This window comes from Mytilus edulis, chromosome 6 (genome assembly GCF_963676685.1).
Source record: "Mytilus edulis chromosome 6, xbMytEdul2.2, whole genome shotgun sequence".
Taxonomy (NCBI): domain Eukaryota; kingdom Metazoa; phylum Mollusca; class Bivalvia; order Mytilida; family Mytilidae; genus Mytilus; species Mytilus edulis.
The window spans coordinates 23157209-23301387 of record NC_092349.1 but is presented as its reverse complement, the minus strand read 5'-3'; the positions used below and the strand labels follow the sequence as shown (position 1 = coordinate 23301387).

The following is a 144179-nucleotide window of genomic DNA, read 5'->3' as shown; positions in this document are numbered from 1 at the left end:
TTTAAGCTTTTCCTTACTAAGTATATATATAATGAATGTACCGAACCATCATAAATAATAATAATCATTAAATATAAGCTTTCAACATTATGTAATAAGGATTGTGTTTGTATGTTGACAATGAAAATATACTGTTAGGATATATTTCCGATGTTTACCGAATAGAGCCGTCACGTAGATTACCGAAGCATCTGTACTAAAGAGATGACACGTCCTTCGTTTGACAATACTTACGTTGTAGAACAGTCTGGCACTGGCAGGTCCAGGGGAAGGTTCCGGGGGTTGGATCCCCCCCTTTTTTTTAACGATCAATGCATTTAAATGGAACATGTGGTTGGAACCCCGACCCTTTTTTTCAAAATGGCTGGGTCGGCCCCTGAGTCACATATACATGTATACGCTTGAAATACTTGCAATCGTATATAAAGTTAATAACAAGCAGACAGATCTCCGGAACAATAAAAATATATCTGTCTTAATTGGGGATTTATGCGACTAAATAACCGCACAATTGTCTCTGCTGAACGTCATTATTTAATATAAAAAAGAAGATGTGGTATGATTGCCAATGAAACATTTCTTCACAAGAGACCAATTGACACAGAAATTAACAAATATAGGTCACCATACGACCTTCAGCAATGAACAAAGCCCATACCTCATAGTCAGATATAAAAGTCTCAGAAATGACAAATGTAAAACAATTCAAAGTAGAAAACTAACGACCTAATTTATGTACGAAAAATTCATCGAAAACAAATATTTAACACAGCAACAAACGACAACCACTAAATTACAGGCTCCTGACTTGGAGATGTTTTCAGACAGTTGTAGTTGCATTTTCCCAATTTGCTTTTGTTTTTTTTTATTGTTTCGACTCTTGATCTTTACATGTGACAACGATACTTGTTCTCACAAGTTCTCTGTCAAAATACAAAGAAGCCAAGGAAAGATACGATATCGGAAACCAGATCAATTCTTTATATAAACTTAATACAAAGCGGACCAATAACAAGCTTAAGGCCATTACAGAAATACACGTAATAATATCTTTATTAATTAACTATACAGTGTTACAATATTATTTTTATTTCATTTCACAAGAGATAAATATTTTTACCTTGAAGTGGAACTATCCAAATCTATAATGATATATAATGATCTGATGCCGTTTCCAGGTATCTTCTGATGATTTTTCAGTCACTTTTATGTGTTACAACTTAAATCTAGACGCAACACATAAATAGTAATGTGAAAGGGTCTGCCATTGCATGTGTTATGTAAATATATTTAAATATATTTAAAAATAATGTAGGAGTTGAAAATGATACAAGTATCCATAAGCAAAATAACCAAAGAACGAAGATTTGCACAATTACAAAATGCATATGCCTGGTTCTGGTTTTAAAAAAAATGACAGTTTACAAAACATGAAAAGTGAAAGTGAACAGTAAATCGATGTGTACCATCGTGAAATATGAGGTCGTCAAGAAATGAACTTTGTGATAATCTACTCGTTTCAAAAACCTGAAATAATTCCATCGTCTGCTTTCAAAATGCTTTTTAAATGAATGGAGCCATCTTTAGCCTGAAATATATGCCATACTGAACGTTTCAGCATGTTTATGGTGGGTAAATAAAAACTGTGTCTTACAAACAACTGTTAACTTTCAGTTTGTGTTTATCGTGACTTTCGATCTAAAAACTAGAGACGTTCCGAAATCCTGTATTGGCCGGATCAGAACTCTGCCAATACAGAAAATATATTGGCCGAGTTAGGCAGCAACCATTTGATTTTCTGGGGGGGCTATGGTTTTTTTTGGAAAAAAAAGTTTGTTTCCAGTTTTTGGAGAAAAAAATAATTTGTTTTTGATTCTGAGAAAAAAAAAATTGTTTGTTTCACCCCCAGCTGCCACTATATGTAATGTTAAAATTGAAAGAAAAAAATTGTTTTCGACTTGTCGCGAAAAAAATTAATTGTTTTCGCCACAGGCGAAAAAAAAAGTTTGTACACACAAAAAAAACCATAGCCCCCCCAGAAAATCAAATGGTTGCTGCCTTATTCTGTATTGGCCGAGTTGACACCTTATATTACATGGGCAGTTTTCATCATATTAAGTACAATAACAGTGTAGTTAATTAATATTATCCTGCAATTGGTCCGAGACCACAATTATTTCGTAGTGCATTTCTTTTAGAACATAAATGAAAATAAAAAAAATCTCACCTGCGCTTTCTCAAAGAAACTTTTACAGTGTGTTGTACTACTTTTGGGACAACTTATATCAACATTAAAGAAAACTTCATCGGCTCTAACTCAAAATATGGACGATGTTAATATGTTTAGGGCGTCTTGAAATCTTTTGACAGCTTCCGAAGTACTAATTTTCAACCTTTTTCAGCTGGACCAAATCAATACTTTCCTTCACATTCTGAACCCAAATTTTTTTTACAGTGTAATGTCACCCCCCTACTTGCAATTTGAGGCATTAAACATGGAGAAATAAATTTGGAAGGGTTATAAAAAATTAATGACAAGTAACCCACTGTCAACACTAGGGACTATATTCGTGAACAAGAAAATCAAGGGACTACAATTGTGGTCTCGGACCAATTGGGTGTTCTACTATACAGATGAGATACAGCCCTACATATATCGCTATGCTGTATCTGTATACTATACAGATATTGCTTTAAAGCTCCGCCCACTGCCGGACTGAGTATTGTATGAACCTGCGTGACCTCAGAATGTGTATTGCAGTAGTCGCATTCCAATGACGTATTAATTGCGAATTAACGATTTCTTTTATTATCGACTCCTAGGTGTCGATAGATATTTAAAAGAATTGAACGATGGACAGTCAGTGCGTGAATTTTTCTTGCTACCTGATTGGAAGATATTACGAGACGTGGATAATCAAAGTTTATTGATTGGTTAGGACAATCCAAACCTAGTAAATGTTCTTCAATCCCGTAGAGTATCGGATTTGTCCTCTCTATTTTAGCAATTATATTTTGCATGGTCATTAATCATGCATATTCATGATATTGGTACACAGGTAACTTTTATCTATAAATAGTCGAATCTTCTGGAGTTTCGTAAACAACAACGTTAAACGATACTACTTCATAACGTGTGACCTCACGTGTGTGGTAGTTGATTGATGCACGTGGCTATTTTAGTATATAAATTAATCTACAAAGCGAGAGCACTTTCCATTTTCCTCAGCTAAGAGTCGACTAGCCCTTTTTGAAAGGCTAATGCTTGTTCGTTCTTTTTGTTTTCAAACATTTCTTTAGAGCAATAAGAATCACACCAATTGTCTGATAACATACACACATGAACAGCAGTCTTTTCTACGATGACAACTATCAATTTCAAAACTTGAATGTGTATGATTGTGTAACAAAAACAACAAAAAGGTCAATTTCAGCATGCATGTTTAGTGAATGTCGAGTCTGAAGCGTACATGTAGGACAACTCGTACACTCCTGTTTCAAATTGGACAATGTTTTGTTATTTGCTTTTACTGTTGCAATAAGTTGTTATGTTAAAATAGATAAATTATTCACCTTGAGCGATGTAATATTGTTGACCATTTGAGATTCTTTTTTGGCGAACCCGTCTTCAGCTGAATGTGTGATTACTGTATCGTATTACTACGTGACGGGCCTCAAGGGATTTCAAATCGAAAATAAATGCAAAACATGTGTTTTTGTGTCTTTCAAAACACAAATAATATACAGAATTAATTGCAGGATAAAGACAATAACTGTTTAGTGTCTTTAAATATCAGTTGTATTTGTACTCGGCTCGAAACAAGTGTAGTAGCTCGCTAAAAGCTCGCATACACCTTGTTTCCTTGCCTCGTACACATACAGCAGATATTTAAAGACACTAAACAGTTATTGTCTATATATGACTGTTAAAGGCGTGTGTACACCTACTCAAAGTTATCCATTTGTTTGATGTTTTTGAGCTTTTGATTTTGCCCTTTGATTAAGGAATTTTCGTTTTGAATTTTCCTCGGAGTTCGGCATATTTAATATTTTACTAGTTCCATTGAATGTTGGATATGCGCTGGTTGATATTTTAGTCTTTCTGTAATTTCTGTTTCATTTGATGCGTTTTTCTTTTTAAAGTTTAAAATTTTACAAGATTTACCAAGTCATAATTGATAGCTTGAATTAAAAGGAAAATAACAGATAAGTTTCAAATTGATTTCACACATAAAGATAAGATTAATAGTTATTATAAATAATACGGTAGTGAATTTAAATGGATTAAGAACAGATGAAACGATGAAATTGTTTGATTTGATTTTTAATGGATTAAATTCAACCACTTACTTTTTGACATTATACCGCAAGGTCTAAGACTTATTCTATATCAATTATCTTTCCGATGTTTGACGCACTGAGCTCAGATTTTATTCCCGTACTTAGAAGAAAATTAATTTACTTCTATGGACAATCTAATTAAAATATAGACCTCTGATTTCATTATACAGTCAGGAGTCTACTTCGTCAAAATTATCTCCCCATTACGCCAGTTCATTTTCACAATCGTATAAATGGAAGCCATTGTAGGGATGACGCGCTACCAATATTGCTCTTGGAAACCGATAAATTTATCTACATTGCACCATTACGATCCTTATATGTCAGTTGTATTATAAAAGACAAATGTATCAACTAGCTAATGAGCATCAGTTAATAATCTTGTCTGCATTGATCCAACTTAAAACTTTGTCTGATCGGTTGTCAGGTGGAATTTTCGAAAATTCATAAACATTTAAAAAAATTCTAATTAGATATTTCGTGGAAGGGCAGACTAGATTTTTTTAGTGTATGAAGACTTTAAACCCTAGTAATCACACACAAAAAATTTGAATTTTTCGAAGATATGCATTTTCATCATCCAACTTGAAAGACTGTCGTCAAGTACTTTCAGTAAAAAAAATAGCTATTCGAACACACCTTCTCTGTTTTTGTGACTCATTAGATAGGTATTTCACTTGACCCATATATTTCATCTTGTAGTACTGTGATTTTTGTGTGTTATAAAGTCAACCTGTAGCTTTAATATATAAAAATGATAGAATCTGAAGCGAGACAATGTATGAAATATTCTTACTTTGTACGATATCAAGACAAAATACTCAACTCAAACACGCCCTAACATAAAAAGGTGCACTCGATTTTCTCTTTTCGATACAATTGTTACCCATTTTTTGGAATTTTTTCTTCAGTCACATAATGGAAGGGCAGACACGAAAATTACCGAACTAATAGATTGATATGTTTTCAGTCCGTGGTAATTTTTTCATAAAAATCGGAGGTTATGCATTTTCGTCATCCAACTTGAAAGATACCCATGTCGTCGACTTGATATCTAATTGTTCTGCTTAACTATGTACTAGATAAATTGAAAACTTATGCAAATGATGTTTTTAAAATAAAACACCTCGTAATTGAGAAGAAAATTGTAATTTTGTTTGTTTCTATTAACTTTTAAAAATTTTGTCACTATAGTAAACAATACAGTAAACATTTATCTCCTTCTCTAACAAAGAGCTTCGATTCTTTTGTTCTATTTCAACCTGGTTTCCGACTGTATACTCAATAAGGATTGTTTTATGAACAAATATTTGTATATTTCTTGTACAATATATATGATAAATTTATAAACAATTAACATACGCATTGTTTTGCATATTATTGAAATTTGAAGATTCTTGCTCCACGTCGTCAAACATATATTAAACCATAAGAGAAACAAAAACATTTGACTTTCGTGCGGTACAGTAATTCTCCACCATAGATAGTAACATTTTGATTCCGTAAACATTTGCCAAGCCTCGCGTTTTTATTAAAAAAAATCAAACTGTCTCGAGAGAATAAGCGTCAGTCAAACTCCATGCAGTGGTAGAATCTAAATGGAAAAAACGTATATAAATGTGACTTTTTTATGCACTTTGTTTCAAGTGCATCATCAGTTTTTGTTTGTTATTCATTGACTATATGATTAATTGATTCAAATATTTTTTTTATTTTTACAGGCAGAATTATTATTAAGGCACACGATATCTACTAAATATGCGAGTTTTGTTTTACTGTGCTTTATTTTGACGACTTTCGTAGTTAGATGGGAAACACTTGTGACACGCATTCAAATATACAATTCAAAGGACCCAGAAAGAACTATCGAAATATATGAACGACAAAAACAGTATTTAAGTAATCAAACAAAAATAAGTTATGAAATTTCAGAAATCAGTTCAAATAAAGTGACAGAAAAAAATAAATATGCAGATGCTAAATTGAAATTCAAAGAAAAACAGAACATAACGGAAAAATATCAAGCAAAATATTACCAAGCTGCTCCATGGGAGAGAATATATGCCAAAAAAGAAAGCGGGGACGAGCCAGAAAATTATATTTTGTCAAAGAAAAGATTCGTCAAATCGGTTAACTGTGCGAAAATCATCCGTGGAAGTACAAGTGAAATTACGAAATCTGCCGACCTAGGAAATGACTACCTAACAGTATTAAGTCCGTCCTATTACATCAGAAAAACGGAAAATTGCGATGCTTTTATAAATGGCCGAGAATATATCACTGATTCTTTGTCCAAGGAAGAAAAGGAATTCCCTTTGGCATACAGTATCCTTGTTTACAAGTCTGTCTATCAATTTGAACGTCTGCTGCGATCTATTTATAGACCTCAGAATTTTTACTGCATACATGCCGATATGAAGATGTCCGAGGACGACTATGATGCCGTTCGGTATATAATCAGCTGTTTCGATAATGTGTTTTTCTCTTCCAAAGCTTATAACGTGGCATGGGGAACATTTTCTGTTCTTGCAGCTGATTTAACTTGCATGACTAATTTGTTGATGTACAAGTGGAAATACTTTATAAATTTGACCGGACAAGAGTTTCCATTGAAGACTAACCGGGAAATCGTCAAGATCTTGAAATCTTTTAATGGTGCTAATGATGTTCACATTGAAACAAAGTATGTATTAAATAGTTTATTTGTTTTGGTACTTGTTAGATAATATAAAAAGTCTATATACAGCTAGTACTGATTCCAAATACTATGTAGGTAGTCGCTGTCAATTAAACTAGATCGAGACAATGAGACAGCTACCCTACAAGACATTTAGAGGTCACATGACGGTCTTTGACATAAGACAAGTGTCTATATATAATTATAGTTCTAGTTCATCGAAAACCCTTCTTCTACAAGTCAACACTCCCAAGTCAGGAGCCTGTAATTCCGAGGTTGTCGTTTGTTTATGTGTTATGTAACGGCCAGAAATCGCCTTTAAATTGTAGCCAACAAAAGACACAAATCAATAATAAAATTTAACAAGATTTATTATACAATAGTTTACAAGAAGTATTACATAAATATTATTGTCAACTTAACTGTCAAAATATGAGTCCAATCTTTTATCTTTATCTGTATCCGGAAATCTTCTCGGAATCCAATCTGAATATTACGTTAACTACTAAGGTCACAATCCAGTATGATGTTGTTTGTAGAGTAAAAGTGTCAATCCAAATGCTTTGAATACAAATGTCTATCAATGTCTATGTCTGAGAGTTTAACTTTAGTGTCTGTATATATATATAGTTGTCACGGAAATTTCTAGAACACTCTAGAGATGGAACGTCCTAGAAAGTTACAACGGAAGTTTCTAGTAAAATGTAGAAGTTTAAATAACGCATTTTTTTATTAGAATCATTCTGGAATCATTATGTAAGTCAAATGGAAAGTTCGAATCATTCTGTGATTGTTCCAGTGATTTCTAAACTGCACAGTTATAAGATTATTTTGTAAACAACTATCAGCTAGGCCATACAACACAAATTAGGCCAACATAAATAAATATAATAATTACAATATCATAACTACGCGGTATGGGCTTTGCTCATTGTTGAAAGCTGTACGGTGACCTATAGTATTTAATGTCTGTGTCATTTTGGTCTCTTGTGGACAGTTGTCTCATTAGCAATCACACCACATCTTCTTTGTTATATAATACAGAAATCCCTAAAAATATTAACTAAATATGAAGGGGAACAGCTAGTTAATACGTTGACGAAAAATACACGAAAATTTCATCTATTTTAGACAATAACATTTTGTAAATATTTGAATTTAATTTCAGTTTTTTTATGCTTAAAGTTTTCTTGTACAATAATTTGTTGATTTTTAACGCCACTTTCAATATATATAGTAAACATATATGTGAATATAGATTATAAAACATACGCCGTTTTTATTCGAAGATTTAATTGATTTTCATTCGTGACTATTTTAGATTAAATTGGGAACAAAGATGGGAGAAGGCAGGACCAGTTCCGGACAAAATAACACCGTACAAAGGTTCTGTACATGTCGCAGTAAACAGAAACTTTGCACAGTTCGTTATAAGAAACGAAACTTCATTGAGACTGATGAACTGGCTTAAACGCACAGACATTCCGGACGAAATATTTTTTACAACGTTAAATCACAACCCGCATCTACGGATTCCGGGATCATTCACAGGTATGTATAAAGGTTTTAAATGGCTGAACATTAATTTCAATTTATACATGTATTTAAACTTTTGGGGAAACTTAATAACTTTTTCAAACGCAAAAAGCTTTAACGTATTAGATTTCTCATAAACTCTTATTTATATCTTCAGATCGTTTTTATAAAATAGTAAACTCACAAAAAATCCTGAACTTCGAGAAAAATTTAAAACGGAAAGTCCCTAAGCAAAAGGCAAAATCAAAAGCTCAAACACACCAAACGAATGAATAACAACTGTTATATTTCTGACTTGGTACAGGTAAAGGTATATGTATAAGGACAACAGAATATGCATAAAGTAAAAGAAAAGCAATTAATTTAATATAACGACGAAAACAAAAGAACCGATTTAAGAGTACTGGCAGTTACTGAAAGCTTGCTGAAAGCCCAATTTTGGTAGTTAAAATCACTATAAGTAGAGCATCCGTTTACTGATCAAGAAATATTGTATTAAATATAAATATTAATGAATTAAATAAACTCATCATAGATACCAGGATGGTATTTGCTACGGACGCCCGTTTCTTATATAAAAGATTTAGACGCATCAGTGACGCTAGAATAAAAAAAATTAAAAAGGTCAAATAAAGAACGAAGTTGAAAAGCATTAATATTCAAGTTAGATTAATTGTGAGGAGATACAATATATACAGCAATCCAACGAAACAAAAAGTTAATCGACAACGACAGATGTCGGAAGCACATGGGGTATACCTGACTGGATTTTTTTTTACAAAATACTACAAATGTACTGGTACACTCGAGTGTGACCTACCGAATTAAATCATCACCGGGTTTGTAATTTCTTGTATACATACACGACGAGTGTCACTTGTGGAGTAAGATCTAATTATTATTTCCAAACACCTCAGGTCACCCTCAGTTTATGTAGGGTTCTAATCTAATTAAAATATAGAACAATGATAAGATCTCTTATGCAGATTTTGAAATCAGTGTTCCATTTTAATTAGATTGGATGGAGGAGTTCATGTTGCTCATTCTGAACTCTATGTTGTGTTGTGTGAATAGTTTGTCTTTTGTGCTTTTTAGCTCACCTGGCCTAAAAGGCCATGTGAGCTTTTCTCATCACTTGGCGTCCGTCGTCGTCGTCGTCGTCGTCGACGTCGTCGTCGTCTGTCGTCGTTAACAATTTTTCAAACATCTTCTCCTCTGAAACTACTGAATGGATTTGAATGAAACTTAACATGATTGTTCCTTAGTATATCCTGCACAAAATGTGCGCTTCGATTTTTGATCCGTCAAAAAACATGGCCGCCGTTACTTAAAATAGAACATAGGGGTCAAATGCAGTTTTTGGCTTATATCTCAAAAACGAAAGCATTTAGAGCAAATCTGACAAGAAATAAAAATGTTCATTAGGTCAAGATCCATCAGCCCTGAAATTTTCAGATGAATCAAACAAACCATTGTTGGGTTGCTGCCACTTAATTGGTAATTTTAAGGAAATTTTGCAGTTTTTGGTCATTATCTTGAATATTATTATAGATAAAGATAAACTGTAAACAGCAAAAAAGATCAGCAAAGTAAGATCTACAAATAAGTTAATATGACCAAAATTGTCAATTGACCCCTTAAGGGGTTATTGTCCTTTAATGACAATTTTTCACAATTTGTTCATCATATTTGCTAACTTTAAAAAATCTTCTCCTCTGAAACTACTGAATGGATTTGGTTAAAACTTAGCATGATTGTTTCTTAGATTATCCTGCACAAAGTGTGTGCTTTGATTTTTGATCCGTCAAAAAACATGGCCGCCGTTACTTAAAATAGAACATAGGGGTCAAATGCAGTTTTTGGCTTATATCTCAAAAACGAAAGCATTAAGAGCAAATCTGACATGGAGTAAAAATGTTCATTAGGTCAATATCTATCAGCCCTGACATTTTCAGATGAATCAAACATCCAATTGTTGGGTTGCTGCCACTTAATTGGTAATTTTAAGGAAATTTTGCAGTTTTTGGTCATTATCTTGAATATTATTATAGATAAAGATAAACTGTAAACAGCAAATATGATCAGCAAAGTAAGATCTACAAATAAGTCAATTTGACCAAAATTGTCAATTGACCTCTTTAGGAGTTATTGCCCTTTAAAGACTTTTTTCACAATTTGTTCATCATGTTGACTTACTTTAAAAAATCTTCTCTTATGAAACTGCTGTATCAATTTCAGCCAAACTTAAGCTAAATGAGTTTCAGAGTTTCAGAGTATCTAGTACAAATTTTATATTTCATTTCCTTGTATGTCAAGAAACATAGCTCCTATGGCTAAAATAGAACATAGGAGAAAATGATTTTTTTTTGCTTTTGAAGAAAATAGGACGATTCAAAGAACATTTAAATAAATTGAAAAGCCAAAATAATCATTGATGAGAGATTAAACCAAAAAAATTCAGGTGAGCGATTCAGGCTCTTGAGAGCCTCTTGTTTGTTTCTGTTTTAATTTTGGCCATGACTTTTGAATGTCCCTTTTGGTATATTTCTGACAGACATTCACCTCTCACATGAAGCTTGTTAGAATTAAGTTGAAATACTTTTTGTAATGCTGTCATGTTTTACTGTTATACTGTCAGGTTCTAATGTTACTGTAATACTCTCATGTTCTACTGTAATACTGTCATGTTTTACTGTAATACTGTCAGGTTATACTGTAATACTCTCATGTTTTACTGTAATACTCTCATGTTTTACTGTAATACTGTCATGTGTTACTGTAATACTGTCATGTGTTACTGTAATACTGTCATGTGTTACTGTAATACTGTCATGTTTTACTGTAATACTGTTATGTTTTACTGTAATACTGTCATGTTTTACTGTAATACTGTCATGTTTTTCTGTAATACTGTCATGTTTTACCGCGTTTGTTTCATTCAATTATTTTAGGAGATTTAAAGAAGAAAAACAATTTCAAAAATGGTGATGTGGCGCGGTATAAGAAGTGGCATACCACTGGCTGTACTGGACAGGAACACCATGGAATTTGTATTGCTAGTGTTAAAGACCTACAAGTTTTAGAACGACGGCCAGAAATGTTTGTAAACAAAATAATCTGGGATAATGATCACTACACAATGGACTGTTTGGAAGAACTCATTTATAACAGAACTGTTGATGGTTATAATGAAAATACTCAATTTGATACTAAAGAATATTCTAATTTATATTTTGTTCGAAATGCGTTACGGCACGCTAAATAATTGTAGTTTCAATTTTCAAACTAGTATTTTTTGTCAATAAATGGGAATTTTATGGGAGATGTGTTCATTTTGCGCGTGTCAAATTTTATATTGATTGCCTCATAATACTGAGAAATGATAGCAAAAATCTATCTATCAACCGTTGTAATATCGGTTACCACTTCTACAGAGGATGACGATGAAGACTACTTTTCGGGACGGGCAAATATATGAATAGAAACTTTGTACTAGGACGACATGTTGATCAAGATTTTAACGAGCTAGCTCACATGGTAACAGTCCACATGCAGAAAGACGGGTAACCATTTATAGACACACTATTCCGAATTTAATACAACCAGTTTATAGCTCTTTTTACTGAATGCCGCATGTAGAGAAACAGCAAATGCCAATTTTCAAGGCTTTGTTTTCACTGGGCTTTTGATCGAACACATGCTCAACCGGGATCGAGTACGCTACTAAGAAGCTGTTGTTTAAAGAAGTAACGTTACTCCTTCAACTACCGAAATAACAGTATTATTGATTCTCCCAACTTTACCGAAGATATGTGTAGATCAACGAATTTATAAGATTTGGTCATTGTCTGAATTTGGAATAATTTAGCAGGTACAAAGAAGTTCTGAAAAGTAAAAAAATAAACGTTTTAAAGTATAAATCCTTGAATGATATTTTTATGACAAATGCTTTCAGGACTGTAGTGTCATTTTTTTTGTGAACAATTATGCACTGTAATGGTTCAAATAATGCATATAGAATATCAATATATATATATTAAATATTTCAAAACATAAGTCATAAAAACAGTCGTATTGACATATGTCTTAATTTTATACAAATTGATTTGACGACTCTAAAAAGACTGACATTAGATCATTAGATTACGACAAAAACAAACAAAACCGATACTTCAATCCGGGAATCTGTAATGATATACTAGGTACAATCATCTTTAAGTTGGTGTTCTCTTGTTCTCTGATTACTGCTGGTATTGTCATCCTCAATCTCATTTTACAGGGTTAGTATTGCTTTCACATAGTGCAAATCTATTTATTAATCATTAACTTCGTATTTTATTTACCTTTAAATTCACCCTTTTTTATTCGAGCGTAACTCGTGAGTCTTCTGTAGAAATGCGCGATTGACGTGTAAAATGTTAGGCTAGGTACATGTATCTATATTGAGTTTACTTTATAACATGTGTGCTACAAGATGTAAAGATCTATATTGGAATAGATGTTAACATGTCCGTGGTATCCCAGTCAATTGGTAATATGATAAATTGTCATAACACCTAAAATTCCATGAAACTGAGTGTTCTATACTAAATAATAAACACTGAACCAGTACATGTATTTCTTGTTCAGTAGCCTGTAGTTCATTCGTTGTCTTTGTCTCATGTCCGTTATATATTTTTTTTCGAAAATCGCTTTGGTATTTAAATAGGCCGTTCGTTTCTCAACTGAATTGATTTATTGTTTTCATTTCGTTACCTTCATAGCCGACTCTACGGTATAGGTTTTTCTTATTGTTGACGGCCAGTGAAGGTAGATATTATCAATATTTAAAATGATTTAGTTTTCAAAAGCTGGTCTACCGAAATAAAGGGCGAAAAATGTTGATGCAACCTGAAACTGAGGTTTTATTGGTAAAAATAAGACGTTTTGGATTACGATTCCACTGTAGAATATATCTGACACTTAGTGTTTAAATGTTGTACCACTGGAGCCAAGGAGACAACACTTAATCAATAAGTATTCTTGAAATAGTGTGCATACGTAATTGTTTCAATAAAAGAAAATACAGATTGTGAAAAGTAAGCAGATCATACATTCAATATTCAATGTTATGTAATATCACAAATATTATGGAAAACAGACAAAACTTACTGCTGCAAAAACAAACCGTATGTTGTATTTTAAAAGTTGAAAGTACAACAACGATCATTACATACTAGGTATCTGGATGTGGGAGTCCTTACTTTCTGTATTGTTTTTATTGTTTATGCCATTTTACTTTATTCTTTATATTTTTTACCCATTACTCTCTATACTTTACATATAAGCAAATTATTGTTCTCTTTCTTTTTCGTCCAGTTTTCTCTATTCTTTATATTTTTTGCCCATTTGAATCCTCACCCGTACCCTCTTACATTGGGATCACGGTGGGTAAGGTTGTCCTGAGAGAGAACGTTCTGTGCTGGTGATTCGGTCCTGACGGGTGCTGGTGGGTCCTGATTCTGTGCTTGTGGGTTTGTTTACATTGTATCAGAACGACAACAAAACGACTGTTTTTTTGCTTAATTTTTCTCTGATACGTCATAAGTACCATGCAAAGTATATTACAACAATATTTTATTGCAAAAGTCGTGCAAGTTCGTTAAAAGAAATTGTCCTGACGCTGTGTGGGTGATAAGAAGAACGGTCCTGGTTCTGTGCCTTTATATTTTAGTCAAAAGTGGCAAATATTCAAATCATTGATGCTTAACTGTACAGTAATTGACTAATTAGCTGTTATCTGTTTTCTTAAAATTAACATTATTGTGAATCTGTTTTCTTAAAATTAACATTATTGTGAATCTGTTTTCTTAAAATTAACATTATTGTGAATCTGTTTACTGCAATTATGAAAAAAAAGAACCCATAATTTTTGAATTGACTGTTTTCTGTTTTTCTCATTTAAAATTATTTAAACAGCTGTTATCGGTAATCAACATTTTAATGTACTGAAATTATAAACAAAACAGACATACAATACTTACAAATCCAAGAGTCGCATGACTTGGACCGGGCGCAAAATGCTTGGGGATTTAACATGTTTTGTACGAATCAAAAACAAACAAAGTTGATCAAGGCAAACAATCAGACTCAGGTGAGCCTGAACACTTCTTAGATGAGTTTGGATAATGAATTCAGTGTAATCTAAACATCCTGAATATTGTTTCTCTGACAAATTTGTATGATACTGTAGATACTTTTCTTTTTATTCAACCAAATGAAACTTAGCCTTGTTTCTGTGCGTTAGAATCATGTGTCTTCAGCAGCTACAATCAGATTTCTTTGTAAACAAGTTAGTGCTTACTAAAAGGATGACTAGTCTATTATAATAGTATTGCGGTTTTTTTACGTTTTTAAAGGTTTTTTTTGGGGGGGGGGGAGTTGAGGAGGGGTTGGTTTGATGGAGTTGCGAGCGGTGTGTGGAACGCATATTTAACTGAATAAACCAGTCAAACCTTAATGTCAATAAAGGTTCCCCTCTTATAAACGTCGCTTTACTTTAAGCACCTTTTAAAACTGTTTAAGTTAACATATTATGTAAAGAATCATTAATTCAACATAGATACATTTTCATCTGTTATTGGACGGAAACTGTTGCTCATTTGTGTTATATAAGTTACTATTATTTGAAAACGCTTATAAAACATCCAAATGGATGCACTAAAGTAAAAATAGGAGTCACAGATCCGATTGAATACAATTATCAGCTAAATTTTATTGATATTGTAACATTTGTTTCCAATATGACAAACTTTTTACCCCAAATCACCAGCACCGTATCAGGACCCACCAACACAATGACAGGACCCACCAGCACAGTATCAGGACATAAATAAACTGAGAAAATGCAAAATTTTCTTAAATTGCACGGGTTTTTCACAAAATAATTTTGTCTTTTGGATTTGAGTATAGAAAGCGGACTTCATGAGCATTTTTGTTTTATTCTCCAGTTCTAGATTTTCTGAAAATGAGCACTTTTGTGTTAGTACGCTTACTGAAACAGTTTAGAGGGTCAATTTTTTAATGGTTTGCTTATGAACCCATTAGAAACAAAATTGAAAAATCTCAACTGTTTCCTTTTATTTTTTATGAGAGAAGACGTCAAAAATCATCATTTTCGTCTTTGTTTACATTTTTTCAATGATTACCAGCACCAGTCAGGACCGAATCACCAGCACAGAACGTTTTCTCGCAGGACAACCTTACCCTCCGTGGGGATATTATGGATAAGTTCCTAAAGGCCTGTAGTGTATAACAACTATCAAGGCCTTTCATAGTGATGTTATGGACAGGTTCGGAAGGCCTGTAGTATAGCAACTATCCTTACATTTGGATATTATGGACAGGTTCCGAAAGGCCTGTGGTATAACAAACCTTCAATTATATGATTGTACTGACATAATCTGAAAGATTCATTAGCTAATTCCAAGCCAATGCAATTAAATAACTGGCGTTTATGAACGTTGATGAATCAAAGACTTAATTTAAGATGCCCCTTGATACTTGTGGTTTATTGTATACAGACTTAATTGTTGCATAATATTTTTTTGCGAATGGTTTATTAAGTTTGATGTAGTATGACACAAAGTTGATTACATCTGTTAACCCATCCACGTGGGAGGATGTCATATCGAAAACGGAAGCAATGCATCTTTCCTTGTAGGTAATAGTTGTGAGAATGTCTGTGTTTTGTTACCGCTATAGGTGATAGATTTTATTTGGGGTGTGGACTTCAAAACACAATTTAAACGAGTATATTTAGGATCTCAAGGAAAACTTGAATTTAATTCAGATGATGAATAACGTTATTTATTATTTGATCAGAACAATTATAGCTGATGCTGATGTGTGGTTTGCTCTGCAAGTTTTTATTATCGTTCACTCTTTCTTGTGACGCGATTTGTTAATATAAACAAGAAGATGTGGTATGAGTGCCAATGAGACAACTCTCCATTCATCACAATGTATAAAAACTTAACAATTATTGGTCAAAGTACGGTGTTCAACACTAGTTGGTTATTTTATTTTTTTGCATTTAAAATCATTTAGTTTGCTGTCATTGACTTTGTTTTGTATACTTCTGTTTATAACCTCTTTCGTATCTTCATTCTTATTTTCTAATTGAAAAGTCGAAGTATCAACATTGTGACAAATAGCTCATAATTTCACTTTGATTTCACTATGTGTTTTTTTTTTAAAAGATCATAAGTAAAACCTAAGCAGGATTCCAAATTGTATCATATTTAGGCTAAGTAATTACTACTGAAAGCTTTAGAAGCGCCATATATCAGCGTGTCTTTTATAAACAATACTTCCTTATTCAGTAATTTTCCACCTGAAATATCTGATATAATACGTGTCAATTATAATTCTCTGGACAAGACTACTTTATTTAATAGAAGATCAGTGTTCCTAATTTCCTCCTTATTAAATAGAAAGGTTTTGTAGGATTTAAACATCACTTAAAAAGGCATCCTTTGATTATATATCTTTGTAGCCCGCAGCAAATTTCCACTAAGTATTCCTCAAACTAATTAAAAAATGGTGTTGACATTAATAACGCCATTCAGCTTGTGGAAAGACATTTTTTTTTATAAGACCTCGATACAGGGCTTAAAAGGTTTAATAAAATAAATTGGAGTTCAGAAGTACTAATACAAAAGAAAGGAAAAGAAAAGGATGTGGTATGATTGCCAATGAGACAACTATTAACAAAAGTTCAAACGAAATGAACCTTTAACAATTAGAGGCAACCGTACTGTTTTCAACAACGCAGGAACAAAATATATCGTATGATCGGCTAAAAAAGGCCCAATTCATGCAATAGTTCGTATGTTAGAGTTTTGGCGTCGACTTTTACATGGACAAACGAGACGATTTTAATTTTGAAAGAACCAATTTCCCCCACCTTAGAAGCAATATATCAGATTCACCTAGATATGAGATATACATTTCCGAACTCATTCGGTATTCAAGAGCTTGCAGCTCCTACTTAGAATTTGTAAAACGTCACCAGTGTCTGAACAGAAAGTTGATTAACCAGGTGTAATATAATAATGTCAAAGAACGTCTCGTCCTTTTTCTAAACAAGTTCACCAGAAGGTACCAATACGTATATATATACCTTGTTGATAAATATTCCGTATCAACAATTAACACATGACATGGGTAAAACATCTTTGTTCTTACTGTTCTTTAATCTGGATAATGCACAGCAAAGGTGTGCATTAACTACCTCAGATATACTGCACAGTTCAAATCTATTTTTACCTTTAGGGGAGATTCCTTGATTTTGAAAGGGGCGTTATTCTATCAAATTAAAAAAATATATCACCGAGTGTAGCGAGACTAAAACAATTTGACGACTTTAAGGCAAAACACAATACTTTGTCCAGTCCTAGGGTTAAGGACATGTTCGTCCCCACCCCTGAATCCGCCATCTGCCTTTTAAATTACGACAAAATTGAACTTTGTCCAAACATCGTAGTTTCAAAATAGGAAAAAAGAAAGGTTTCTTATTCCTTTTTTTTTTTTTTTTTTTTTTATCTCAGCTTAAAATGTTTTACTATATTTTGCGTACAACATAAATCTTAAATCAGTGTTTTAAAGTCAGAAAGATAGTTAAAACAATTTTTGGTAATATCCGCCAAAATTGAAATGTATCTAAGAATATCCGAATAAAAGAAATCTTATTTGGATTAGTTTTAGACTTAATGGAATTTATAACGACTTTTTGAATATTTATTCCCCATATTTTTGGATCGAATTTAAAGGGGGTCATATTTAATTTTGTTTTAAAACAGGGAGATTAGCTGGAGATGAATCAGACTTCATTTAGATGGACGAGTCTTAAAAATTAATACAGTAGATACAAAGAAATTTTGGGGAGGGAGAGTAAAAGATTGGAAAGAGAAACGTATTTTCTGTTTATTCAACATTTAAAATTTAGGTATTATAACATCTTCTTCGGTTTATCTTTTTTCTCTATTAAAGCATAATTATCATTGATGGGAAGAAATTCAAAAGCAATTAATTCAAACTCAAAAACCCTTTCAGTTATGATTTTTTTTCATACAACGATTTGAAAGTACTCAATTTGTCAAAGTCTTAATCGTCACTTATTAAATAAAAAATGGGAATAGATTTAACAGAAACATTTAAAAAAAAAAAAGTCTACCATTAAATCGCAATTTTACAATAAGTCTAAACCCAATCTAACCACAATACACGATTTATTTCAAAGTATCAGGGTCATTGTGACATTATAGAGGTCAACAACATTTAAATATTCAATCGTACCAAACTGATACATTTGATCAAGAGTAAAAACTAAAGACATATTCAATTCTACGAGATCAAGACTTTTTTTTTTATTTTTCAATTTGAAGTTAGTACAAACGTCATAGTTTATACCTTGTATTTGATTATTAAAAGTCAAACTTCGACAGAAATCTTCACAGACAAGCCTTATAAAAACAAAGGCCAAACTTCGATTTATATAAGATATATAACGTAAATGTATGCCTTGGATGGAGTGTAGTCACATTGATACTCATACTGATCTTCTTATATCGATGTGTAGGGTACTTTTGGTAAGGCCTTCAAACATAAACGTAAACTACCGGTTAACCGGTTGATCGGTCGAACGATTATACGAGTAACCGGTTAGGCAAAAGTGTACGATTTGGCAACACTAGTAAAAAGGTTATACCATTTAACTTGGAATGGATTTAAAGATGCGTAATATACTTGTTTTCTTCTTTATCAACGATTTCGTTGATTTTTCTGGTTAGACCTAGTGAAGTTGTCATTACCCCAATACAAGAGGCAACTTGTCCTCTATCGAATTTCTGAACATAAAAAAAATCGGAAACTGATTATAGATATAGCAAGATGTGGTGTGAGTGCCAATGAGACAACTCTCCATACAAATAACAATTTAAAAAGTAAACCATTATAGGTTAAAGTACGGCCTTCAACTTTAAGATTGATTGTGTTGATACTGAAACCCAATACCAAATGTAAAGCATAAATGTTAAGAAATAATTCTGTCATGCAATGGTCTATGTCCAGATTAAAATGGATATCCATTATATTTGTTAATATCATTAAACTTGGTATGAACCTAGTAAACATTTCATCTGTTTTGTTTCGAAACCTTTCATGCAGTGAACAAGTGGAAAACGTTTGTATGAATTTGCATTTAATAGCTAATTCAAAAATAGCGTTGATATATTGCTATTATTCTGTGGTTTCTATTCATTTCAAGTTCCCTTAACTGCCGGTAAATGTCAGTAAACAGAACAACTGACATTTAATTAACAAATAATACGGGACTATCGGAAGAAATCCTTCAACCGACAATCGATTTGTCAGTAGTGTCACATATAAATCAAAGGAAGTGGGACAAATGCTAATCAGCTTTCCTCCCTTTGTGTCATTTTGCAAATATGATAAGAAATTGTGACATTCTGTTTCTTTAACATACAATGCAATCGCAAATGTTTATGTATAGACGATATAATTTAAGATAAAATTGAGAATGAAAATGGTGAATGTGTCAAAGAGACAACAATCCGACTAAAGAGCAAACAACAGCCGAAAGCCACCAATGGGTCTTCAATGCAGCGAGAAACTCCCACACCCGGAGGAATCCTTCAGCTGGCCCCTAAACAAATATTATATTAGTTCAGTGATAAGAACCTCCGTGATATAATGTATATGAGACAATATCTGAAAAAGTCTAATTTCCTTGTCCCGTCTTTCACCAGCATTTTTTTTTATTCAGACATCTTTTTGGAACATTTTAAGTTTCAGTATTAACTAGAGTATATAATGCACCAACTGCACCAAATTAAACATTCTTTTTAATATTGCTTCTTATAAAAAACTATAATTTAAAGGGTAAACCCCCAAAAAAATCATGTTGTCCCCTGTTATTTTCTGAAAATTAAATCATTCAAAGAATATCTAAATTAAGTAAACGGCCTTCCAATTTTCACAAATATGATAGATAATATAAAACACTTCTCCATTACTGGTCTGATTTTGTTATAACTAAAGCATGTAAGAAAATTTTGCATTTTTAAAGGTGTTTTAAATGTTGTCCCCAGGGGAAGTTTCTTTCCTGTTACCGCTGGGTTTTTTTCACCTGTGGACAAGTTTGAAAGTCCAAAGTTGTATTTCTTTTAATGCAATGTGAAGAGCATCATTTCTTGAATGTATGACTCATCATGTTTAGGTGAATAGCAGCCAGTTTGAAAAACTCCCCAAAGATTAGAATTTGGAGAAAATAGTGTTGTTGTTTTCTCCTGTTACGGCCTTTTTGTGTACCTTCTGAGAATATTTCATTGTCAGCACTATACCAGTACATGTGTTTTTATAGTATCTTATCAAATTGATATGTAAATGGAAGTAAACGTCTACACAGTTCGAGTAAATGAACAAAAAGTACTGCGAAATTCCTTTCTGTTACGTTCTGTCATGTTACTTGATAAAAAGTAACAGCATAACCATAATCAGTAACAGGATGGATGTTCAAGACAATTTCACTGATGAATCAAAACGTTAATCTACTATATGCCAACCATTTCATTTAATATAAGTTATCATCACCATATTAAATAAATTTCAAAATAATAAACAGTATATTGAATGAAAAAAAAATTTTTTTTGCTTTTGATAACAGCAGAGAACATTGTGCAATTCTAGTATGGTAGATAGTAACAGATAGGAATTTTTTTTTTAGAATTTTTCATTACCAAGGCAGATTTTTTATCTTGCAAATACAGTTTCAAAGGATAAATGACATTGTTTGCTGTTATCTTCCAATTGTGACCAATCTGATAAGATGTATTTTTCTTAAACTATAAAATAAAGCATTTTTTGTGAAAAAAATCCTTTCTGTTACCAACTCTGTCCTGTTACCGTTGTCCTGTTACTCAAGATTCTTTCATGTAACCAACATATCTGACTATATTTAAGTATATTTCTAAACCTTTCGTATTGCAATTGCTAAAATCAATAATTGGCATTTGATAAACTATTGCCGGATATACTAGTAAACCACAAATAGTGTCTTAAACTTATTCCTTATTCCTATTAGAAGCTTTTTAAAATTGATTCACTTTGGTAACAGTAAATAACGGGATTTTTTTTGTACCATTTTTAAAATTGCCATTGTTTCCACATTAAACAATTGTTTGAATTACAGACAACAGTTTCTAGATTCTCAATGTGTGTTCTTCGATTTGTGCTATTAAAATACCGGGTGTAACGACATTTTTTTTTAAAAAATTTCTTATTGCCAAAAATTAGACTTTTTCAGATATTGTCTCATATATAACAATTTCATTTGAATGAAAAACACATTGTCAAAATTACAACTTGAATGAAAAGCTCCGATCTAGTAGTCTGTTGTTAGTTTTGTATTATTGTCATTTTGTTTATTTTCTTTTGTTTGATATTCTGATATCGGACTCGGACTTCTCTTTAACTGAATTTTACTGTACGTATTGTTGTGCGTTTATTTTTCTACATTGGCTATTGTTAAAATATATATATGCCAAATCTCCTAAGCTTATATTTTTTTTGAATATATACAAAAGGGGGGGTGAACGTCCCTCTTGATTAGAAAATTATTTTTCGACTCGTTCCAGTCGACAATTCGGGGCCTCGGTAATATCGTGGTAGCATGTTCGCCTCAATCGAGTGTTGGAGGTAAAATTATTTTTCGACTCGTTCCAGTCGACAATTCGGGGCCTCGGTAATATCGTGGTAGCGTGTTCGCCTCGAGTGTTGGATGTCGGGGTCGGGGTTTGAGGGGTCGGGGTTCAAACCCCGACCGAGTCAAACCAAAGACATGAAAATCGGTAATTGATACTTCTCCACTAAGCACGTGGGATTAAGGAGTAAGAGCAAATACTGAATTAAAACTAAAATAATGTGTCCAGGTAAGATAAATTGTCTTGAACGGTTACCTTGTGAACAAGCAGGTTAACAATTTGGCTCAGAGTGTCGGTATTGTACAATAGTTATCAAAGGTACCAGGATTATAATTTTGTACGCCAGACGCGCGTTTCGTCTACATAAGACTCATCAGTGACGCTCATATCAAAATATTTATTAAGCCAAACAAGTAAAAAGTTGAAGAGCATTGAGGATTCAAAATTCCAAAAAGTTGTGCCAAATACGGCTAAGGTAATCTATGCCTGAGATAAGAAAATCCTTAGTTTTCGAAGTAGGGTTAGTATTAAGATTTCATTAACATTTTCTCGTCATGAATATAAGCATATTACTAGTAATTTGACACTGGAAGTTATGTATTCACTCATACATCCTCGGCAATACATATTTAGTTTTATAGTTTTCTGCAAATAAGCCCCATTCCCATTTTAAAATTGTTGGATCCTTCTCTTCCTTCATTATAAAAAAGTCTTAAAACTGATGTACTACATGTTCATGAGCAGATACTATGATCAATTGAGTCAGTATGCTTCGAATTTAACTTTTTGTATAAATACGCCTTTAATATTGCTAGGGAATGATAAAAATTGTGTCAGTATGCTTCAAATTAAAAACTAACTGTATAAGTACATCTGTCATATATAACTGGTTATTGCATTGTCATTCCTTGAGAATTTCCTGAGACTGTAACTATAGATATGATTTATTTATTTAATATTGACATTTAATTTCCTGTAATAGAAACGGCTTTACGAAGTGTGTTATTTATTTAAATACACGTAGAACGATCCCCTTCCTTAGTGCAGCTTGGTCAACTAAACCAATATTTTGTATTGCAGCAATACATTATACCCACAGTTTAGATACTATTCTGTACGCTATCCGGAAGTCGCGATTTTGGAAGCGATGATTTCCAACTGGCTAACAGGACGGTTTTGGCTACGGTGACTTTTCTCATCATTTGTTTACTCCTATATCCATAAAGTGTTTTGAACATACCTTAGGTATGTATAGCATCATAAATATGAGTAACTGTAACAAAAACATGCATTAGAATATAAAATATGCGTGTGCATCACACCAACTTGATAGAAAAAAGTAAAATCGATGGACAATTTTGCTCTCGTAGTACAAAGCAAATAATCTTTTATTGCAAATATTTGCATCAGTTTACAGTTAAATATATACTGTTTCAATATTCTTTTCGTATTTAAGTAGAATATTCGTATTTCCCCTAAAAAAATATGTTTTCCTTGAGGATCCCAAAATATATTACTGTACGATCAGTCTAGAACTGACTGTATTCTAGAAGCGATTTCAGATTTTTTGATTGTATGATCAGTCATGATTTTGAAAAAAAAACAACAACGGCAATTTGAAGGTATATACGTGTCTATGTGATATTATGAACTGTCCAGGGAACTATAACGCGTAATTTCTTTCATCAGACAATACAAATATATTTCTGATGATTTTTGTAGACGGCAAAATAATTGTATTTATGTTCCGTCAGATGAGTCTTATTTAAAATAAAATGCCTAAAAAGCACATGATTCGCTTGAGGACTTTGTAATAGTGTATCGTTGCAGTTATCTGTTTAGCTATTACATTTTTAAAGACTATTTACACCGTCCGCCGTTGAGGGGGATAACTCTTGTGATATAATTTGGGTAAGTTTACAGGAATCATTACATGTATCAATAACGAATGAATTTAAAATGAAAAGGATTTTATCAGTTTACTTAAAGCGATTTCTGGGTTAATCCATGTATGTCATTGTACTGATTTCATTTGTTAATTGCGTGGCAACTTGTGACAATAATAATACTTAGCTCATGCACTTTCACCCTTTTTAAGAGGATTTTCAACAGAAAAATCGGTTGGTATGTTGAAGGTTGGTGCGACCATTAAAACGGCTAAACCCGCTGTACCAAAATTTTAAAATAAATTGGGACTTGATTGAGAGTTGTCTCATGGGCACTCATACCACATCTTCTTATTTATATTATATTGGCGATGTTAGAATGCTGCCAAACATTGACCATGCCCTTTACTCCTGAACCGTTTAATCAAATCTTTGTCGTTACTGATGCCAAAATGGAGGTCAAGTTTGATATTGACGATTTTTACTGTTTCTGATCATGAGGTATGCTTCTTGAAAGATTTAAAAACGGTGTTCCCAGTCTTGTTCGTGCGTTAATTCATGAATCGATCAATCATACAACTTTTCAAACTTTGTTGTTACTGATGATAACATGGAGGTCAAATTAATATTAATGATTTTCTCAGTCAACGTTTAAGAGCGATGGTTCTTGAAAGATTGAAAAATGCAAGATATAAATAAACTTTAAAAAATCTGGATTGCTGTCTTCTGAAAGGCTCTTGTTTTGATTTTCCTTGGGAGTCGGCTATGGTTTTTATCTTCATTTTTCATTTACATCTGCCCCATTATTATAACATTCAGGCTAAAAGTTGGTATAAGTCGACCCTGAGGAAAACTTTGGGATGGGGTAAAAGGGAGGCACATCATTAATATCTAGTCCACTGACTTTGTTAGTGAAAATTGTTAATGAAATGTACATGTTAAATTCAAATCTATATAAATACTGTAATGCATTCAAGTAAACGAAACATATATTTCTTTTTCAGGATAATCCAATGTCAAGTTTTCATGATTCGGAAGAATCAAATTTGAAAGTTGCAACATGTGTTTCTCCATTGATACAAATTTCCGAACAAAAAACTTCAAACTGATACCTGCTGAAATTAAGAAGGACAATATAATCATAATTCCACAATGTGAATCACTCACACTTAATGTATATAATATTTCTTCGGAACTGTTGTCACCTGTTAAGAAGAAATGTGGAACAGAAGTACAATTGAGTGTCAAAGAGACAGCTTTACACCTAAAACAAAGTGAAGGAACTGTGATCAATTATAGGCTCTAGTACGGCCTCGAATGTGTGTAAATACATGCATTTTTATATAACAATTAAATCTGTGTGTTTGTTCAATTTTAAGTATAACGGAGGACATTTCTGAAACTTATATATACAACAAACCGTACTCTTCTTTTAACAACACTTAAACATCCTTATACTTAATGTAGTAAGTCAAGTACACCCTATCAAGCTAAAACATGTTTCATAAGTTTTCAGGATGTGAATTTATTGAAATATATTTGTGTTATTAAGAAAAATGCCACCTTCTAATGTATCGTATATAACTTTGAAATCACCACTAGAATACAGTGAAATAAAGACTGATCATACAGTTTCAAAATATAAAAGTGAGACTGATCGTACAGTGACAAATTCAAACAAGTGTAATTTTCTTAATTCTGGCTTCAAAGATCTGGTTGAAACTTTTATCACCACTTGAAATATACTTTATTTAGTTAATTAGGTCTGGTTCATACATTAATTTGTACACTAAGAGGGTAAAAAGATTGTTTTTAGGTTCACCGACTGATTTTCCTTAATGATGCACTTGAAAATCTCTTGATTAAGGCAAAGAGACGAATAATGAATGTGCTGAATTTAATTCTAAACCATTTGAGAATATTAATGTCAGCTGATTTAATCATTAAGCAATGTACAGATGATCAACTTCCCGTTTAATTCAGTATATCCATCAAATTCAAAATGTGATCCAAAAAGTTCTCGCTTCGAAAATCGCGACTTCCGGATAGCGTACAGAATAGTATCTACACTGTGATACCTGTAGATAACTTATTTTTAACGGGATAACACATCCTAATTTTTAAGGAGACACCAGGAAACTCAGATACGCTCCGGGTACACTTCTCGATTTTTTAAATACACTTATTCTAAAGGTTACGAATTAAACACTATAATTAGATCTTTGAATATTGTTTTTGTTGGTATTAATATTTGTTTTGTTGTCGGTAAATTAAAATCAAATTAAAAATCAGCTTTTTTTATATATATAAGCACGTTCATGGCTCTACAATCTATCGATACCTGTAGCTTTGCATTGCATAAGGTCATATTTTTCTCTGACTGTTAATGACGCCTTTTACTAAATCCATTGAATGTGAATGTTGGATGTGTACTGAATGATATATAAATCTTATATGCATGATTATTTAATAAGTTTTTATAGCTGTACTTCGTGTGTTTTTGTTTTGGTGATGTATGCGTACTCTGTGACGACTACAATGTGTTTTTGTAAGATGTTTTTCTCCTTTGTTTTGATTTGATGAGTTAAGACCTTTACAATTGTTAATAGTTTGTTCTTATGTTGTGCTGTGACACTACTGATGAGGGTTAGGCGCCTTCAACATGTTTAAGTCCGCCACATTGTAGGTATATTCCAGTATACATCAGAAGCCAGTAATTCAGTGGTTGTCGTTTGTTACTGTTTTTCATTTTTTTCTTCGTTCATTTTACTTGTACATTAATTAGGTCGTTAGATTTCTCGTTTGAATTGTTTTGCATTTGTCATTTCAGGGCCTTTTACATGTTTTATAACTTACTATGCGTTATGGGCTTTATTTATTGTTGGAAGCATTCGGTGACCTATAGCTGTTAAAGTATGCGTCATTTGGTTTCTTGGTAAGAGTTGTCATCATGGCAATCATATCACTTCTTCTTTTTTATAATTTTCCGCCGAGCTTATAACAAAATATTATGATCTTTCTTTGAGCCAGATAATTGAGAATTCTGTAGTATGTAAAGGCGATAATTCACTTAACTTAAGAAATGTAGTAACAATGCTCCATTGATCACAGGAAACACACATACATATGTAGGACTCTAAAGTGCGATGGTCTCTACGCTAAAGTATGATGATGTCTTACGCTAAAGTGCGATGGTCTACGCCAAAGTGCGATGGTTGTTTTCCTTGATAAAGTACGATGGTCTACGCTAAAGTTCGATGGTCTACGCTAAAGTGCTACGCTAAAATGCGATGGTCTACGCTAAAGTTCGATGGTCTACGCTAAAGTGCTACGCTAAAATGCGATGGTCTACGCTAAAGTGCGATGGTTGTTTTTCTTGCTAAAGTACGATGGTAAATCTCGCTAAAGATGGACCTAACGGGTAATGTATAGGACTTAAAACACGGAGGTTAATAATTAGTCTTTTTTCAAAAGCTAGTATGCTAAGGTTTTATAACATATGTGATAGACTCTATAATTACCGGTAGACTTAATTAGATTGTTTTTAAATGAAGAACAACAACCACGTAATAATTGCTAAAATGGTAATGTAGGTGTGACAAAATATACCCTGTATATGATTTTTGTTTTAATTCGGGCCGGTACATGTATCAAATAATTGGATAATTGGCGTAGCTTGCCTTCACACAGTCTATCACTTGAACATTTTCCCTTAAAGTCGTCATTGTAAATTACAAATACAAAATGCGTTCATTGTGTAACATTTATTTGTTTAAACAATATTCTTAATACAAAAATTAATTTATATGTAAGAGAAATGCAATGTTTTCCGAGCTTTCTCCTTTTTCGCAGCGAGTCAAATACAGGCTGTATTTTCCTACAATGAACAAACTAATGGTGTAGCGGACAATTGCGGATTTACGCATGAAAACATGTCTATCTTTATTTTACCGACTTAAAATCGACAATATTTTAACGGGACCGCAAAGTAAACTGCAACATAAACACTGACATCAATGTATCCGTTTGCTTCTAAAGATATTTATGCGTATACTTTTGTATCTGTATAGTAAAATGGTCGACTGCGGGACACAAGACCTTCAAGCACCCGAACAAAATTGCCTCAGCCCACACAGCACGATTATGTTTAAATTAAGAAAGTCATGGACATTTGGTTGTTGATCAAATATTGTACATTTTTCTTATGGCATATACATTTTTTTGTTTGTATAAACGACTGTTCACGTCATAATCCATGGTACGTTTATTACGCCTATACTTTGGCGGACCATCGCACTTTAGCGTGTGAAGACATCGCACCTTAACGTATACCATCGCACTTTAGCGTGACCATCGTAGCTTATTCCGATGCTTCGTTTACGTAAGGTGCAGGATATCTGTAATTAAAAAAACCTTTGCAACATTTCTCTGAGGGATTTTACCGGGTACCACATATGATATTAACTCAATATTATACATCACTGTTAAGCTAGATACATTATCCCATTTGTTTTGTAATTCGTGATTAGAAAATAGTTGTTTTTTTCAGTCAATGAATTTAAAAAATAAACTGCTTATTTGCACTTTGTTTGATATTAGCTTGATATAAACTTGTTGAACTACAATCCCCTTCCCTTTCGTGAATGTGACCTACCGAATTAGACTATTTACCGGATTTGTAATCACATAAGCAACACGACGGGTGCCACATGTGGAGCAGGATCTGCTTACCCTTCCGGAGCACCTGAGATCACCCCTAGTTTTTGGTGGGGTTCGTGTTGTTTATTCTTTAGTTTTCTATGTTGTGTCATGTGTACTATTGTTTTCTGTTTGTCTTTTTCATTTTTAGCCATGGCGTTGTCAGTTTGTTTTAGATTTATGAGTTTGACTGTCCCTTTGGTATCTTTCGTCCCTCTTTTATAGACAGTGTTCTTCGATACATATATATTCTTACATTGGTACCAGTGGATTATCGGATTTATCTAATCGAGATAGTTAAATTATCAATTTTAAAGTCCGAGCCTTGGCGAGGTATCAATTTAAAAGTCCGAGCCTTGGCGAGGTATCAATTTAAAAGTCCGAGCCTTTAATTTAACTATCGAGATTGGATAAATTCAATAATCCACGAGTAACTATGTGAGAATCTGTTTCTCTAATGATTACAAAATATTTTTTCTTTTTTTTTGTTAAACGAAAATCCCCTTCGAGTGCCTTTCACATTCCACGAAGTTGTCGATTTCATAAACACCTGTTGGCACATTTTGATTCATCCAGTTAGCTAAAAAGGTCATGACCCTTAAAATCATCTAATCATCTTTTGAGATAACCGTCAACCACACGTTGATTTTATATTTTACAGATAAATGTTTTGTTTTATAAATCGATTAACAAATTCAATGAAAATGAGGTTTGTAAAATGAAACAATGATGTTATATAGTGATGCTACGAGTCTAAACAGTCTTTAAATTCTTTATTCTTCAGATGACCTAAACAGATGTAAATGACACAAAAAGTTGCTTTCTTTGTTTTTTAGAGCGTTACATATTTTCTTAAATGTCACTTCACACAATTCGAAAGTTATTTACAATGCATGTTATATGCTTTCTTTTGATTAACTTTCCCTTTAAATACCAATCATTGTCAGTTTCTGCCAAGCTACTAGAATCTTTTGACAGTTAATGAAAACTAAATATGAACCAATTCAAAGAAATAATGTCAGTTGTAATCCGAAAAGCCATATGGCGTACTGAAATTTATGGCAGTCTGCCCACAGAATTAGACAGCTATCATGGACCTACATTGTAATAAATATTTCTAATGGATACATATAGAGGAGGTAGGGAAACCTTCAAATACATTGATAATCATATATTCGGAATGAAACCAGAAAGACAATGTACAATAAAGGCAATTATAAATCGGTCACAAGGCGGACAATTTTAACGTTTGAAAAATTAACATTTTAAGACGGGGGCGAAATATAAAAAAAAGATCTGCTTACCCTTCAGGACCAGCTGAATTCTACACCAGTCTTTAAATTTGTATGTTGCAATTTGTATGCTATTGTTTGTCTGTTTGTCTTTTTCGTTGTAGCCATGGCGTTGTCAGTTCATTTTATACTCATGAGTTTGAATGTCCCTCTGGTGTCTTTCGCCTCTCTTCTAAAAGCTATTGAAAATCAAGGGAATACAGCTTACACTTTGCCATTTCTATAATAAAAAAAACTAGGAAAAAGATACAAACACAAAAAGGTAAATGATAAAGCATCACACACACCTTACAAACTGGTGAGGAACTCATATGTCCCGGAAAGGTTAGCAAATGTAGTTCCTCCTTCTCTAATGACACCCTCTGAGTTTTTATAAATGGCAAGTGAAAAGGAGAATAGCAAAAATAGCAAACTCTGAGGCAAAATCAAACCCGAAAGTTCATAGTAAAATGGCATAATTAAAAACACAAACACATCAAACGAACTGATAACCATTATCATATTTCTGACTTGTTACAGGCAGTTTCCTATGAAGAAAATGGTGAATTAATACTAGTTTTACAGCTAGCTAAAGCTCTCACTTGTATGACAGTCGCAACAAATTTCATTATATTGGCAAAGATGACCTTGGTAGTTGTCTCATTAGCATTCTAACATAATTTTTCTTCTTCTTCTAGACCTCAACAGTTATAAAATAATGAAAAACAAACTTCACTACTTTCGACTGTATATGAGTAAAACATCAAACTTAAAATGGAACAATATCCAACATTTTTAACAATTTTTGTAAGTTAGCCCGGAGTAGTAATATGTGGATATATAATATTTTTCAGGACCAACCACTTCTTCAAATTAATTCCGTACATCATGTACATTTTCGGCCGAATAATAACTCATTTCCTTTAATTTAACAATACTAGTATTTGCTTTCATTTTAATGCCAATGATGTATAATTACTGGAAAACCGAAGAAGCTTGGGACCTTCGACATATTTCTGAAAGACATTGAAACTTAGTGATTTTCAACAAATTGACTGACAGATCCGATTTATTATCTGGTTTTGTCTTTTATGATTATTGATCCAAAGTCTTTCTTTGTGTTTTAAAATTCTCTATGTAAGTCAAAAGTTAAACGATATTGGACATGTTGGATATATAACCTTTTAAACGTTTAACATACAAGTGGCACTTAAATGTTGATAAACTGTAAACACTTTATATTTTTTTAAACAGTATCAATTTGTGTTTGTAAATATCAGTGTCATTGAACGGCTTTTACTGGTTGCTTTTCTTATTCAAACGAAACATCGTATACTTCGAAAAAGCCAGTTTTATCTTTAGCCACAAGCAATTTATCCCTGTCTAAATCGTAATCTACTGCGTAAGGAGAACTGACACCATCAAAACTAGAAGTTATATCTTTTGATGATATTCCATTTGGACTGATTGCTATTACTTTATTACTTGTTTTTAGAGCAACGACAACAAAACCGTGTTTTCCCACAGTTATACCTCTAGGTTCTCCATCTGTTGATAATTGCCATACTGCATCCCCATCAATAGCACAACACTTGACTAAATCCGGATTATGTTGGGTGTAGTACAATTTTTCGTTAGAATAGGCAACGTGAGTGACAAGTCCTTCTTCAGGCAAGCTTTTCAGAGACTTACCGTCATCATCAACGCGTTGAATACCACCTTTAAATATCCTTATATAACGTTGTGTACCATCAGATGTAACTCCCCAACATCTGTTTTCGAATGATATTTTACCTTTCTCTTCGGCTGTCTCTAAATCAATAAGAATACTTTCCTTTAAATTTGGAATCGTAATTGCAATTGAATGCTGAGAATAACGAGAAATTCCGTAAGGTTTGTCCCTTTGCTGAAATGTTCTGACAACTACCCCATCCTCTGTGCAAATGACGACCTCTTTATTATCGCTCCAGTCAGTAAACGCAAATCCTCCTTCGCGTAAAAATACACAACCAGCAACAAATCTTTCAGATTCAGGATTAGACAAATCAAACGAATTTACCCTATTAAATTTGATATCTTCAATAGTATAAATGTTTTGTCTCACCAACTGAGTTTGAATTGACTGGTTTCCCAAAAGTTGTAGAGTACAATTAGTCTCTTCTGTTTCAAAATCCACTGCCTTTTTAACTACCGCTGGCAAAGAAGCAAATTCAAACTTAAAAGAAATGTTTTTCTGTCTTAATACTTTGCCGTCAATAAGGAGAGCCTCCAAAATATGTTCTTCTTTATCAAGCTCAGTTCTCAATTTCCTTGTCCCAGCGAAAATTTGATAACTGGTTCCGAATGATTGCATAGTTGTTACAGCGTTGCGCATGTCTCGTAATCGCAAACTAAGATTTGTCATAACAGATGTAATGCTTTCTATTTCCTCTGTGTATGGTTTCCCGATTTTTTCGACCTTGTTGATCATATCAATTTCCATTTGATCAAATACCTTTATCATGTTTTCACGTAAAGATTTCAAACTGGACTTCAAACTGTTCACCTCTTCTTGATATTTTGTCAGTGCGGTTTCTCTGTTGCTTCTGACAATATCACAGTTTTTACTGAGTCTATCAATGCCATTTTCAATGTCAGTCAGAGATGCTGATTCTGCTGCATTCTTAGTCATGATCTCCAGCGAACGGAAACCTGAGCAAGTTGAATGCTTTTGAGCACTACATTGTGAGCAACATGGTTCGTCGTGAATAGCGCAATATAAAACAAAAGGTTCACTGTGGTCTTCGCAGATCTGCTTTATTTCTGTAATGAATGTTGGTAATTTCTTGCGGTCGTCTACCAAAATAGTGGTATGTAATGGAGATAAACAGCCTTTTATAAATTTATGGACAAAACTACATTCATCACATAGGCCTTCGCATATATTGCACCATATGACAGCAGGTTTTACAACATCCTTCTGCTCACAAACTAAGCAATATGGATCAGAGGCTGCCATAATCAAAATTCAACTAAAACGAAAATGGAACACTGTGAAAGTACTTGAGTTCGTGGGCGTCAATGTTCATGTTTTGAGCGAGTGTTCTTGAATGCGTGGATTTTAGTTTTTCATAAAGGAGATTGAGTGCAGGATTTGAAGATTTTTGAATCCTTTAAGGTAGATTCATGGTATACCGCCATCTTGGATTGAACAATCACAGTAAAAAATCGGTCTAGTTATTTGCCTAAATCTGCAAATTTGGAGACAGATTTGCAATTTGATAGTTAGACTGTTTAATAATATAAAGAAAACTTGGCAATTTATTGTATAATTCAAAATAATTAAACAAATATCATTTTATTTTGCTTTTTGAATCATTTTTTTCAAATGAGCCATTTAAGGGAAGATAACTCTTTTAGTAAAAAATTTATACTGGACAGATAGGGAATTTTTTTCTTTTTATTTGTAGCAAGAAAACAAGTTCGGTGACACCATTTTTTCTTTTTATTTTCTTAAAACATATTACAAAACCTATCTTTTCACAATTTATTTCAAAATTCTATCTCATAGATTATTTTTTATGCACACAATTGGGTTTTTCCATTAACAATCTAACCAAATTTAGGCAATTTTCAACGACTCATAGCTTGAAAAATAGCACGGTGACCCCTACTTTTTATTATATTTTTGAAAAGAGCATATTAAAATCTTCATTCTGGCTAAGTATAAGAAAATTCTGTCTCAAAAAAGATTTACTTATGATCTACCTTAAACGATTTTGGAAATAGGCTGATATATCAATGCTTACAAATTGTCTTAAATTGAAGGACATTAGAAACAAAGCGTTGTAATTGTTGAGTGTAGTCAGAAGTAGAATGTCCAACATATTAACGATCATAAATGGTGTTAATTTGGCCATGAATATGTCACTTAAAAAATACGGTTCTTAAAAAAAAATCTACAAATGTACTTTAAATTTGAATTGATTGTTATGAAATGAAACATTGTAAATAGCTATATGAAATTATTTTTTTTTTCATATAACAATTATAAAAAGATAATATGAACACTTCAACTTGGTATATTTCGTTGGACATTATAATTTGTGATTAGAACCACTCACGATTACCATAAAAAATTGATAACACGAGTAAAACTTCTTAAGTAGATACCATTTACAATATCACTGTGTCTAAACCACACCGGCAAAAATTGTTCGGACTCGATGGTATCTAACATCCGGCACACTGACGGAACATCAATAGACAATATTTTCTTATTATTTTTATGATATCGAAGAATATATATACATATACAACTATTTTCTATTGTGAGATGCAATATTTTCTACAACCGTTCTATATTAACGGAGAAATAAGGAAAAATGCACGTCAAAATTACAAATTGAGTGAACCATGCCTCGAAATTGTTTAATTTCTCGTTAAATTGTTCACATTGTACGGGAAAAAAGGTACGGGAAGATAGATACTGACACGGAGATTGCAAAACTTGTCATTATGAACATCTCAATACTTGTATTTGTGTGTATGGAATCGAACGAAAGAAATGGATCATGTCAAAATGTAAATAGCCGGTTTTGTCAATGTTTACCACCCAGTTGTGTTATAGAGTTCACAATGCATAACCCGGTTTGGTCAAATTAAAAATTCATAATCGCATTACATTATTATTGATAATTTAACTTCAGCGATAAAAAGGAGTTTTGTGGGTCGTTGGAAAACAAGTTCTTTCACCGGACAACGGATTATTATTTATATGATCAGTCTCAGATTCTAATCAGTGAAATAATGAGCAAACACTTGCATTCCTACTCTGATAGAACACAAATAATTTTAATGTTATTAACAACAGAATAGATAGAAATGAAGGCTATAACATAAATTTAGGTTAAAGCTCTCAAATATGCGTTTTCTATATGAATTATGGAAAATATGTGTAAACTTGAAAGTTTACGGTCTTAAAAAGCGAAACACACAATTGATAAGTGATTTTCTCGCACAATAGGATGGGCATTTTTATACGTAATCTAATCATTCTATGTATGTAACCTTTTCTATGATCGTTAAAAATAAATCTTCTTAAGGATAAACGTTCATAATAAGACAAATGTATGTGCATGCATAATCGACATTGAAAATGAATGTTTATAGGAAGTAAAGGATTACAAATACCATGCATTAAAAATAAAATTTATTTATCACTTATTGTAACTATACTACTATGTATAAATTAGTATAATAGTCTCAGGTCATCGACAAAATTCAATAATTATTTTGTTAACCCATGGAAGTAAATTAAATATTTAAATATTATTTCCGTGGTTAACCTTACTATATATATAATAACCATACATTGTCTCGAAATATCAATGTTATTTGTACAAGGCTTAGAAACAGGTAGAAAGCGAGTCTGTGCCGAGCATTTCTACCTCAGTTTCGAGCCGAGTACAAATCCCACTGATATTTCGAGACAATGTATGGTTATTCTTTATATACTGCAACTCTTATCATGTATAACTGTTCTAAATGAAGCATTTAGGGTAAAAAACATCATTTCTTAATTTTCAACGGAAGACTTTAAATTTCCGCGAACCTGTATGTTTTATTGGCGTCATAAATAAAACTCTACGGAAACATATTGTCAACGTCATAAACAAGGTGATATACGGTCAGTGACTGTATATCACATATGAATATACGTTCAATGCAATTTGACTGCTCAAATAGCACAGCTGCAGTATATAAAAAAAAAGGAATGTACTGTCGCCATTGGTTATGATGATCGTACACTGACGTTGGACAATATATTCAGTTTATTTTAAAGTAGACGTTATTTTAACAGCTTTTACATGCCGTCGAGCGTAGCGAGTCGAACAATATTTTCACTATTTTTTGCCTTAAAAAATCGTTAAATACATGAATCAATATAGTTTTTGGCAACCAAAATGGGGTCGGGGGCGTGAAACCTATACGTCTTCTAGATTCGCCACTTATCTTACAAAGTGTAAACCGGATTAATATATTGTAAAAAAAATAAGAAAACGGGGACACCCGCAAAATCGGATTATGTGAGTTTGATTATGTTTATTATAAACATTTTTATTGATATTTTTAAACAAGCGAGACCAAGTGATTCGAATTCATACATTTTGAACTATTTGTATAAAGCTGCATACAGGGGAGATCACTTCTAACCTCTTATTAGAACTGTCAGAATATTCTGTCATAGAACTGTTCTAACCTGTCATAGAACAGTTCTTTCTAGAACAGTTCTATCTTAGAACAGTTCTACCCTAGAACTGTTCTAAGTAGAACTGTCAGAATCAGTTCTAGGTAGAACTGTCAGGATCAGTTCTAGGGTAGAACTGTCTAAATCAATTCTAGGTAGAACTGCCCAAATCACTTCTAACCGTAGAACTATCAGCAGAACTGACTAAATCAGTCAGGACTGTACAACAGTTCTAAATGACGCCATTGCAGTAAGGGCACTTTAGAATTTAGAAGAAATAAATCACTTCCAATTACTTTGCTACATAATAGCAGATTTTCTAAAAAAATTTTACTGATCAAACGTTGCATGTACAAATATCGAAGTGAATAGAAGGTTATCCAACTCATCGGACAAATATTTTGATAAGATTGCATACGGAAACATAAAATTGAGAAAGGAAATAGGGAATGTGTCAAAGCGACAACAACCCGACCATAGAGCAGACAACAGCCGAAGTCCACCAATGGGTCTTCAATGTAGCGAGAATTCCCGCACCCGTAGGTGTCCTTCAGCTGGCCCCTAAAAATATGTATACTAGTACAGTGATAATGGACGTCATACTAAACTCCGAATTATACACAAGAAACAAAAATTAAAAATCATACAAGACGAACAAATCATTGTTTACGTTTCTTCGTTCCCCGTTTTTAACAGTCTTTTCCAAAATATGACTCTGCATTTAATTCATGGAATTTTAATCGTAATTTACCTTGTTTGCCTTGGATCAACATTCATTTAAGATTCTGTTTTGACAAATGTTTAAACGAAAATTGTACAGTGGATGAATTATGGGATATTAATGAAAAAAGTGTTGTATAACGTAAAAAAATATATACATTTGCTCTCGTCAATTTAGCCAGACTTATCCATAACGATTATAAATGATATCTGGGAGTCTGGAACTCAAAAAAATATACTCGATCTAAACATGAATGAAACATTTGCCCCCGGACGTTCGGCTACAAACAAAATCATGCATTTTTCTTTGCCTTCTTCAATTTATATTAACAGTATACTATTCCATGAAGAGAACTTCCCATACATGTACTTTTTATTTTATTTTTAAAATAAGGTATATGAATCAGTCATGTGAGTGTTGGATGATGCCGTTAAATAGTTTTGTTAAAAAAAAACATCATCACAATTTACTGACTTAAATATGTTAAAAAGTCACTGTAGTGACGGTTCATTATTATGGATACATAGAGGAAATAACGGCGCGCTAAATTCTTAGACACCTTATCGCTATTTGTCTACCATTACTGAATATCACACAGGCTCCCGTAAAATTCTAACGTCATAAAACAAAATATCTGACGCCACAATGGAAAAGTGATTGTTGTATGCTTCAAAAGTTCAAGAGGCCGGGTCAGCCAGGATTAGCAATAACTGAATAAGGTGTATTGTGTTTCAAAGTTGGTGTCATTTCAATCATACGATCCGTCCTCACATAAAAATATTATCGGTTTACAATGAGGCCATATATATTTACATGATAAAGTGTAAATAAGTTCAGTTTTGGTTGATGCGGTCAAATAATTTTGTTTAAACGACTAGTCACTCAGTCTGATACATCGAAACTACTGAAATTTGTTTTCAATATTTTGAATAAATAGAGGACTTGCTGATACTCTAAATTGATATGGAAATTTTTTTGAAGCCAATGTGTTCCAATATTCATTGATATTGCTGTCATTTGAATTATAAAATCCATCGTAATATGTATTACTATAAGTGATTTAGTATGCGGCTATATATATATTAAGATTTACATAACAAAGTGTAAATATGGACAGTTTTGGTTGATGCTGTCACATATGGTCAGTTTTGGTTGATGCTGTCAAATATGGTCAGTTTTGGTTGATGGGGACAAATAATTTTGTTATACTCATGAGTCAGTCTGAGATATCAAAACTACTGAAATTAGTTTACGATTCAAAATTTTGATTAAAAAGAGGACATGCTGGCACTATAAACTGATGTGAGCATAATTTTGTTTTCCAATATTGCTTTCATTTATATTTAACAATCCATCCTGATATAAAAATATAAGTGATTTACTTTGCGGCTATTTAGATTGACATCATTTACATAATAAAGTGCAAATATGGTCAGTTTTGGTTTATGCGGACAAATTATTTTGTTATACAAGTCAGTCTGAGGTATGAAAACTACTGATATTTGTTTATGATGCAATATTTTGAACAAAAAGAGGACATGATGTCATTCTAAATTGATGCAAATGAAATTAGGTAGCATTGTGTTCTAATATGTATTCTATCATTTGTATTTTCATGATTTTACAATCCATCCTTACATAAAAATATTACAGATTTACTATGCGACTATAAGAGTTACATACAAGAGAGCAAATATGGTCAGTTTTGTTTGATGCGGTCAAATATGGTCAGTTTTGGTTGATGCTGTCAAATATGGTCAGTTTTGATTGATGCAGACAAATAATTTTGTTACATGAGTCAGTCTGAGGTATGAAAACTACTGATATTTGTTTCTGATGCGATATTTTAAATAAAAATAGGAAATGCTGGCACTCTCAATTGATGCGAGAAAAAAATTTGTGGTCATTGATTTCCAATATTGTAGTTCTTTTTATACTACAGTCCCTCTTGACCAAAAATTATAAGTGAATTACTGTGCAGCTATTTAGATTTACATAAAAAAAAAAAAAGATAATAAGGTAAGTTTTGGTTGATGCAGTCAAAAGATTGTATTACACGACTCAGTCTGAGGTATGAAAACTACTGATACATGTATTTGTTTGTGATTCAATATTGAATAAAAAGAGGACATGCTCATTGGCAGATCAAGGGGGGGGGGGTCCAGGAGTTGGAACCCCATTTTTTTACGATCAATGCATTTGAATGGGAGCATATAGTTGGAACATGACCCAACAGGAAAAGTCACTTTTCATCACTAGGCACTGGTCGACCGTCGTTCATTATCTTTCAATACAATTTTGTACATAAATTTTCACATAAAAAATTACTAGGCTGCATTTAACAAACATTATCTAAAATCATATGTCTTTTTTTAGTTATAATTAGGGTATCTAGTTTTAAAAAGTTTACTGTGACCCATCTTGTCAACCAAGATGGCCGTCATGGCTAAAAAATAAACATAGGGGGACATGCAAGTGCATGATGTCAGTTATTTAAAAACAGCCGTAGAAATAGAAAATTCGAAAGGGCCAGATGATTATCTTCAAAATGTTGAGCTCTACCATTTGTCCATTTACTACAAAATTCGCACATTACTTCTTAAAGGAGTTATTGCATTGCCCTTAAATGACGAATTTTAAGTTCTTATTATCAATTTTCTATCTATTATTTTCAAATATATAAAAGTAATACAGCAAAAATGATATAGGAAGACAAGATATACAAATAAGTCGACTTGGCCGATATCCTTATAAAAATTATCGACCTTTAATTAAGAGTTTTGTTTTTCATTTCCTTGCGTTTTTACACGCCCGTCACAATTTTGACAGGAAGTATTATTGTAAACATCCGTCCGTCCGTCCGTTATTCCGTCGTACCGTCCGTCTGTCCTTCCTTCCATCCGTCCGTTCCTCTATCTATCAGTCATTCTGTCTGTCCGTCAGTCAGTCCATCTATCTATCCGTCTATCCTTCTGTTCAGCGTTAACATGTCACACCGTAACTTGAGTAAAGCTTATATAATTTTCATGAAACTTAACAAAGTTATTTCTTATAATGGTCAAACGACCTGTAAACTTTTTAGTGAAAATCAAATTAAATCTTTTTGAGTTACAGGACTTTGTAAGTAAAACAGCAGTGTCGTTTTTTAACATGTCGCACCATATATCTCAAAAACAATTTGCTATTATTGCATCAAACTTTAAACACTTCTTAGTTATACAAATCTTAACTTCTGCATATATTTTGGTGATGTTTTAAATTTTGTTTCAGCGTTATTTAGTTTTTTTGTAAAAAAAGAGGGGGGGGTCACATATTTTGATATATACTGAGCCAAAAAAGTTAAGCAACATAAATATAAAATTTAATTTTATTAAAAAATCATAACAACATATAATTTTGATTATAAAAAAATGGAATTAAGACATGTCAGAAGCAACATGAATGTTTAACACTCATATTCATTAGGATATTTTTTTGTATGGAGCGCGGGAGGGTCAAAAAGCTGAAATGAGTATAGTGTTATTCAAAATCAATATCTCGGCCATGCTTTAAGGGCATCAATTAAGGATTGGCAGGCACACCAGCAGCTGCCCTTAGTCAATACACTACTCTTGTGGCCACAAAAAAACTTGTCCCGTGTTGACGTAAAGCGAAGGTAGCGCTCCTCTCTTGACGATGGTTGTTTTTGTTCTACGACATATCGACCTATCCTGTGCTGTTGCAATTTGTTGATATCTGTTTTTTAGTCCCTAAACTGTTGACTTATGCACATTAAATCGAGCCAAGACGTCAGCAACACTCATGCCGGCATCAACCATTCCAAGAGCCATCTGACGGTCATTTTCGGAAAGGCCTGATTGACGACCCATGCAATTTTTTCAAACGTTTATGTGTTTTTCTTACCAATGGTGTGTTTCTGAACGCTAGTGCAAAAAAAAAATTAAATTTCGTTTTAAAAGTACAGGTACAGAAGGTAAAACATCAATTACACGCGCAAAGCTGAAATGGCGCGAAATCAATCACCTGGAAAAAGTACGACTGCTTAAAAATCCAGGTAAAACTAAGGATTATATCAATGATGTTTGATTAAAAAAAAAATCCAGAAACAACCAAAAAAAAATTCAAAAAAAAAAGTGTTGCTAAACTTTTTTGGCTCAGTATATCTCAAAACCTACATAAAAAAATATCATAATGTTATAAAATAATTAAATATCAGTATTTGCTTTTGAGTATTTATATTCCATTTAAAATTAGTTTGAAGATAAGTTAAATAAGGGATACGCCTTTCATTAGGAAAATGTGTATTACTATAATTTCCTATGTCCAAAAGTGCCCGTTTTAAATCAATGTAAACACGCAAAGTTTACTTTACAATAAATACATATTCAAATTCTTTCGAAAGACAATGTTCAGATCTGTGTTAACGTTGCTTTCATAAATTGTTGGTATTAAAATTATTTTTTTTTAAAACCGGGTGATATAATATAGACGAAACCGGGTGAATGTGTGGTAAACAACATTGACAAAACCGGTGTATTTTAATTTGACATGACCCATTTCTTTCGTTCGATTCCATACACACAAATACAAGTATTGAGATGCTCATAATGACTAGTTTTGCAGTCTCCGTGTCAGTATTTATCTTTCCGTACATTTCTTTCCGTACAATGTGAACAATTTAACGAGAAATTAAACAATTTCGAGGAAAGGTTCACTCAATTCGTAATTTTGACGTGCATTTTTACCTATTTCTCCATTAATATAGAACGGTTGTAGAAAACATTGCATCTGACAATAAAAAATAGTTGTATATGTATATATATTCTTCGATATCATAAAAAAAAATAATAAGAAAATAAGGAGAAATCTATCTTTCGCCTGTCTATTGATGTTCCGTCATTGTGCCGGATGTTAGATACCATTGAGTCCGAACAATGTTTGACGGTGTGGTTTAGAAACAGTGAATATCCTGCACTCGAAAAAAAAATTCAACAGGAAACTATGGAACGCCAAAACTCTTTCTCAATTGAATTGTTTCATATTTTCATATCGTCTTTTCATAAAGACGAACATATGTCCATAATTCCTAACATGCATTTCATTTAAACCTAGGTGAATAGTTAGCAATTATTCCACATCTCCTTATGTTTTTGAACTATCATGTCCATTTTCATTATATAATGTGCATTAGCAATTACATGCTGTGATGTTTACCCTTATATGGTGTCCAGTTGGGCATTAATTGATATGCAAACCTAGTTATATGATGTGCAAATAGACATTTTTTTTGTGAGATCTTATCGGACATATCCAAATAAAGTTCTCTGATGTCACAAACAACTTCTACACTTGAAGCCTTTGATCCATTACTGATGCAATATTGTAATAATAATAATATTTTTATTTGTTTGTATAGTTGTCCGGTAATACACAACATATAACTCATAATAAGTATATTTGTAAACCTTCTATAAGGCTATTATCACACCATTACAAATTCAACCATAAACGGTGTTTGCACATCATAGCTATTATGAAAATGGTCATTATAAGGCAGTTTTGGCGTTCCATAGCAAACTATAACAGTTACCGTGCAATTCTTTCTACCTGTCCTTTGGGTTGATTGTCAAGTAATATCTTTTATTTTATAATACAGTCCAAATTATTACAGCATTTTATATGTTTTCTTAATAAATAAAAAAAGGTGAAACATTTCATTTGTAAACATGGACATTTTATCTTACCTTTAGCAGTCATCGTATTCAACACCAGGAAGTGTATTTGCTTGTCATGTGATATGGGTCAAAAATTAAATCACATTTCATTTGTATAGTCATGAAATCGTTACTTAAACTATTTTTAGTTGCCCGATATTAAATTGTTCTGTATCTATTAAGAACAGGGTTGGTAATTTGTTTTTTATTTGTGAATGGTGAACAAACATCGAATACAACTTATAAGAATTACCGATACTGTTCAATCTTTTACACGATTATATGGTACAATATACTTAATAGCAGAAATAACGCACCACTTCGAACAATGCAGATTTGTTTCTCACAATTATCTAAATTTGATACACATTTGACTCATTTCAATTACTTTTTTAACTTAAACATGTTAAAGATATAAATTAATCCATGGAGGTGGTTCCAGAAAAAGAAAAACACACACAGATTAACATTTTCTTTCGGATATTATAATGAAACACTTCTCGTTTTATTGAAGTAAATTTTAATTTGATATTCAATCCATACTTATGAAATGACCTTATATCGAAATATTATTTTATCCCATTTTCGTAAACTTTTACTTTGCTTAATAAAACATAAAGAGTCATATCAATTAACAGCAACAATGTACTTAAAAAGAAACTAAATAAATGACATTTAGACCTTTTTGTAATCTTTGATGCCTTAATACAGTCTAATTTCATTTGTGCATAATTTGGCAAAACAAGCAACACAATTAAACACTCATTAATCAACTCAGCTGCTGCAAACAAGTAAGCAATGACTTCTTATACAAAGGGATCAGTCGTGTTTATCTCAACACGCACAAGTCCATTATTCATTGGAATATACAACAGTCAAAGATGCCCACGGATATGTGCAGGTTTTGTTTATATAGGACTATGAATATATGCAATACATCTCTTTTACAGATGACTATGAATACGTTCATATCCGTGTGCATCGACAACAATGATGTCCAACACACATCCGTGATCATATGTGACAGAGATATCCCGGAAATACCCGTGGTAACCTATGTGACAGAGATATCCTGCAAATACCCGTGGTATCATATGCATCTGAGATGTCTCGCTCATATCCATGGTAACATATGCAACTGAGATGTCTAGCTCATATCCGTGGTAACATATGCAACTGAGATGTCTCGCTCATATCCGTGGTAACATATGCAACTGAGATGTCTCGTTCATATCCGTGGTAACATATACAACTGAGATGTCTCGCTCATATCCGTGGTAACATATGCAACTGAGATGTCTCGCTTATATCCGTGGTCTTACACACTTTACAATCTGTCATCCAAATATCAGTAGGCATCTAAACAGAAAGACGGCACAAATATCATTGGTCATATGCAAAGGGGGACAAAATATACCAGAGGAACAGTCAAACTGATCAATCGAAAATAAACTGACAACGCCATGGCTAAAAATGAAAAAGACAAACAGATAAACAATAGTACACATGCCACAACATAGCAACTAAAGAATAAACAACACGAACCCCACTGAACACTAGGGGTGATCTCAGGTGCTCCGGAAGGGAAAGCATATCCTGCTTCACATGTGGCATCCGTCGTTTTGCTTATGTGATAACAAATCCGTGACCCTCTTTATATCGATTTGTTCCTTTATTCGTATGGACTTTTTTCATACAGGAACGTCTTAGAAAAAAAAAAGAAGAAGTAAGCAGTATCCTTGGACCCTTATTTTTCGCTATATAGATAATGTTCTCTTACTAAATAATTCAAACTTTGGTAACTTCATTGAACTCGTCGATTCCATCAAACTTAAGATAAAGGATATAACAGATACAGTTAAGACTTTCTCATATCTTTACTTACATCAATAAATTGACATTGGGGGTATGTTGAAAACAAAACTTTGGAATAAAACAGATTATTTCAGCTTCCCAATCATGAATTTTCCATTGCTATTGTAACAGCGTCTGCATACGATGTATACATCTCCCATTTGAAACAATAATACAGGGCGTGCATTCCTTTTCATAATTTCCTTGTTAGATGGTTGCTGCTTATAAGGAAGCCATTAAACTAAGTGTGGAAGTTGAACGCATCCCTTTGTTAATTTTACAGATATCATAACGAGTTTGTTGAAAGACAGACTGTCTTGTGTCTGTTTTATCTTCAGTTGATTATAAGATGGGTTTCAGTAAACACCATCTTATTAAGATATATCTTAGGAACAGGTGTCAACTGTCAACACTATTCTCATGATCTGTTTCCATCCTTCTGACTAGAGGTCTTATAGGTTAAGGAAAGCTTTTGAGTAGTGATGCAAAGGTAAGGATAGGAGGATTTTGTTTTACTAGTGGACTAAGGTGTTTTCAGTTAAAAGTATTTAAACCTAGTTGTCAAAGAAGGTTACCAACTATAGTTTTATGCTTATAGTAGGTGATCAAATAGTAACTATTGTAAAATTATGGTTATTATATCTTTAAGGTGGATCAAATTGAAATTATCTATACGTGATTGTGTGATATATATATTAACTTAGCATGAAGTTATGAGTTTCAGATCGAGTGAGAATTGGATATCGCCTCGTCGAGTTTTATTTTACTATTTATATTCAATACAAGAGATAATATTAAGTAATATCAAATTGTCACAGGTGTTCAAATCTGTTTGTCTGATGTTCAACATTCTAAAGGTGTAAAATTAAAATTTTGAAATACTGATCTAGTCGTTTTACATTCAAGTATAACGTCATATGTTCTTTTCTGATGTCAAACTTTTTTTACCTGGTGCGGCTTGATAAGCAACGTTAGAATGAACGCAGATATTCCATTGTATTCGTATAACTTTTTCGTATCACACTCTGTGCAGTGTGATAGGAGAAATATCTATGCATGCAATAATAAGGTAACAGAACACAATCATAAGAAAAACAGTTTTTATTATAGCATTATTTGTAATATCTTTATCTGTTTACTTTCGAAATGCTGAAATAGAAATAAAATATAATGCAACGCTATACATATATTAAGGATGTGTGTTGTTTTTTTTGGTCATTACGCAGGTGAATTGATTGCCTTAGTCCTGAGATAGTTAACAAAAGGGTTATTTTTTGTACTCCGCAAAAGTGATTCATTTTTTTTCAAATTCTAGCTGAAACCCTATTCATAAAGAAACTATATAGTTTGAAGTTGTATCTGTGTGTCAATACAGTGACAAATATCACGATAAGAACCAGACCTTCTAGTCCTTTATCTTAAATTAACTGGGATATATATACGATAAAACGACGACGGAAATTGTGCCCCATTTTTTGTACAGCAGTGTTCAGCAATAAATTAGGATTGTTATTTGAGCCTGGCAGCAAAGCATAAAGAACTAAAATTTTATGTAAGGACTAAATGGTTATTTGATTATCACTTGGTAAATTTTGCCTCTTTCAACACTCGTTAATTATTGTATTCGTAATGATCAACTCGAATAAATGATTGAGGTTTACTTTTGTTGAATTTTTATTTTAATCATATGGTAGATACCATTTCTGTCGCGCCTGTTAATGGAGTATATATCGCATAATTTATGAGATATTCTTGGGCTTGACGTGTTTCTTATCACGATTTCCTTATCAGGGGACTGATGCTTGCGAGTAAGCCGTTTTACAAAGATATTCAAGTGAAAAAGGTTAAAATCATCCCTTCAAATATTTTATGGACGCAATTACTAGTTTGTCGACGTTATGGAATATATGTGTTCTAACTGTTGTCAGAACAATGCTGTCCTTCTTTTTCCCGAATATTACATACTGAATTAGACTTATCACAAGGTTTGAATGCATATGAATTATAGAACGGGTGTCCACATGTAAAACACAATCTTCTGCTACCCTATTGGTGACATGATATCGTCCTCAGTTCTTGATGGGGTTCTAGTCACTCAGTGTTAATGTTCTGCAAACTGTTGTGTTTCTTTTGGTATTTTTTTTTCTTTTTTTTTTGGTATGACTTTTGCAGTTTTATTTTTGGTTGATGAGTTTGAATGTCCCTTTATTCTCTTTCGCCTCTCTTTCATCAGTTGTATTAGAGAAAAGGGTATAGCAAACTTACCAGATTTAAATAGACAGTCCATAAAGTTGACAAAATTAAACATTAACAACCAACGAATGAAAAACAACAAAATCTAACTTGGTAAAAGCCTTTCCAGGGGAAAATAGTAGGTTGAACCTGGCATTAAAGCTAGCTTAACATCGCTAGTTGTTTATTATTTCGTTTTATTGACAAAATTGAGCAAGCATCCCAAGCAGACTGATTATAAATTAAGATGACAGTTCAAACAAATTGGACTTATATCAGAAAAAAATAAGGTATTATTGATTGATTTTGATGACTTGTACGCAATGAAGTGAATATAATGCCCAAGATTTAGTAAAACATAACATAAAACTTGTTACCGTTTATTGCTTGCATAATCCACAGAACTTATAACAATTGTCTTCTCTGAAAAGTCTGTATAAAGGATTTGTACATAAATCCTTATCGTATTCGTGACAGTTCAATATCTTGTCTACACATGGCGGAGGAGTTAACGTAAAGTCTGTAATACAAAGCAAAAACAACTGCACATCGTGGCTGTATGTATCTCATTTTTATAATAAGTACATCTGTGATAACTGTTTAGGGTATTATGATGACCAATAGTTATAATTGTATTATCATTGTGTTGTTTTATCTGCTTGGGGACTATTAGTCCATGAGGATATCAGTAGTCAAGTAGCTAGTACGTCCTTATTAAAATGTCAATACATATATTGTTTTTATTTAAATTAGTTGTTACAACTTAAGAAACATGAAGTTTCGAAATTCGCATCTGTGGCATTTAAAGCGGAAAAGTCATTGTTATTATTACCACTTGGTCGATACCTCTGCTGTTTGAATGATAGTACCCGAGTAGCTGGTGTTTCGCTATTGGCATAAAAATAGGCATATTGTTTTTTGAAAGTTGTTATAAAATGTTCAGACAATCATATAAATTTAAGAAATATATCTCCATTATTCAATGCACTAGTTTCTTGTACGGCCACACATTTACTTATTGAACCATTTTGCTTGCACTTAACATGTTAAAAGTATGTATTAAGTGTTGTTTTTTCATAATTTTGGTCTAGCACATCAACGAAGAGATATCAATTGTCCAAATGCGCAAGATGACCGTTAATGCAGTTACGGTCATCAGATTTACCCCAGTGTTTATTTATAGTGTGTTCCTAGCTTTCAAATGCCAAGGTTTAAGAATTCCGTATAAAGGTAATCCTTAAATAGTGCCATGGATGCGCGAAGTTTATGAAGTGTTTATTTCATTTGTAGTATATGTACACACACATCAGTTTTATCGATAGTTTCAGCAAAACTTCAACATGTAATCGACTGCGATATTAAAAATCGAAACCTTTCTTAAAAAAATGTTTTGTTTGAAACGTTAGAAATATTGCCAAAATATTTGTCGTATGAAAATAAGTACTACAAATGTCCATCATAACTTAATAAAAGCTAATAATATTGTGGTTTTTTTACTTTCACAAATCCCGCAGTAGGTGAGGCACCAAATCATAGTCCAATTATAGTAGGGGCTAGTTAGGTTGCAAATCTTTTCCCGAGGATACGGTCTACAATTTATTTTATCCTCACACCCTTCTGAAAGAAGAAGAGGTATTACACACGAAAGTAAATCAATAAATCATGATTGAATTTAGACAAAAAATTGAAACGGTCCTATTTACATAAGGTAACTTAAAACTCACGAAAGATAACCAAGACGAGGTAATTCACAAGCATTGTTATAATAAAAAAAGGATTAATATATATATTTTTTTTTTATCAAAATCATCATTCAAGGCGGAAGTTTTGAAAGACATGCTTTGAAGAAAAGACAAGACCACATTATACATTGGTTTAAATTTAAACTAAAGGATTGGTACCTATAGCACCAATACTACAAGAATATAGTTAACATCATAATTAAAACATGTTATTTTCCCACAATTCATCTCCTTATGGTATAATCAATCTTATTATTATACATTGGAAAACAAAATAAATATTTGAATTAAAGTTTTTGGTGTTTCTTTTCTAAATTAGTTCATAAAGCTGTTCCTACACAGAGCTAGTACAATTATTAAATTGCTTTATGTGTGTTTAGAAACCAATTACCATCCAAATGAATAAAGAACCTGTGTTTTTTTAATGATCTTCAACTTTGTATTTGATTGGCCTCTCTTTCATGTGAAAATTCGAAATGCTGCTTATCATTTCAAACGTTTCCCAAATATTGTCACCTTCACATATTTTGTTTCTTTGAGTTGCTCATCTAATTGCGTGGATATAAGAGGCAATGTCATAGATTCGCTTTTTCAAAATCTAAAGAACTCTAGGTAATCTAATTGTTCGCACACCAAAATAAAAATAACATTACGGTAAAATTTTAATTGTTTTGAGCGTTTTAAACCAATCACAACATTTTGGTGTACGCTTTGGAAAATATTACCCAGAATACACTATATTCTGAAACGGCGACTGAGAAGCATTGGGTATGGGATAAGTTATTCAAAGAACTAAAAAAACATGTATATGTATAAGATAAAGTGGTAGTTATTTCAACAACACCAGTATATCCAGAATTGATAGAAGTTTCACCTATTAAAATGTTACAAGTATAATATAATACTATAAAATCTCACAATGAAATTACAATCTATACAGAAAATATAAACCAACAAAAACAAAAGGCTTAAACGTCATGATAGGAAATGCAAGCTCTGGGAATATTGTATTAACTGGGAGATATATCCGCAATATGAAGGCGCTGCTACAAAATATAAATTGAAAGTTCCGAATTTACAGGTTAAATTAAGCTCTGATTCCTTTCACGGATTTGGCTATACTTTTTGGACCTTTTGGATTATAGCTCTTCATCTTTTATATAAGCTTTGGATTTCAAGTATTTTGGCCACGAGCATCACTGAAGAGACATGTATTGTCGAAATGCGCATCTGGTGCAAGAAAAATGGTACCGTTAATTTTTTTACTAATATCTTTTGTTCTCAACCGACTCTCATTGTCATTTTGTAAGTCAACTTATATATGTAGCAGACTTAACTGTAAAAAACAATTTCCCCTTTTGTTCAAATGTGATGGGAACATAGTCACCATACTTTGAATTGATAAGTGGTTGTAAATTGTTTATACAACGGAACGTGAAGTAAAACGATAATTCTAGCTTCTATTCATTCTACCAAAGAAGCTCCTGTAAATCCATTCATTTTAATGAAACAGAGCACGACCATTCTTTCAATTTGAAGTTATGTTTGGAATGGGGAACAATGTGTAAGTGTATTAGATTCAAATGTTTTAATATTATTACAAGAGGAAGAAGACTTGAATTGCGTGTAGTCTCATTGGAATTAAGACGGGAAACCGAGCGCGTTATATATGAATAAGTTTGTTTCCTCGTCAAATCCATATGGGGCATCATATAGTCAAAGTAGATAAAATGTTTGAGACACATTTCAAAAGATACCGGTATTTCGCCTTAATTTTAGTATATTGATAGCTGCTGTGATCTTGACCTTGGCCTATTGACCTCCAAAATGAATAACAGTCCTTCTCTTTGTATTGTATTTCTTCAAAATTCAACCCGACCAGACGTTTTATTCATTCTGCTTCATTTTTGTTTAACTGCAATAATCAAAATTTCATTGTTAAAACCATTACACCTTAATAGATTTCCTTCCTACAAGTTGGTCTTTAATGCTATTCTTATCATTCGTGTTAATAAAATACTTGTACATATTTAAATTTCTTATAAGTTGTGTACTGGACACCATGTCTTCGGACTTCCTCATTACATGATAGTTAGTACGTAATTATTATCATACGTGTACTAGACACACTGTCTTCGGACTTTTTTAAGACATGCGGCATTTGTTAATGTTCACTTATTTTTCATAAGCCCCGCCCACCCATATCAATATGTGATAATAGTTGTAACGAATGTTAAACTCTATAACAAACACCCGCCTGAGCCCGAAACTCGTAAACTTGGAATAATTAGCAGCCAATGTTTACCGATTTCTATTTCTACATCATTTCTGTCGTTTTTGGTTTTGTTGTTGTTATTAATAAACTTTCTAAATTTAGAACATATTTTTTACTGGTGTTTATCTAACAACCTTTACTAAATGTTTCCATAGATATAAAGTTTGGTTTTGAAGTTTGGTTGTACCTGTAGAAAAGTTATTTCAAACGGGATATATAGCACATCCTCATTTTTACGATAATGTTGTTAACCATGCCCGGAAATTTAGAAATAATCCATGTAAACTTGTCGCTCCTTTAAATAAACTTATTCTAAAAGGCTACCTATTCAACATTGTAATACGATCATTGAATATTGTTTTTATTGGTATAGATATTGATTTTGTTATCAGTAAATTAAAAGCTAACTAAATATTACTCGTATGTTATATACATATACATATGCATGGATCTACAATCTGTCGATATCTGTAACTTGTCATTGAACAAGGTCATGTTTTTCTCTGGCTGTTTATGACGTCTTTACTTTAAATCCATTGGATGTTAGATGTGTGCGGATTGATAGTTTAGTCTTAGATGCATGATTTTTTTATTAGTTGTTAGTGGCTTTGAACAAGCTGTCAGATAAATGTGTGTACTCTCAGATCTGTTCATTGTGTCCTTTTGTGTCGGGATGTATAAGTACCCGGCCACGACCACTTTTATTTTTGTCCATCCGATAAGTTAATCCTTTTTCAACTGATTTGTATCGTTCGTTCTTATGTTGTACAGTTATACCACTGTCAAAGATTAGGGGGGTGGTTTGGGATCCCGCTAACATTTTTAACCCCGCCAAATTGTTTATGTATGTACCTGTCCCAAGTCAGGAGCCTGTAATTCAGTGGTTGTCGTTTGTTTACACAGCTATTTTTGCATAGGTACTATTTCTGTACTAAAAATATGAAGTACTGGAAATTTACTTATAATATTAATTACTATTTCTTTACTTTAAATTAAAATTATTGTAATATTAAGGTACTTGTATTTTACAGTACTTGATTTGTACTAAATATTTTTGTACAGAAATAATTCAATATTCTATGTTTGCAAATCATAATTTTAAGAGATTTGAAATAAAAAATCTTTGAAAATGCTGAAAATGTAACGGTAGTAACCAAAAATCTGTAGTACCTAAATTTCAAGTACAAATTAAGTACTGTAAAATACAGGTACCTAAATATTACAATAATTTTAAAGTAACAAAATAGTACTGAATATTAAAAGTGAATTTCCAGTACTTCAGATATTAAGTACAGAAATAGTACCTATGCAAAAGTAGCTGTGTATGTGTTACATATTTGTTTTTCATTCATTTTTTTTATATAAAGAAGGCATTTAGTTTTCTCGTTTGAATTGTTTTACATTGTCTTATAGGGGCCTTTTATAGCTGACTATGCGGTATGGGCTTTGCTCTTTGTTGAAAGCCGTACGGTGACTTTTAGTTTTTAATGTCTGTATCATTTTGGTCTCTTGTGAACAGTTGTCTCATTGGCAATCATACCACATCTTCTTTTTTTATAGTACACACTTTAATCGTAAGGAATTTAGTATAATAATTAGGTCTTTCCACCTTTCCGTGGAAAGACCTATTGGATTTCTTCTGATTATTATTATTATTTTTTTTTTTATTCTTCCGCCTAATTCTTTTCTTGCGTAGTATTGATGTTTCAAAAGATGTCGCTTAGATATTTGGAATATGATATCGTAAAGCGTATGCACTTTTAAAAATGACCACTGCGTAACCAAATACTTTACGTTGTAAGAGTTATCTCCCCAAACACTGTTTTTGTTGTGGCCACTACTCCTTTGCAACCATAAAAGATTACGACAAATTTATTTTACCAAATTGCTCGTTACATCCTCAGGATGTTCTGTTTTATTTTGACCGAAGCCGTATAGAGACTCCATATGAGAGTTAGTTCCCCTTTTGTATTTGAAATTTTGAAATGTATTTTAAACTGGAAAACCATAAGTGATAGAGACCTAAGGTCTTTTGTTTTGAGATCATTGGTCCAAAAAAATGAAAATTAGGTAAAGGTCAAAGGTCAAGGTCATATTCTAAATTTTGATTTTGTCCTATTTTCACTAATTTTCATTAACCTTATAAGATACCGACAAATTATTTTTACTAAATTGTTAGTTGCGACATGTCGTAACTTATATATTTTGGTTAAAAGGGTGTAGACATAAAATGGGAGTTTTTGCCCCTCCTATAATAAGAATTAAACGTAAAGTGATATAACTCATTAACTATACATATTACAGACCTAGGGTCTTTTTATTTGGGGTCCCTGGTTTATGACCTTGAAATATAGGTCAAGGTCATCAGTAAATTTGACGTTCTAGATTTTGACCTTTGCCCAAAATTCATATTTATACATCATTAAGCCATAGGAACTGACATTTTCAACTGAATTTTAATATTTTCATATCAAAATAGATCCTTATTGGTGGAAAGACCTTCAATTGTTCTCTGAACAATTGGTTTTTAATTATATAATAGTTTTTTTAGGTTACTTTTTCTAATTCAAAATCAGTCCCTACAAAAGAGTTTGCTGCAATGGTATAGACGAGGATGCTAATCGACCCTTGTAATACGCATAAACTGTTATCAAAATTTAAAATCCATTTTCATGCGCGGTAATCGATATTTATTAAGTAAATACTTCAAAATACACAATAAACACCAACTCAAAAAATACCAATTCTCAAACATATTTAACTGCAAAAAAATTTAGCATATTAAAACATACCTTTCAATAAAAATCCATAGCAAACTGACAGAAAAAAGCAAGACACTAAACAAATTTTCATATCTAAAACAATAATACAGTAATTGATGTCCGTCCTTGAAGGTACAGAAAGACAGAATCACAACAAATGTGTGATCAGATTAGCTATATACTGTAAAATATTTGACGTAATTCTTATCTGTCGTGTTCTAGAAGCACTGTTGTCGGATATCCAAATTCCATGATGTCAAATAGAGGTGGTAAAATGGCCAGAGAGACAAATTCTCACCAGGAACCAAATTTCAACAGCGAACAAATTCCATATCACAAAGTCAACTATAAAAGGCCCTGTAATGACTGATCCAAACGAGAAAACTATCAGCCAGATTTATGAAAAACATGAACGAAATACAAATATGTTTACAGAAACAAACGACAACCAGTACGCAATTCTTATCAATTTGTACTAGAAACACTGTCTTTGGACTTCCTAGTTAAATTAAAGTTGAATCAAGTTATTATTGTTACAACTTACACCTTTCCACGAGCATAGCAACATTTACATAAAAGCTCTTAATTGAGTTTAAATTAATAAGTTGTTCTTATTTATTATTGGTAACACCAATGCTGCGAGTGACTAAGAGATTTGTAAAGACATTTGCAAGTACACAAGTAATATCAACACTGTTTTCCTTTTATTGTGAGAGGTCGTTTTGAGTAGTCAATAAATAGACGCGTTGTACTATATTACCATCGGCAGTTTTATACCACTCTTAAATAAAACATAAGGTTTGACAGACATATTTCAATTGAAATAGTAAAATGCATTGACAAGTATTACAGATAAAGCTTAAGATTAAGATTATGATTGAAATTCATAATATAGTGCTAACTGTACACCACATATTCAAAACACGGGTGCCACATGTGGAGCAGGATCTGCTTACCCTTCCGGAGCACCTGATATCACCCCTAGTTTTTTGGTGGGGTTCGTGTTGTTTATTCTTAAGTTTTCCATGTTGTGTCATGTGTGCTGTTTTTTGTTTGTCTTTTTCATTTTTAGCCATGGCGTTGTCAGTTTGTTTTAGATTTATTAATTTCACTGTCCCTTTGGTATCTTTCGTCCCTCTTTTTCAATATATACTAGTGAACTTGAAGGGGATGTGTTACTACAATCGTCATATAAAAGAGGGACGAAAGATACCAAAGGGACAGTCAAACTCATAAATCGAAAATAAACTGACAACACCATGGCTAAAAATGAAAAAGACAAACAGACAAACAATAGTACATATGACACAACATAGAAAACTAAAGAATAATATGAATAAACAGCACGAACCCCACTAAAAACTAGGGGTGATCTCAGGTGCTCCGGAAGGGTAAGCAGATCCTGCTCAACATTTGACATCCGTCGAGTTGCTTATGTAATAACAAATCCGGTAAATAGTGTAATTCGTTAGGTCACATTCATGAAAGGGAAGATGATTGTAGTTACGAAGTAAGGAACATATCCGATATCATTTGTGAAAAGGTTATTCCATAACGGTCAACCAACTCGTGATGGCGTCCGTAAAATTTACGAAGGGATAATTTCAACTTCACTAAAATGCACATTAATGACCTGACGGTATTGCCAGTTTAGATGTCTGTACTTTTGTCTTGACATAGGACTATTAATTAAACGTTCATATTTTGTACATTAATTAATTTAATTTAATATAAATTTAAACATAAAAAAGCTAGTTGTCAGTATAGATTTTTTTCTCTGTTGATGAATTGAGAAATCATTAAGAAAATCAGGTTCCTATTCCTTTGGGCATAGTTGCCCATGAATTTGGCTGTCTGTTTATGTCCGTTTATATGTTTTTTTTAATTGTTTTGGTTAGAGCGTCCTGGTGCAGGTATATCTTGAAGATTAAGTTGTATTTTCATTTACTGACTTGGCCTTCTTGCCCAATTTCGCGCGATTCAAAGAAGGTGGGACACCAAATGCCAAGTTTAATATAATTAAAACCGCAATAATCCGAGATATTTTGCCGCATACTGCATATATTATATATTATGTCTCAAGGTAAAAACGTTTAATTAACTTAAGTCTAGGAAAACCTGATTAATTTATCGGTGTCAAATATACTTGAAGTAACTTGTCAGTAGCTTACCAATGTTAATATCTCATAAATAGAATAGGAAAATTCAAATGAATGTAAAAAATCCGGAATATGACACAACCGGTAAAATTACATTCAGAATAACGTACTGGTTTCTACGACTGAAAAACATACTAAATAGTTGACACTATCATACCGTATCAATCAATTATTTCGTGGTGGTAATCGTAAAACTGTATTCCTGTCATGCGATGTTGACATTTTAGCAGTATATTTAACATTACCATAATGCGCAAGGTTTGGCTAGCCGCAAAACCAGGTTCAACCCAATAGTTTTCTTAAAATGTCCTGTACCAAAAGCAGTTGTTATCTAATAGTTTGTTTTTATGTATGTTGCATTATCGTATTTTGCTGAACTTGAGCATTCTGTTGTTTCGTTGTTTTCCTCTTATAGTTGATGTGCTTCCCTCGGTTTACACATAGTTTGTTACCCGGATTTTCTTCTCACAATCGATTTAATACCTTTAAACAGCGGAATACTAGTGTTGCCATTAATTATGTAGTGATAATTTAAGTCGTCCTCCCTCATGACTCAACACTAAATATAGTTTTTGCTTATGGTAATCGAGAACAAACAAACACACAAAAACGTTAAATTTAGAAATGAACGATGAAAAGGGGGCCAAGGTCGGAATATACCAGCAAGACAGGCAAGTTCTCCTTTAATTATTCTTTACATCACTATAGCTGACCTATTAGGCAAATCAAAATTATTTGATAGATTTTCATCCCCACCCGCCCCGATTTTTTTCTATTTTTGAAAAAAATTACGATTTTCGAATTTTGTTCATTTCCTTTACCAGTAACCGTCGATATTTCGTTTCGTGTAAAACTTCCTGTTTCAAATTTCGGTTTTCGTATTTCTTTTTCTTAGAGTATTCTAACTGAATGATTAAGTCGATATATTCTGCTGATCTATGATGACAACATCATTTACCGAGAATAAAGATTGATTACGAGAAGGGCGTGAAATATTCGGATAACGAGTAATACGCTGTGTCCAAGAACGCAAATCGCCGTACACTTAGTCCAAATAATTATGACGTCTGGCAAGGCTATTTTTTTTTCTGGGACGCCTTCCTACGACGTCCCAGCAAAAAAATAAAATAGCCAAAGAATTATGATGTCTGGCAAGGCTATTTTATTTTGTTTCTGGTACGCCTTCCTACGACGTCCCAGAAAAAAAAAATAGCCTTGCCAGACGTCATAATTATTTGGACTTCCGTACACTATGTCACAAATGACACAAATGTTTGTGAGTAAAACACCTTGGATTTATTTTATTTATACAATGACTTTGTGGTGTCAAGAAGTTTGGACTGTGAAGGAAACCCAAAAGCTTCAGAATCGTGGAACACATTTGACTGGAATAAAGAAATTGACACAAGCATGAACCTTTTAGATTAACGACCGTATATTGAGTTACGAAAATCGACAAACATACGCATTTTTAATTCATTAATTTACAGAAAGCTCTTAGAAATAAATGTAGCCATGCCTTTCGTTTTTTTGTAAAAAAAAAAACAGCAGACATCCTCTGTCCCAATACCCACGATATAGTCATTAAACAACTTTATGTTCTACATTGTAATTATATTTGCATCTGGCATATTAAGGACCAACCCTATTATTTCAACACTTTGAGTATTCATTTTATTCTGTACTTATCGTACTCGTGTAGCATACCAATGTATTTGCTTCATTTTATTAGGACAACAAAACATAGCTTAGAAAGCAAAATACATTTGATGTAGGTAGTCCAACTGAAGAGAGCATTTCTTCACATTTCTGCTGTTTACTATAAAATAGGTTTCTAAAGCAGCAATTACATGTAGAACAGTGGTTGCCAATCAGAGATATATATTTACGAATTTGAAAAAGCGGCACCAGCATATGGAGTAAATGAGTCTCAATATTGATACGTTACTCTAGAGCTATAGCTCAAAGTACGCTGATTTTGTTGAACGAGGAATACTGCTTTCTCAAAGGTTGCCAAGACAGGGCTATGAATCATCAAATTAAGGTCATCACTCAATTTTATGGTTGCTATCATGAGCTGATTGGCCATTATGACAAAAGTGTGTCAGAAATCATAATAATCTCAGTGATATTCTTCCTCAGTCATAACAACCTTCCATCATTACCGAACTGAACAAAGAAATAACATGACGGGTGCCGTATACGGTGCAGGAAATGCTTACCCTTCCGGAGCACCTGATTTCATTCCTGGTTTTTAGTGGAGTTTGTGTTGTTTCCTACTTAATATTTGTAACTGTTGATGTAAATGTCTTTTGATTTGATGAGTCTTTGGATACTCCTTGGTTTTGATTGTTATTGTCTTATACACGATACCTTATGGATGTATGTACATGATATAAGCTTATTATTACACTTGCATATATGACTGAATAACACGTGACAAGGTTTCATATGAAATAAAATTTAAAAAACAAAATCCTCCCACCCGCCCCATTTTTTTCAAACATTTGGATGAAAATCTACTAATTAATTTTAGTTGGCCATACTGCGACGAAATACTGAGACTTTCGTCGTATGCCAGACCAAATTAAATGCTAGTTTTAGAGCATAAATAGGCTTCATTCTTACAATTATTTAATTTAGAATTAATTGTAATAATCCTAATTCATAATGTTAATAAGGTATATATATTGACGACAGTGTGTGGAAATAGGGTTTCACCCGTACAGGGCTTCGCAACTCTTCCAAACTCAAGGCGAAAACACTCCCACATGACCATCAACACAATTATAAGATAATGCAAATAGGTTTCATCCAACCAGTGCTACCAAAACCTTCCAAACAAATGGCGACCTCACTACTACAATACCGACATAATTATTCGAGAATGAAAATAGGGTTTCACCCACCAAGGGCTACTCAAAACCTTTCAAGTTTAGAGATATCACACTACCGAAAGATCACCGACACAACAGTTGGAGAATGAAACTAGAGGCTCTAAGATGCCTGTGTCGATCACCTTGGTCTATGTGAATATTAAACAAAGGACACAGATGGATTCATGACGAAAATGGGTTTTGGTGATGTGTTTGTAGATCTCACTTTACTGAACATTCTTGCTGCTTACAATTATCTCTATCTATAAAAAACTTAACCCAGTAGTTACAGTGTCAGTGGAAAACAGTTAGTAAACGTTTACAAATTTTATGAAAATTGTTTAAAATTGACTATAAAGGGCAATAACTCCTTAGGGGGTCAATTAGGTCGTACTTTGCTGTACATTATTGCTGTTAACAGTTTATCTCTATCTATAATAATATTCAAGATAATAACCAAAAACGACAAAATTTCCTTAAAATTGCCATTTCAGGGACAGCACCCTAACAAGAGGTTGTCTGAATCATCTGTTAATTTCAGGGCAGACATATATTGATCTGATTAACAATTTTATCCCATGTCAGATTTGCTCTAAATGCTTTGCTTTTTGAGATATAAGCCAAAAACTGCATTTAACACTATGTTCTATTTTTAGCCATTGTGGCCATCTCGGTTGGTTGGACGGGTCACCGGACATATTTTTATAACTAGATACCTGAATGATGATTGTAGCCAAGTTTGGTTTTATTTGGCCAAGTAGTTTCAGAGAAGATTTTTGTTAAAGATTACTAAGATTTACGAAAAATGGTTAAAAATTTACTATAAAGGGCAATTACTCCTTAAGGGGTCAACTGACCATTTTGATTATGTTGACTTATTTGTAAATCTAAATTTGCTGAACATTATTGCTGTTTACAGTTTATCTCTGTCTATAATAATTTTCAAGATAATAACCAAAAAACAGTAAAATTTCCTTAAAATTACCAATCCAGGAGCAGCAACCTTTTCTGAAAATTTCAGGGAAGATAGAGCTTGACCTGATTACCCCGTGTCAGATTTGCTCTAAATGCTTTTGTTTTTGAGATATAACCCAAAAACTGCATTTTACCCCTATGTTCTATTTTTAGCCATGGCGGCCATCTTGGTTGGTTGGCCGGGTCACCGGACACATTTTATAAACTAGATACTTCAATGATGATAGTGGCCAAGTTTGGTTTAATTTGGCCAAGTAGTTTCAAAAAATTTTTGTAAAAGTTAGCGACGATGGACGACGGACGACAATCGACGGACGCAAAGTGATGGGAAAAGCTCACTTGGCCCTTCGGACCAGGTGAGCTAAAAAGGGTTGCACCCAACCAGTGCCACCCAAAACCTTTTAAAAAAATATGAATAGTGAGCTACCCAGCCAGGACTGCCAAAACACGTCCAAACAACAGACCACAGAGACAGTTATTTAAGAATAAATATAGAATTTCACCCCACCAAGTCTATCCGAAATCTTCCAAACTCGAGACGACCACATTTCATCAAGACAAAAAAAAATATTTTAGAATAAATATAGTACTTCACCCCACCAAGTCTACTCAAAACCTTCCAAACTCAAAACGGCCACACTTCAGAACTTGGGGTTCGTGTTATTTATTCTTTAGTTTTCTATGTTGTGTCATGTGTGCTGTTGTTTGATTGTCTTTTTCATTTTTAGCCATGGCGTTGTCAGTTTGTTTTAGATTCATGAGTTTGACTGTCCCTTTGGTATCTTTCATCCCTCTTTTTCCACAAGGCCAACAGCACAATTTTTGGAAAATGGTCAAGGGTCAGGTGACAATGAACAAAATATTATATTTCTGTTAAAAGTCACACCACAAAAAAAAAAAAAAAACAACAAACGATCTATATTGTAAATAGAGTAAATTTATTGTATAAATGATAAACAATAGAGACAGCTGTACAAACAAGTGTATAAATATCTCTGTTTATGTGCTTAATCTAGTACTACAAATCAACACTGTAACTGTATCATTTGAGTCGACACCCAAAAGGACTTCATCAGTTCCTCAGTTTTTCTTGCTTTTGATATACTGTACCATGCCTATAATCTCACTATCACAGTTTTCACTGACACAACAGTGTGTCTTCCAAAATGTGTATTTACAAATTACCTGGATGCAGGTTTCTATTTCAAATAGGTAAATTCAATTCATTAAATAAAACTGAAGATATATGCACCGAATCTATAGACATTGGGAATTTACGTTAACTGTAGGGTGTCGGCTCAAATCTTACTCCTAACACGGTGTGAAATCATTGTCAAACTAATTAACATATACATTTGGCATATATATCATTAGTAAAAGCCCATTCCATGGCTATATTGTTTTTAGTTTGAGACAGGAGTTATCTACAGCTTTTTATATTATAAAATAGCAAGCAAAAGAACAGCAATGTGATTCATGAAAATAATTAAGCTTTATAGCTATATAATTCACTTCGATAACAAATTATATATATCAAAAATTATATCATATTCCATTTCAAATCATTTAAACTTCTTAGGAATGTATTAATAGTATCTATCTGAATTAAATAAACAATAATTTCTACATAAATCACGATCATTGTAACTTTACAATGAAAATTGTAATAATAATTATCTCTATGGTGTATTTTGGCAAGTTTTAAATGCTAAAATACTAATAGGTCCAAAATTTGGAGGAGAGGTCAACACATTAGAAATAGAGAATAAATGTAGGTTACTTATAATCTGAGAAATAGACTTTAATACTACAAAGAATAAAATACTGTCATACAAACAAGAAAGAAATATCTATAAATAAATAACAAGTTATATGAAAAAAAAGTAATACCAGCTCATATTTAATTGTATTATACAGAGTAAAAATTATTAAGTTATGGGGAAAATCACTTCATTATTATTATTTTTACATCAAAAAGATACTTGTAATTACAGAAACAAAACTAAACCGTTTATTTTTTACACTTTGCAGAAAAGATAGCCATGATGGGCTCATATCAGGTAACATTTGAGTGTTACTAAAGTGAAATTAAATAGGAAGATGATTTTCAATATGCATAAGAAATTTGACAAGGAAATTAAAAATCACCAAGTTGAATCAAATATTTTTCAATGCTTTTTATCTATAATCGATAACGAAAATATATAGTCAGGAATTAAAAACATAACTATGCAAGCACTACTATTTACTTAAGGAATGTTTGTACCTTTACACAGACAAATAAACATATATAATATCCAAGATGGGAAACATTACATTACAGCCATACATAAATCTGCCATGGTCAAGCAAGAACCACTTCAAAATATTCCACAAAACTTCTTTTACCTCCTTCTACCTCAAAATTGATGGTAAACATATGTGTAATGAACCAAGATTCAATATCAATATACATTTAGATCACCATAAGTGAATCCACTAAAAGAAGGTAAAAAAAGTTATTTTTTAGCATCTAATAGTTTGAGAGGAATAATAGGAAACAATGTATAATTAGGGACTCCATATCATACTGACTTTGCAGTTTTATATCTCGGGTATTATACATAGAGCTAATGAAAAAAAAAACAATACTAAAACGATAATAACAAACAAAATGTATAAACATCAATTTTCAAGTTAAATTTTAAATGGAATGGTTTGTTCAATTCTTAGCCCTGAACCAAGAACATTATGATTTGGAATGAACATGTGTTTATTATTGCAACGGCACTATTTGTGCATAAAAATATATCATTTTTATCATTTATATACAGAACTTTTATCATAAACCCTGTAATAAGGGGAAAACTCCCTGGAATGTTAATTCGTAAAAGTAATAATCTAAACATAACAGCAGTCTCAATAAGCTATTAAATAGTGGTCATTTTTAATAAGTGAAGACAAATAACTTCATTCAGACTCAACTGAAATATTACAAAACATTTGGCTTTCTTTTATTTTCAAAAAGCTTTGATAAGACATATTTAATCATTGGATAAATATTAGTTAAAAACATATACAATTAAGTGGCATGTGTTAAAAAGCACTAATTGATCTCTTATTAATAAAAGACAGAAAAAGCATTTTCATCCATACTTTGCAAAACCAGTATTTAACATTATTTGAAAAAAAAAATGCAAATTACCTAGCAATATTTCAATAAGCGTTTTTTTAGACAAGTAATATTTCAAAATATAGATATCAGATATATGCCCATTGAAATATAATATCATAAATTTTGTTTTTTATCACAGAAACATTGCAATATTGTTGGTTAAGAGATATATTTAGATTTCTGAATTTTTGTTTTCACAATTTTACTGAAAGTAAAAGTTTAAATTTGATACTCAGTTGATATTTTAGAAAAAAATCTGAACAATGTTATAAAATATTTGACTGTATTTATGAATACATGAACATTTGATGAATACACTTTTTCCCATTAAATATTCATAACATATGTGACCTGCACAATATCCTAAAGGGAAAATTTAATGAAATGAAAGTGGTATTCTTATACCATCTATTTGTCAAACACATAAAAAAAAACATTTTTTTTTGTTTGACCTTAAACAAAGTGAGATAAATTTTCAGAAAAAAAAATAAAAAATAACAAAAAAAGTTGATAAACAATATAAAACATAGCTACTTTCTAGACATTACATGTCCATAATGATACATGTATTGTTGATAAATGTTTGATATTTTATATAGATATGTGTCGCCCTGATCAAGGACATCTAAATGTATGATATTTTATAGATACATGTGACCCTTATCAAGGACATGTTAAATGTTGCTTTGCAGAAACTAATAAATTAAATTATCACTTGGTTGTCTTTCTTGATGCTAAAAGTCCAGAATCTGAAATGAGAAAAAAAAAATGCATGAAAATAATCTGTTTTTTTTAAATGTTTTAAATTTCTGCAACTTTCATAAAAAAATCATCTTAAGAAGAATTTAATGGTTGTTTTCTAAAAAAAAATCATGGTTTTCAATCATATCTGTTTAGCTTTAATCATGTTATTTAAAAAAAAAATATTGTTTAATAGTTAGAACTTTAATTGAACCGTATGTCATTTGTAACATCAGTTCTGACTAAATAACAGACAAACAAATAATAAGTTCAAAGTTCACTCACTTGAAAGAATGCCATTAACAAGTAATTGCAAATATTTTAACTTTTCTAGGATTTGATTTATTGGTCAAAATAAAATTGTCTTGTTGAATTTGGAAAGTTTTGTTGCATCTAAAAAAAAAATGTCTTTTTCAGACTTGGCAGACAATTGTTTTTGTTTTGCTTGACTAGCACTTTTGATAAAAAAAAATATCCAAACATTTTAAATTACAATACAGTTATTTATATCATTGAAACATGGTATAAATTCATGCAGAAAGAAGGGACATAGCTATAGTTAAAATCAATGAAAAGTATAGAAGAGGATTAATGAAGAAAAAAATATTTAAAAAAAAATGAAAAATCTCCATTATTCTAGTTTAACTTAGTCTTTCTCTATCTATTGTTCATTTCATCAATGCTAAATTCATTGAAACAGCAAACATATGTAAACCACTAGTCAATATAACCAGCAAAATTTACTCTCAAGTTTAAAATCCTGATAAAAACCCTACTAGATGATATGTGATCCTGATAAAAACCCCACTAGATGATATGTGATCCTGATAAAAACCCTACTAGATGATATTAGATCCTACTTTTTCTTATCATTTCAATGAATGATTGATTGTTAATTGCTTAACATCAGGTGGCAAATATTTCAGTCATATTCAGGAAGAGAACACACTGACAATACATAAAATAGGTAGGAAGAGGCCTTACAGATTGAAGTTCAGATAAAATTTCAAGAAGTTGGATATCCGATATCGGTAATGAGACATCATTCAAAGGACACACCAATCGGAAAGACATCTAGCTGATAGCATACAGTCTAATCAAAAGACATGTGTCCATACAGTTTGTCAATGAGTAAATAATGTTCTCCGGGTGCCGGAATGTCTCGCTGCATTGACGACCTGTTTGTGACCTTCTGCTGTTGTCTGCTCTATGGTCAGGTTGTTGTCTCTTTGACACATGCCCCATTTTCATTCTCAATTGTATTAACCAACATCAAATGTTTAAAGTAAATAAATCGAGAATGTGTTCATGGGACACAGATGATGCCCCTGTGCAAATATATAACATTATAAAGGGGCATAACTCTAGGAACAGTAAAAGTGATGCCACTCAAATTCAAACTTCAAACTTCTACAAGTAAAAATACAAAAAGATTTAATGTTAGTCATTAACCAGGTCCCTGGGATGGGTCAAGCAAATGAGAATGCTGCAGGTTATACTTGATGATAAGCATTCAACCATTCAACTTTGTGTTTTTATTAGTGGAATTACACATTTACATGGATTTTCAGACAATATCAGATTCAACCAAAAGGTATTTATATTAATTTGTATTTAAAAAAAATTAATTAAGGTTTAGTCGATACCACTGCTGGTGGAAGTTTCGTCCCCCAGGTTATCACCAGCCCAGTATAGTCAGCACTTCGGTGTTGACATGAATATTCATTGTATGGTCATTTTATACAAATTTCCTGTTTACAAAACTTTTATTTTTTCTAAAAACTAAGGATTTTCTTATCCATATTAACTTAGCCGTATTGGGCACAACTTTTTGGAATTTGGGATCCTCAATGCTCTTCAACTTTTACTTGTTTGGCTTAATAAATATTTTGATATGAGTGTCACTGATGAGTCTTATGTAGAAGAAACACGCGTCTGGCGTACTAAATTTTAATCTTGGTACCTTTGATAACTATTACTCTCAACTCAATTCTTAATTTTAAGATCAGTATTTTAACAATAATTTTTGAAATATTAAAATACAAAATCTAGACTCAAATAGACAGGATAATTATTTGCACGGTAGATTATGTTTACAATACAAATTTTCAATAATGACTTTGAAATTAAATACAAAAGCAAAATAACACAGCACTTAAAATACTTGAAATTAAAAAAAAATTTGATTTAAAATTAATCAAACTCAGATCAGATAAAATTTCCATATCGGGATTATCAATTGATAATATAATTCAATAAACATAACTTGAAGAACAAAGAAAAACAAATATGACCTTCAAAGATGAAAGAAAAACAAAACACCTTGATAAATAACTATGACATTTCTCAGATTATGTAACTGTTGCAGAAGGTCAAAACTATTGTGTATCAATTTTTCATTAAATCCGGCAGCTTGGATATAAAATATAGAATAAAACAACCTTGTGTAATTAATTTTGTTTCTCATTTTCTTAATCAAGTTCCTATATTTCATCTATAACAATATTTAGTTGAATACATTTTTCTTGGTGAAATGTAAAGCTGTTGTACCAGTCTTATTCAATTTCATGGAGTTTTACTTCACCTCATGTTTTAGTCATTTAGGTTATATTTCAAAACACTTTTTTAAGTCAGAACTAGACACAACAATTCAGCAATAATGCAACAGAAACTTTTAAATATTTAAAATGCATGCTATATCATGTATATGTAATCAATACTTATAATAAAATTAAGAATTATTTTGTTCTCTTATAGATGCATTCATTTCAATATTTAACATACTTTCAAACAAAAATTGTAGCATTAAATAATTAATAGGGTAGGTCATGCACATTCTCGGCGCACATTCTCGGCGATAATAAATTGAAATTATATAAATATGTATGTACTGAAGAGTTGGTCAACCAGTATTGAAATAAGGAGAGGGCAGGTGAGAAAAAGACAGTAGCAATACCCACTTATCTTTAAATAAAGTGGGTGTAGAATAAAACATCAATGTTGAAAATGCATAAATAATGACTTTTAAGTGTACATTGTGTCCTAGAAGGAAATCAAAAGTAGGACTCATTCAATGAAATATTCTTTGTGATTGAAATGGTAAAATCCATAATCTCTGTGAAACCTCATTTGTCATTTGTAGGCTCTCCATTTATTTTTATGGCTGTTCAAATTCTTACCCAAATTAGCATTCCATCCCCATTCATTTTCATTGTATTAGTAAACTGAATCAACAATTCTAACAGTTACTAAAATCAAGATTTGAGTATCTAATTTGCTTACATAAACACATTTGCCTTCGTGCAACCTTATATTGACCACTGTAATTCTCACCGTCACCATGAAACAACCAAACATAAAAATATGTTTTATCAAAGTTAACATTAAGGAACATATCACTTAAAAATAGGAAATCTGAGTAATTGTATCATCTATTTTCTGGAAAGGGTGAATTCATCCTTTATGAACAAAAAATGGAACATTCATATACCATATCTAATTTGACCAGAATCCTAAAACTGGTTTAATCATCTCCCTTTGGGATGACACAATTAATAACCTTTCTATCATAAGTGACACAATTTACCAACTGAGACATTTTTACAGCTACAGGCTCTTATATCATTGTCATAGCACTTCTTGTGTAATACAAAAGATCATGCAATATTCCATGGCATTACTTCTGTTTATGACTAGTTTGATGTAATAAGAAGCCGCCTAATACATTCAGATTCTATAATAACTACAATTTCACACAAAAACGGAGCAGTAATTTCACCTTTCTTTTGTTTTATTACTGTAAAGAAGACAATCTTACTATTTCTAAATTAATTTCTGATATCATTTATTTTATTTAATGTGCTATCATGTCAAATTCTGAATCTTCATATTTTCAGCTTTAGTTTTTTATCACGAAATTAACAGAAATCATGCAGGAACTGTGTGATGAAAATCATCAAACTGACAGACCACAAATAATCTAACTCTTTCTGGGATAGGTGTAAAAAGTTCAGCTGTAATTTAATACATTCAACTTTTGTATATACTTCATTCATTTGTCTGTATGCACCAAAGGGCATGCTTAAAATGAATTTCCTTAACAAAAATAATTTTCAAACTACAATATATGTCATTAAAAGTCACTATTTTTCTTTTTTTTCAAGTTGTTTATTAATAAAAAAATTTAGGAGTTTGTTTATTAACTTATTTGCATGATCATTCTTCCTCAACAAGCCTATATTAATTTGTAAGTTTTTCTTTTTCTATAACAAGACATTTAACTGCCTATCCCTACATGCCCTATTGATAAGTATACTAAAATGACTAAATATCCAAACAAACAGAAATGTAAAACTTTCATGTAACAACTAACTCATTTTTATGAAGTAATATTAAATATGTTTCCTTGTTCCATAAATAAAATGAAAAGGACAATAATTCAGGAAAAGTTAATTATTTTAATACTGGGTGCAGTGTTCTGTTATTTAGCAACCAATGTTTCAAACTTTTCAATAAGTCACAGTCCACACAAATAAATAAAAGTCAGCCTACTTCATGTCAAAAATTATAATTATTTCTAAAAATATTTCTTTCTTTCAACTCAGATAAAAGTCAATAAACAATTTCAATGATTCTACTTATTTGTAGACCTTAATATATTGCTAATGATTGGTTTGCTGGTTACATTTTCTATCTTTAATTGTACCCCTCCCCCCCCAAAAAAAAAAAATTTTGGTTAAATTTTAAGAGCAATCAGTCCAAAAAAAAGTCAATTAAAAAAATTTGAAGGCAATAGCTCATAACAAAGTCGAATTATCATTCAGTAATGTTTAAAAAAACATAACTTCTTAGCGGAGCCTGACATTTAGGGATTGTTTTCGGTTGTTGTTGGTCATATTCACTTTTGCACCACAGGGCAAGCTGAAAATTAATTTCCTTAACTAAAATACTTTTCAAATTACACAATATGTCATAAAAAGTTACTATTTTAAAAAAAAAATTTACAAGTTTGTTTATTAACTTATTTGCATGATTATTCTTTTTCAACAATTCTTTTATTAATATGTTAGATTTTCTTTTTCTATGACAACACAAATAACTGCCTATCCTTATTGACAATCATGACAATTATACTAATAGTGGCAAATAATTCCAAACAAACAAAAACATAGAATGTTCTCGTACACAACTAAGTCATGATTTTTATGAATTAATATTGAAAGTGTTTGATAGTTTCATAAATAAAATGAAAAGAACAATATTCTCGAAATGTCAATTATTTTTAATACTCATCATGCTCATGGTGCACTGCAGACATTTAAAACTATTCAATAAAGCACAGTACACACAAATAAATAAAACTTAGTCTACGTTAAAAAAAAAAAATTCTACAAAATGTTCTTTATATATTTCAGAGGGCAATAACTCAAGGTTTTTTTTTACCAATTTGAATGATTCAACTTCTTTGTAGATCTTAATATATTAGTGAATATTATTTTGCAACATAAAAATATTGTTAAAGCTTGTATTTCAAGGCAATAAGTCCTGAAAGAAGTCAATTAACAGTTTCAGACATTAGTACTAATAATGCTTAAACTGTGTCTAAAAAATTGTCATTCAAGGGCATTACAACTTTTACAAGGGACCATCCTAAGATTTTGGTGAAAATGGAAAGTTAAAGGTAGATGTTGATAGTCTGATAAATTTCGACCTACAAAAATTCTTCAATAGTTTTGATCAAAGTGTAATCTTACTGGATAGTTTAATATAACAATGCAATTGCAGAGATCTGGAACTTACTTCTGAATTGTACAAATACATTAATGTTAACACAAGAGTGCACACGCTGAAATGTCTTGCCTTCTTTACTAACAATTTATGTCCTAAATATAAAGCTTACTACAACTATCAATTAAGCTTATCATAATCAGAGAACTCGAGGTCAAGGTCATATAAACCAAACTGGAAATACATGGACACCTTACAATTACTCCATGTGTACCAAATATGATTTGAGTTTTGTCAAAGTTTAACATTAAGCTAGGAGCAGCTCACTTAGAAATAAGAAATTTAATATATAATGTTCAGAACAGGGTCAATTCATCTTTCATGAACAAAAAATGGAATATTAATAAACCATATTTAATTTGACCAGAATCCTAAAACTTGTTTAATTATCTCCCTTTTGGATGACACAATTAATAACCTTTCTATCATAAGTGACACAATTTACCAACTGAGACATTTTTACAGCTACAGGCTCCTACATCATTGTCATAGCACTTCTTGTGTAATACAAAAGATCATGCAATATTCCATGGCTTACTTTATTGTTTATGACTAGTTTGATGTAACAAGAAGCCGACTAATCATTCAGATGTCTATAATAACTATAATTTCACACAAAAACAGAGCAGTTATTTCAGCTTTCTTTTGTTTTATTACTATAAAGAAGACAATCTTACTATTTCCAAATTAATTTCTGATATCATTTATTTCGTTTAATGTGTTATCATGTCAGGTTCTGAATCTTCATATTTTCAGCTCCACTTTTTTATCACGAAATTAACAGAAATCATGCAGGAACTGTGTGATGAAAATCTTCAAACTGACAGACTACATATAATCTGACTCTTTCTATATGATCTGTAAAAAATTCAGTTGTACTTTGATAGACATTAAACTTTTTTATGTACTTCAATCTTTTGTCTTAATGCACCACGGAGCATGCTAATTTTAATTTCCTTAACAAAAGTAATTTTGAAAGCAAACAATATGTCATAAAAAGTCACTATTTTTCTTTTTTTTTATGAGTCTAATTATCAATTTCTTTATTTACGAGTTTGTTTATTATATATCTTATTTGCATGATCATTCTTTCTCAACAATCCTTTTATTAATATGTTAGACTTTCCTTTTCTATAACAACACAAATAACTGCCTGTCCCATTGACAATACTAAAATATCCAAACAAAAACAAAAATATAAAACTTTCATGTAAACAAATAATTCTTTTTAATGAATGAATACTGAAAATGTTTAAAAATTAAGTCCATTAGTAAAATGAAAAGTACAATATTTCAGGAAATATTTTTTTTTGAAACTGGATGCAGTGCATTGTTATATTACAACAGACGTTTTAACTATGCAATAAGTCATAGTCCACACAAATAAATAAAGATCAGCCTACATTAAAAAAAAATAACAATTTTTACAAAATTTTCTTTTTATGATCAGGGAGCAATAACTCAGATAAAAAGTCTTTTAACAATTTCAATGATTTTACTTCTATGTAGATCTTATCTTGCTAATGAGTAGTTCGCTGTTTACATTACTCTCCATTAATTCTTTATACATATAGTTTTTAAGAAAATAGCAGGGGTTAAAAACTTTTGCTACAGCTCACTATCCCAGGACTTATTGGTAGCAGGATTTTACTAGCCCTATTGGAAGAACTGCTAGCCCCGATGGCTATCAAAACTGACCTGCAAGTCAGCATTTAACTTACAAAACTCAGAGTTTTCTACATAAAACAATGAGATAATGGACTTTTCCATTGAGTTCTGTATTTTTGTTACACTTTTTCATGAAATTTTAAGGCAAAAAATTCTAAAAATTATCACACATAAAAATGCAAATATGTGAGCAAAAATGCAATGATATGAAACCAAACCTTGTAAAATGTATGAGGAGATTGCAGGGTATACAAGATACAATGACAACCTGATAACTAAAACAATGAAACATTTCTGACATTATTGTTTTCTTTTTTTCATTTGCAGAGATGCTTTGCATGTGTAAAAGTAGATTTTTGGAAATTCTTCATTGGCCACCTTGGACTTGTTTTCCAATTTTGCACGGTAACTTATTAAATTAAACCAGCCTGGTGAATAGACAAAGTTACAGTGCAGATAGGATAGTACTGCAGGAAATTATAAATGGTTGGATTTGATGGAGTCTGAAATGAGGATGTGCAGTGACCTTCACATAAATAAAATACATTAAAAAAAAAATCTTTAAAACAAAAAGACATTTATCATCTTGATAACTATTCTAAATGGTTAATGCACCAATTTCAATTCTGCTGTAATTAAAAAAATAACTTTCTATGGAAAACCATGACAACAAGAATAGCTTGACATCACAAATCAAAAGTGAATGGTTTTTTTTCAAATATTGTCACTTTATGAGGCGCAAATTTAAAATCAGGGATATTGAACGTGTTGAAGTCTATAAACCTGAAATTGGTGTATAAAAAGAGCAGAATAAAAAGAAACTTTTCTATCTAAAGCATATACTTTGTTAGGAATCATTTTGTATATTAAAAGATTAAGAAAATTTATTACAAGATACTATGACTAACATTTATGAAAGGAAATATATTATACATAAGAAAGCTTACATCTGAAATGTTCAGTACCATGCAAAAAAGGGGGGATAAGTCGGAGTTTCTCTTACATGAATCAGGGGCTGAGCCTGAGGTTCTAGAATGTCTTAAGGGGGCATTATTCCATGAATTAATGACAAGTGAAGTACGGAGAAAAATTTGTTTGAACTATTTGTTTGCTTACAACGAAATATTTTCCAATCAAAAGGGGTACAGTTCATATACCAATTACACTCTCCCTGAATCCACCACTTCAAATATTTCTTAGTCAACAAGTGAGGACAGATTAAATCAAAACCATTTGCATATAAGACATAAGATGAGTAAGACTGTAGCGCATTTTCCCAAAGATTTCTGGTTCTCCAAATCTAAATCTTATACAAAATTTAAAGAAACATAACTTCAACAATATTTCAATTATGAAAGGTGAACACAGCTCAAGAAATTCCACACAAACACCAAAGTGCAATAACACATGTGTCAAACCAATGTTCAAACAAATGAAAGGGATAAAAACTTTTTACACTGCATTTAAATATATATACCATGGAAAACTATAAATTTGATTCAAGTTGATTATAACTAAAACATTTAAGCATTACACTTTAAGCCACTGCTGTTCTTATTTAGGGTGAGAAATCACTTCATTGTACATTTTAACAATCTATCCAAGAAATGCAAGTAACATTTTTATTCTGAATTCTAAAAATACACAAGTGGAGGCCAAATTTTACATAAAAAAGTAATAACTGAGCATTTTCTGAAATTAGGAGTAAAGGGTTGATAATGAAAATAATGCAAGGATTATATTGAAAGCAATCACTCAGGAGAAAAACACATGTGTTGTAATACCTATTGTAGATTTCATTCTTGTCCTGGTGCTACATGATCAACTGCTTCTAAATAAAATTAAACATATAATAATACACTTTGTGTTCAAAGGGAAGTAACATCCTTCTTCAGTTGTTCAGTTTTTAGCATGTCACATATCTCTTACCTTGAGAAATGTGCAACATAACAGCATCATAATTCAAACCACTGCCTAATCAGTACTTTATCATTTTATATTTCAACAAATTTGTGGAAATCACAGTATAAATTTTATTTTTTTGCCAATGCATTTACTGATAAATTACCCCAAAAGTTGCCACCTAAAAGAATTTAACTCAAGTATCAAAGTCAACTAAGATCTGTACTGTTACAGTATTTCTTAAATAGTTTTCTCTAATTTTTGTGCTATTTTTACATTTCCTGACTGGTGTGAGAAAAATATTTCTCCTCACTAGTGAAAAATCTGTTCTCGGCAAATGATTAGTCGAAATTTGATTAAGACGTCTAAATGTTTTGTTTTCTTCTGAATTTTCCTATTGTGACATCATGAAAAAAGGCGACCATGCCTGATGACGTCACATATAAAGAACACAAGTTTCTGAAAATCTTTGAAAAGAAGGATAAAAATCATTAGAGAAAGATTCCTATACTATAACTCATGTATTACGATATTTCTCCACTCTCGACAGTTAAATTTTAGAATAATAAACTTTAACTGTCTAGAGTGGAGAAATATCGTAATACACTTGTTGCAGTGTAGGAATCTATATTTCATGCATCACATAAATACTTTTTTCAAATATTTTTACTGTAACTACATGCTCTTTTGAAATCAGCCAATTTTTATTAATTTTTACACAATTATTAGAGAATTTTATTTGAACTTCAAGACGTCAGAGAGAACTTTTTATTCTTAGATTTACCAAAGCATTACTATTGGTCAAAGGGTAGTTAATCCTTAATATTGGACAAGAAAATATAATTATGATATACTCTGTTCTAATGTTGAAACTAGACAACTCTTTAGATACAGTTTCAAAACTTTGCAGATTAAAAATCTACAGAGTATCTTGTGCAATCGAATCTTGCATTATGAGCAAGCTTGTAGTGTAAACTGTAAAAGATTTATCAAAAAGACACATGTAGTACTATAAATTCAGAAATTATTGCAACGTTTTTATTATTACCAAAAATTAGACAGTGTTATAATCACAATAATTTCAACTTGCATTTTGAAATTTCTTATATGAATTAAACAGGATTTTTCTCCTAAATGACAAAATCACAAAAAATAAATGCACGCAATAGTTTTTGAATTTACAGAAGCTGCTACTCATCAACATTACCCCCAAAATATTGAATTTAGCAGGTATCTCAACAGTACTTATAACCAATGTGATGAAAAACCTTGAGTTAATAATCTACATGTAGTATGTGCTAAGAAATCCACAAAACCTTTAAAAGACGAAATAAACATATAAAGCTGTGATTAATATAAACCAAACCATCAAACAATGTGCATTCTATCACATAAACCTGAATATCATATGGTTATCCAACCACAGACTTCTTAACAGAAATGGGAAAAGCTTCACATTTTACATTTCACACAATCTTAGATTAGAAAAGTATTCCCTTTTTTCATAAATTTGAACTTTCATAGCATAAAATAAACCTAATATATCCAACTTTATTGCAACCTTAACTATAGTCTTTTTAGCTCACCTAGCCTAAAAGGCCATGTGAGCTTTTCTCATCACTTGGCGTCCGTCGTCGTCGTCGTCTGTCGTCGTTAACAATTTTTCAAACATCTTCTCCTCTGAAACTACTGAATGGATTTGAATGAAACTTAAAATGATTGTTCCTTAGATTATCCTGCACAAAGTGTGTGCTTCGATTTTTGATCCGTCAAAAAACATGGCCGCCGTTACTTCAAATAGAACATAGGGGTCAAATGCAGTTTTTGGCTTATATCTCAAAAACGGAAGCATTTAGAGCAAATCTGACATGGGGTAAAAATGTTCATTAGGTCAAGATCTATCAGCCCAGAAATTTTCAGATGAATCAAACAAACCATTGTTGGGTTGCTGCCACTTAATTGGTTATTTTAAGGAAATTTTGCAGTTTTTGGTCATTATCTTGAATATTATTATAGATGAAGATAAACTGTAAACAGCAAAAATGATCAGCAAAGTAAGATCTACAAATAGGTTAATATGACCAAAATTGTCAATTGACCCCTTAAGGGGTAAATGTCCTTTAATGACAATTTTTCACAATTTGTTCATCATATTTGCTAACTTTAAAAAATCTTCTCCTCTGAAACTACTCAATGGATTTGGATGAAACTTAGCATGATAGTTCCTTAGATTATCCTGCACAAAGTGTGTGCTTCGATTTTTGATCCGTCAAAAAACATGGCCGCCCTTACTTTAAATAGAACATAGGGGTCAAATGCAGTTTTTGGCTTATATCTCAAAAACGGAAGCATTTAGAGCAAATCTGACAGGGGTAAAAATGTTCATTAGGTCAAGATCTATCAGCCCTGAAATTTTCAGACGAATCAAACAAACCATTGTTGGGTTGCTGCCACTTAATTGGTTATTTTAAGGAAATTTTGCAGTTTTTGGTCATTATCTTGAATACCATTATAGATAAAGATAAACTGTAAACAGCAAAAATGATCAGCAAAGTAAGATCTACAAATAGGTTAATATGACCAAAATTGTCAATTGACCCCTTAAGGGGTAAATGTCCTTTAATGACAATTTTTCACAATTTGTTCATCATATTTGCTAACTTTAAAAAATCTTCTCCTCTGAAACTACTCAATGGATTTGGATGAAACTTATCATGATAGTTCCTTAGATTATCCTGCACAAAGTGTGTGCTTCGATTTTTGATCCGTCAAAAAACATGGCCGCCCTTACTTTAAATAGAACATAGGGGTCAAATGCAGTTTTTGGCTTATATCTCAAAAACGGAAGCATTTAGAGCAAATCTGACAGGGGTAAAAATGTTCATTAGGTCAAGATCTATCAGCCCTGAAATTTTCAGACGAATCAAACAAACCATTGTTGGGTTGCTGCCACTTAATTGGTAATTTTAAGGAAATTTTGCAGTTTTTGGTCATTATCTTGAATATCATTATAGATAAAGATAAACTGTAAACAGCAAAAATGTTAAGGAAAGTAAGATCTACAAATAAGTCAATTTGACCAAAATTGTCAATTGACCCCTTAAGGAGTTATTGCCCTTTAAAGACTTTTTTCACAATTTGTTCATCATGTTGACTTACTTTAAAAAATCTTCTCCTTTGAAACTGCTGTATCAATTTCAGCCAAACTTAGGCTAAATGAGTTTTAGAGTATCTAGTATAAATTTTATATTTTATTTCCTTGTATGTCAAGAAACATAGCTCCTATGGCTAAAATAGAACATAGGAGAAAATGATTTTTTTTTTTTGCTTTTGAAGAAAATAGGATGATTCAAAGAACATTTAAATAAATGGAAAAGCCAAAATAATCATTGATGAGAGATTTAACCAAAAAAATTAAGGTGAGCGATTCAGGCTCTTGAGAGCCTCTTGTTTATGTTGCATGTCATTTTACTATAATTTTTTAAGTAGCTCAAAATCCTTTTAAATACTGCAAACATGGATATTTATATGGCTTGTTATTTTTGCAACATACATGTGACAAACTATGAAACTCAGATATGTATGGAGATTGCGAAATTCTGGTAAAAGGCTAAGAACTAAAATCAGGACGGTTACATTTATATATTTTTGGGATGAAAATGAAACTGTCTGATGTAAATGTCTGTTTTGGGTATATTTCAACAATCTTTCATCAGAATGTCATATCAACATCTAAGTCCTTGACTCTTTGTCTATTTGAATAACATTAATCCTAAAAAATAATTGAGAAGAATTTGTTCTTGGTTTTGTTCAAAGACATGAAAACCTTGCAACTAAGGGATTTAAAATACTGCTTCCAGCATGGTATATTGGGATTAACCCTTTCCTCCATTGACATTTTTTTTTTGCATACTTGATTCGCATAGGATTTTTCAATAAAATGCTAAAAATATGCTTTAAAGTATAAGTAAATTGCGAAAAAACAAATATTTCATCAAATAAATTCAAGTCAGATATTCTTATGAATATCCTTTTCATATTGGACACAAATTTTATTAAGTCTGAAGCAGACACTTTGTAGTCAAAGCGTTTCAACTGAGGTACTACACAGGCGTCAAAAGGCGTCATTATGGAGTAAAGGGGTGGCGTCAAAAGGCGTCACTATGGAGGAAAGGGTTAAGGGATGTCAAATACTGCGTCTGTCATGAAAATCTTGAAACATAGGTTGCACACCGAATATATGTCTGTTTTGAACCAAAGGTCATACAGTGCATTTGCAATAAAATCCTGTAACCTTAGATTATACAGAGATGATGGCTTGAAAACTTGTGGGAACAGGTGGGTAAACATTGCATCTGACATTTAACCTTTAACCACAAAAGCTTTAACATTGTATTCTGCAGGAAAGTTGAACCAAAGTTGACATGAAAAGTCTGTAGGTTGTTTTGCAGGGTACCACAAAGGTGATTAAATGATCAGTAGTAAAATGAACCTTCCACAAATGTGTAAATACACCAAGCAGGTCAAACTTACCATCATCATAGCAAGAATCACCTATACCTAAAACATGTCAACAATATGTGTCAACAGCATGGGGCAATAACAAACATTATTTCTTTAATAAACTTGTCATATTTGCATTTCATAAACTTTTGTTATAAATTAGGTAATTAGTTTTATTGATAGAACTGTTTATAATTTTTCATGTCAGGCCTTTCATAGCTGACCATAAGGTACGTGTTTTTTTTTTTATTATTGACATATACTTTATTTGAACTTTGATGGATATTTGTATCATTGGCAATCCTACCACATCTCCTTTTTCTATATGAACAATAAAATGATTTATTTTCTTTTGAATTCATTTAACTAGTCATTTCCCAAAAAATATTTTAATCAGAATTTAAGGTGGTACCCAACACCTTGACTAAAATTAATTTGGCTTGTTTAATTTTCATAAAATTTTGACAAAATATTTACTTTGACCCTTTGACAAAAATATAAAAATTTCAAAAAAATTTGAACCAACCAATTTATCAGAAAAATTACACTGGTTATATAGTAGTTTGACAAACACTAATTTTGATCTTTGAGAAGCTTAATATTCCCTTAACAAACCAACGTAATTAAAACATTTAGCTGACTTTACAGAGTTATCCCCCTGTAGTGTTAGGTACCACCTTAATTACATTGATTGATTGTTGTTGTTTTAATGCCACTTTTAAGCACCACTTTTAGGCTATTTTGTGGCTGTCAGTTTTTATTGGTGGAAGAAGTCAGCAATGCCCTGAGAAAACCATGACCTTCGATAGGAAAACTGACAATCCTAGTCATTAAGATTGGAGTCTAGTGCACCAGCACGAGCCTTGTTCAAACTCACAACCTGAGTGTTGACTGGCTAGTGATTACAGTAGTAAAACTACTTAGACCACTTGGCCACTGAGGCTCCAGAAATTAGTTAGATAAAAATAAACTTGTGGTCAACATTAGAGAAAAAAGAACACTTATACCCATGCTGTTATTTTACTGAGAATGTTTTTTTTTTTGCATTACAACAATTCTACTTACTTCTTAATCTCTGTCTTTTTTCATCTGCTGCTTTCTTCCACTCTGGTTCTGTACTCTTCTTTGTCTCATGAGCTGAAACTAAAAGATCAGAATAAACATCAACAGAAACCTTCTTTTTTATTTTTAATGTGTTGTTGTGTATGAAAAAAAATTTATGATTTACAAAATTCTGAATGAAGTAGATATTCTCTCAATATGATCTGATTAAACATGTGTTTTACTGTTAATTCAGAAATGTATCGATTGTTTTAAAAACTTTTTGTAGACTTTAGATCGCTTGTAAAATTTATCATTTTGATATGTGAAATTTATCAATGGCCTTACAAAGGCCAATGGTAACTTTGCAATATTGTTTTATGACGCTGGATAAGCCAATCTAGTCAACACATTTGTCATATGAATTGTTATACAAAAAATATTTGTTCAAGCAAAACATATATAACAGGCAACAATACGCGGAAAAATGTATTTACATACTAATTTGACCACAGTTTTTATATCTGAAGCCTAAGTTAAAAACTGCTTGTTTCTCTTGGTCAGCAGATCATTATAGCCACATAATAATAATCATTCAATTTGTTCATTTTTCATTAAAACAGTAAAAAAAATTAAAATGGAACCACACAGAGTATTAATTTTTATTTCAAATGTTTATTTATAAAAGAAAATTTAAATGAATATACCAATTGTCTCCCTTTGACAAGCAGTTCACACATAAGTAATATTGTCTCCTGAAAGCGATCATACATATACTATACCTTTTGCAGGAGTTTGTCTCATTTTCATCTGTCCTAATTCTACTTTCCAGGGAGGTAACCCTTTGTCACCTGCTGGCTCAGCTTTCATTGGCTAAAATTTTAAAGAATATGAATATTCATTAATCTTACAGATTATTTTTTTTACAAAAAGTAGTACTGTTCCACTGAATAATCTTTTAATGCAGGAATTTTATAGCTAAAAATTCTCTGCAATTTGATTTAGTTCTTCATTCTTTTTATCATACTCTTCATTGGGCAGTTTCAAAAAAATATGAAAAAATCTTTGAAAGTTTCAGACAATAAAAATGCAAGTTTTTTGAGAAAAGACTTTCTTTTGAACCTAAACCTATTATATATTCTAACTGCAATAACACAGATGTTTTTACTTATTTGCCCTACAACCCAACAAATTGTAAATTAATGTGCCTTTATCTAAAACATAGTGGAATGTTATCTCATTGGCAATCATACCCCAGCTCCTTATTTTATGGCATTATTTTTTTCAGTTAGGTTTTTTTAGCCTTAGAGAGAGCTTTCTAAATGTTTGTTGCTGTTGATCATATCTAGTTTTGTTTATTGTTTTTTATTACATAAATAAGGACTCTCATTTTCTTGTTTGATTTGTTTTACATTTCTCATTTCAGAGTTTTTTATAGCTTGTAAGTGGTATGGGTTTTGCTCCATCTTTAAGATCTAGATGACCTATAAACATGCTATAGTTGCTTAGTTCTACATCATTTGGTCACTGGTGGATATTTGTCTCATTGGCAATACCACATCTTCTTATTTTTATACTGATACGATTAGTAAGCAGATATATCATGTTAAGGAGGGGTATTTGTGAAAAATACCAGTTGAGAGAATGTTAAATTTCGCGAGCCGTAAGGCAAGGGAAATTCGTTCTCAAGACTTGTATTTTTCGAAAATACCCCTCAAGAACATGCTATATCTGTTTAATTACACCAAATGTTAACTTTTAAAAAGCATTGATGATCATGACATTACAAGCGTCCAGTCAGATAGAGTATTTTTTGGCAAATACCATGGCAGAGAGGGTAAAAAAGTCATATCCTTTTTGCATATACCCCGGCGGCGTTAAAAAATGAACGATATTCATTTGAAACAGTAAATTGGTGAAAAATACACTGGCTATCAACCAATTAAAAACCCAGGATTCTTACATAAGGTGTGATTATGTAATAAATGTATGATTTCAGCTCTCTAATTAGATATAGGAAGATGTGGTATGAGTGCCAATGAGAACTCTCCATCCAAGTCACAATTTATTAAAGTAAACCATTATAAGAAAAGGTACAGTCTTCAACACAGAGCAAAGGCTCACACCAAAGCATGGTGAAAAACATTGTACAACTATTTGAGAGTGTTATCCATGCATAACGTTAAGTAACAAACTAGCCCAGTAGTTTTTTGTCATTCTTGTTCCAAACAAAGGTCATGATGTGATTTCATGGTCCAATTTTCAAGCAAACTCAAGTAAAACAGCTTTAAATTGCACCCCTTATTCAGAAAACATAGGGCTTACAGTTGGTGCTCCATCGCCATCTTTTTGTCGTCTTCGTTTTTCTGCCAGTTCTCTCTTCCATTGCGGGACCTCTGATGAATCTTTAGTAGGAGTAACAAATGCCAGATTGGGTGTAGAGGGAGACTTTCCTTTGGTGTCTGTTGTCTTCAGCCAACTAGGTACATACTGGTCTCTTCCTAAAGTTCAAAATACTTTTAAATAACTTTGAAAAAATAAGCGATTTTGCAGTTATATAATTGGAATAAAATAAAATAATCTATATCATGTATATACCCAGGGAGCGCTGGTCCAGTGGTCTGAGACCAGTAGAATTTTGGTCGGACCAGTAGACTTTGTCAGGTGGTGGTCCAGTGGACCAGTGGAAAATTGCACCGCAATCTCAATCTATTTATCAAAAAAAACACCTGCGAAATAAATTACACAGTACTGGGGGTTATCATTTATATATATATCATTTTGTCGAATGAACGTCATTTTTTTAGGACCAGTAGATATGGAGCCGGACCAGTAGACTTTTTGTCCACTGGTCCGGCTGGCCAGTACACAATAAAGCTTAAATTCGACCCCTGTATATACCGTTATCAATTAGTAATAACTTATAACAGACTAGAGAAATATTTTCAAAAAGATATCAGTTTCTTGAAGTACTTAAATACCATATAATTTTTTAGTCTTAATTTATTGAGTTTGTGCTACATTTTTTTCTTACACATTGCACATTTAAGCTAAGAAAGATAACTCCATTTTACAGATTATAAATGTTTGCAAGTCAATGGCAATAATTATAAGTAACCAACTCAGATTCAGTCTAGTCATGCTAGTAACCATAATCATATGTATATTTTTTTCCCTTTCATTAAACTCATCATAGATACCAGATTCAAAGGACAACTAAAGAAGAAGGTAGCTATCCTGCCTAAATATTCTTTTAACCATTCACATGATACAGGTTATAATTCAGCTTAGTATTTATATATATATATATATTTCCCTGCTTACACAATATTTGTTGACAATGCCCATGGAAAAAGATTTTGAATTCTCTGAGAAAATGTTTGTGTTGAAATGTGGATAGCAAATAATACAAAACCTTAGTACGCAAACGTAAAAAATCCAGGTACCAAAGTGTTTGTTGAATATGTTACTCTCGTTCTATTCCTATTTTTCTCTAATTACCTGTGTTCTTTTTAGTTTTTATTTCATCATCATCATGTTCTGAGCTTGCTGATGTCAGTCTTATCCGTGATGGTGTGTGATGACCATTAATACCATTCTCTGGTTTGGTCTCCTGTAGAGGTATGGAAGATTTCCTTGGAGTACTTTCTGATAAATCAAAACTATCGACATTCTTATTTTCTGAAACACATGAAAACATTGTTATATATAGCGAGATGTCAGTTGCTCTTTTCACAAAAAAATATATGTATATATTACTATGAAAATGTTTACCACTGTTTACTAATATTTTTACTTCAGATTTTGGCAACATTAAATTCAATAATCACTGACTGAACATGCTGAAGAGACATCTTTATGCATTTACTTTTCTCTTTGACGCATTGCATTCCCCATTTCCATTCTCAATTTTATCAATTGTCCAAATGAACATCTGGTGCAGTAATTATGTTAAAACTGTTTGTGTTATTAAAAGTTAACAGAAAACACCAAACACATTGAACTATCACCATCACCATGATGACCAGACTGCTTCGATTATATTAAGGCAGAACCACACAATACAAAAATGCCTGGACACATGTACAGTATAAAACAAATGTAAAACAGACCACACTAACAATTAACACCAGACTCCTTGGACAAAATAAAGACCAAAAAACAAAACATTGCATGAAAAGAGGAACAGCAAACACAAAGTATTCCATTTAAAAACCTCTGAATATCGACAATGAACGCTCAGTAATAGAACATATAATAAGTGTTAATTTTGGTGGCCTCCATATTTTTGGCCATTTTGTTCTTAAATTTTTCTGTGGCAGTTAATAATTTAGCCAATTTTTTATAAGTTCAAACATATCTAGGTTAAACTGCACAGCTAATGACAGTTTAAAATCTGTTTAAATATGTAAATAATGATCAGTGATGTAATAAACATGATAAATAAATGACAAAGAAAGAACAGGATGCCCTAAAAGACAAAAGTCAAAAGGAACATATCAATGGTGAACTTTAACAGACATTCAATATTAGTTAGTCATCATGACAGGTATTCCAAAAATATTTAACCCTTTCCTCCATAGTGACGCCACCCCCTTTACTCCATAATGACACCTTTTGACGCCTGTGTAGTACCTCAGTTGAAATGCTTTGACTACAAAGTGTCTGCAGTAGACTTAATAAAATTTGTATCCAATATGAAAAGGAATATCATAGGAATATCCGACTTAAATTAATTTGATGAAATTTTTTTTTTCCGCAATGCATTAATACTTGAAAGCATATTTTCAGAATTTTATTAAAAAATCCTATGCGAATCAAGTATGCTGGAGTAGAAAATGGAGGAAAGGGTTAAAGAGCTGCCATCACCGATTACCAGTAAGAACCATTGGTTCAAGAGCTTCAATGCGATGGTCAACCCGGAAAATTCTGATAGGAAATGATAGACATGATCATGATGATAGAGGCTTTGGAAAATGGTATCAATCTGGAAGATACTAGAACTCCATATATGAATGTGCTACTTGGATGTTGATACACAAAAATGGAAAGTTTACAATGAGAAAATGAGTTCAACTAAATACAGGGTTCGACACTAACGGTAGTCCGGTAGTCCGGTGCCCCCCCTAAAATCTAGGAGGACTACCGAAACATGGTTTATCAGTAGTCCTGTGGACCACCTGGAAATTTGTATATGGTCTGTTTATTTCAATGCTAAAAATTGGCATAAAAGTCCTCCCAATTATATTTACATTATTCAAAGACAGTGATGGCATTTGGAAGAACGTAAATTTTATATTATTATTATGAAAGCACTTTTGAGATCCAGATTTCTGATCAGAATCTTCACAGTGTTTGGGATTTTCAATGTAAAATGAAAATGTCTGATAACCAAAATGTGAAGAAACTGCAGAATAGACAGCAAAGGTCAGCAATAAAAACGTAGGTGTCAGAGTTAAAAAAAAAATACTTCCCAAGTTTGGATAAAAAACTTATTACCCCCAAAAAAAGAAACAGGAAGAGTTAGTTTGAAAAAAAAGCCAACAATATTTAAAAAAAAACACATATATGCATGTCATTCAAAATGGTATTAAAGCCATTTTGTTTTAGCAACATATCCACTGAATTGCTTTCAACAGTGATGATGAAGTTGACCTCTAGTTCACAAACAAAGACATTCTATCACTACAAGAAAAATCTTATAAACTGTTTGAAGAATTAATAAAAGCTTTTGACTTATTTTTATCCTTTTTTTCTAAATAATCCTGGAATAAAAGGTCAAATAACTCCACCTAACAAGGCCTTAGAAATTGTCTCAGATTGCAGATTTTGCATTTCATTTTTCAAAATTTTCTGACGGTAAAATTTTAGGAGTAATAAAATTTATTCACTGAATGTCAACTTGATTTATCTGGAAAAAAAAAAATATTTTCAAAACTCAAATGAACATTTGTGTGCTTTTGAGGTGCTCAGATGGCAGGAAATTGCATCTTATATCGGAAAATTTTCTGGGGGGGGGGGCATGCCCCCAAACCCCCCTAGCTAGTTCGGCCTGCGTTGCGTCCCTCACCGGTGATAGAGGTGGACTACCAGGACTACCCAAAATTTTTCCTTGGTAGTCCTGTGGACTACATCACCTCTAATGTTAGTGTCAAACCCTTTTCTTTTCTTATCTTTTCAAAACTTTTGATTCTCATCTTATTCAAGTTATAAGCGCAAGTCACAATCTGACAATATGAAGCCAATTTGTCATAATCCATTCCTTTTAATATGTACATGATGTAAAATCAGAGAGTTTATTTGTCCCAATATTATCGTCAGGAAGTACTGATTATCCCATAATACAATGTAATAGGTCTACAAACGTAAGTGTGTGACATTCATGGTTGATTTATAAGCTGTCTTGAGTTCATATGTTTTGGTCACTTGTTAAATATTCTAAAGTATTCCAAATTCTTGGCGAAGTTATTCTATAATAATAATACCTTTAGAATCATGTCTTTTCCTTGTATCGGATGTTAACCAGCTGGGTTTGTCTGTATCTTTATCCCCAGAGGAATCAATGGATCCTCCTCGAGTAGGTTTTAGTTTTGTGTCTTGTAGCCATGATGGCTTTTCATGATCACTTCTGACACTTTCTGACCTTTGAACACTTGATTCCTTTTTCGAGGGAGTATTGCGTAGAGAAGGAACATCAAACCGATGCTTTGAATGAGAATCTTTATTTGTAGAATCATCCATGTCTTGTTGTAACGACCTAGCTGATTTTAATTTGGGTTTTTCAAATATACCAGTTGTAGGTTTTTCTGATTCCACAGTTTCTGTTTCAGATTTAACTCGAGGGGTGCGTCTCAACATGGGAACATCAAAAGTTTTTGTTTCTGGACTTTTAGGTGGCTCTCTTCTTTTAGGTAGAGGAGTACTCCTTAAAGTAGGGATCTGAAAAGTCCCCTCTTCTTTTTCCTGATTGTCAGTCTCCCTTTCTTTCTGAACACTTTTAAGCTGGGGCACATTGAATTTGTTGTCAATCTCAGTGGGAGATTTTAATTCTAATTCCATTTTTGGCACATTTTTTAATTCTGGCACATCAATTTGAGGCTTTTCTTTATAGACATTTCTTAATGTCTCTGTTGGTTTAGGAACGTTCCGTAACTGAGGCTTTTCAAAATACATTCCAATGTCTATATCATCTGTACTACTCTCTCCCATGTGATCCCCCAAAGTTAATTTCATATCTGATTCATCACCATGAAGATTTCGTAACGTCTTAGTGGGAGGATTGTCTACCTTTTTTAACGTAGGAGTTTGAAAAATATGTCTAGAATCGTCTGAAATTCTACTTTCAGTTTCATCGTCTTCTCCTGTTTTACCGTGAATAAAACGTAAACTTTCTGTCGGAGCATCATCAACTTTTCGTAACTTTGGGGTTTGAAAGACATGTTTTGTATCCATATCATCATTTTGTTCGAAAGCTCTACTTTTCGTTGGTGATTTTTCCACTTGTTTTAGAGCAGGCATATCAAACATTTTTGAATCATCACTTTCTTCCCGTTCTCTAACTGGTCGTGAAACTGCTTTCAATTTCGGTTTTTCAAACTGGTGTGTAGGTTCTACGGGAGATTTCATTGCTTCCTTATCCGAAGTTTTCCTAAGTTTTGGACTTGTTATATTAGATTGATTGTCTGATTCGCTAGACCCACGAGATGAGGGTATAGGAAGTTTAACACCAATGTTCCTGAAATCTTTTTTGGCTTCATCTGGTGTCAGGTCGCTATCTGATGGAGTAGAACCTCTAGACTTTCTTTTAGGCAATCCCATTGGCTAAAATATAAAATATAATTTATATATCTTAAATATATATGGACATAAAACATATTAAAGCCCACTTAAAAAGCAAGAGGCTCTCAAGAGCCTGAATCGCTCACTTATTTTTAGCCATGGCGGCCATATTTTTTAGATGAAACAGAAAATAAAACATAAACTTTATTCTAGATACCCTAAGGATCATTCAGCTTAAGTTTGGTTGTAATTGGTTCAGTAGTTTCATTGAAGATGTTTGAAATAGATTACACCAGAGGGACGACGACGGTGGACAATGACAACGACGTCAGAAGACGATGAGGACGACATCAGACGAACAGTGAGCTAAAAAGGGCCCACTAGATTTTTTATGAGGTTTCATTCATTGTGACTAAAAATTACTCACATCTACATCATTTGATCTCTCATTGGCAAGCTACCACATATTTTTATTTATATCTAATTACTTTTGGATGTAACACGTCTTCTGATTGACTGACGTTGTTTAGTTTATCAGCTCATAGACATAATTTTGTCATGTGACCATGACGTCATCAACGTTTTTTCATCGTTTACTCCGGTTTAAAATGTAATTTAGAATTAAATTATAAAAAATAACTGTAATATTTTAACTGTCTGTTCAAAATAACATTAAAAAATGTGGTGCACACGTTAAAATAACCCGCATATTCAGTGTGCAACACATTTTTTATGTTATTTCTTCATACACAGAAAAATATTACAGTCATTCCTTAAATAATGATTCAAATAATGATTTCTTTAAGACTATTGAGCCAGAAAATTTGTGCAAGTCATGATAGCAAGACATTGTTAAGTTTTGTGTATCAGTGTACTGTTTATTTGTTAAAAGAGTTTTGACTGTACTGATGCAAAAATCAAAGGCTAAAAATTGTGTACACATATATATATCAAATGTTTATACCAAGAGTAGATAATAATTATCTTTTGTCTTTACAATAATATTGCACAGTACATACATGATATGGGGACCAATCAAAATTTCTCAAATGACGTGTTTTCCAATAAGAACTTCTAAAATGAGGTGTAGACCAGACATCCAGTCAACCTAGTAGGGATATATATCTAGTTAAAGTGACATAGTATTATTTACCATTCCCATGCCAGGCAAGGCCACCATTCCTGCAAGTGGCTTTTTGGCGGGAGGAGATTGTGCATCGCTATCTACGGAAGAACTGCTGTTACGGGAGAAAACATCTTCATCTGTATGACCATTCTGCATAACAGGCTTTGGCTCTGTAAAATAAAATGATTTATGTCCATATGAGTTAAGGAGGCTCGAGGGTATAAAAATTTCAGAAAAAAATTAAACATTTGTTTTTCATTACAAATTTTATTTATTACCTTTTGTAGTTGTTATTTTATCATATGGTACACAAATCATTCAAAACAATCAATTCGTGTTGGCCCAAGATGACTTTTAAAATGTAAACATCATTGGAAAAGTTCCAAATTATCTCCCTTTGGTGGAAAAATGCCATTTTTTGGCTTTAAAATTGAAATATCTTTTTTAACTCATCGGTGACCTATATTTTTTAATATAATTTTCATATAAGCTGTACTTAACCTAAATTATTGTAAAATTTGAGCGAGTTCTGTAATAAATTTCCTTTCTTTATTTCGATATTAATTTTATTTCTCCTATTACTTCAACAGAAAAAAACTACCTTTACAAAAATGTATGCTTCTTTCGAAGGCAGATATTGAGCGAAAATGAACGGTGACCCCACTTTTTTATTTAATTTTTCTATTAACTATAAGATAAAGTTCATTTAGAGAAAAATATAGAGAAATCCTATATACATGATATAAATGATTTAGACCCGCGAACCCCCTTAAGGAAAGGATATTGTTAGTTTATATGTACTTCATATTGCGATTGTTGAGTAATGCACATAAATCCAAAATAGATTATAGCAATTTCAAACTAGAGGCTCTCAAGAGCCTGTGTCGCTCACCTGTTAATGTGTTTACTGATGTCGGCCATCTTTGTTGGTAGGCGGGGTCATTAGACACTCTTTTTAAAAATAGATACCCTAGTATTATGATTGTGGCCAAGCTTGGTTAAATTTGGCCAAGTAGTTTTAGAAAAGATTTTTATACAAGTTACAAAAATGAGGAAAAGTTGTTTAATATTGACTCTAAAGGGCAATAACTCCTTAGGGGGTCCTCTAACAATTTTGATCATGCTGACTTATTTGTAGATCTTACTTTGCTGAACATTATTGCTGTTTACAGTTTATCTCTATCTATAATAGTATTCAAGATAATAACCAAAAACTGCAAAATTTTCTTAAAATAACCAATTTAAGGGCAGCAACCCAACAACAGGTTGTCCGATTCAACTGAAAATTTGTGAGGGGATATATCTTATTCTGATGGACATTAAAATCTTGAAAGATTTGCCCTAAATGTCTTGGTTTCAAAGATATAAAGCAAAAACTGCATTTTACCACTATGTTCTAATTTTAGCCATGTCGGCCATTTTGTTTGGTAGGCTGGGTCATCGGACACATTTTTTAAACTATAAACCACAATGATAATTGTCGCCAAGTTTGATTAAATTTGGCATTGTAGTTTTAGAGAAGAAGATTTTTAGAAAAGTTACAAAAAATGATGAAAAGTTGTTAAAAATTGACTATAAAGGGCAATAACTCCTTAAGGGGTCGACTGGCAATTTTGGTCATGTTGACTTATTTGTAGGTCTTACTCTGCTGAACATTATTGCTGTTTACAGTTTATCTCTATCTATAATAGTATTCAAGATAATAACCAAAAACTGCAAAATTTCCTTAAAATAACCATTTCAGGGGCAGCAACCCAACAACAGGTATTCCGATTCGTCTGAAAATTTCAGTGCAGATAGATCTTCACCTGATAAACAATTTTACTACATGTCAGATTTGCTCTAAATGCTTTGGTTTTTGAGTTATAAGCCAAAAACTGCATTTTACCCCTATGTTCTATTTTTAGCCATGGCGGCCATCTTGGTTGGTTTGACGGGTCACGCCACACATTTTTTAAACTACATATCCCAAGGATGATTGTGGCCAAGTTTGGTAGAATTTGGCCCAGTAGTTTCAGAGGAGAAGATTTTTGTAAAAGTTTACGGACGACGGACGACAGACGCAGGACGACGGACGACGGACGCAGGACGACGGACGACGGACGCCAAGTGATGAGAAAAGCTCACTTGACCTTTCAGGTCAGGTGAGCTAAAAAGGCTACATTCAAAAAGTGCTTTCAAAAAATTAAATGCAAACATTTAAACAAAACCCACAGTTTTTATTGTTATTCTGCATTTAATGAGGCCTTGTATGTACTGTGTTACAGATCCAAGATGGCCACTAGCACATGTTTAAGTTGAATTCTTTGCTAAAAATTATAAATATTGACAACAAAAACTCTATTGTGGGAATTTTCTTACGGGGGTTTATTTTTGCTTATTACACGGTTAAAGCTTAAATAGAATTAAATCACTTAATCCAGTGATTTATTTGTACTACTTTTAAAAAATAGGTGATTAATAAAAAAAGACACTTTCTTCCAACTTTTCTGAAAAAATTGTTTCTTGAATCAGTGATTTCTTAATAATCACTCCTTTAAGTAGTTACGCTGACTGACAATTTGTTTTGTGACAACCATTTATTTAAATAAAGGTTCTCGTTTATGAAGACAAAATAATTTCAAGAATAATTTAACATTGTTTAATATTTACCAGTAGAATCAGAATATCGACTGTTTTCGTCAGCTGCTCCCATACTATGTACACTAGTTCTACTAGGTTTACGCCTCTTAGCTAATGATCCTTTCTTTCTCAGGACAGTTTTCTGTTTACCAATGTCAACATCTAAATGAGTATTATCCTGTCAATGATAAGGATTTGTAAATAAAATGTGATCAAATATAAAAAAGAAGATGTGGTATGATTGCAAATGAGACAACTGTCCACAAGAGACCAAAATGACACAGACATTAACAACTATAGGTCACTGTAAAAGCTATCAGCAAATGAAGAAGAATGTTTGTGGTTTTACAATGGATCTTTAATTTGAATTAAATCCCCTTGGTATCTTCAAACTCTGTTTTTAACATGCATATGGTCCCCTTTAACCATAAACATCTCACAAAAAACGTGTATTAGACGATGCTTCTTCATTAAAAGTGTTAAATTACAATCTAATGATTTCATGTGTATTTTTTTAATCTTTTCTTTTCTTCTATATGTACTAAATATAGTTAAGTACCTGGACAATAGCATCTAAATCAATGCTCTCTTCTCTCTGTAAACCATTCACAACTACCTGAAAACAAAAAGTTTTATATTAATTATGCTTTTACAGATAACATTAGGTAACAATATATACATATAAATAAATTTGGTGTTTTTACTGTTTTCTGATTGGTTAAAAGTATTAGTTTTATTTTCAATGTTGTCAATTTTTATGGCGACACACCCACTCTGACGTTGTGTATTCATACACCAACATGTGTGTACGTTGTTATTGTTAATATAAATAATATAAAAAGTTCATTGAGCCTTATTTTTGATAGACATTTATTTATAATGAATGGCAATAATTTATTTTGAATTTATTGACCCATAAATTTAATTTTGGACTCTTCACATTTTACATAATCCGCTTCGCGGATTATTCAATGTGAAGAGTCAAAAATTAATTTTATGGGTCAATAAATTCAAAATAAAAAATAGCCATTCATTAGATATACATATTGTTATTTTGCCATTTTGGGGCCAGCTGAAAAAAAAGTAAAATCACAAAAATAATGAACTCAGACATGTCAGAGGAAAATCCAATCGGAAAGTCCATAATCACATGGCAAAATCAAATAACAAAACACATCAAAAACGAATGGACAAGAGCTGTCATATTCCTGACTTGGTACAGGCATTTTCAAATGTAAAAAATGTTTGATTGAACCTGGTTTTATAGCGCTAAACCTCTCACTTGTACAACAGCTAAAGGATGCCTCCAGGTGCTGGAGTTTCTCGCTGCATTGAAGACCCATTGGTGGCCTTCTGCTGTTGTCCTCTCTATGGTCGGGTTGTTGTCTCTTTGACACATTCCCCATTTCCATTTTCAATTTTATATTATTTGATCAAAATAGAAATCAATTCTAGGTTATTGGATTTTCAAATATTTTGGCCCTGAGCATCACTGAAAAGACATTGATAGTGGAAATGCGCATCTGGTGCAGAATAATTGGTACCCTTAATGTTATTATAACTTCAAACAAATACTAAGGCAACAAATACTAAGGCCAATTAAATTCATTTAAAAATATTTTTACATCCTTCATTTTTGCATAAAATTACAGACTTTCTAAATGAAGAAAGTGCTTCTCCATCTTACATGTTTACTGGCATCCAAAAGTGTTGACTATAGCAAAGCTTATAAAATTCTTGGTATTTAATTTTGGTGTTTGAAATAAAATAATTCAGTTTAATCATCTTGACATAAGTGTTTTTTAAAATAAAAGTTTTACACAGGCAATTGGTGAACTTCATCACATTCATCATGTTCATGGTTGTATTGTAGATACTGCACCAGATTTCAATATGGCACACTGGGATACGATGAATAATAAAGATTCTCTTAAGGCAAATAACAAATATCAAGATTGAATGAAACAAACTAAGTCAATTATACAAATAAATTACAAAATAATGAAATAATGCATATGTATAGGGGGATTATTTTCAAGGGTGTAAAATTTCACGATTTAGGGGCAAAAAAATTTTTGACGGTTTTAGTTTTGATGAATTCTTAAATCCCAATTAAATATTTTGGTGGATACTGAAATTGTTGCATATAAAATATTGAAAAATTGAGAAGCAAGTTAAATTGATTTGTTTACCTAAATGACATCTAATTAATTGATCTGGACCTGAACTTTGATGTATTGACTAATGAGGTATTAAAATTATCAAGAAAGTATGCATTCATTTTTGTGGAATTTATTATCACAATTTTCTTTTATCTGCCAAAATAAGTAAAAATAAACACCCCGCGAATATAAGCCCTTATACGGTATTACTTAATATGTGTAACCATAGTAACAAGATATACCTCTGTATCCTGGTCCATAATATTCACTGCATTACCAGTTTCATCTGTAAGCATCACATCTACTTTCTCATTGTTCTGATCAACAAAACTTGGTTCATATTTGTCACCATCATCATCATCATCATCTTCTTCTTCTACTTCATCTGATCCCATGGAATTTTCATCATCTATCTTTTCATCACTTATATCATCATCATCATCATCTTCTTGGTTATCGAAATCTATCATTTTATCCTCTTCCTTTACATCGTCACGATGAGAGTCAAACTCAAAAAGTTCATCTCTCTTTTCTGTTTTTATTACTTCACTTTCACCAAAGTCAATAAGTTTGTCATTTTCTACATATTCTTCCTTTCCGTTTGACTTCCCAGTGAAAAAATCATCCGTACTAAACACATCTGAGTCGTTTGCGTTTGACGATGTGAAATCTGTCGGGGCATCAAATTCAGACATCCTTAGCGAATCGTCCATGGAAGTTGCATTTGTGTATGGCTTGTTAGACTTTGTTATTGCTATCAAGGTGGCATCAGAACACATCTAAAATTAGAACAAAAATATTGATAATAGGTTCTATTTGTATGATTTTATAAAAATCGGCAAACATTTGTAAAAGATACATAATTTCAAGCATGAGAATAGTAAGTCAGTTGCAAAAAACTTCAATATTTTATGAAATTATAGAATATCTAAAAATGAGTGACTTAATTACATGACTTACACTAATAAATACTCATCAGTGGAAATATATATATGTATATTATCATGATACTGAGGGAAAAAAAGAATATAGTGTATCAATTCAAAACACAAAATATGCATATATATGTAAGTTTTATCTAAGCATGTAAATAATGATATAGAGGGTCAACACTCAAACTGTTATACACTGTACATGTTTAATATAAGTTTTGGTGGGAATAAAAACATTCATATGAAAACAACACAAAAGTCGCTAATAACTGACTAAATTCAAAAATCATATTTCAAAGCAGATATATTTTGGTCATATCTTCTACAATACATTAAATCATTCAGTAATTCATGCATAAAAGGCTTACATTGTTGACTAAAATAGAAATAATTAGGGATCATGTATAATACCATCGTAAATATGTCTTGTAAACAAATTCTAAAAAACATGCAAAAAAGGACAAATCCAGATATATCTTAGATAACAGGAGATCAAAGTTGCATTCATTTTTTCTTCAAGAAATAAGAGGTTTGCACTTTGCAGATTTTTATTGAGTATCCAAATTAATCTATATCTTCTCTGTCTTAGTGCTAGAAAGGAAAGGGCAAATTTGAACTATTCTCCCTCTAGATGAAACCCTGAGAATCTGTTGCCAAATTTTTTGCCTTGAATTAATTATTGTGTTTTCTTTGACTCAATACATTTTATTGTCAATCTGTTACCGTCTACCTGAGACTTTCGTCATTTTTCCTTATCCCCGTGTATTATATGCTTTTTTTCATCATATGATTTTTTTGTTGTCTCTTTGGTATCTTGTCGCTTTTTCTATTAAATCTTTTGTATTGTTTGGTGTTCAGTGTAATTCACTTGACCCAATTAACATATATTGATCTTTTTTTTCAAATTACTGTGGATTCATTTGTTTTCATGGTTACTGATTTTCGTTGGTTCAGTAAAACTTGCATTTTTCATTGATATTTGATTTCTCAAAATTCTGCATGCAAGCCTAATTAAATTCGTAAATCGTTTAACATATGAATTCAGGGAAATCTAAAGTATCTATTAACATGATAAAATCAATGAAAAAAGGGTATCCCAAGAATGATAATAATGAATCTACAGTAACAGACACATGACAGAAGACATGCTTAAATATTACAAAATGTATTCCTGATAATTTCCCCTGTATACATAGTTATGCAACAAGAAAGGCCATTGGTGACCTGTCATGACAATTTGATTTGTTCATGGTTTTTTGAGATTGTGATCTATTTATAAAATTGAAATAAATAACACATAGATAAACAAACCTCTGGTAGATTGTCGAAATCAACGAGATCATCAATATCATCGTCATTTTCATCAGAAAGACCCGTCAACAAGTCCTCGAAACTCTTCTCTATTTTCTATTACGATTATTTAAAAAAACAAAACAAAAATGGTTAAAGTCTGTGCCCGTTGTACATTTGTTGGATTTGCACCTTTTGTTAAATTCAGTGTTTCAATGTTTTGATTTGAGGAGAACAAAATTGTTCCAGGATTCTTTAACTTGTTTTCATATTAGGAGAAAATGATGCATGGAAAGTTAGCCTTTAATTTCTATACTACAATTTGTGAATTTTGTTCTTCATTCAAATGTCTGCAGAAAGTACCCTACATACCGTATATAGATATAAGAAGATGTGGTATAAGTGTCTACACTTTTTTTTTTAAACATTTTTGAAAGCTAACAATATAAATTAATGGACATGTGGGGTATATTTCAATAAAACAGCAACCCAAATAAGAACTTAATATGTGTTTGTGTGTTGTTGGATTGTAGTCCTATTGCCACAGACTCAACATAATTTATTTCTAAATTTTAATAAATTTACTGTTATTCATAAAGTTTACTGTTTCCTCATAACTAAGCCAAAACAAAAAGAAAATTCTGCTAAAAAGATTCACCTTCCATGCATCAACAATAAATATGAACCACCCAAAAAAAAACAAAAAAACATCCCTCTTTTCTCCCCAAGCTGTAGTATATAATTAAGCAAGCTTAAAAAGATCTTATATCGTACAATTTTCAATGCATAATATAAGTTTCATGCTATCTAAGCATTCTATTGTCAAAATGAGTTTCAAAATATTATATGCAAATCAAACAAATTCAGGTCTATACAAATATATACAAAGGTAAAAAGTGCTTTGTTAGATTTGTAGGTAAATATACAAGTAAAACAAACTTTATTATGACAATTACATGTTAAACATAAATATATAATTATATACACAACCCTTGACAAGACTTCACTTGTAAAACTAATGTTCTATATTTACTATTGAAATATTACAACTAACTGATGAAAATTTAGGTTAAAAATATTGTTGTGTTAAGTGAGGAATTAAAGCACATAGTATCTGGGCTTTCAATGATCATTGCTAAAGGCCGTACAGTGACCTATAATAGCGTTATTTTTTTTTGTGTTATTTTGTCTCTTATGGAGAGTTGTCTCATTGGCAATCATACCACATCTTCTTTTTTATATTATTCAATACAAAAAAAAGTTGCAAAACTTCAGTTTAAAAAATCTTTATATATATTTAACACAGAATGGTTGAGGATGTAGTCACTTTTGAGAGTGATTTTTTACAGTGAATGCTGGTCATTGCGAGTGAACACTCTGTATATAATATATACTCCATGTACTATGGATATTTAGAAAATGAAAGAGAAGTAAATCAAAATACATGTATTATTAACTTAAATTTTCACTAGATTTCCTTGAGTATATATGTAGTCATTGAATTCAATCTGCTTCCAAGTATACATGATAACTTAAACTTACAATTAACTAAATCAAGCTGTAATTGAATGATCAATTGAAATTTCTAAGGTTTGCATTTTGTATAACCTATATACATGATATATGTAAATATTCAATAAGAATTGATCACAAGAAAAATGGTTTATGTTGTAAAAGGACTGTATTCAATGACATTGAATTATATCTATACACTTTGTTTTAATCTTATTTCAAAAAGACACAAAAGTATAAACTTCCTAGTTCTGAAAGTATCACTGAATAAATTTAAAACATGTAAATTTACATCTTGAAAAATGAGTTTGTTTTGTTATTGTACATCTTGAAAAATGAGTTTGTTTTGTTATTAAGTGTACAAACAGCCTTGACATTATAGTCCCTCTACTTTTTAAATTGATTTATAAATGTTTCAACACATGTGAATGTGGCTTAAATATTTATGTGGAATTTTCTATCTTTTTTCTCCTCCTTAATTTAATTTGGGCTGAAACATTGTGTATAATATATCTGAGCCTTTAGATTTTTGTATATTTTGATGAATACATTTGTGTGATCTTGTGTGTGTTTTCATTTGGTAATTAATCTTATTTTAGTTAAATTTTAACCATTTTACATTATGTACTGAAAGTGTCAATGACTGTCCAAAAGTGTGTCCAGTTATAAAAACAAGAGAATTTATAAAAACAACCAGGGCATTAGTATAAATTCCACTTCATTAATTGACATACAGGGAGCAAATGGTGAAAAAAAACCCACTCTTAACAATTACAAAAACACTCCAGTCCATAGAATTACCCTATTTTTAGTGAGCGTTGATCGTTCTTGCGCCATGTCTTCTTCCTGGAATATTTCCTCTAAGATGGGGTTATTGTCTGTCAATATATCATCTAGATCATTCGACCTTGAACTCTGACCTGCAGTCAATAGCCGTGGTTTAGTCTTTCTTTTAGGAAAATTCTGTAATGAAAAAAAGATGATATATTTTTGGTGTTTGAATGCCACTTTTAAGAGCAACTTTTTGGCTATTTGAAGGCAGTCAATTTTACTGATGGAGGATTAGCCAGAGTGCACAGAGAATACAACCAACATTAGATAGGAAAACTGACAATCCTATAAATATATAAAGTCAATTAAGATTGACGTCAAGTGCACCTGCAGGGGTTCGAACTCACAACTTCAGAGTTGACTCACAGGCTAGTGATCACAGTAGAACTACTTAGACCACATGACCACCGAGGCCCCTATAATAAAAGATGACAATAAACAGCAAACTTGTTGAAAATAGAAATTAGAAATTTGAGGCACAATAGAGGCACAATAAAATTTCCAATAAAACTTTAGGATAGATATTTTGCTGAGCAATATTAAAATTGGGCAAGTAGCATTGTTGTATAAACACATGACTTAAATTTTTTTGTATTACTTTTATTTTGGCCTAAATCATAAATCTTTATCCCCAAAAATAGGCATTTTTTTCTAAGATAAATATCAAAAGACTACAATTAAAAGTACATTTTTACATTTAGCTTACCGCTGCTCCATTGATAAAACAAATAATTAATCTGTGAAATATTTGTGTGGTGACATGGTGTGCAAGATGTTACATTAATATTGACTGAATTCATACCATTAGAGCATTGTATATCAAAGAAGCTGATTTGTAGTTCAAATGTGCCTTTTGTTTTAATAGAACTTTAGTACGTGGCTAGTCTAATAAAAATAATTATTAAAGAATATTCACTTAACTAATTATTATATCAAAAAGAATTGATCATAACTTGATACAAATCATCATGTAAATAAATTTGATGTATTTTCTGTTTGGCTAACAGTTATTTCATTTTCCCGTACGATTATACATAAATGCAAATAATTTTAAAAGCTTCAGCAGTCTTATTTCAATGTGGATGCCATCATGTGTGGAAGGTTGTGAGATTGGTTCCCATCAAGTGTGGAGGGTTGTATGGTTTTCTGCTTCTTGCTTAAAGTACCAAGCATAAAAGACTGAATGGTCTGTGTCAATATACAGGCCATTCATTAGGAGGCTACCCGGTACTTTTACCCTCCTATGCTATTGACAAGTACCGCCTAAATGCAGGAATTTTTATATAAGATATTCATGGAATAAATTGAAAAGTACAACCTAGAAACGTGGAAAGTACCAGTCAACATGAAAGATAATGAAACCCCTGTATACTAATATAATATCTGACTGTGTAAAAGACAAATTGTCTTCAATTAGATTGAAGTTTACTGAACATACTAAGTGAACTACAAAGGTTTTGTATGTTTATCTAGTACAATTAAGGTGGTACCCAACACCTTCACTAAAATTAATTTGGCTCGTTTAATTTTCATGAAATTTTGACAAAGTATTTACTTTGACTCTTTGACAAAAATATAAAAATTTCAAAATATTTGAACCAACCGTTTGATTAGAAAAATTACACTGGTTATATATAGCAGTTTAATAAACACTTATTTTGATCATTGAGAAGCTTAATATTCCCTTAAAACACAACGTAATTAAAACGTTTAGCCGATTTTATAGAGTTATCTCCCTGTAGTGTTAGAAAGTAGGGTGAAGTTGTTAAAATGTTATTGCCCTCATGCTATTTACAAATAATTTGAAGGCCTAATATGGTGACCTTTAGTGGCTAACCTTAGAATCTACGTTATTTGGTCTCTGATGGAGAGTTGTCTCATTGGCAATCATAACCGTCTTCTTAAACTTGCAATGCAAAAATGAAAGGTAATAAAATAATACCAGGGGTGATTATAACCTTAAAATAAAATTAACTTCAAATCATTAAAATTTATCTCAAAACGCCTCCACCTCTTATAAAACCTGTCATTTTCTTACATGTCTTAAAACTGATACTCATGTTATAAATCAAATATTTTTTAAAGAAAATATATAGTTATAAATCAAATATTTTTTTAAGAAAATAGTTATAAATCAAATATTTTTTTAAGAAAATGTACAAGTAGAAAAAAATGAGAAATCAGCTTAATAACTCATGAAATAAACCCTCACAGTAACACACAAGGAAAAACATCTTAAGTAAAATTATTACAATTTTTTTATTTTTTTTTTAAAACAAGATTTAAATATTACATGAAATTCAAATAACAATTACATGTATTTCAGATAACCCACCTTCAATCTGAATCTTAGGACCATTACTATATCACAAAATGTATTTGTTGATTGTTTTCCTTAAATCTTTCTTCAAGATGGAAAACATCATAACGTGTATCAGATTTATGTTAAAAATTATCATATTTTATTATGCAATAAAAGACAGGTGGGAAAATTATTGACATGATTTGTGAAAAGCCTGAGGAAAGACTAAGCTTGCACTAGTTTTATCTTATCACCTTGATTTTGCTTATGATTTTACTACAAGCTAAGAAAAGAAGTAGGAGTCCAATAATATTCATTCAAAGTCATTATTAAATCCCTGAATGAAGCATATATTTGTAAACTGTGAATTAAAATGCAAAACAGCTGATTCTTAACAATTTCCATAATCAAAGTGCATTTCTCAAATAAGTGGTTGATACACTTTACAATTTCAAAGATCTTCTAAAATAATGTGCAGTGATCCATTTTCAAAATTTTGTACAAAATTATACAATGCAAGAGCTGCATGTGGTGTACCGGAATTGGATGGATATCCAGGTAAAGGAAGAAGCTGATTAATGCAAAACTGTAGCAATATTAGGTACAGGCATATCCTCTACACAGATGGGAACTTCAGTGACAATAAGTTATGGTCATTGTGGATTAAAAAATATTTCTTGAAAGACCTGGTACTTAAAATTTTGTAGATTTTGTTGCTTATTGAAAAATAAATATTTTATTTCAACAACATACAAATATTCCTATTGACTTATATTAGTTTGTAAAAACCATGCATTGTCTTAAGTCACAAAAGTATTATACAAATCTTGAAAAATACAATTTGAAGGAAAAGACACTCAATCAGACATGCTTATAATATTTTACAAATACGTTTTAGTTTTTTCTGAAGGAACACTATCTCAGGTGTCCTTAGGATGCCTACTTGATTATATTAGCGAAAATGACATATTGCCTAGACATAATTTGTGGTAGAGTGTTAGATTTGTCAGTAATAGTCAAGTAAGTAATTACTAGACATAATTTGTGGTCAAGTGTTAGACTTGTCAGGTGGTCAGGTAGGTAATTAGGTAAAAACGACCCATTAACTGTACATTATCAACAATTACAAGATTACACACCTCCATGTCCATGATCAGCCTGATTGATTTTAGATTATTATCTCCCATTTATAGATAACACGACTAAGTGCACAATGTATGTACTCCCGTTATATAATACAAATTAAAGGGTCAACTTTATATATGCAAGCCTACATTCACACAAAAACCAAATAAATAATACTAATGATAATTTCAAGCTCTGCAGTATAATTGCAGGATCTCTTCATGTTAAAACTTAAACTGTAACAATATTCAACTTAATATTTGACTCTATCTCAAGTTCACCAACATTTCAAATCCCACAAAAAAAAAAATTGTCTGCATGAGGAAATTGCATAAAACTACAAGTGAACATTACACAATAAAAACTCGAACATCTATTTCTTTGAAATAATTAGGTATTTTGCAAAAAGATATTAAGGAAAGATGAAAATTAAGGTCACTCAGTTAAACAGCAAATTTAACCCCTTATTTTTTATAATTTTGTGCTTGAACATGAGGAATAAAGCGTTTTTTTAGGTATCTTCCCAGCTTTTAAAGTAAGACTAATTCTACAAAATTCACATCTTTACATTATTCTACTCTTTTCCTTCAATTTTCAATTAAGTCATCTCTTTTTTGTCTGAAAATCTGCAATATTAGCTTTTTGTGTCTAGATCTTATAACATGTATTATAACTCAACACACATAATTTATTCAAAATTCTCATTTAAAGTTTTGCGACATAAAAAAGTTCCCATCTTTTTCAATTTTATATGCCAATAATTTCTCTGTTGTAAATAGTTCAGGGTTAATGACCTAACAAAGATCTATCTTGTAAATTATTTCAAAGGACAAAGATAATCTTATTTCTTTATCATGTTTAACAGTTCTTTATTGAACTTTAATCTTTTCTTTTTACAAATAAAAACCCCACTTGAAAACTATACATCAGTATTTGTAAATCTTTTCACAAATATAAACAATATGTGTTACACAGCTCTGAGACCCTTGAACATTCAACCTTATATATCATGTATATAGTCACAATAACATCTAGGTGAGGCCAAAATGAAATACAGAAGGTGGAAATGGCACTCTGTGTCTAAACTATCACAATCCCTTCAATGTTGCACCTTGAACATTTAAATATAGATGCATATTGCACTTTTACCAAAAATAAATTTCACTTTTCAAAGAATCAAATACAACTGTGCAAGCTCTAGAGTGCGTCCAAAATAAAATATTATATGTAGAAAATATGTTAAAAACTATCACATTCCCTTTTTTGCATTTTGAACACTAAACAAATAAACTACACATGTGTTTCCCAATAAACAAACAAAAAACGAAAGCAACAGCTGAGTTTTCAAAGAATAAAGTGCAAAATGTACAGTGAAATCAATTAAATATAAAAAAGAAGATATGGTATGATTGCCAATGAGACAACTCAGTCCACAAGAGACCAAAATGACACAGACATTAACAACTATAGGTCACCGTCACTCAATACAGCCTTCAACAATGAGCAAAGCCAATACTGCATAGTAAGCTATAAAACTTATTTTCTCCATCTTTATGCAACTTAAGAAATTAATGAATATGACTCCTTCTTATTTTAACTTTGTCCGAGTACAAAATTATAATTTTCAATTCTACAATCAAACTGTTAAATTCATGACCGTTTGATCTTTCCCATCATAAAATATATACAGCTATATAATGAATATAAAAAATTATGTCATTCAAGTTCAAAATGACTTCATACTTTTTTCCAATATTTTTCTAAGTCATATATACTTTTCAAATTCTAATTTACATTAAAATTTCACAATTTAAAATACACTAACAGGATAATTACCTCTACAGATGATTATACACAAAACTTTCTTAGGTACCTTACATACCACAACACAATAATCAGTTCGATCAATACTTTGAGTAATCTATTTGAAAAATAACGTAATTTACCTTGAAAGACTAGGATGACATCACAACCAATTTAAAACTAACAGGACAATAGGGAAATCCTTATCACAGCTTCTGGTTAAGCTTTAAATCTCATTTGAAAATTTGTAAAAATATTGAAAGATCTAACGCTTTAGCTGGTTATCAATAAATATACAGTTTCAACCATGAAAGTTTAAATATAGATCAGACTTATTAAAAATTTAAATGCATGTACTTATATGAATGTATTACCTTGAAATATATTAATCAATATTTCATATAACCTTATAAGGGTATCTAACGGTAATTTCCAGCAGAGTCTTTAAGTGCACACAGGCAATAGTCGTTATTTCAAGCTTGCAAATACAGAAACTTGCTAAATTATTCAATTACAGTGGCGGATCCAGGGGACGTTCCTGGTATGGAGCCCCCACCCCTCCTTTTTAGTTTACGAATGCATTTGAATGGGAACATAGAGTTGGAAACCCCACTCTTTTATAAATGGCTGGATCTGCTCCTAAAATGTGTATTTTCCCGATTTTATTATGTTCTATACAGAAACATCAACCTCTAAACGTGTTAAAAATGTAAAGCTTTAGAATTTATGAGGCTGTTGAAATTTCCACACTATATATCATTAAAAAAATTCCACATCATCATTTTTATAGTTAAATTCACATAATAATACCTCTATACATCTCTGCTAACCATTAAATTTCAATAAAATTGAATAAACCAAATTAAGTTGTCATTCAATTTAAATTTTCCCAAAGTCTTACCTACGCTCTCACGATATGTAATATATATCCTTACACTATATGATACAAAATCTGATTATTAAAAGTAAAAATCAGGATAAAATTTATCTCCTATCATATATGTACATCTGTCAATTATCTAGGTTAAAATTATAATGTGTACTAAATTTGAAACAGAGCTGAAAAATGCCAATTATTTTATTAATGTTGTAATGATAGGTAATAGGTTATACCTTTAATTGTAGGTACGAATCAACTATACATTTGTTTGTCTCGTCAAACAGTTCCCACTATAGTTTGCCTGTCCTTTTAAAAAATCCTTGACGGAAAATCTTCTTACAATTTAAAACAATGACGTTTTTTACTATTCAGCCAAATTGTATGGAAGACACGTGGAAATGGTGATTAAAAATCCTCCATGAATTTTATCATCTGACTTTAGAATTTAAAAACATACAATTTTCAATTAGGATTACGTTGACACTTAAAATTAGTTTGTCAAGACTATATATAGGGTGAAAGTACATACTGGGCAATTTTTCACATGATAATTCATAACTTAATTTTATATTTTGGTAAAATATTTAAATACAGCTATGTATGTTAATGAAAGGTTACAGATGAGCCGCTGCAACCCTAAGGTAGATATTTTAAGCTTGAATATGATACAGGTGAAAAATTTTAATGAAATATATGATAAGGTTGTTGATTACATCATAAGATATTCAAAACTGAACAAATATATCAGACCTAACATAGATGCGATTAAACCACAGTTATAAATACATCAGAATGATCAGATATATGTCAAATCTATTCATCTTGAGATCTCTATGAAATAATATAATCACAATAGCAATGGATAGCAATTGGTTTATTTTCCATTAACATGGTTAAAAATATATATGACAGGGTATTTTTTTTTTATTATTCAAATAAATGAAAAGTGTGGGGTATATAGTTGATGTCTCAGCTGCTGATCCCTGCTATGTACAAAAGGATTGAAGCAGCCCCTTTAATATATGCTGTTTCAGGACCCAAATACTGAGCATAAGATATCTTTCATAGCTTCAATTATAAATTGAGATTATTTGTTTTAAGCTTTCCATTATTCCAAGATCCTAATTATGTACCAATCTGATTCCAGTATTATTAGTTGTAGCTTCTATCATAAAGAAAATTGAACTTCAAATGATATAAAAAAAAAAAACTGTTGGTGGCCCATGAAACAATACCTTTTACAATAAAATCAGATAATTTTTTTAGCAAATTGTACATCATGTTAAATGTACATTAAAAATTCATACATTAAATGTTATCTGTATGTAATCTTAATGTACATATACAGTAGAAAACATTTTAATGCTATTAACTATAAAATATAACAGGTACAAGGACATATCATATATACAACAATTTACTAACAATTATGTTAGGTAATAAATTTCCTCTCACAATACAACTTACATTTTTAAATAATAAAGTAATTTATAATATATCAAAATATTCAACAGCTTTTTTTGTTTTTAAATTACATAAAATATGTATACAGGAGTAACATCTGCTGTTAAATATGCATAAATTAGAATATAACATGTAGTACACTAACATATATATACTATCCGTGTCATATGGTCTCTTGTGGAAAGTGTGTCTCAATCTGGCAATCATACCACAGCTTCTTTTTTATATCATGACATATTTCAGGAATAACAGTTGAACTGATCATGAAGATTAAAACTGACACCATCAATTAAGAATTTGAGGGTTGCAAATACAGAAATAATCCTATTTTACATTGTTCTAATACAATTTTGTTAAATCACTTAAAATTAAACATCTCAAATATATATATATGTACACAGCCATGTATCACCATCACTGCTGGTGATCCGATGGATAAATCTGTTGTAGAGTTGTCACTGGCGCAGACGTTCTTATGTAAATATAATTATTTTCTGTGACTGTATCTTACATTAATTTGTAGGATCCTTTACTATAGATAATTTAGCTGATCTGTTAGAATAACATCTTCATGCCTTATATATCATGTATCTTTCTATCTTTTCTAATTTTGAGAGCTCAAAGATCTATTGAACCAAGAACATATCAGAGCTCTGTGTCCAAGATAACTTGCACATTTAGGACTATCTTTGGTTGCACTGTTTGGCACAATGATATTTTTTAAATATATATATCGTAAAATGTCAGTTAACTGCTAGTAGTCTGTTGTTATTTATGTATTATTGTCATTTTATTTATTTTCTTTTGTTACATCTTTTGACATCAGACTCTGACTTCTCTTGAACTGAATTTTAATGTGCGTATTGTTATTCTTTTACTTTTCTACATTGGCTAGAGGTATAGGGGGAGGGTTGAGATCTCATAAACATGTTTAACCCCGCCGCAATTTTGCGCCTGTCCCAAGTCAGGAGCCTCTGGCCTTTGTTAGTCTTGTATGATTTTAATTTTTAGTTTCTTGTGTATAATTCGGAGTTTAGTATGACGTCCATTATCACTGTACTATTATGCATATTTTAGGGGCCAGCTGAAAGACACCTACGGGTGCGGGAATTCTCGCTACATTGAAGACCCATTGGTTGCCTTCGGCTGTTGTTTGCTCTATGGTCGGGTGGTTGTCGCTTTGACATATTCACCATTTCCTTTCTCAATTTTATCCAATATCAAATTTGAGTTGAAATGGCAAAACCAATGTTTTGCTTATTAAATACCCAGGAAAATATTCCAATCTAATAAGATAGGAGGTGCATAGCTATGACCTAATACAAGAGTGATTACAATATTTTTTATTGGAATTGAGTCAATTGTTTTGGACAGTTTGCCAATACAAATGTAACATGTCAACCTTTTTTTTATTTTTGATATATAGAACGCTTTGAAAATTGAAACCAAAGAAAAATGAATTGGTCAAATTGCAATAGTTCTGAGTAGATACTTATAAAACTGTGGGAGTTTAATTGAAATAAAATCTCTTGTTAAGGAGGAGTAAAATTACTACAAAGTGTGGATGAAGGAGGCAAAAAATTGACAAAAATATCATATCCCTAATACAGCTACATTAGTTGTCGTTGGGTATAAATATCTATATTGGTCAACTATTCAAACAGGTCCACAATAAATGTGAAAATCTATACGATTTTGTTAAATATAAAAAAGAAGATGTGGTATGATTGCCAATGAGACAACTATCCACAAAAGACCAAAATGACACAGACATTTCAAAACAACTATAGGTCACCGTACGGCCTTCAACAATGAGCAAAGCCCATACCGCATAGTCAGCTATAATAGGCCCCAATAAGACAATGTAAAACAATTCAAACGAGAAAACTAACGGCCTTATTTATGTAAAAAAATGAACGAAAAACAAATATGTAACGCATAAACAAACGACAACCACTGAATTACAGGCTCCTGTTGATAATAGGATCATTGATAGCAGTATACAGACATAACAAACATGCAAAACTCTAAAAAGACCAGATTATGCAGTACACTACTGAAAATTTTATATACATTTTTTTTTTGTACCAAGAATCAATTCAAACATTTATAAAAAAAAAAACCATTTTGGTTAATTGATATAATCATTTCAAATTATGATCATTTAAAAAGTTGTCAAAGGTTTTGCATTGATAATATCCCTATAAACATATTTCAACATGCAATGAATTCAAACTATGTTAAACTGAGCCAAATGTTTAAAGTTAAAAACATAAGAAACTTGTGAAATCATTAAAAGACATTATACAAACATTTTATAATTCAGTTTTCACTGAAAGGAATTTAAATATTGCCATTTGACTTTAGTACAATGTAGTAAGACCCTATAATTTTCATGTTTTAAATTTCATATCATTTATCAAGAATAAAATTCTGTTGACAGCTAAATAACAGTAAATTAGGTGAGAGACTTGGTATGTTGAAATGTTATCAATTTCCTAAATTCCACGATTATTTGATCGTATTATTCCCCTTCAATAACGGTTGATATTATCTGTATTCAGATAATTGTCAAGCGTTTTGTTATCATTTTAATTCAAAACATTTTAATTCAGGTTATATTCCTTACTTTTACTACCTAAGTTCTTATTTTGTGTTTTCTTAAGCTTGTATTTGTACATATTGTACGATAATATCAACAATAATGTTGATAAATGCCAAAAGACAATTGACCTAAAGTTGTTTATATCCTTGTCTATCTGTCGTAGCTGTAGTTGACCGTTTGAGACTCTCAACAGGTAGTCAAGGTCGTTAACACCTCCCTAGTAGTATAGGGTAGGTAGGGAACCTTATAAGCTATCATATCACATATATCTCCTTATTATGCCCCACTTATGATAGTAGAGGTGCCCCACCTACGATAGTAGAAAGGCATTATGTTTTCTGGTCTGTGCGTCCGTGCGTCTGTCCGTCCGTTCATCTGTCCATCTGTTTGTTCGTTCGTCTGTCCCGCTTCAGGTTAAAGTTTTTGGTCGAGGTAGTTTTTGATAAAGTTGAAGTCCAATCAACCTGAAACTTAGTATACATGTTCCTTATGATATGATCTTTCTAATTTTAATGCCAAATTAGAGTTCTGACCCCAATTTCATATTCTTGTATAGTTTTAATGTGAGCTGGGATAAACATAATGAATCGGTTCAATTTGCTATGCATAGTAATGTTTGTATCGATTTTTTTCACAGATGATCAAGTCATGTGTTTGATGATGGTTGCTATCATATGGTCAGTTGTACTGTCCTGTACAGAAAATTTGGTCATTCCTGCAATCCATTTCATGCTTTTTACCTGTATGCTTTAAATAACTTATTGATTGACAGGCTAGATATAGGTAACACTAAATGCCCCAAGTTGGCCCAACACAAAAATCCATGTGCAAAATATGCTAAAAACACTGAATTACAGCTAATATTCCCACACTATGGTACAATTATTTTGGTGCCCATGCAGTTTTTACACTTCTCAAAAGCAGTGCTGAGCATTTAAAAAAAAAATATAAACAAGCAATGATGAGAATCACAACTCCATAATTCCCTTTTCAGTTTGCATTTACATTTTGTACTTAAATTCCCCTAAGGTGATAAAATTACCCAAATTATCACAGTGGGACAAGCTATATATTGTAACACAGTGAAGAGGTATATATTTTAACCTGAAGGTCATGTGTTCCTAATGGTCAATTCACACCAGTGTATCAAAACCTTTGATTGCGTAACATTTATACATGCTTATTACTTTACCTGACTTATGTCTCCCTTCTCCATCTTTATTTGAAAAATTTATTAATTGAGCAAAACATATTTTATGTGCAAAAGAGATATTTTGTTTAGGACATTGCTATAAAATATTGAAGTTTAGCAACAATGATAACTTCTTCCCTTTGATCTTAAAAGTTTTTGACATTACTTGATACTCAAAAATATTAGACAATGACGTCATGTATTTATTTGTGCAGCAACATCATTTGCTCACATGAATTTGTGTAGCAACATCTTTGCTCACATGTATTTGTGCAGCAACATCTTTGCTCACATGTATTTGTGCAGCAACATCATATACTAACATGAATTTGTGCAGCAACATCATTTGCTTGCATGTATTTGTGCAGCAACATCATTTGCTCACATTTATTTGTGCAGCAACATCTTTGCTCACATGTATGTGTGCAGCAACATCATTTGCTCACATGGATTTGTGCAGCAACATCTTTGCTCACATGTATTTGTGCAGCAACATCATTTGCTAACATAAATTTGTGCAGTAACATCATTTGCTCGCATGTATTTGTGCAGCAACATTATTTGCTCACATGTATTTGTGCAGCAACATCATTTGCTCACATGTATTTGTGCAGCAACATCATTTGCTCACATGTATTTTAGAGCAACATTATTTGCTCACATGTATTTTTGCAGCAACATTTTTGCTCACATGTATTTGTGCAGCAACATCATTTGCTCACATGGATTTGTGCAGCAACATCTTTGCTCACATAAATTTGTGCAGCAACATCTTTGCTCACATGTATTTGTGCAGCAACATCATTTGCTCACATGAATTTGTGCAGCAACATCATTTGCTCACATGGATTTGTGCAGCAACATCTTTGCTCACATGTATTTGTGCAGCAACATCATTTGCTCACATGGATTTGTGCAGCAACATCATTTGCTCACATGAATTTGTGCAGCAACATTTTTGCTCACATGTATTTGTGCAGCAACATCATTTGCTCACATGAATTTGTGCAGCAACATCATTTGCTCACATGAATTTGTGCAGCAACATTATTTGCTCAAGTGCATCCACATCATTTCATAAATAAAATGCATGTGACCTCATTCTTACAAGTCTTACAACGGAACAACTATCACAATATTTTGTACACTTAAAAGTCCTAAACTACTAAAATTTTTAATTTTACTTAATATTCTCAACCAAAAAAACATACAGTTTTAAAAGACAAATTGCCAATAAAAAGAATAATGGAATTTTATTTTTTTATATTGACTTGGTCTGTGATTTCATCTGCTCAAACATCAGTTTGCCCTAACGGGCTCCCTTGATATTCATGCATGTAAATAAAGTTAGTATCAAAACAAAAATATCATTGTTCTATCTTTAACATGTTTAACTGCTTTTGTAATTGTTATGAGTACAATAAAGTGAGGGTATTCCATCAATAAGCAAACCAACAACACAGATCAATCAAAATAGACATTTAGAAGTCTCCATGTGACCTTGTCTCCATGTGACCTTCAGATATCACAGTGTCAGGATTGGAATAATTAATCATGCATTGATATCAATTGGCCGTTTCAGAATCTAAAGCATCATGGGTAATTTCATTGTTCGTACACCAAAGTGAAAATAACGTTACGTCATTGGTTGAATTCCATTGTTTATAACGTTTTAAACCAATCAAAACGCTTTGGTGTACGCTTTTGAAAATATTACCCAGGATGCATTAGATTCTGAAACGGCGAATTGGTCAATTATAATGAAAATGGCGATAATTAAAACGCATGCACACATTTCGGATTTAACAGTATGGCATATACTTCAATATTGATGCAAAATTTTACTTATCATGAATGCATTCTATTCCAACTATTATCATTAAAACATGTATTTTAGACTGCAATCTACTTACTTTGAATATTCATTTACATGTATCTCCTTTCTTGATCAAAGGTGTACTAGATTTATAATATTCCTTTCCCAAATAATAGTTTTCTTAATCCAGTCAAACAAATAAAAAGATGAATTGAGTTTTCAACAGCTTTTACAAAACCACTTTTATTGACATTATCACATTTACATATCAGAACAATTACTTTGTAATAAACGTCCAGTGTGTCCAGTTTTTACTCCAGGACAATTCTATTTATAACTTTGATATAATAATAAATATGTGATCAGGAGCGTGACATTGTTTGTAAATTGTCTTATTATAAAAATACTCTATAAACTTGTATCATAACATAACAGGATATTAATGTCGAGTACGAAAGTAAAGGATAAGAATACCACAGTAAACCAACTTATTTTCGCGGATACTTTATTTTTCTTGAAGTTCCTTCTATGCTATATCGGGGCAATTTAATTCTGTGATTTTCAAATTGACTTGATGTAGTTAAATAAGGAAGCATCGTAGTTGAACATGTTCACGACGATTTATATTTGCATTATTTTTCTACTTGTGATAGTCTTCACACTGAGTGGCAGCCCAGACTAGTGAAATTGCTCTGGGCCTGTAAAAATCATATCTACAGGCCAACAGAATCTAACTAAAAATTATCAAAAATTGAGCCTCAGGCCTGTAGATTTAATAGTACATCGTGAAGACTATTGTGATAGTAGCGAAAGTAAATCACTCACGAAAATTAGTTGCTTTACAGTATACTATAGAAGGTACCAATAATAATGGCTCACACAAACATGACATACATGTACTTCAATTTCTGAATTTCAAAAAAGTTTTAGGACATTTTACTTTTCTTTATCTTTCAAAAATAACACATTTTCTGTAAAATTATCATGATTATCATGAAAATGATTTTTCTATTTAATTTTCTTTTAAAAATAGATGATTTATTTATTCTGTATGTGGTTCATTTCAATCTGTAATCAGTATTCTGTAACCTTATTTTGTTCTTTTTTCTCTATTCATTATTTTTTGGCCATCTTGACGCACATGCACTTGTTTGAACTTTTGTCAAGATTGATACTAATTAAAAAATAATTAATAAAAAAGACATCATCTTCATCTTCCTTGTAACCTTGAAAACAATCCATGTTATCAAATACAACATCTAGATCACTTATACATGTTATATATTAAATTATATTGAAAAATCCTAAAATTTTAATTCATAATAATGTTCAGGATGTAGGTTTATATTTTCAGGAATAAATACCAGGTACACCCCAGGTAGCTATCATAAATGGTATTTAATTCATTTTTTTTTACCGTGAATTTTAAAACACTTATAAGATGCAGGTGTTATGTTACAGATTACTCATAAACAATTTAGCAGAATCATCAAAATAATCAATATTTCAATTTCACTCCTTTCCTGGAAAAGATCTTTAAACATTGTTAAAAAGATCACCTTTCATGACTATTCACAAATAAAAGCTTTTGACACTTTAGTGCACTCTTAACTTGCATATTTATTGATATTTATGTATTACATGAAGATGTTAGGTACCCAATGTTTATATAGCAGCAATTCAGCATTAAGTACACAACAAATCTAGACAAGTGATTCTGACAATTAAAGTGGGTCTCATTGAGGTCTAAGCGTGACGCGGGATTGCCGATTTTTGGTAAGCGTGACACGTGAAAGTCAAATTATTTTGTCGTGAAAACGGGAAATGAGATCTAGCGGGACCCGGGAAATGACAAAAAAATGAGAATTGCTTACGTACATAGTGTAAGCGGGATACGGGAATCTGACAAAACAGTAAGCGGGATCCGGCATCGGAACCCCCCAATGAGACCCCCATTAAAGACCATATTAAGATTACAAATACAAAACAATGTGTATTCTCTACTACAATTGTAAGATAAGATTAGGAGGGGGGAGGGGGCTAGCATTATCAAAAGTTTTTAAGTTTTATTTGTAAACAAATTTTATGCCTTAATTATATATGAACATGATGAATGTCCGCAAGAGGGGTCCTACTAATAGGCCCTTAACACCCCCACCCCCTCCAATCCCTCTGACTTGGAAATGTTGCAAGGATACCTTTCAGTAATAGATGTGAAAGTATTTTTATTCAGTGAGGTAGATATTGCTAATCTAAAGAATTATGGAAAATCATTGTTCCACCTGAGGTTTTTCAAATTTGTGATTTTATACACTGTACATGTACCATCAAAATATAAGAGGTTTATAAAGTCTAATAACCTATTTTCTTAACCTTGAAATCAACAATTAGGATCTGGTTCCCCTAAATAAATTCTGTTGACAGTACTTGAGTACTAGTACTGCACAATTGTGACAACCATGACAATATAAATGTGTATTATTAGAATCAATAGCAAAATATAAAGTAAATATATAAGTATTTTAAACTTACCTTAAACTGTTATGTTATTTGACATCGAAAAATTGTTCTTTACCTGTAAAACAGTCAAATAAGACAGGTAAATGTTGACACCTTTAATAGCTGTGGGAAACAGCTGATTGAAACCCACATGTTTTACATCTATGAATCATGTAAGGTAGTATCAAAGAAAATTAAAACATCTTATATATTATCAGTTAACAGTTGTAATGTAATTAACATTTTCTGCTAATTAGAAATGTTACATGCAGAATTGGATTTAGCCGTCAATCACTGAAATTGTAACATGGGGGTGTTATTTCACTAGCATGTTTTATATATATATGTACAAATGAAAAGATATTGGTGTTGTGTTTTTTTACTTTTACATGACTTTATTAAAGGACGACATCAAAAAATCAATGAAGGATAAAAAAAACTTGATTCAAATAGTTTGGGGTAGGGGGTCAAATTGCTGCAAGTTTTGTATAAATTGACATCGATTTTACATGTATCCTTATTGGTCAATCAATTTTTCCAAAATTAAGTTAATAGGGGGGGTATGGGGCTCAGTGAAAAAACTATATGAATTAAGTTTTTTATCCTTCATTGAAATTTTGATGTCAAACCTAAGAAGATTTGCTATTCAATTTCCTATCATTTTAGTGCTTTAAAACAGGATCCATTTAATTGTCAATGAGACAGCAACCTACATATAATGACATACAGACCATGACAAGTAATAGGTATAGGATATCCTTATTGTACAACAATGGACACAGGCTCACACAAAATGCATTGTTGTAAAAATAAAACTATGACTCCATGAGATGGAAATTAAATAATCAATTGGATTGATTGATTTTTGTTTGCTTGTTTAACGTCCAGTGGCAAATTTTTAAGCATATATATATTCAGGAAGGATATGAAGAAATTAACAATCAATACTATGCTACTGTTAAAGTGTTATCACAAGAATGATTTTAAATAGCACCATTATGACCATTGGACTTAAATAATTAGCACTGTTTTCTGAAAAGATGTATAATAATAATAGCCCTACATTTATATTTACATGCAATTCTAAATTCTATTCATATAGCATGTGATATCATGGTAAATAATATAGCACATGATATAATGTTGCTATAACATGTATAATGCCATTAAGAGAACACCTAAATGTACACAATACAATTGCATATGTTCTGTAAGGACTAGAAGTTAAAGCAAGACATTCAGACTGCTTCATAAATGACCAACACAAGCATGACAAGTTAGGGGTCCACCAGGAGAATATTTCCCCCTATTCAGATATGATGTGGTTTATGGGTGTTTCTCCTTTTAAATATATATAAGACCGCTGGTTTTTTTTTCTGTTTGAATGGTTTAACACTAGTAATTTTGAGGCCCTTTGCAGCTTGCTGTTCAGTGTGAGCCATGGCTCTGTGTTGAAAGCCGTACTTAGACCTATAATGGTTTACTTTCACACATTGTTACTTGGATAGAGAGTTGTCTCATCTGCTCATTGCCACTCATACATGTACCACACCTTCTTATACCTTACTAGATGTGTCAAAGCGACAGGAATGGCCCTGTCTCAAAAATCTGCAATTTCAATAACGCATGTGGACACAAACATGATGGTAGTCTCACATCAGCTCAAAATCTGGAGGTGTATAACACCATTTAAACATATCATTTTGTCATCAATACAATCAACACCTTATTAATTAATCCTTTGTTGTCCATAGCCATAAAATGCAATCAGCTGATTATTGATTTTCTGTCAAAATCTTAACGAGTTCATGGTGAACTCCGAGTATTGTCTGATCAGGTTAAGTCCGAGAAACCAGAACTAGAGGCTCTAAAGAGCCTGTGTCGCTCACCTTGGTCTATGTGCATATTAAACAAAGGACACAAATGGATTCATGACAAAATTGTATTTTGGTGATGGTGATGTGTTTGAAGTTCTTACTTTACTGAACGATTTTGCTTCTTACAATTATATCTATAATGAACTTTGCCCATTAGTAACAGAGAACTATATTTGGTAAAAATTTACATAAATTTACCAAATTAATGAAAATTGTTAAAAATTTACTATAAAGGGCAATAACTCCTTAAGGGGTCAATTGACCATTTAGGTCATGTTGACTTATTTGTAGATCTTACTTTGCTGAACATTATTGCTGTTTACAGTTTATCGCTATCTATAATAGTATTCAAGATAACCAAAAACGGCAAAATTTCTTTAAAAATTACCAATTGGAGGGCAGCAACCCAACAACCAGTTGTCCAATTCATCTGAAAAATTCAGGGCAGATAGATATTGACTTGATTAACAATTTAACTTCTTGTCAGATTTGCTCTAGATGCTTTGGTTTCATAGTTATAAGCCAAAAACTGCATTTTACCCCTATGTTCTATTTTTAGCCGTGGCGGCCATCTTGGTTGAATGGCCAGGTCATCGGACACATTTTTCAAACTAGATACCCCAAAGATGATTGTGGCCTAGTAGTTTCAGTGGAGATTTTGTAAAAGATTACTTAGATTTATGAAAAATGGTTAAAGATTGACTATAAAGGGCAATAACTCCTAAAGGGGTCAACTGACCATTTTGGTCATGTTGACTTATTTGTAGATCTTACTTTGCTGAACATTATTGCTGTTAACAATTTATCTCTATCTATAATAATATTCAAGATAATAACCAAAAACAGCAAAATTTCCTCAAAATTACCAACTCAGGGGCAGCAACCCAACAACCAATTGACCGATTCATCTGAAAATTTCAGGGCAGATAGATCTTGACCTGATAAACATTTTTATGCCATGTCAGATTTCCTCAAAATGCTTTGGTTTTTGAGTTATAAGCCAAAAACTGCATTTTACTCCTATGTTTTATTTTTAGCGGTGGCGGCCATCTTGGTTGGTTGACCAGGTCACGCCACACATTTTTTAAACTAGATACCCCAAAGATGATTGTGGCCAAGTTTGGATTAATTTGGCCCAGTAGTTTCAGAGGAGAAGATTTTTGTAAAAGATTACTTTAATTTACGAAAAATGGTTAAAAATTGACTATAAAGGGCAATAACTCCTAAACGGGTCAACTGACCATTTTGGTCATGTTGACTTATTTGTAGATCTTACTTTGCTGAACATTATTGCTGTTTACAGTTTATCTCTATCTATAATAATATTCAAGATAATAACCAAAAACAGCAAAATTTCCTCAAAATTACCAATTCAGGGGCAGCAACCCAACAACCGATTGACCGATTCATCTGAAAATTTCAGGGCAGATAGATCTTGACCTGATAAACATTTTTATCCCATGTCAGATTTCCTCAAAATGCTTTGGTTTTTGAGTTATAAGCCAAAAACTGCATTTTACCCCTTTGTTCTATTTTTAGCCGTGGCGGCCATCTTGGTTGGTTGACCAGGTCATGCCACACATTTTTTAAACTAGATACCCCAAAGATGATTGTGGCCAAGTTTGGATTAATTTAGCCCAGTAGTTTCAGAGGAGAACATTTTTGTAAAAGATTACTTTAATTAACGAAAAATGGTTAAAAATTGACTATAAAGGGCAATAACTCCTAAACGGGTCAACTGACCATTTTGGTCATGTTGACTTATTTGTAGATCTTACTTTGCTGAACATTATTGTTGTTTACAGTTTATCTCTATCTATAATAATATTCAAGATAATAACCAAAAACAGCAAAATTTCCTCAAAATTAGCAATTCAGGGGCAGCAACCCAACAACAGATTGACCGATTCATCTGAAAATTTCAGGGCAGATAGATCTTGACCTGATAAACATTTTAACCCCATGTCAGATTTGCTCTAAATGCTTTGGTTTTTGAGTTATAAGCCAAAAACTGCATTTTACCCCTATGTTCTATTTTTAGCCGTGGCGGCCATCTTGGTTGGTTGACCGGGTCACGCCACACATTTTTTAAACTAGATACCCCAATGATGATTGTGGTCAAGTTTGGTTTGATTTGGCCCAGTAGTTTCAGAGGAGAAGATTTTTGTAAAAGTTAACGACGACGGACGACGACGACGGACGACGGACGACGGACGCCAAGTGATGAGAAAAGCTCACTTGGCCCTTCGGGCCAGGTGAGCTAAAAAAGTAAATAAACAAGATGGATGAAAATAATTCTTTTTAAAAATTTCTTTCGCCACCATTATTATTTTTTGCAAATTGCGAAAATGGCAACCGCTAGTGGAAACAGTGCATGTGTATCAGGAATAGATTTGATGACTTGATTTTTAGCTAAAAAGCAGTTCAAACACAGTTTAAATTATGACAATTCACTTTTTTTAAACTTTACGTAATAATGAACATGAATATATTTCATGTATTTCTAAATTACTGTATCATAAAATATTTGTATATATAAATGTGTCCACTTACTGTTGAATTCAATCAGTCAACACTCACAAATATAAATATAAGTATTAATTTGTAAGTTGTATTTTATTAAGTCTGAGCAGGAAACATTCTAAGGTCGGAAGGAAAAGGTATTTATATTGATAAGTGGTTTACACTTCTGTTTTACATTAAACACTTGTTATAACTACGTAATATCTACATATGTAAGAAATCAAAGCGCTGTAAGCGCTGAAGGCAGTTAACCAAAAACCAAGGCAACCGTAATTATGAAAACTGTTGCAATGTTGCCTCAACATTAAACATTCATATATAGTACATTCATGTTTATCTAATGATTTATTTATTAAGGCAAATAATTTATATGTTATCAAGGTTTCAAAAGCAATGCATATATCAATGTATATTTTTTATGGTGAGTCTGCAGTGGTACAAGTTCCCAATGATTGCAGTTGTTCTACTTGGTAGTTAACCTTGGTTTTATTTGACTGCTAGCAGTTCAATTTGACTTAGTATGAACATGTAATAGTATGAATGGACTGGTTTCCCTGGAAAGAAAACTGAGTTTGTGTTCTATAGTACAAAAGTTATGAGACACGAATCAGACAAATGTTCACTACAACAGGGATCAAAGGTGAGGTCTGACTGACTTGCCCATAGTAAATGTAAATGATTTGTTATTTTGTCCCATACATATGAATATATATAATTTAGGGGTGGGGATCTCAACGGTTTTCAAGTTCTCAAACAGGTAGGGGTAGGCAGAGGATTTAGGGGGCAGGGGGCCCGCCCCCCCCTTTTTGGGAAAAAATTCGGTTGCTTATATAGGGAATCACTGAAGCGTGACTGGAGCGGGCCCCTCTTAGGTCAGTCAGTGGGCCCCACTTATGAAAATTTCTGGATCCGCCACTGGGGGTGGGTGACCCTAGGGACTTCCCCTACATTTCATTTTATTTGTTATATTGTCCCATACATGAATATATATGGTTTAGGGGTGGGGATCTCATTGGTTTCCAAGTTCTCAAACAGGAGGGGTAGGGTGACCCAAGGGACTCCCCCTATATTTCATTTAATTAGTTATATTGATCCATACATGAATATATATTGTTTTGGTGTGGGGATCTCAACCGTTTCCAAGTTCTCAAACAGGAGGGTTGGGATGACCACAGGGACTTCCCTATATTTCATTTAATTTGTTATATTGTCCCATACATGAGTATATATGGTTTAGGGGTAAGGATCTTGACCATTTCCAAGTTCTCAAACAGGAGGGACTGCTGGGTGAACAGTGACCTCAGGGACTCCCCCTATCTTTCATCTGATTTGTTATATTGTCCCATACATGAATATATATGGTTTAGGGATGGGGATCTCGACCATTTTTAAATTCTAAAACAGGAGGGGTGGGTGACCCCTAGCGACTCTTCCTATATTTCATTTGATTTTTCATATTGTCACAAACATGAATATATATGGTTAAGGGTTGTGGATCTCAACCGTTTCCAAGTTCTCAAACAGGAGGGGGTGGGGTAACTCCAGGGACTCCCCCTATATTTCATTTTTTATTTATCATATTGTCCTATACTTGAATATATGCAGGGGCGGATTCAGACGGGGGAGGGTTGCGGGCTTGCACCCCCCTTAAATTTGCAAAGTATGGATTGTTCTCAGCTTAATAAAGAATATTCCGATAATTTTATCTCAATTTTTTTTTAGCCTCGCTCTGCTCGGCGAAAATTTAAGTTTGCGCCCCTCCTAACCTAAAATCCTGGATCTGTCCCTCATATGGTTTAGGGGTGGGGAGCACGACCGTTTCAAAGTTATCAAACAGGAGGGGGTAAAGTGGCCGAAAGAATGCCACCTATATATCATATGATTTACTTACATTAAGGTATATATAATATAGTTGCATTATTTATGAAAATAAAGAATGAAACTTTCAGCTACTTTAACTGACCCTTCAAAATTGAGAAAAAACAAATAACCCCTCAAAATTGCAGTAATATGTTTACACTTTAAAAGCATCTCACATGCATTATCATCATTTATCATTTATAAAGAAAATTTAGACTGTGACCATGAACATGTATATTGTTAGATATACTGTTCCCAGCTGTCACGTTGTATTGGATTTTTAAATTAAAATTTGTCAAAAAGTAATTTTGAGTTTCTGAATAAAATATTTTTCTGCTTTTTCTTTCTTGTACATATATCTTTCGGTGTACAATAATAGTGTTTATATTCATTTACCATGCATAGATGTATTTTTTCACCTGCTTGGATTTATTTTGTAAATGATCGCCAAACCCGGAATTACCCTTATCCGCTTCCGGAATCGGATCCGATTTTGTAAAATTTTGTCTTCACGGCCGCCATTGTTATGTGTTTACAATGTTGTTTTTGTCAATCAGATACGATTTTACTCGAATTTATACAATATTTGTCGGCGATTTTCTGTATAAAGCTAGCGGTTGAACAAAATGAACATCGCCGTCATGAATAATAATGATAAAAATAAGTTTTTAGCTCGTTTAATTGGGGACTTTGGTGAACATGGTGAAAAGGTTTGCAAAGTAATTTCTTATTTTCTTTCAAATGTAAGGTGACTACGTCGGGCGTAGCTAGAAACCAACTATCCTAGTCGAAATTCCGCTTGCAAAAGTGGAAGGTCGCGGACCTCGGACCACTGCTAATTTGCACACCTGCCTCCAAATTGAAAAGCTACGAAAATTTCTTTTTCTAATTTGAAATTGCCGCCAACAGCATGAACAGTTGAACTTATTATATAATAGACTACTGACGTAGTTGTACTACGTATTGATGACAAACAATATTCCTACGACTTTTGTCATTTGGGAAATCTAAACTACTTGTCTTAAGAGATTTTCGGCGATTAAATATTTCATACAATTGTTCTTTGACATCTTAGCTAAAAGCACAAGTCATAATGAACTACACAAGGATTCTTAATAAGCACTACTTCCTATGTGTAACTTTAAAACTTTTGGATAAATCGACGATCATTTAAGGTTTTTCTGGTCATTTTTTTTGTAATCCAGAATAAAAAGTATTAAAAAAGTGTTCAATTAGTTATATATAACATAGTAAGAGGCTAGATAATAACAATGGCAAGTATTTCAGGATTTATTGGGTAGAACACAAATCTAGGGTGCTCGCATAATGCAGCTTAACTGCATAAAAATATGTTGTTTTCTGTATAATTTAATTATAAGCTTAATAATTGGAGGAATTTGTTAGTTGAATATTCAAACAATGATCCACTGATTTTTTTAATTTAAACTGTCAACTTGGTTAAAGTTTTAGCCGATTTTGTAAAAATATTCTTATCCTAATTTGTCAAATAATTATTGTAACCTGATTATTTTTTTTAATTTAACCTGTTTCATCAAAATTCATGAGTTGATCTATATATCGTCCAAATGACAGTGTTCATTTTCCGTCATGGGTGTAAAAATTACCATTACATCATTTCGACTCATTTGGCATGATTTTTTACCCTTATTTGTCATATATAAAGGTATCCCATTACAACTCTTATGATGGTGTATGATGGCACAGCAAAATGCACAGGTATTTGTTTCTATCCATGGGAAGACCCACTATCAATGTATATTTACATAAATATACGTTGAATAGAGGGTCTTCCCATAAATATACATTGATAGTGGGTCTTCCCATGGACAGAAACAAGTGCCTCTGGTACATGGTGTAAAAAAATATGTACTCCTACTAACCACTTACAATAAGGCAGCAACCATTTGATTTTCTGGGGGGGGGGGGGGGGCTATGGTTTTTTTTGGAAAAAAAAGTTTGTTTCCAGTTTTTGGAGAAAAAAATAATTTGTTTTTGATTTTGAGAAAAAAAAATTGTTTGTTTCACCCTCAGCTGCCACTATATGTAATGCTAAAATTGGAAGAAAAAAATTGTTTTCCACTTGTCGCGAAAAAAATAGATTGTTTTTCGCCACAGGCGAAAGAAAAAAATTTGTCCAGAAAAAAAAACCATAGCCCCCCCCCCCCAGAAAATCAAATGGTTGCTGCCTAAGAGATTGGAACACCTTACCTGCCTCGGTGACCACTGCAGAAAGTCTTGACTTGTCAAGTGCCTACTGAATGCACATTAAATTTCAAGTCCAATGTCACCATTGGCACCATCATGTATTATAAATGTAATAAAAAATTACAGAACCAAAAAAATTGTTTAAACTATTTTTGGACTTGTTAACAAGCACACACCAAACAGTGACAGTGTAATCAACCTAGCTGCGAAAACGTAGCTCTTAAGGTCCTTTTGATGATATTGATATTTGTGGACCTATGGCCAAAAAAAATTCAAAGGACAATAGAGCAACTTTTTCGCAGCTACCTCTACTAATGACGGTGGTCACTTTAAATAGCTGCTTAGTGGTAGAAGTAGAAGTTTTATAAATTTATGACACGAAGAACCATTATTGTGATGGCATGTAAAAAAAATGGACAGAAAAAGAGTAACGCATTAAATGAGTAAATTAGTTTTAGATTTCATATATCTTATTTCGTTTAATCACCTGTATATTTTACCTGACAACTTGGAAGCCGAAAATCAATTTACCGGATGTAGGCGACGCTTTTTAAATTTTGCAAAAACGTTCTAAATAAGGTCCGCGCATTTCCGTGCATGGATAGAAGGTATGCAAAATGTAGAGGGGGGATAGGACCTTTATCGGGACTCCGGGATCGGGTGTTTTTAAGCTCGGGATTTCGGGATTTACCCCTTCGGGATCCGGGAATTCTTTTTTTCAAATTTCGGGATCCGGGATTTAACTTTATTTAAATTCGGGACCTCGGGATTTCGTGTTTTTAAGCCCGGGATTTCGGGATCAGGACCCCTCCTACCCCCCTCAATGTAGAGGAAAAGAAAATAAAAGAATTTCAGTGAACAAAATAAATCCTAAGTAGATGAAAACCAGACGATACAAATAATTTCATACTTATACATTTGATTGATTGATTGATTGATTGATTGATTGATTGATTGATTGATTGATTGATTGATTGATTGATTGATTGATAATCGGCAACTTGAAATTTTCAATACAAATTCGAATACATTAGAATTAGAAAGTGTTATTTTTATTTCTTGTTCCTGTTGAAATTGGAATATATCAATGAATTTCTAAGATTTTGCATCTCCCGGTATGGAAAACCCGTTAAAAGGTTAAGTTGACGAAACCTTGATCAATACGAACTGGAATGCATATATCTGTCGTATTAACAAGAACATGTTTTCTCCAAACACAAATCATGCCGTAGTATGGTTGAATTTTGCTACATAAAATGGAAAGTTCACAATGAGAAAATTCAAGTTATATTTTATTTAATGAGTTCGTATCTACAGCTGAGCCTCATTGCAGTGAATTTAAATGTGTAAGTTTGTGTATGAATCAGATCTAATTGTATATATCTGCACATGGTATTCTTTACTTCAAGTTCGATCGAAAAGTTGCGATTAATATAATCTCTAAAGTAAAAGGACACCATCTAAGTTATCGGATTTGAAGTTATTGGATAATAGAGTAGCTACTTTCAATTTTTCTTGACGAAGCCTTTGGTTGAATTATGCCTCTTAAAAATAAAACAGTCGCAGTTAGAAGCATGCGGTTGCTTTCCTTGCATTATTTCGAATATGTATAATGTATGCCTCTGGCAACTATTTCATGCAGGTTCAGGGTGAGAACAAATCAACAATAAATACGGTAAGTAAATACGGTAATAGAGATTAACTGGGTTGCAAGCCAGGAAAAATGGGACTGCCACGGGAAAATGAGATATTTGGATAGGGACAAAACAAATAGCATTGCATGATCTTTTAATAAGTTTAATCTAGGTCTGGAGCTGGCATGTCAGTAACTACAATGTTATTCATGTATTACTGTCATTTTGTTTATTTTCTTTTGTTTCATATTCTGACATCGGACTCGGACTTCTCTTAAACTAGTTTTACTGTACGTATTGTTGTGCGTTTGTTTTTCTACATTGGCTAGAGGTATAGGGGACGGTGGAGATCTCAAAAAACATGTTTAACCCCCGCCGCAATTTTGCGCCTGGCCTAAGTCAGGAGCCTCTGTCCTTTGTTAGTCTGGTATGATTAATTTTAGTTTCTTGTGTATAGTTCGGAGTTTAGTATGACGTCAATTATCACTGAACTTGTATGCATATTTGTTTAGGGGACAACTGAAGGACTCCTCCGGGTGCGGGAGTTTCTCGCTACATTGAAGACCCAGTGGTGGCCTTCGGCTGTTGTCTGCTCTATGGTCGGGTTGTTGTCGCTTTGACACATTCCCCATTTCCGTTCTCAATTTTATTGCACAAAGTCACCTATACAGCCCCCTAAAAGAACTGTTGAAAGGGTTTTTAACTTGCAGATAGCGTGGCACTCTATCTACACGAGTCATAGGATTTTATTAACGTCCCATTCTGACCGGACGTGCCTGACTGTGAACTTGAAACATCCCGTACGGTCAAACGGACGCCTCACTTTGGCAAGAGTTTTACTGTCGATCAGAAGAAGACCTGTAGTGACCACATTTCTACTCACCAGTCATTCTTGGGGATTCCATCCTCTGTAACTCCCGAAGGTTTTTTTTTAAACGGCCACCATTTTTCTCTTCTTTATTGAATAGTCTGTAAAAAATAACCTGTCTATATTCATCGAACTACAGCACAAATGGTAAAGAAATAAGACTTATTTTTCTCGGAATTTATTTTACGACAGGGACGTTTAAAAAAACGTTCAATTTCATGTTTTTAATTCGATTATACTGCTTGTGCTAAGAAAGTGTACTCTATGTAATGTCTTTCGCATCAACTACAATAACGTTTCATTTCATTTTTTTTGCGTCTTTTTCAAATTCATTATCAACGACAATAAACAAGTTTTTGGCGTTACTGTTAGATTTATTTGTAGTTGTGTTTGAATTGTTGTGCTAAACATTAAGTCTGTAATGTATGTACAGACGTAATGTATGTGTACGCTATAGTGGCCGGTAAAGGCAATTTCACGTTTTCGCCCTTCATATTGTTTGGACAACAACGTAAAAAAAAATTTCTTTGTGATTTCGCGGTTTCGAATTCGCGATTTTTGTGTTTTCGCCTTCCAGCGATTTTACATTTTCGCGATTTCGTGTTTTACCAGATTTTGCGATATCGTGTTGTCCCTACCCTGACGTCTTTGAACCAATGTGTGAACAGAATAAAATGTCTTGTCTTTTCTGATCTGGAATGGGGTAGCGCCGTAACATATTTCAAATAAATAAAATTGGTTCTTGAAGTCGTCAAGGCTAGGAAAAACGCGAAAACGCGAAACCACGAAAACACGAAAACGCAAAAAGGCGAAAAATGAAAAACAATGGACGAATATTGAATCAAAGGCTCATTAATTTCACCTCAGAATCAAATAGAAAAAGGGGTTACAGCGTGATGGATATTATTCTTCATGAAGTCCCCCAAATGATCCAACTTTGCATTCCCCATGTATATTGCAGGAGCAGAAACAGAAACAAAATCATCAGCTAATGCTTTGTCCATTGCTGAAATTGACAATCGAATCTTGGATATTGCTTCTTGACAATTGCACAATTTATCACTACACTCCCTAAAATGCAAATTATTTGTTCATCAAAATTGGTGTGCAAAGTAGTTAAACCCCCCTTACAAGTGAATGACCTTGGATCTTTTGATTTGAGATCACTGACCTATGCTATTACCTCGAAATTGAGGTCAATGACAAAGGTCAATATCACGATCCAGATGTTGACCTTTGCTTAACATTATAACTGGTTCATTATTAGCTCTTTCCACTATTCTGGAAAGACCTAATATTGTATTTGTTTTCATTATTTCTTTTCTTCTTACACCAAATATGTGACTAGCCCTGTTTTGTGGTTTCGCAAGATGTCGCTAAGATTTTTTGTATATGATATCGAACAGTTCTTGGGCTTTTGAGACTGACACTGTTTAGTCAAAGGCTTTTTATTGTAAGAGTTATCCTCTCTAACGCTGTTTTCTTTGTGGTGAAATCTCCTTCGTAGCTGTAAAAGAAAGCGACCAATTTAGTTTACCAAATTGCTTGCTATATCACCAGAATTTTTGTCCAATTTTGATAGAAGCGATACAAATACTCCATATTATGAGAGTTATTTCCCCTAATGCATTTGAAATAAGTGATATGCATTTGAAACTGGTAAACGATGAGTGATAGAGACCATATGGTCCTTGGTCCAAAGAAAAAACTAGGTCAAGGTCAAGGTCAAATTCTAAATTTTGACTTTTTCTTGTTCCTTCATCTCCTCTGTAACAAATATATATAAAGGAACTAGTGCAAAATGTTTGCCTAATTGTGGTTCAGATAAGATAAATTTGGTCTGAAACAATCCAATGACATCTTGTTGGAGTTATTGGACCTGAAAAATCAATTTATGGTTTATTAATTATTACTCCAACTATGACTAGGATAAAGCCAGAGTCCTTGTAAATTGTTGGTTGACATGTGACCCCGAAAAATATCAACCGGAAGTGACATGGAGTAAACCGGAAGTAGGAATTTTGCACTTAATTCATGGAAGAGTACTTAGAACTTAATATGCATACATAAACCTATCATTTGTTGCAGGAAGTGAATTGCATTAAACCGGAAGTACCTTATATCTCCCATATTACAGGCAAAAGTATATAGAAACCATATATTTTTGTAATCAGTGTAAATAAATCTGTAATCAGTGTAAATAAATCTATCTTGTGAGACCGGATGTTGAAAATTATCTCCCTTATATCTAGGAAAAATATATAGAAACATTTATTTATTGAAGCAGTATGAAGCAACCTTTGCTTGGACGCCAGTAGAACTTCCGAAAACTGAAAGTCACTTCTCATCAATAATTTATTAAATTGATGTGGAAAACATTCAACTGATCTCTGAACAATTGTTTTTTTTTTTTATTATTAAAACCATTAGTTCTTTTTCATTTGGTTTTGTAGACATTTGACCATTTAAAAGGTACAGGAAGTAACATTGTTTTTACAAGAAGTACCCTTTTTCGATAAAAAAAAAAAAAGTACAAAGAATCTTTTTTTTTAATCAGTTTGAAGTTACAAATTACACTAAAAGTGATACCTTGTTCCACCGTTTTTTGAATTTCATTCTCTATTATCGAAGTTTAGGTGGAAAGAAACCCTCAATTGTTCTCTGTACATTTGGTTTTTAACTGAAGAGCTGGCAATACTTTTAGGAATTTTGGATCTCAATGCTCTTCAACTTCGTACTTTTTTTGGCTTTTTTTAATTCGAGCGTCACTGATAAGTCTTTTGTAGACGAAACGCGCGTCTGGCGTATATATAAAATTTAGTCCTGGTATCTATGATTAGTTTATTTGTTACATCTTGTGATCAATTTATTTGGAAATCGTCAATGGCATTCAGCAGGGGTTAAGAACATCAGTTGTTCGACCTCTTAGTCAAATGCGTTTTGTTAAAATATACTTTTTCATTTTTTTGGAAAAGTTTCTTTGTGCTGTATTTAGACCCCTCTACAACTAATTTTGTTTTACATGCACACGTATAAAAATTGCAGTATTTATACAACGCAATCATATGTTTGAACGTTGTTTTCAATTTATACTTGTTTATTTCGTTTGGACTTTTTAAATTTCCAGTTTTCCTTCTTATTTCTCTCTCTATATAAATTAAACATGTATATCAAAAATAGTTTTAAAGACCATATGTTGGATCCGGCATAAATAAATTCACATCAGAAAAAAACAAAGTTATCTACATATTAATACATTACTCTAAATTAGATAACACAAAATACCACGAACCACAGGATACAGACTATTCAAATAGAAATCATTACCCTTCCGGAGCACATGCTATTAACCGCGGTGTTTTGTTGGGTTCGTGTTGTGCAGTCTTCGTTTTTTTATGTTGTGTTTTGTGTACAGTTGTATGGGTAAGGGTGTTGTTATTTTTTTTTGTCATGGTGTGTCAGGTTATTTACGACTAATGAATGTCCCTCTGTTATACATTTAGTATTTTGTCTCATTTTAGAATACCACAACCATATTTCACGCATTTCAAACCACCTACTAGTAGTTTCACAATTATTTCTCAAGAAAGATTAAAAATTGTATATACAACATGTACAAATATAAAAAAACGGAAGATGTAGTATGATTGCCAAAGCGACAACGCTCCACAAGAGACAAAGTATGTTTTATTTTATTTCTAAGCCGTCTTTCTGGGGGGATGTTTTATCCACCAGTCGTACGATCTCAAATAAATCGGTGTATTGATGGGAATGTCTTGCGGTTCAATCCTTGGAATACGTTTTTTCCCGAGAAACCATTTTCCTTTAAGGATATGATCATAGATAACATATGGTTTCATCATTTCTGGATTATCTGCAATGCGTGGTAAATCAACATATGGTGAAGATTTTAATTTAAACTGAATATCTTCTATTGTAAAACACCATCGGCAATGCCATCCTCCTTTAGGAATAGTCCATGTTTTTGGCTGTCCACGAATATCAAGTGGTGATTGGAATATAGTTCCAAAAGAAGAGGGATTATATAAAACAGAATCAAGGAAAAAGAATCCGAACAAAAATGTATCCCATTCGACTCCAGTCGGATATGGGGAACTGTTGTAGTACTTAAGAAAATGAAGAACTTCTGGACGGACAATGTCGTCAAGGTCAGTAAAAATAACAAGCGAGTTTAATGGTATGTCCTTGTAAAAATTATGTAGGTTAGAATTACTTAGGCGCATTTCATTTTGCACTTCCCAAGAATGTTTATTGGTAGTCTTTATATGAACATGAAGTTGACGTAATTTTATCAAGGACGATAACTCCTTCTCGTGTTTTTTTACATAAAATGATTTGGGTTCTAATGCAAATGTCTTATCTCCTTCAATGACAATAAACTCATCCGTGTAAGGAAGTGAGTTGTCTATCTTTGATTTTAATATGTCTATCTCATGGTTTACTATTGTAGCCTGTACTATATAACAGGGCTCGTCTCTTTCGGTTATTGTCACATGACTTGGATGCGGTGGTATCCCACAATCCTTTCCACTCCACCCATTCAAGCATGTTTTGCACGAATCATTCGACATTTTAGTTAAACATCTCCTTGTGCTCTGCGTTTGGTAAGCTTTCCTAGGATGCGATTTGTCACAGTCTGTATGCCGTATTTGATTGTTTGTTAGAATATCTTTCAGAGCGGGGAGAGATATGTATGCAGATGTGCAAAACATCAGTATCATAGTTAACTTTAAAAACCAGGCCTTATTTCGTCGCCAGTGCATCATGATGTATTGAGTTCTCTAAAAAAAAGGAATATCAAACATTATTGAACTATATGAGCCAGTCCATGCGAAAAGGTACAAAAACGAAAAATTTACGAAATTCTAAAAAGTGTGCATAATTATTGGTAGTAGACTTGTGATTTATAAAACACATTTACTTTCCCTCATATCATCAAGCTGTGAGCTACACGCACCTGCGAGTGTTGAGACCCCCCCCCCCCTTTTTTTAGTTTTATCAAGATTTTTAGTGAATTACTAGAACACACCCGTGATATCGCGGGTCCGTGACTGAATTAAAGTATATAACTATGCGCAAGCCTTATCTTAGTATTAGTACTGTCATCTGATAAAGTCATGCCGAGTCAAGATACACAATTTTCTCTGCTTTCAAGTCTTTCTGTTTGAACCCGTCGAACTGGAACTTGTCAATTATTTTTAATATTAATTATTTGGAAAACAAAAGGTCCTGGAATGGAGTATTTTTTAATCAACAGCATTGTCCTATATTAGTTATATAAATAAAGTTGAATTCTTTGATTCGCTGTTTTACGTCATACCCGCTAACAAATTGAAACTTATTTTTAGTCCAGATTTTTTAGTATTCGTAATGTTATCTTAGAAAGTCTTACGGATTAAAATACTACAATAGGTAACAATTCGACAATTTAGTAGTGTCAACCCTGTGATTATGACCCGTGTATATAGCATATTAATCCTGAATACACCATTTGGTGGTGCGCTTGTCAGATGCGGAACGTACAGATAAGGTAATAGGTAACAGGTGATTATACTATTGGTATCGGTATCGGACTCGACCCGGAACTTCCTAATTATTGGCAATATTAATTACGTGGAAAACAATAGGGCCTGGAGTGGTGTAATTTTTAATCTACACCTTTGTACTATATTAGTTGTATATAAAGTTGAATTCTTTGATTCGTCGTTTTTACTGATGACGGCTGACAAATTGGACCTCGTAATTTTAGTATTATAGATTTCATATATTTCAATCATTTTCAAAGTACAGTTTAAATGGCTTGATTTGCTAATCGATAATGTTAACCCCGGTAGCAGTGGGGATAAGGCTCTCGCTTACGATGCGGATATCAATGCAATCAAACCGGGCAACGGTTCGAATCCCGTGCATCTAAGGTTGATTTATATAATATTAAATAATTTAACTTAACTTAAATTTCAATTTCTAAAACACAAGATGACATAGTTTTTGTATTTTCCCTCATGTTTTAATGTTGTCTTACTTTCTTTAAACCTGTAGAACTGACGGAAATTATTGACTTTTGTCTCTGTAGTGTAATAAATTTTTAAGTTTCTGGTCGGTATAGCATTAGTCCAGGGAACAAATGAGTTTACACTTGCTCAAATACCAAAAATTCAGATATTTCTACGTCTTTTTCTGTTTTAGTTGACAAATTCGGCATAGAATTGACAATTTTATGAATATTTACATTAATCATGTTAATGTAATTTTTTTTCGGATAAAATCGTCTTTCAAAAATACTAAAACAAAGTTTGATAACGTGTCCTGTAAAGTTTACCAAAAGGACTTTTTGTACCTTTTCGCATGGACTGACTCATATAATGTTTTCAAATAATCAGCTTTGAGCTTTCTTAAAGAAGGGAAATCCCAAAAAAACTCTTCGGACTTGGTTTAGAATAATCTATTTCTTTTATGATGTCAGAAATTCATTTAGATATAATTGCTTTAGAAGCATCTATTGTGTTTCTACTGTATTCCCGTCATGTAATGTTGTCATTTGAGTGGTATCTTAAACACTGCCATAAAGTGCGAGGTTTGGCTACCCACAAAACCAGGTTCGACCCACAAATTTTTCTAAAAATGTCCTGTACCTTGTCAGGAATACGGCAGTTGTTATCTTAAAGGTCGTTTATATGTTTGTTGCATTGTTTCGTTTTTTTTCCTTTTAATAGTTGATGTGTTTCCCTTAGTTTTAATTTGTAACCCGGATTTGTTTTACTCTCAATTGATTTATGACTTTTGACCAGCGTTATACATCTGTTGCCATTATACAATTTATTTCTCTTTAAAACCAAGAGTTCCAAAATGGTGAAGTTGAAATCATCCACTCCTAATTTCTACGGACGCCACCACGAGTTGTGGCCGTTATGGAATATCCCTTTCAAAGATGATATCCAATATGTTCCTTACGTCGTAACTACAATCCCGTTCCCTCCATTCAAAAACGGAACCATACAATAGAAAGAATACTTTTAAGACTGATCTTGGAACACAACTTCAGACGTTTATCTATCAATTATATCTTAAATTTGCAAGTTACAGTAGCTCTCTAAACGTGTTGTACACTTAAGCAATATTCTTTTTGTTCAACAAAAAAAAAACATACCTAAGGAAGGTCAGCTAAGTACTGAGGCCTGATCATTTAAAAGTCATGATTCAGTAATATGAAATTCATTTATACATTGCTGTCCAACTCAATGTATTCACTGACACTTTGTTCTTGTAATAAGCCCCAAAACTTCCAAAAAGTCTATTCAGAGCATTTTCTTCAATTTCAGTTTCAGTATTAGAGTTGGATATTAAAAAATGTAGAACAAATGCGAAATTCTCTTAATGAACTTAAATTTGTTTCGCCGGTTCATGAAAATAAAGTATTAATAACAAAACAAAATTGTAAATATAACGTATTTAACCCCAACATTTTGTTTGTTTTTGAATATTTCAATGTTTTCAGTATTGAAAGGTATGTTTATTCATATGTCCTGTCATGTTATTTAATACATAAATTTGAACAAAAATTGTTAGATCGATCATAATACACATTTACTGTTAACACATTTTTGAATTGCTGGAAAAACTAAGAAGTTATTTTGCCCCAGGAATAGATTACCTCAGCTGTATATAGCAAAACCTCTCGAAATTTTAGATTTTCAATCCTCTTCAACTTCGTAGTTCATCTGGAATTTTAATTTTAATTCGAGCATTAGTGATAAGTCTTTTGTTGAGGAAACGCGTGTCCAGTGTACACAAAAGTAAAATAATTCCGATGAAAATTCAAAGCGGAAAGTCCCTAACCAAATGGCAAAACCAAAGGCTCAAACACATTAAACGAATGGATAACAAAAAGTGAAATCACAAAAATACTGAACTCCAAGGAAAATTCAAAACGGAAAGTCCCTAATCAAATGGCAAAATCAAAGGCTCAAACACATCAGATGAATGAATAACAAAACGTAAAATCACAAAAATACTGAACTCCGAGGAAAATTCAAAGCGGAAAGTCCCTAATCAAATGGCAAAATCAAAAGCTCAAACACATCAAACGAATGGATAACAAAAAGTAAATCTTTAAAAAAATATTGAACTCCGAAAAAAATTCAAAACGGAGAGTCCCTAATCAAATCGCAAAATCAAAAGCTCAAACACATCAGATGAATGAATAACAACTGTCATATTCCTGACTCGGTACAGGCATTTTCTTATGTAGACAATGGTGAATTAAAGTATAATCATATAAGAAATCATAGATTTATACTTTAAGTAGTTTGACATTGTGTACGTTCTTACCAGATGTTACTTACTTTTTATCTATTTTACTATCGTTTATAGTGAAAATCATTTTAATAAACCTGTAAAAAGTAATTGCATTACTTCAACTTAAAAAAAGACTGTTTTGAAATAGAGCTTTTTGCCTGTTTGGCATGTACCAAAATTAAACTGTACACTCAAAACTTAAATTTTACACTTACATTGAGATAAAATAGTAAGTAACAAATACATATTTTACATATTTTATATACATTATGTTAAGTTTTGACGGCCAAAGCTTGGTTGACAAATATATAAAAAGTTTGAATCTCCGCAATGCAAGTTACCTATGACCTGGTCTATGTGTTTATAGTATGTAATCCCTCGCCTGTGTCAAAATTTAAAAAAAAGCATGCAGTGGCAGCCATTTTTTGTTTCGGTAGTATCCTTTATTAAAAATCAAATTGTAAACGTGCTTTGTCAATATGCCTTTTTGTGTTTCTTTGTTTTAATACTTAGTAATTTAGTTGTCATAGTAACAAAGTTTCCTTACTTGCATCCATCTTTTCAAATGTTTCCTATTTAAGTTGAACATTACCGATTCAGAGATCTAGTATATAATTTTTATACAGTCCATCAGTATTGTACTTTTTTCAATAAGAAAAAGTACAATTACAAAAAATATATATAAATGTAGGGGTTGTAAGGTCATTAAAACATTGTTGCTAGGAAGACCCGTTTCCATAGTAACAGCTTGATTTTTTGGGTTCAAATTTTCATTTATATTAATTTTGCCTCAATTGGAATCAATTAAACTATAGCAGATGAATATCCTCCACTATGGATGTATCAGCCTTTGCATGATTATTAGCTGGAGTGCTACTTATTTGGGTTTTTTATATAGTGACTAAGATTATAACAAAATGTTGCCTATTTTTGACATTTCAACCTAATGTGTTTCGTCTGTATGTTTTGTTCACACATTTTTGTCAATATAATGGAATACAACTAGCATACACGTGAGAGGTTTGGCTAGCTATAAAACATAGTTTTATTCAACATTTTCTTCATAAGAAAATGCCTGTACCAATAGTTATCAAAGGTATCAGGAATATGAAAGTTGTTATCCAATCGTTTGATGTTATATTGTCATTTGTTTACTCGGAGTTCGGTATTATTGTTGATTTTTTTGTCTTAAAGAAGTGCACTACGAAATAACTGTTTTCTCGGTCCGTTATTCGTTATTGCTAAAAAAATAAGTTATTTCTATTCGTACCATTCTAGTAACTAGTTGGCTTCCGTTGTAAAGAGTACAATAACATCCTCAAATTTTGTTTATGTCTGGACCCCTCTCTCTTAGTTTTTCTAACTTTTGTTTGAACTATTTTAGAAATTTTCTGTTATATATACATATAATACTGATCCTTCATTCTTATCATTGAAAGATCGTATAAACTTCTGAGATTTCCTGATATTGCAAGGTGGTACGGATAAGAGCAAGAACACATTATACATGTATAAAGTGAAAATAAGACAAACTATTAAAGTACTGAAATAAGCGCATGTGTCAAATGACCCTCTGAGAAACAAAATACCCCGAATTTACAAATGTAAATTCAAGATTTACCCAAAATAATTAAAAAAAAACATATTGTTGATATCTATCCCAAAACAACAATTCAGCTCACACCAAATAAGGTTGAACTTTAAAGTGACTTACTCGGGAGCGGATCCAGCCATTTTAAAAGATCAAAAGCATTGATCATCAAAAAGGGGGGTTCCAACATACGGAACTCCATCCCCATACCCCCTTTATCTGCCATTGCTAACTTGTTGATTTATCATCTTGTCTATATTTAAAATGATTGCATACCAAAAAAGTGTTATGAAAAAAATTACCTTAACCATGTGAACGTCAAGTATATGTAGCTGACAAACTAATATATAATTCTTTATTGATCAGATAAAAATTTATTTTAAAGTTTGCTACACGTGTATATATATAAAAAAATAAAATGATTCTCAAGATGTTACATAGACAATTTGTGTCTTTAAATAGCAGCTGTATTTGTACGAGGCTAAGAAAAAGGTGTAATGCGAACTTTAGCGAGCTATTATTCCGGTTTCGAGCCGAGTGCAAATACAGCTAATATTTAAAGACACCAAACAGTTATTGTCCTTATCTTGCAATTAAATCTGTATTTTGTTTGTGCTTTGAAAGACAGAAAAAAAACTCACATTTGTTTCATTTATTTTCTATTTAAAATCCCTTGGGACCCGCGTAGTAATACCAAAATCACACATTCTGCAGACGGGTTCTCAAAAAACCTATCTAAAATGGTGAACAATAATACATCGCTCAAAGTAAATATTTATCTATTCTAACATAACAACTAATTTCAACAGTTAAAACATTGTCCGATTTGAAACAAAAGTGGAGTTGTTCATAGCTTTAGAATTTTGATCTGAACTTGACATGTACTTAACATGCTGTAATTGACATGGTTGATTTTGTGTTGCACATACATGTACATATTGAAGTTTTAAACTTGATGATTGGCGCAGAAAATCCTGCTGTTAATGTTGATCAGTTATCCGAAAATTTGGTTAATTCTTATTGCTCTAAAACAAAAATGCTCAAAAACAAACACAACGTATAGAATTAATATTTCGTTCGTAAAAGGCAATACGTCATTAGAATGCGACTGCAATATACATTCTGAGGTCAAGCAGGTTCATACACAACTCGTCAACAGAAATACACAAACGTAGTCCGGCAGTGGGCGGAGCTTTAAAACGATATCTGGGTTGAGTTCAATATCGTAGCAGCTACGTCTACGTAGCTGCTATCAATATATATGTAACAACTTGTCTATAGCTACACATGCAATAGTCAAAATCTACGTAGCACTACGTAGCAACTACAATATTGAACGCAACCCTGGAACGCAACCCAGGGTTGCGTTCAATATCGTAGCGGATTTACGTAGTGCTATGTAGATTTTTTCCTAGCTGCTATCAATATCTATGTTCAAGCTATAGTCTGGCTACAAGTTCAATAGTCATAAATCTACGTAGACTTATGTAGCCGCAGCGATATTAAACGCAACCCTGTATAGTATAAAAATACAGTATAGCGATATTAGGGTTGCGTTCAATATCGTAGCTAGCTTCCAATTCTTCTTATGTTTACATTGGAAGTTCAGTGGAATGTTGATAGGGAAAACCGAAACTGATCATCAGCTTCAACATCACGTTTTCTACTTTATAAGATACTGTGTGTCTCTGGCTTCACGTTAGTTTTTTGTGTGCATGTTTTGTGTCGATTGGAGGAGCAAACCATTTCTAACTGATTTTTATAGCTAGTTCTGAAGTTGCGCTGTCCCACAATGGTCCCAATTTTGGGGAGAATTTAGCGCTAATGAACATGTTTAATCCATTCACAGTGTATGTGTCTAAAATATAGTGCTTATTTGTTGCTTTTGTTATACTTGTTTTCTTTTTAGTGTTGTTTCAAAAATCAGGCCGTTGTGTTTTGCTTTAACTGAATCTCTTTCTGATTTTCAAGATTTTATTTTATTTGAACACTCAGACACAGATACATGTGTAACATGAGGTCATACATAAAAGCATTATATAAACATGACGAAGTAATTATGTGGTATCAATGACATAGATATAGCATAAAGATATATAACAATAACATACAACTATGTTTTTTTTAACAATTTCAGAACATATTGGCAATGTTTTTGATAAATACAGAAATTCGTTTATACAGTTGTACATTACATATTGAAAGAAGACCTTCCATTTTTTTATAATTAGGATTCACTGTGTAGTAAAATTGAGAATAGAAATGGAGAATGTGTCAAAGATACAACAACCCAACCATAGAAAAAACAACAGCAGAAGGTCACCGACAGGTCTTCAATGTAGCGAGAAATTCCCGCACCCGGAGGCGTCATTCAGCTGGCCCCTGCAGGCCTCGACAATAACGCTTGTCCGATTGTCCGGTACCAGAGGGAAAAAAGGTCGGACAAGTAAAAGCTGGATCAAGCTTGTCCGTCGGGACAAGCACAATTATTCTGCAGAAAATAAATTTAATCCAACTTTGATGAACAAAGTAATTTATTATAAACAAAAACAAGAAAACAAATATTAATTTGACATGTTTCTGTATTCTGTTTATTCAAATGCAAAACCCTTTTCTTCAACATGTTTACTTGCAATCGATATTTTTTAACTGGTTCTTTGTCAGGTACCTTTTAACAGGTAAAATGTATACTATTCTCAGAAAACAGTCTTACTGATTGGAATCAATGATGCGCTTTGTAGATAAGGTAACTTTACAGGACAGTTCGTCACCCCGAATGATTCAGCTCCAATTGTTTAAGAGACAGTTTGGCACCGTAGGAGACATATTTAGTAGACATGATTGATAGACAGTTTGACAAGGCAGGAGACATTTCGGGACAAAGACAAATCAGTACCTCATTTTGCTACCTTATTCTGTTCCTTATAATAAATACCATACCGGTAATTTTTTTCACAAAAATATTTTTTTTTATTTACCATAAAATTCACAAAATCATATTTGATCATATTAAGTAGAAAAAAACATTACTTGCAATATGGTGACCTATAGTTGTTAATATCTGTGTCATTTGTCTTTTGCAGAGAGTTGTCTCATTGGCAATCAGACCTTATGATGGCTTATCTTCTTTTTATTGATTACATATGAATAAACTTTTTTTTTAACTTAAAAAAAAAAAAAACAGAATACAAATCCAATGAGTGTACAGGCCTTTCAGATGGTGCCCCATGATTAGAGTCTGATGAGACAAGCATTGATGGAAACTAGAACCTAATTCCTTTGATATGACTAGTTCCGCAGTTGTACTTGACTCATATTTTTGAAAAGTATTTTTAAAAAAATACATCAAATTCTGTTATATTGTTTAAATTCGTTTTGTTCCTTTAATCAACTAAAAATGTAAAAAAGGTTATTTTTAATAGAAAATTTTTGGACAAGTAACAATTTCATTCGGACAAGTAAATTTTGGTATGTGCTTGTCCTACAGGACAAGTTGAAAAAAAAGTTATTGTAGAGGCCTGCCCCTAAACAAATATATACTAGTTCAGTGATAATGAACGCCATACTAATTTCCAAATTGTACACAAAATTATCTGTTGAATATCTGAAGGATGTGACTATAAAAGTTTTTAACAACCTTGACTGTCTGAAGGATGTTATTTGATAAAAAAATAAATGATTTTGATTGTCTAGATTCATTTGCAAAAAAGGAACTATTTTATTCTTTTCTTTGACTTTACATTATTTTAACAGGAGCTGTAGCAGAATTTGAAATTCACTCAGTCTATACGTTTTAAAGATATAAGTCTCAAACTCTTCAGTCCCCATTTTATATTTTCAGTCTTGTAGTTCGTTAGACGATGAGATTCCCGAGTGTATGGCCGTAGATGGGACATTCCAGGAATTCCACCCCCCTGATCTCAGTACACAAGAAACTAAAATTAAAATAATACAAGACTAACAAAGGCCAGAGGCTCCTGACTTGGGACAGGCGCAAACATGCGGCGGGGTTAAACATGTTTATGAGATCTCAACCCTCCCCCTATACCTCTAGCCAATGTAGAAAAGTAAACGCATAGCAATGCGCACATTTAATATTCAGTTCAAGAGAAGTCCGAGTCTGATGTCAGAAGATGAAACCATAGAAAATAAACAAAATGACAATAATACATAAATAACAACAGACTACTAGCAGTTAACTGACATGCCAGCTCCAGACTTCAATTAAACTGTTTGAAAGATTATGATTTCAGCATATGAATATCAGGCACAATCCTTCCCGTTAGGGGTTTGGTATCATACCATCAAAATATATATGAAAAGAACATAACCCGTGTCATGCCAACAACTGGTTTTTGAATAAATGTGTTTAGTTCCGATGCAAAGACCCTATAAGTGAATCAATATTTTAATGCCAAAATATGCAATCTTTAATGACCTGACAACAGTATCGTAACTATATCCCTTCTTAATAAGTCTATTTAGGTTTTGTTAGTTTCTGAGGTGAATACTGACATTTTTGTGCTTTCATAAAGAATATTTCCATAAAAAATTGGATGTGAAATACCTGAACGTATCAGAAGTCTGCATGTTGAGCTATATTTACGAATGATGTCCTTATACCGATGATAAAATTTAGTAAATGTTATGACTAGTTTGTGATATCGAAAACCCTGGTGTAATAATTTTTCAGTAATACATAAATTTCTCTCGTTAAAATCTAAAACATTGTTACATACACGAGCGAATCGTACAAATTGAGATATGTTTAAGGCAAAAAGTAGAGTAAGATTTGTTCTCTCAATTATCTCAGACTGCCTCCTCAAACAAATGTTTCGTACCTTGCACTTTAATTCTATCCAGAGCTTATACTGAATGAGGATAATTATTCAGCTATGTTATTCTAAGATAGGCGCGGGCGTGGAACTTTTTTTCATGAGAGTATAATAGAGGATAACTTTCTGTTTGGTTGAATTGTGAAATAGAAGTCAATAAGTTCTTGCTCACTAATTTGTCGCTTTGAAGGTGTCATGATTTTTCGTGCTCAGAATTGCAAATGTGTTCCTGTAATTTCAAAATGACTGAGTGACGTTTTTTCGACGAACTGGTCAACCCAACCATACCGAATCACTCTACTGTGATGCGACTGTCATATAAGTGAGAGGTTTAGCGCTATAAAACCAAGTTCAATCCATCATTTTCTATATTTGAAAATGCATGTACCAATTCAGGAATATGACAGTTGTTGTCCATTCGTTTGATGTGTTTTATCATTTGAATTTGCCATTTGATTAGGGACTTTCCGTTTTGAATTTTCCTCGGAGTTCAGTATTTCGTAATTTTACTTTTGACATAATCAGTAAATATTGGCGAAAAATAGATCTTTATATGTAAAGAATTGTCTCATAAAAATTAAATACACGAGAAATGGCAAAGTTCACGAAGTCTAGTCTTATTATAATCTTTTTTACAAAAAATAAAACCAAGCAAAAGGGGACATATGCACTCTACGCCCCCTCTGGATCCGCCATTGCACGCAGTTACTGACAGCTTGTTCAAAGCCAATAACAACTAATAAAAAAAATCAAGCATCTGAGACTAAATTCTTACCAAGATTTCTGTAAATCAGTGTTGATTGAGACCCACTGGAAAGAAATGCACCACTATTATTCTGTGTAACAGATTGTCATTGTTGTGTCAACCAGATTGATTTCTTGTTTTACTTCATTTGAATTTTGAAAGTGTAAGAAAAATTGATTTCTTGTCCAAAAATACCGTGTGTTGCACTTAAAAACATTTTTTCCCGTTTTTTAAAACATGCTAAATGTTTATAATTACATAATTGTGTAAATATACATTCAAATGAACATTAGATGAATTGCATTTATTTCAAACGTGCCAGAAAACATGCATGCACATATTTGAATAAGCTGGCAATAATTCAACTGAAACAGGGATGGGAATATACAAAGTACTGTAAAAGAAAAGTTAGAGTATCTATACTAATAAACGAGAAGACCTCAGTTTGTGTGTCGCTTCTCTTCCTTTTACAATAAATTAATCATCATGCCTATGTGATTATCCTATGATTATTCAGTTTGGGTTATTTTGGGAGGAAAACGAAAATAAAGGTGTCAGACCACCAATTAAAAATCCCTATCTGTTCAACCAAATCTTGCAATTTTCACAACTATCTAAATATTTTACCTTAAGTTTAACTTCAAGGAAACCAGGTATATCCTGAATTGTACATGTATCACCTTTCTAGATGCCAATTTTCAACCGATGTTTAAAGTCTTATATGAAATTTCTGATCTTGAAAACACAGGTACTACCAAACTACCGGTTTGCTGGAAATCTTAAATTAGTGTACTATGTAGCGCATTAATCCTGAATTTTTAACGCAAACTCATAGACAAGTGAATTTTGACTCGAAATGGCCTAAATATATTTCCTTTCACCAAAAGTTTCATTTCTGCATATTTGTTGGTTAGTTTAAGTAAACAATGACATCAAAAGCACTATTTTGTGTCAGAGTACAGGAGCGAATCCAGGATTTTGGAAAGGGTGGGCGAACTAAATTTAATTTCGTAAAGCGGAGCGAGGCGATTTTTTTTTTTTTTACCTTTTCAGGCTAAAAAAGCATAATATAAGTGTACAATGAACTTTTTACACGGTTCCTGAAGTTGGGCATGTATATTTTATAGTTGCTGTAAAGTGTAAGGGTCGGACATTTTTGATGCCGTATTCTCCCATTATAAAACGATTGGATAGATCGAAAGCTATGTACTAATATAATTGATGTGGGAGTTGGCAGTAAAAAATGGACATGGAAATTTCTCGTTTGTTTATTTAGTAAAATCTCACAATTATTTGTTGTAAACAAGATAGACGCCGGGCTATCGATGAAATTTACAATAGACCGACACCAGATAAGAAACAAACAAACAATTTTTGTCCAAATGTTTGGTTGAAATGTTTCAGCCAACAAGGGAAGTGAGGGTTCCAAATTAACCAAAGTCTACGAATGAGTCTGAAAGGACAACGAATTTAAGGATGACGGTCGACAAATGGAGATATAATGGCCACACCAAGCAGGCAGGTTGAAATCGGGCCTTGACAAAAGTATTCAATATATCAGTTCGGCGAAACAAATATTCCGGTCAGATATGGGATTTACATGCAAACCCCGGCAACAAAAAATAACACCCGAAATTTTTGTTTCTAATAGAAAATAAGTGGACAAAATTAATGTTTTCAATCCAGATATATACGACCAGAATTTTTGATTAAGACAAAAATCAGGGTAAGATTTTTTCTCTCAAACTTCTCAGATCATTGCCCCCTCAAATCAAATAGTCCATACTTTTAAAAGACATAAAATCCATCTAGAGCTTACTGACTCGGGATCATTATTCAGCTATGTTATCTATAGGCTGGGGCCTTTGGGATTAAACATGTTTTCGTAGATTTATAATATTGCTATGGAACTTTCACGAGAGTGTAATAGAGTATTACTTTCTGTTTGGTGGAATTATGAAATAGAAGTCAGTACGTTCTTGCTCAATCCTTTGTTGCTTTGAAGGTGTCATGCTTGTCACCTTCATCATAAGCAAGTGTTACTGTAATCTGAATTTCAAAATGACTGAATGCCGGTTTTTTTTTTTGACGCACTGGTTAACACCGCCGTAGCGAATCACATGACGTTGACATAAATAATAATATATTACAGTAAATACGAGCAATAATTATCGTTATAAGTTAAGAAATGTCGCTTAAAAACAAAATACACGGGAAATGGCAAATTTCACGAAGTCTTAGTCTGATTAATATTTTTTTACAAAAAAAAAAAAAAGTCCAAGCAAAAGGGGGGCGTACGCCCTCTACGCCCCCCTCTGGATCCGCCACTGTACAGTCTGAACGTCGTGAACTACACAATACACAAAATTTTCCTTCCTTCTCAATTTTCTAAAATAAATTCTCTATGTATTGATTTCGCGAAACTGGTCGTTTTGATGAAATTAGTAAAGAAAAGTAGAATACGTATTGTGTGATACAAATGGAGAGTAGAGGATGAATTTCATTTTATTTTGCGATGTTCAATAATGGTGATATACGTTAGAAGTTTATCAAGAAATATTATTGGGCTAGACCTTCAACTTATAAATTGGTACAATTACTTTCTGTTGAAAACACTAAGAAACTTTGTAATTTAGCAAAGTACTAACTCTATGCCTTTAAGTACAGAAACAATTTCAAAGGCATAATTGAATTATATGTGTCTGAAACTTACAAACTGTATAATATGTGACTGATATTGCTGACGTTTATTATCAATTCCTGTGTTTTTTAACGCTTGTAAATAGTATATGTATGCATATACTATAATACAGATGAGCTGTATCATTCAAAGTAATTATAAAAGGGGGGGGGGGGTCTATAAATAATTGAAGTCTACTAAAATGTGTGGAATATGAAACGTTTAATTTTACAATACTTTCTTTATTGTTAAATAAACAGAAAAAATGTTGAATAGAAATATGCGGTTTTTTTTCAATATACGTCACAATATTTATATAAAAAAATACATGCCTTAGTTACAGAGTAAGCAAACATTTACGGAAATGAAAGAGAATTGTTTTAAAATACCGTGTTTAAAAATTATCGAGGAAAAGAGGGTCATATAAATATATATTAACTTGTGCTATGTTTTAAGTGTACTATGCTTTTAACTTATATATGTCATTATGGTATCTTACTATGCATTATATGTTTAAAATTGTGTTATTTTCATGACTTTTGTTTGTGTGTATTGTATTGTGTGTGTGTGTATTGTATTTTGTTATTAAGTCGATTTGAAAAGCTCACTAGAGCTTGTGTTATGTAGTTTATTGAATATCGATTCTAAATAAAACTTTGAATCTTGAATATAATATATGTGTCGAAAAGAAGGACTTATATTTTAATTTGCAGAAAATAATTCCAATGCCATTTTCGCAAAGGAGTTCTTTTGCCAAATTTCGATGTGGTGTAGCACCACTAAGAATAGAAACGGGGAGATTTGAAAAATTAATTTTAAAAGATCGAGTCTGTGATAATTGTATAAATATTTTAGAAGATGAAGCCAATGTTATTTTATCGTGTCCTTTATATGGCGATTTTAGAAAAAAAAAAATTTTATGAAGCAACACATTTTAATAGTGATTTTATGTCTTTTTATGATAAACAGAAATTAGTGTTTTTATTTACAGATAATAATATGATTATAGCTGTGCCAAAGCCTGTAATCTTATTTTATATAGACGTAGAAATGTTTTATACTGTAAATAATGTTAATGTTAATATGTTTTATAATAGATGAATTCTTTATATAAATTTAATGTTATAGTCTCTTGTAATTCTGTACAGAATGGCTCTCTTTTTATATTTATATAATTTTACATTTAATGTAATGTTGTATTATATATTATTGAGAGATGAGACTTAAATAAAATATTGAATTGAATTGAATTGTATTTTAACATTTTTGTTTTATATTAATCCATCCCTATTTAAAATTTAATTTTCTTTTTAAATATATTTCAAACAATCTATTCATATTTACTCGAACTTAATCGTATGTTTATATGCGTGAAATAATTATGTATTTTGAAATTTACAAATATAAATGATAACTTTTTAAAGAATCATATATTTTACTGAAAAGATGATTATGACTCAATACAATCGACATTTTAGCTAGATATGCCATATTTTTGTCGGTATTAATTCTATCACTTGTTATCAATTAATAATTTGATCCAAGCCATACGTTATAAGAATTTAATTACTGTAAAAACAAATATCATATCTTTTTTAATGCTTTCTTATTCAAACATATATTAAAAATCACATCTGGGACCAATATTACATACAGTATTTTTACACTTATATAGACAGCAGTCTAGCGTTGTCAAAACAACTACCTTTTATCTATCGTGTGAAAAATTACCCCTTAAGCGATTTATTACACAATCAATTAAATCATCATTACCTGATAAAGATCAAAGGAGATTATTAAGGTAGAAAGATGATATAAAATGGCTGTCCTTTCCGTTATTTGTCAGTTTACTTATCGCAATGGAGAAAGACTACATCGAAGAGGAAATAGCGACCAAGAAGATTTGTTTCAACAAAGCTTGTAAGCAAATGATTCTGCTTAACGAAAAGATGCATTTATTGATGGAGCGTTACTGCCGAGCGGAAAGAGCCGGACATCGTAGTTTACGCTACAATTTACGTCTAAGAATAGCCATTGTCGACGCTCTTCGTCGGGTCTACTTTGAATATGCCTCAGTAAAGAAAGAAGAGGCTGACACCATGTTAGAACTACTTAATAATAGAGAGAAGGCAGAACAAATGGAAGGCACCATGATGGAGATAGACATGCATGAATCCTAACTGCAAATGACGAGTTCCAAGACTAAGTCCTGAATTTCATTGCAAATGTGCAACGAAAGGCTCTTGTAAGAGCCAAACAAAATTTTCAAAAAGATGTTGAAATTTTTGTTTGTTTGTTTTTATTTTACATTTATTTTTTAACAATAATCGTTTTTTTTTCTATATTTAAAAAAAATAATTTCCTAAGGTTTTAAAAGTCGGCACAAATTTTAATTTCATATTATATATACGATATGTCTTTTTAACTTATATCTTTTTGGTACTTGCATTGAAAAGTCAACCCCAAACATGGAATTATTTTGAAAACTTCTAAATCAATGTTATCACAATGAAAATAAAAATTTTGCGATAAACGTCCACTAGAAAAAGATCATAATTTTATCATAATAGAATTTAC

The 144179-nt window shown here is 32.1% G+C and overlaps 3 protein-coding genes and 1 long non-coding RNA gene across 27 annotated transcripts in view; 1 reads left to right on the top strand and 3 right to left on the bottom strand.

Moving 5' to 3' along the window:
• The window catches only part of LOC139527371 (beta-1,3-galactosyl-O-glycosyl-glycoprotein beta-1,6-N-acetylglucosaminyltransferase-like), a 12986-nt gene extending 376 nt beyond the window's left edge, over nucleotides 1-12610 (top strand). Inside the window, exons 2-4 of the mRNA XM_071322782.1 lie at nucleotides 6063-7024; nucleotides 8340-8569; nucleotides 11506-12610. Of these exons, the coding sequence (XP_071178883.1) occupies nucleotides 6063-7024; nucleotides 8340-8569; nucleotides 11506-11819 (1506 nt within the window). The 3' untranslated portion in view covers nucleotides 11820-12610. The remainder of the gene's footprint in view (nucleotides 1-6062; nucleotides 7025-8339; nucleotides 8570-11505) is intronic.
• An 18062-nt stretch (nucleotides 12611-30672) lies between these two features.
• LOC139527370 (uncharacterized) lies at nucleotides 30673-42912 on the bottom strand. Its single transcript, XM_071322781.1, has 2 exons — nucleotides 42867-42912; nucleotides 30673-33183 (listed from the first exon to the last, which is right to left on the bottom strand). Exon 2 carries the CDS (start codon nucleotides 33168-33170, stop codon nucleotides 31485-31487), a length of 1686 nt encoding a protein of 561 aa, XP_071178882.1. The 5' UTR covers nucleotides 33171-33183; nucleotides 42867-42912; the 3' UTR covers nucleotides 30673-31484.
• A 2864-nt stretch (nucleotides 42913-45776) lies between these two features.
• On the bottom strand, nucleotides 45777-53862 carry LOC139526032 (uncharacterized). Its single transcript, XR_011665097.1, has 4 exons — nucleotides 53732-53862; nucleotides 48420-48539; nucleotides 47300-47442; nucleotides 45777-45839 (listed from the first exon to the last, which is right to left on the bottom strand). It is a non-coding gene; the product is annotated as an uncharacterized lncRNA (long non-coding RNA).
• A 6770-nt stretch (nucleotides 53863-60632) lies between these two features.
• Nucleotides 60633-121502, bottom strand: LOC139527368 (nucleolar protein dao-5-like). Of its 24 annotated transcripts, none has more exons than XM_071322761.1 (16): nucleotides 121434-121502; nucleotides 112481-112523; nucleotides 96732-96893; nucleotides 94440-94535; nucleotides 92439-92975; nucleotides 90594-90650; nucleotides 90065-90212; nucleotides 87440-87582; nucleotides 84993-86328; nucleotides 82009-82188; nucleotides 80833-81008; nucleotides 79290-79380; nucleotides 78532-78609; nucleotides 77497-77523; nucleotides 72846-72892; nucleotides 60633-63614 (listed from the first exon to the last, which is right to left on the bottom strand). In XM_071322761.1, exons 3-15 carry the CDS (start codon nucleotides 96765-96767, stop codon nucleotides 72858-72860), a joined length of 2940 nt encoding a protein of 979 aa, XP_071178862.1. In that variant the 5' UTR covers nucleotides 96768-96893; nucleotides 112481-112523; nucleotides 121434-121502; the 3' UTR covers nucleotides 60633-63614; nucleotides 72846-72857. The 24 variants fall into 24 exon arrangements, 23 of the variants coding, with proteins under 23 accessions (XP_071178862.1, XP_071178864.1, XP_071178863.1 ...); XM_071322763.1 differs by having other exon boundaries at nucleotides 121421-121478; XM_071322762.1 differs by lacking the exon at nucleotides 121434-121502 and adding an exon at nucleotides 116878-116964.
• Between the last annotated feature and the right edge of the window lie 22677 nt (nucleotides 121503-144179).

Bases quoted from the DNA above. Each gene is read 5' to 3' on its own strand.
- LOC139527370 (XM_071322781.1), bottom strand. From the start codon at position 33,170: ATGGCAGCCTCTGATCCATATTGCTTAGTTTGTGAGCAGAAGGATGTT.
- LOC139527368 (XM_071322757.1), bottom strand. From the start codon at position 99,120: ATGGTCCTAAGATTCAGATTGAAG. The intron at 86,329-87,439 runs GTAAATAATACT...TTTATATTTTAG, and splicing joins CCTTGCCTGGCATGGGAATG to CCAATGGGATTGCCTAAAAG. The intron at 72,893-77,496 runs GTAAGTTTGACC...AATTTTATTTAG, and splicing joins TGATTCTTGCTATGATGATG to AAGCAGTTGATCATGTAGCA.